Source organism: Heterodontus francisci, chromosome 27 (assembly GCF_036365525.1).
Source record: "Heterodontus francisci isolate sHetFra1 chromosome 27, sHetFra1.hap1, whole genome shotgun sequence".
Lineage (NCBI taxonomy): Eukaryota > Metazoa > Chordata > Chondrichthyes > Heterodontiformes > Heterodontidae > Heterodontus > Heterodontus francisci.
In genome coordinates, this window is record NC_090397.1 from 51,586,782 (window position 1) to 51,708,106 (window position 121,325).

At 44.6% G+C, this 121,325-nt stretch overlaps 1 protein-coding gene across 1 annotated transcript; it reads right to left on the bottom strand.

Annotated features, from left to right (window-relative positions):
* Nucleotides 1-8,010: 8,010 nt before the first annotated feature.
* chkb (choline kinase beta) lies at nt 8,011-92,616 on the bottom strand. Its single transcript, XM_068059334.1, has 11 exons — nt 91,859-92,616; nt 54,679-54,787; nt 51,316-51,429; nt 49,784-49,917; nt 36,322-36,426; nt 36,043-36,101; nt 29,345-29,432; nt 28,607-28,715; nt 16,857-16,963; nt 15,468-15,549; nt 8,011-9,157 (listed from the first exon to the last, which is right to left on the bottom strand). Exons 1-11 carry the CDS (start codon nt 92,155-92,157, stop codon nt 9,101-9,103), a joined length of 1,263 nt encoding a protein of 420 aa, XP_067915435.1. The 5' UTR covers nt 92,158-92,616; the 3' UTR covers nt 8,011-9,100.
* Nucleotides 92,617-121,325: the final 28,709 nt, after the last annotated feature.

Below are 121,325 nucleotides of genomic sequence, written 5' to 3' on the forward strand. Positions count from 1 at the left end.
AGATGTGGCTGTCCCACCCTTTTTCAGTGTGAGAACATGTTTTCTCTGCAACCCTTGAATCTCCCCTTTGAATGCCTCCCACTGCTCTGACACTGATTTACCTTCAAGTAGCTGTTTCCAGTCCACTTTTGCTAAATCACTCCTCGGCATAGTAAAATTAGCCTTTCCCCAATTGAGAACTCTAGCTCCTTTTCTATCTTTGTCCTTTTCCATAATTATGTTAAAACTGGCTGAATTATGATCACTACCACCAAAATGCTCTCCCACTGCCACTCCATCCACCTGCCCATCTTCATTTCCTAAAACTAAGTCTAAAACTGAATCCTCTCTTGTTGTACTTGCATAAACCTGTAGATGTGGTGTACTTGGATTTTCAAAAGACATTTGGTAATGTGCCACATCAAAGGTTAGTACACAAAAGAGCTCGTGGTGTAGGGGGTAACACAGTAGCATGGATTGAGGATTGGTTAGCTAACAGGAAGCAGAGAGTAGGGATAAATGGATCATTTTCAGGGTAGCAAGCTGTAACGAGTGGAATGCCACAGGGATCAGTGTTGGGGCCTTAACTTTTACAATCTATATCAATGACTTGGATGAAGGGGCCAAGTGTATGCTTGCTAAATTTGCTGATGACACAAAGATAGGTAGGAGACCAAGATGTGAAGAGGACATAAGGAGTCTGCAAAGGGATATAGATAGGTTAGGAGAGTGAACAAAAATTTGGCAGATGGAGTATAATGTGGGAAAATGTGAACTTGTCCACTTTGGCAGGAAGAATAGAAAAGCAGTATATTGTTTAAATGGAGAGAGACTGCAGAACACTGCAGTACAGAGGAATGTGTGTGTCCTGGTACATGAATCACAAAACAGGTACAGCAAGTGATTAGGAAGGCAAATGGAATATTGTCATTTATTGCAAGGGGAATCAAGTATAAAAGTAGGGAAGTTCTGCTACAGTCATGCAGTGCGTTTGTGAGACCACATCTCGAGTTGTGTACACAGTTTTGGACTCCTTACTGAAGGATATAATTGCATTAGAAGCACTTCAGAGGTTCATTCAACTTATTCCTAGGATGAGAGGGTTATCTTATGAGGAAAGGTTGGACAGGTTACCGTCTGTATCCATTGGAGTTTAAAAGAATAAGAGGTGATCTTATTGAAATATATATCCTGAGGGACTTGACAGGGTAGATGCTTTAAGGATGTGTCCCCTTATGGGTGAGACTAGAACTAGGGGGCACAGTTTAACAATTACGGGTCTCTCATTTAAGACAGAGATGAGAAATTTTTTTCTCAGAGGGTGGTTAGTCTGTGGAATTTTCTTCCTCAGACAGCAGTCGAGGCTGGGTAATTGAATATTTTTAAGGCTGGGTGAGAGATTTTGATTGACAAGCGAGTCAAAAGGTTACAGCAGGTAGACAGGAAAGAACAGTTGAGGCCACAATCAGATCAGCCATGATCTCATTAAATGGCAGCACAAGCTCAAAGGTCCAAATGGTCTACTTGTGCTCCGAATTTGTATTTTCATGTCTGTATGAGAGTTGCCATAATGTCCAACTGCAGAATCAGACGGTTTACTGAACTGATTGTCAAAGGATGAAAGATACTGAAGTACAAATCCTCAACAATGAACTATTTATTTTATTTAAAGAAAAATTGCCAGGACGATGATCATTCAGCCCACCTGACATCAGTGGGCACAAAAGAGCACAACACTTAAACCCAGCTAAGGCAGAAACCGCATCAAATCCATATACTTGGATCGGCTTAAATGACAGATGCAAGGTAAAGTTTCCACGTTACATAGAAGTACAGAAACAAGACATTCAGTCCAACAGATCCATGCTAACATTTATGCTTCATACCAGCATGCTTCTGTTCTACTTCATCTAACCCTCTCAGTATAATTATATTTCCCTTTCCCCCCCCCCCCCCTCATGTGTTTATCTAGCTTCCCCTTAAATACATCAATGCTATCCATATCAACTGCTCCTCGTGTTGGCAAGTTCCACATTCTAAACACTCTCTGGGGAAAGAGGTTTCTTCCAAATCTCCTGTTGTGTTTATTAGTGACTATCTTACATTTCTGGTGCAGGTTTTGGTCTGCACAAGTAGAAACAACTTCTAGATGTCTACCTTATTGAACCTTCATAATCTTAATGACTGCTATCAGATCACCCCTCAGTCTTCTATTTTCAAGAGAAAATGGCCCCAGCCAGGTCGATCTTTGCTGTTAAGTTCTGGTATCATCCCCTTGCAAATATTTTTGCCCTTCACCAGTGCCTCAATATCCTTTTTATTATATTGAGTCCAAAACTGTGCACAGTATCCCAAATGTAGTCTAAATAAGTTTAACTTAACTTCTCTGTTTTTAATTCTATCCTTCAAGAAACAAACCCCAATGCTTTGTTTGCATTTATATGAACTTATTAACCTGTAGCCCTAGATTTTACCATCCCTGGGTCCCTTTGCTCCTTTAGCCCATTTAGACTCTTATCTTCCAAGGATTTAGGCGGCCGTCTTTTTCTTCCTACTAAATGGACCACCTCATACTTACCTATGTTGAAATTCATCTGCTGATTAAGTTTGCCATTCTCCAAGTTTAATGTCTTGTTCCAGAATATTGCAGTCCTTCTCATTAACTCTACCCCCAATTTGGTATCTTCTGCTAATTTTGAAATTTTGATTCTTGAGACCAAACTCTTCACAGTGAACAATGATCCCAACCCTGATCCTTCTATATTATATTATATTTTGGGCTTCTCAAGATTTTTCTATTACATTTTTGAGTAAAGATCTCATTATCTTTCCTATCATTGACATTAAGCTAACTGGTCTGCTGTTCCCTGAACTTGTTCTATCTCCATTTTTAAAAATGATGAATAACAATAGCTGTCTGCCAGTCTTCTAGCACCATTCCCTTCTCTAATCAATTTTATATGTAATAGCGCCTCTGCTATCTCTGACCTAGCTTCCGTAAAATGTGTGGATACAAACCATCTGGACTAGCAATTTTATCCTAAGTTTGATTAGTTTATCAATTATCTTTACCCCAACCCCACACTCGCTTTCTATCTAAATGCCTTCTATACTCTCTTCTTTTACTGTCATGTTGACCTTGTCGTTCTCACTGCTAAAGACGGAGGCAAAGTAATTATTCAATATTCTGACATTTTACTGTCATTACCTGAGTTTATCTTGTGTATCCCTTAGTGGCCCAATTCCTAACCGGATTCTTCTTTTGTTATTTATTTGTCTGCAGAATTTTTTTTTTGTATATTCTTTGCTAATTTAATGTCACAGCTCCTCCTTGCTTTCCTAATTTTTTGACTCCTTTCCTTTGTATTCTGCGTCGCCTTTCTTGTCCATGTACTTAATGTATGTCTTTTTCTTTAGTTGCAATTTTACCCTCATCTCTCTATCCAGTCAGTGTTTCATTATTGGCTAATTTGTTCTCTTTTAGCAGAATATATTTCCCCTGAACTCAATTGATCAACTTTTTAAAAGATTTCCCACAGTTATCCAATCCCTAGCCATTTTTTTTTTCAAGTTTATCTTCCCAAGTTCCAATCTATGGCTTTGGTCATTGCCATTATTTTAAACCTTAGTTTGTCATGATCCCTATGGTTCAGATGCTCCCCAAATGTATTTCTTTTATCTGCTCTGGTTCACTTCCCATCACTAGGTCCAGCAGTGATTTCTCTCCTGCTGGACTTCTTACATAGAGAGTAGGAAAGGATTTCTATGCAGACTGTAAAGCCTTATTCCCTTTGCATCTTTCACGACCACATTTTTCCAGTTCAGTCGGGGATAGCTGTAATCTCCCATGATTATTTTACCTTTTACTCATTTCATAGATTTACTTATATATTTCTTCCTACACTTCCCTTCCACTACTAGGCGGTCTGTACTATACCCCATTAACATGATTAATCCCTTATCCTTTATCTCAATGCATACGGAATCTCTTCAAAATTAAATGTTAATTACATCCCTTTTTTCTACTGCCATATTATCTATAATTAGCACAGCTCCCACACGCCCCCTACGGTCTTCCTTTCCTACCCTTTTATGTTGTCATGTTTCAGTTATTCTTAATACATCTGGTTCCTTGCTATGAATTATTGCCACCAGTTCCCCTGTTTTGGTTCAGATGCTGGACAGGAAATTCAATTTATTTTCATGAATTGTACCTCCTGTTTTATGTTCCCCTTACCCCTTTGCTGTCACCTATTTCTTTTATCCTCTGGATTATGTTATTTCCACCAGATCCTGCTACCCATCTTACAAGTTTAATGTCTTATCCACAGCCCTATTTATCCATTCTGCTAGGATTCTGGTCCCATTCCTGCTCAAGTGAAGCCCATCCCAGTGGTACAGCTCCTTGCTGTCCCTGTACAGGGCCACTATCTCATGAAATAGGCAAATTATTCAGTATTATAACAGAAATAAATATTGAATAATACCTTGCAGGAAGGGACTTTCAAGTGGACTGATGGCTCTTCATTTTTGAGAAATTGGGCCAACAATCAACCCGACAATTACCAGGGAAAGGAACACTGTGTGCACATTCGTAAGTGTAACATAATTTACTGGTAAATTAATTTTAGACACAGATTAACTAATCTTCATTCAGATTTGAACTGGAGGTTATCTCAATAAGCCTGATGATACACAGAGGATGTGAACCAACTCAGTCAGTGCCCACACATTGCAGGATTGTGCAGACTGCTTGTAACACTACAAATAGAGGAACATACTTTTGGGCAGCACTGCAGATAGAGAAATGCATGCTGGGAGTAACAGTATAGTACAATTCCCAAACTTAAAATGATATAATCAGGACACAGACATTCTACCTCCAGAAAACACAGACTTTGCTCTAATTGTATGAAGTCCATGCAATGACGAAGGAGTAAAAAAGAAATGCTAGAAATGCTCAGCAGGTCTGGCAACATTTGTGGAGAGAAGCAGAGTTAACGTTTCAGGTCAGTGACCCTTCATCAGAACTGATGGATCAATCAATGTGGAGGGAGACTGTTTAACCCTGGGTGTGAGGCCTTGCCGTCCACCCCACACAGGTAAATCCAGCCCATGGTGAGCTCAACATCTTCACTCAAGAGCTGGCCAAATCCTTTTCACTGGTGCACATATTGCTTGCACATGGGATTATAAATGCATATGCTGCACGTTATTTGAAAAATGAGCTCCGATCAAGACGGAGGTAAAATTAATGCATCACAGATTGGTCCAATTGAAAAAATATCACAAATAGCAGTCTAATGTACTGAGGAGTAAATGTTTGATTCAATATTACTGTTCCAGACAGAAATGGTTACTGGAATGATCTACCTACCGTATGATCGGGAATTGCCTTTTGTTTGTTCCTACAAACTCTCCTGACGTTCAAAAAAATTCAATGATGATCCACGAGTCCCTTTCAGAAGCAGAGTCAGTGCCTTAATTTGTTTGTAGCCACAGTCACTGCCTGCACTGACAGTCTTTCAGCCAATAATAAATGTAATTGCATCTTGAGCTGTGTGTTTAATGCTGAGAATCTAGATGATCACAGCCTTCCTGTCCCACTGCAGCTTCCTTCCTACCTCTTCACTCAATACTGCATTAGGGAGAAGGTGACAGACATCATAAAATTAACTTGCAATATATGGTTCAGCCCCAGCTGGAGTAATATGACCAATTCTAGGGGCCAGACCTCAAGAAGAACATGAAGGCTTTGGAGAAGGTAGGTATTTACTGGAATGGTTCAAGGAAGAGGATAGACTGGAGAATCTGAGGTTGTTCTCCTTGGAGCAGGAGGTTAACAGATTAGCTAGAGGTGTTTAACATCATGAAGAATTTAAATAGAATGAAACTTTTTCCAGTGGCTGAAGGGTCATTAACCAGAGGACACAGATCTAAGGTGACTGGCGAAAGAACCAGAGGCAACATGAGGAAAAACGTTTACATGACTTGCATGCCAGGGTGTTGGTAACAGATTCAACAGTAACCTTCAAAAGGGAATTCGAGAAATACTTGAAGAAAAAGTTGCAAGGGTATGGGGAAGAGCAGGGAAATAGGATGAACAGAATTGCTTGAATGACCTCCTTCACAGATATACGATTCTTGGATTCTATACATCTTTAAAAGACAAATTTTAAACATAGAAACATAGAAAAATAGGAGTAGGCCATTCGGCCCTGCTCCACCATTCGAAAAAGATCATGGCTGATTGTCTAATTCAGTACCCTGTTCCCAGTTTCTCTCCATATCCCTTGATCCCTTTGGCATTAATATATGTATCTCCTTCTGGAATATACTTAACCACTTGGCCTCCACTGCCTTCTGCAGTCGAGAATTCCACAGGTTCACCACCCTCTGAGTGAAGGAATTTCTCCTCATCTCAGTTCTAAATGGCATACCCCGTATCCTGAGACTGTGACCCCTGTTTCTGGATTCCCCAGCCATCAGGAACATCCTTCCTGCATCTAGCCTGTCTAGTCCTAATAGAATTTTATACGTTTCTATGAGATCCCCTCTCATTCTTCTAAACTTGAGTGAATATAGGCCTAGTTGACCCAATCTCTCCTCATAGGTCAATATTACCATCCCAAGAATCAGCCTAGTAAATTGCCTTTGCACTCCCTCCATGGCAAGAACATCCTTCCTCAGATGAGGCCAAAACTGCACACAATACTCCAGATGTGGTCTCACCAAGGCCCTGTATAACTGCAGTAAGATAACCTTGCTCATGTACTCAAATCATCTTGCAATGAAGGCCAACATACCATTCGCCTTTCTAACTGCTTGCTGCACCTGAATGCTTGCTTTCAGCGACTGGTGCACAAGGACACACAGGTCTCGTTGCACCTCCCCCTTTCCCAATCAATCACCATTCAGATAATAATCTGCCTTTCTGTTTTTACAACCAAAGTGGATAACCTCACATTTATCCACATTATACTGCATCTGCCATGCATTTTCCCACTTACCCAACTTGTCCAAATCACACTGGAGCCTCTTTGCATCCTCCTCACAGCTCACTTTCTTCCTCAGCTTTGTGTCGTCTGCAAACTTGGAAATGTTACATTTCGTTCCCTCACCCAAGTCATTAATATATATAGTGAATAGCTGGGGCTCAAGCACTGATCTCTGCAGTACTGCAACAGTCACTGCCCGCCACCCAGAAAAAGACCCGTTTATTCGTACTCTGTTTCCTGTCGGTCAACCAATTCTCAATCCATGCCAGTATATTACCTCCAATCCCATGTGCTTTAATTTTGCACACTAACCTCTTAAAGAGATGACATAAAATGAAAATAACTACTCTGGCAAATATTACTGAAAGGACTTTCAATGGAAGATGGAACACATTTAAACCTGCTCTGAGTGTGCAAGATAAATATATACACCCAAAAATAACTAAAACTAAACAAAGGTCCCAGAGAACACAGGGAATTAAAATGGGAAGAAAGTTCAACAAACCACACAGGAATGCATGGAAAATGGAGCTCTGAGAGTACAAGAATTTACTGAAACAGATGAAAAAGATATTGTTGGGAATAAAACATGGGGAATAAATCCTGGCCTTGCCAGTGATGCCCACATCCCGTGAATGAATTAAAGAAAATTTTAAGAATAGCCACATTGCTCTTATGTTAACCACTGGGAATATACACTTGTCACTCTTGTTTTCTATTTATTTACTGAGCTTTGAGTCAGTCCTCCAAGTTCAGTCACCAAACCAAACTCACGCACACAAGGGCTGGGGAGAATCTCACACACAGTCTGACCAAGGGAGTAGCTTTCTGTTCTGGCTGTGTATCAGTGGGTCCTGGATCTCCCAGGCAGCAGAAACTGAGGGGTGGGTACAGTCAGGCTGTTATCTGCAGCACACATCAAGAAACAACAAACCTGGAGGTGGCGGGGAGACCTCCCAACCTGGTCAGCTGCATCTTCTCTATTGAACTGCTCTATCCAGTGGTATTACTGATGACAAGATATGTTCTGCAGTAAAGTTAACGCCAGCTTTATTTATTTAGTTCAAGCACTTAACTCTCTCCTGCCACTCCACAGGCACCAGCAGACCTGCAGTGCCTCAGTCCAGTCATCTTTCTTCACCCATTAGCCCAAACAGTAAGTGCCAATGGGGCATTTGGTTGTGTGGGGTTTTACATAGAGGCCCAATCTTGTCTTTACTTGGAATGCCATACAGATGGGATCACCAGACAGTGACAATGATCAGAAGCAAAAACCCTTGCGGCTTTGCCATCTCTCTAGACCAAGGGGAAATCCAGTTGAACCCACCAGAGTTAGATCAGCTGACTCAGCTGATCACGGCTTAAACCAGAGACCATCCTAGTTTGTATGGCTCAGTAGCACACTGCCTTTATATTATTTCATCATGTAGAGGGTGTGCTTTTATAAAAAAAAACACCTTGGTTATCATCTACTTGGGTAGTTATCTGTCACCAATCATGGAATCAGTTTTAAAATGACTTTCAGTAGTCCTAGGAGGACATGAGTGAGGGAGCAGTTAATCGGAGAAAGGTGTGAATGGGTCTACTCATGTCCAGCACTCAGTGGCGGCCTAACATAAACCACTAGGTGAGTCATATATTACAATTAATGCTTCATCACCAAGGTACCACAATCGGCTCAGAGTTCATCTAAACCAACAGACTACATCTTCTAAACAAAAACAGTTAAACTGTACTTCTCAACCAACTGGGAGACTTGATGGGGCACAGGAAGGACTGAGACATGCAATACGTGAAAAACTACACAAGCTCAGCAACATCACTAAAGTTCCTTGAAAAGCAGCCATGGCCCACAGCTCCACACAGCACAGTTTATAGAAAAGATATTTTCCCCTTCTGGCCTATAAAAAATAAAATTGATCTCAACACATGAATAGACTTTGATTTGTGTGTCAGTCTGTGTCTGAGAGACATGTATGGACAGCAGCCTAGTGATCAACTGCGAAATGGTCATTGGCAAATCCCGAGTGAATGCAAACATTTTAATTTAAAAAAAGGATAGAATAATGGAAACATTTTAAATTCAAGTACAAAGTTTGAGAGTGATTCCCATCTGAAGTGACTTAAGCGAATATTCTCTTCTGTTCAAAGTAGGCTTCCAGTCTGTACAGGGCATAATCCTGAAACACACACAGAGATTTCACTTCAACATCATTCTTTACAGAGTATATAAACCTAGTCAAATAGCAAGCTAACATTTCTGATGAACTGTATTTACAGTTTGCCCACGATAAAAGCATCACCTTAGTTGTATTGAACCATAGAGCCCTACAGAGTGAGAAATACTGCCCCTAATTGAGGAAGGATACTCCCCATTATAACACTAAATGATCATAACTTTCATCCCCAGCCTGTCCCCAGTTAGTATATCTTAGCTGGAACAGAAACAGTGATATCATAATTGGCTTCAGTCCCCCTTGGGATGGTGAACATTAGGGAAGAATAAATTGGTCAGCCAGGACTCCTGCTTAGGATCCAGCGAGCCCTGCTGGAAAGTGTCACACACATGCATGCTGAGGGTGGGTGAAGAAAATCCACTTGCTATCAGAGGACTGTTTTCCCAGCTTCCTGCCCTCCTGATGAAGGTGCTGGGGGACACAGACCTCCAATAAAAATTAAAGTCCCACTGACTGCACTCCCTTTTTAATGAGTAGTTTTTTATTATTTGTTCCTGGGATGTGGGCGTCAATGGCTAGGACAGCATTTATTGCCCATCCCTAATTACCCTTGAGAAGGTGGTGGTGAGCTGCCTTCTTCAACCGTTGCAGTCCATGTGGGGTAGGTACACCTACAGTGTTAGGAAGAGAGTTCCAGGATTTTAACCTAGTGACAGTGAAAGAACGGCAACATAGTTCCAAGTCAGTATGGTGTGTGGCTTGGAGGGAAACTTGCAGGTGGTGGTGTTCCCATGCATCTGTTGCCCAAGTCCTTCTCGGTGGTAGAGGTCGCAGGTTTGGTAGGTGCTGTCTAAGGAGCCTTGGTGCGTTGCTGCAGTGCATCTTTTAGATGGGACACACTGCTGCCACTGTGTGTTGGTGCTGGAGGGAGTGAATGTTTGTGGATGGGGTGCCAGTCAAGTGGGCTGCTTTGTCCTGGATGGTGTTGTGCTTCTTGATTGTTGTTGGAGCTGCACCCATCCACGCAAGTGGAGAGTATTCCATCACATTCCTGACTTGTGTCTTGTAGATGGTGGACAGGCTTTAGGGAGTCAGGTGGTGAGTTACTCACTGCAGGAATCCTAGCCTCTGACCTACTCTTGTAGCCACGGTATTTATATGGCTACTCCAGTTGAGTTCCTGGTCAATGGAAACCCCTAGGATGTTGATAGTGGGGGATTCAGCGATTGTAATGCCATTGAGTGTCAAGGGGAGATGGCTAGATTCCCTCTTGTTGGAGGTCATTGCCTGCACTTGTGTGGCGCAAATGTTACTTGCCAGTTATCAGCCCAAGCCTGAATATTGTCCTGGTCTTGCTGCATTTCTACATGGACTGCTTCACTGAGGAGTTGCGAACGGTGCTAAACATTGCGCAATCAGCAGCGAACATCCCTACTTCTGACCTTAAAATTGAAGGAAGGTCATTGATGAAGCAGCTGAAGATGGTTGGGCCTAGGACACTAACCTGCGGAATTCCTGCAATGATGTCCTGGAGCGGAGATGATTGACCACCAACAACCACAACCATCTTCCTTTGCGCTAATTACGATTCCAACCAGCGGACAGATTTTTCCCCCTCCGACTCCCATTGACTCCAGTTTTGTTAGGGCTCCTTGATGCTCTACACTGTCAAATGCTGCCTTGATGTCAAGGGCAGTCACTCTTACCTCACATCTTGAGTTCAGCTCTTGTGTCTATGTTTGAACGAAGGCTGTAACAAGGTCAGGAGTTGAGTAGTATGTCGGCACCCAAACTGAGCATCAGTGATCAGGTTATTGCTAAGCAAGTGCCGCTTGATAGCACTGTCGACGACGCCTTCCATCATTTTACTGATAACTGAAAATAGACTGATGGGGTGGTAATTGGCTGGGTTAGACTTTTGTGTGTAAGACACACCTGGGTAATTTTCCACATTAAATGCGAGGGCACAAGCTATTGGGGTGGGGCTCTGGGTGCCCACTCGTGCCACTGGGAGGCCAAGCAGGCAGAAAATGAGGGTCACAAACATCTACCCAACTCCACCAGTCCCCATACTAGTTGAGGTCCACGACTGACCTGCAGCCCCAATGAAAATCTACCACAAATCTTGACGTTGAGTAGTGGGGGGTGGGGGGGCAGCATATAGTGGTTGCTGCGGAGGGGAGAGCATCACACACACACCTCAGCTGCCGTGATGGGATAAGTTCAATTAATGAAATAAATCTGAAATAATAGGGCGGCACAGTGATTAGCACCGCAGCCTCACAGCTCCAGCGACCTGGGTTCAATTCTGGGCACTGCCTGTGTGGAGTTTGCAAGTTCTTCCTGTGTCTGCGTGGGTTTCCTCCGGGTGCTCCGGTTTCCTCCCTCATGCCAAAGACTTGCAGGTTGATAGGTAAATTGGCCATTAAAAATTGCCTCTAGTATAGGTAGGTGGGGATGTGGTAGGAATATGGAATTAGTGTAGGATTAGTATGGATGGGTGGTTGATGGTCGGCACAGACTCGGTGGGCCGAAGGGCCTGTTTCAGTGCTGTATCTCTAAACTAAACTAAAAAGCGAGTGTCAGTGATGTTGACCATGAAACTATCAGATTGTCTTAAAAGCCCACCTGGTTTATCAATGCCCTTCAGAGAAGCAAATCTTCTGTTTACATGGTCGGGCCTCTATGTGACTTCACATCCACAGCAATGTGGTGACCACTTAACGCTGAAGTGATCTAGCAAGCCATTCAGTTTTATCAAACCACAACGAAAAAGTCTAAGAATATAAAAACCGGACGGACCACCTGGCATTGTCCTTGGTATCAGACATGGCAAAGGCACACCCGGCCTCGCCGACTGTAAAAAGTCCTCCTCAGTTACATCAGAGGACTGTGCCAAAATTGGGAGAATTGTCCTATTGATTATTGATCCAGCAGCTTGACACAGCTACACTCAGAATCATAACTTTCAGCTAACGTCCAAGACAACTCCATCACCATCCCTGGTCTGCTGAGACGCTTTCAGGTGTTCTTTTGCTAGAGCACAGACTTTAAAACGTCCCTCTTGAAAAGTGGACACACAATTTATTCGTGAGGCTTCCTCCCTTTGATCCAGGAATTTATCTTTAATCAGTTTCAGGGGTCTCTCTCTCACCTCAGGTCCAAAAAACAATTCCAATGAAGCCTGCGGATTCTTTGGTAGCAAACAGCAAGAAAACTATTCCTTTTTCAGATTCAGTCGTTCCTGTATCTCTGAGCAGGACAACAGATTTACCTGTCTCATCAGAGGAGTGTGGGGCCACCTTTCCACTTAAAACAAAATCCTGATAACCTTTAAGAATCCTTTCTACTTCTGCCACATTGAGAGCAGTATCCTTTCAAGGGTCATTACTGTGGTTAGGGTCACAGGTTTCTCTGCCTTGTTGCCTGTTTGGGTATCCTTTTCTAGACAATCCTGGTGAACTCCTACAAAATGTACTGGCTTCCCCTTTAACTTCCAGCAGTCACCTTGCACTTGCCCTGTTTTATTGCCCTCTGCACTTTCCCTATTTGCTTGCACTCTCACTTTTGGTTCCCTTTTCACTAGCACCCCATCTTTTATCATTATCCCACTTTCTATTCTTCCCAGACCTCTGGTGCAGAAGGATTATTAAGAAAGGATTTAAGAGTAAGCTCAAAATTTTCTGCCATTGTAGCAGTTTCTCTTACCCTTGTAATTCTTTGATTCTCAATAGGAGTCTTTATATTAAAGGGTATGCTATTTATGAATTCTTCTACTAAAATTACTTCTCGCAAATTTTCATACGAGAGGTCAAGCTTGAGAGATCGGATCCAGCAATCAAAAGCCATATGTTTAATCCTTTCAAATTTGATAAAGGTTTGGGCTGGTCTTATCCTAACATTTTGAAACTGTCGCCGATAGGCTTCAGGGATTAATTCATAAACGTTTAATATTGCAGTTTTTGTCTGTTCATAATCGAAAGAGTTTCCTCCCTTTGATCCATGAGCTCTACCCACCAATTTGCCTTGTAAGAGACAATTCCAATATTGTTTTGGCCATCCTAGTCTGTTGGCTATTTTTCCCCAAAGGCAATAAAATAGGACTCGACCTCTTCCTTGTTAAATTTTGGCAGTAATTGTGAGTGTCTCAATACAACAAAGTTTTACTCCGAATTGGGGATATGATTTGAGTAGCTGCTGACACTCTCATGTTGTGTTTGCAGCCTTTCTAACTCAACCATCTTCACCACTTCCTCTCTTCTCCTCTGCAATTGTATTTCCTCTCTTTTCCAATTTGTAATTCTAATTTTCATGTTTCCACTAAAATCTTGGCTAAAACTATCTTTTCGGTTTCAGATTCCATGCTAGCTTCTTCTGGTTCTGGGGCAAGATTAAAACAGCTAACTAGATTCTTAAGGATTTCAGGTTTCTTTGTTTGAACATGACTCCCACCTAGGAAGCTGGACTTTTTAAAATCTTCAATCGTTAATTGATTTAACTTATAATGGGAGATGTCTCCCTGCTCTGCAACCTCCTTAGCATTAAATGGGGCCATGTCTTTTCTTCTCTACGGTGCTAGAAACAAAAGAATGATGAGAAATCTTGTTTGTTCAATTTTACTCCTTTTACCAAATCTCTCGTTTCATCTGATTGTTTGGCATCCCAGACGAGCCTCAATTGTTACGGACAGGTAGTAAGTGGTGCAGGTAACTCCCACTCCTCACTTTCCAACTGACCACAATCGTGTTTTGTTAAAAATGCTGTGTTAGTCCCAGAGTGTTTTAGGGTCGGTCAAACAAACAAACAAATGACAGGTTTTCTCGTTGGTCAAGAATAGAGATAACTTTTTAAAAACAATTCCTTAAATGGTCGCAACCTTCACCCACTCTCACATTCACATACATGCATACACAAGAATAGATAGGTCAAGAGAAAAGGGTAGGATGCAATGTTAAAGTTCAAGGTGATAAGAGTTTGTGGTTTGCAGATTATTATGGAGTCTCCTCGGGAGGAAAAGTTTTTTTTTTAATATATAAAAGGTACAGGCCTGGCTTTTTGCAATTTTGAATTTGCTGAGGTGTTGTCAAGTTCTAGTGGTTAAAACTCAGCCCAAAGTTGATGATGTGAACTTGGTTTACCTTCACAGATGGAGAGTCTCAAAGTCACTTTGTAATTTCTCTGCTGTACAGAAGAGCTTGATTCCAGAGGTGAGGCGAGAGTGACTGTCTTTGACATCAAGACAGCATTTGACCAAGTGTGTCATCAAGAAGCCCTACTAAAACTGAAGTCAGTGGGAATCAGGCAGAAAACTGGCTGGAGTCATTCTTAGCACAAAGGAAGATGGCTGTGGTTGTTCTGGGGCTGAGATGATCAGCCTCCAACATCACTGAAGGAGTTCCTTTGGAAAGTGCCCTAGGTCCAACCATCTTCAGTAGCTTCATCAATGACCTTCCTCCAACACATGGCCTGAAGTGGGGGCGTTCACTGATGATTGTACAGTGTTCAGCGCCATTTGCAACTCCTCAGATAATGAAGCAGTCTGTGCCCACGTGGAGCAAAATCTGGACAACATTCAGGCTTGGACCGATAAGTAACATTCACGCCATACAAGTGACAGGAAATGACCATCTCCAACAAGAATTCACCACTTCCTGCTGACAATCAATGTCATTACCATCGCCGAATCCACCACTAGCAACATCCTGGGGGATTACCATTAATCAAACTTAAGTGGACCAGCTACAGATACTGCGGCTATAAGAGGTCAGAATCTAGGTATTCTGTGGTAACTCACCTAAAGCCTTTCCAATGTCGACAAGGCACAAATCAGGAGTGAGATGGAATATTTTCCACTTGCCTAAATGAGTGTGCAGTTCCAAAAGCACTAAAGCTGCTCGACACCATCCAGGGAAAAATAGCCTGCCTGATCAGCATCCAATCCACCACTGCTGCACAGTAGCAACCCACCAAGGCTTCTCTGACAGCACCTTCCAACCCACAACCGCTACCACCTGTAAGAACAAGGGCAGTGGACTCGTGGGAAGACCACCACCTGCAAGTTCTCCTTCAAGTCATACACCATCCGGACTTGGAAATATATTGCCGTTCCTTCATATCCGCTGGGTCAATAGCCTGGAACTCCTTACCCAACAGCACTGAGGTGTACCAACGAACACAGACTGCAGCACTTCAAGAAGGTGGCTACATCACTACTGTTTCAAGGGCCATTAGGGATGAGCAGCAAATGCTGGCCTTGCTAGAAACTGTCACATCCCATGAAACAATAAAACACACCAAAACAGAGGGTACTCACCAGGTAACCAAACTCGATAGTGGAAATTTTCGCCTGTAAAATGGCCCAGAGTGCCCACAGGTAGTGAGAGGCCAGGGCATACCTTAAAAATCAAAAAGCTAAATCAGTACCCCAACAAAAAACAACATCTGTAGCTTGTCAGACAGCATCTTTACTTAGGCAATCTCAATTAAAAAAAAATTATTTTGAAAAACTGCAACTTGCTCCCAAAGTTCATCTTTTGCTGAATATGTTGATAATTTTGGGCTCACGTACAGCTGTATCAACTACCAATCTACCCCCAGGTTCACTGCATATGCATAGGCCTTGGACCCACAGGACTGGAGGGGCTCAGGCAACAAGCAAATGGCCCTAGGCACACAATCCATCAATCTCCTTAAATACAATTTAGGGAAAAGAGGACTGACCAGGGGAGTGGGGGTGCTGCGAGGAGACAAGAGTCAGTAAGCTGCAGTTCAGTTACTTCAAGATAGGGTTCACTGAGGGAGGCAAGGAATTTGTTGTAACGAAAGAACGCAGCGACCATACAAAGAAAAGGAGATGGATGGTGCATCAGGGAGGTGGGGTGGGTGGGGGCAGGGATGAAGAGAGAAAGCTCAGCAGCACTGACCAAAGTTGTAGCGTGAATGTGGAAAGAGACTGGAGAAAAAGCCAAACTGTTCAGGAGGCTTAGCACATTGGTCTCCTTCAGGCAATACCGGGCCCACTGGCTATCTCTCGTGCTTGTGTCAGAATTATGTCCTCATCAGGTTGAGGGATGCCAGTGCCGGGAGATGGAACATTTCAGTTCAGACATCCACTGCCAACAAATATGGTTCCACACACTGCTACAGGGAGTGCACGGTGCAGTGGAATTAGTTTTAAGATTGTTTTAGTGAAGTACTGGGGCAGGCACAATGGGCTCACTGGCCTCCTTCTGTACTACCTGCTTCTATGGTTCGAACAGTACTTCCAAGGAGGGCACAGCATGGTTTAGATACAGTAAACTCACTACTTTACACCCAACATGCTTTAGCCCAAACACACACCATGACCCTTACTATCCCAGTATGCCATCTTTCTACCAACTCACACCAGCCAATTTCTGGGCCAAAAATGTTAATTTGGAGCCAGTTAGTGATAGCTTTGTCCCACTCATCGATGGACTTTGATTCACACTGCCCAGTCTCAGAAAACCTTTACAGGCAGCAGAGGAGGCAACTTTAACCCCTCAGTCTGGGTTAAATTTGTATCAACATCCCAGTGGTAAGTGGCCAGTGTCTAACCCACTATGTAATGCAGTGCCCAATCTTCAGGTTTCTAGCTTTCCTTATCCTGCATTTATACTTCATTTACTCCCAGCCCCTCTCACCGTTATAACCCCTGTGACAATCCACACTCAGCACCTACCTGTTAATCTCAATGATCATCTCTTCTTCAATCTTTGTTTGGTCCTCATGCATAGAGTCTCCCTTATTGCCAGAGTATTCAGATAGGTAGTGTCGGATAAAGTGAAGCTGTGGAAAAATATTAGAGTTAAATGTTGTTTTAAGAAGCTTTCAAACTACATTTGCTGTTCATATGATAATTTAAAAGAAAACAGTACACTACTGGAACAGTAGTTCTCCCAGTGTCGTGGCCAATATTGATCCCTCAAATGTTGCAAAAAAAAAAAAATGATCTGGCTGTCATCACATTCACACATTTTCGAAATGTTTACACTGGCTGTAAAGCACTTTGGGATGTCTTGAGGTTGTGCAGAGAGCGATATATATGCAAATAATAATGGAAAATAAGGAGATGGCAGATGAACTGAACAGGTATTTTGCAGTGGTTTTCACAATAGAGGATACAAGTAACATCCCAGAAATAGTTGCAAATCAGGAAATGGAAGGGAAGGAGGAACTCAACAAAATTACAATCACCAGGAAAGTGGCACTGAGCGAATTGTTAGAGCTACAGGCTGACAAGTCCCCGGGTCCTGATGGACTTCATGCTAGGTCTTAACAGAAGTGGCTAGTGAGATAGTTGATGCATTGGTTTTGATTTTCCAAAATTCCCCAGATTTGGGGAAGATTCCATTATATTGGAAAGTAGCAAATGTAACACCTTTATTCAAAATGGGAGGAGACAGAAAGCAGGCCACTTAGCTTTAGAATTGTCACAAAGAAAATGATAGAAGCTATTAAAGATGTTATAGCAGGGCACTTAGAAAAATTCAAGTTAAATCAGGCAGAGCCCTCATGGTTTTGTGAAAGGGAAATCATGTTAACCAATTTATTGGAATTCTTTGAAGAAGTAACACGTGCTGCAGATAAAGGGGAACCCGTGGACCTAGTGTACTTAGATTTCCAGAAGGCATTTGATAAGATGCCACATCAAAGGTTATTATGAAAACAAAAGCTCACTGTGTAGGGGGTAACATATTGGCATGGATAGAAGATTGGCTAGCCAACAGGAAACAGAGAATAGGCATACATGGGTCATTTTCTGGTTGGCAAGATGTAACGAGTGGTGTGCTGCAGGGATCAGTGCTGCAGCCTTAACATTTTACAATTTGTATAAATGGCTTGGATGAAGGAACCGAAGGTATGGTTGCTAAATTTGCTGATGACACAAAGAAAGGTAAGAAAGTAAATTGTGAAGAGGACATAAGGAGGCTACATAGGGATATAGATAGGTTAAGTGAGTAGGCAAAGATCTGGCAAATGGAGTATAATGTGGGAAAACGTGAAATTGTCCATTTTGACAGGAAGAATAAAAAAAGCATATTATCTAAATGGTGAGAGATTGCAGAGCTCTGACATGCAGAGGGATCTTGGTGTCCTAGTGCATGAATCACAAAAGGTTAGCATGCAGGTACAGCAAGTCATTAGGAAAGCTAATAGAATGTGATCTTTTATTGCAAGGGGAATTGAATACAGAAGTAGGGAGGTAATGCTTCAGTTATACAGGGTACTGGTGAGAACACATCTGGAGTACTGTGTACAGTATTGGTCACCTTATTTAAAGGATGTAAATGCGTTGGAAGTTCAGAGAAAATTTAATAGACTAATACCTGGAATGGGCGGGTTGCCTTATGAGGAAAGGTTGGACAGGCTAGGTTTGTACCTGCTGGGGTTTAGAAAAGTAAGAGGCGACTTGATTGAAACATACAAGATACTGATGGGTCTCGACAGGGTGGATGTGGAAAGGATGTTCCCTCTTGTGGAAGAATCTAGAACTAGGGGTCACTGTTGAAAAATAAGGGGTCGCCATTTAAGACAGATGGGGAGATTTTTTTTCCTCTTAGAGGGTTAAGAGTCTTTGGAATTCTCTTCCTCAGAAGGCAGTGGAAGTAGAGTCTTTGAATATTCTTTAAGGCAAGGGTAGCTACATTCTTGATAAGCACAGGGATGAAAGGTGATCAGGGGTAGACAGAAATGTGGAGCTAAGGTTACAATCAGATCAGCCGGGTACAATCAGATAAGCCATGATCTTGCTGAATGGCAGAACTGATTTGAGGGGCCGAGTGGACTACTCCTGCTCCTAATTCGTACATTTATATGCAAGTTCTTTTTCCTGTAACAGGTCAGAGTAGACAGAGTAAACAGTAACAATGAGAGAGCACGTCAGCTCTGACTGCATTAATGTATTTAATAAGACTGACCAGGAGGACCATGCAGGTAGTGTAGGGGTTCCCCCGACTGCATCTTACTCTCTAACTGGTGTTCAGTCCTACTACTGAGGAGGGCAATAGGTCCTCTGAGGAGTACAAGCAGAGCCAAGTCCATGACACCATAGGCGGTTCAGCTACAAAGGTGGGGCAGGGAAAGAGGAAGATCAGAAACACAATGATAGCAAATTCAATAGTTCAGTAAACAGGCATTTCTGCAGTTACAGATGTGATTCCAGGATGGTATGTTGCCTCCCTGGTGCCAGGGTCAAGGATGCCATTGAGCAGCTACAGAGCATTCTGAGAGTGAGAGGGGGTGAACCACTAGAGGTTGTGGTCCATATTGGTACCAATGATATCAGTAGAAAGAGGGATGAGGTCTTGCAGGTGGATTTTCGGGGAGGCGGTGGCGTAGTGGTATTGTCACTGGACTAGTAACCCAGAGTCCCAGGGTATTGCTCTGGGGACATGGGTTCACATCCCACCACAGCAGAAGGTGGAATTTGAATTCAATTAATAAATCTGGAATTTAAAAAAAAAAGCTAGTCTAATGACGGCCATGAAACCCATCTGGTTCACTAATGTCCTTCAGAGAAGTAAATCTGCCGTCCTTACCTGGTCTGGCCTACATGTGACTCCAGACCCACAGCAATGTGATTGACTCTCACACACTTTCTGAAATGGCCTAGCAAGCCTAACCGCTACGAAGTCAATAAAAAGGAATGAAACCAGATGGAACACCCGGCATCGACAGAGGGACGGCACAGTGGCGCAGTGGTTAGCACCGCAGCCTTACAGCTCCAGCGACCCGGGTTCAGTTCTGGGTACTGCCTGTGCGGAGTTTGCAATTTCTCCCTGTGACCGCGTGGGTTTCCGCCAAGTGCTCCGGTTTCCTCCCACAGCCAAAGACTTGCAGGTTGACAGGTAAATTGGCCATTGCAAATTGCCCCTAGTCTAGGTAGGTGGTAGGAAATATGGGATTAATGTAGGATTAGTATAAATGGGTGATTGTTGGTCGGCACTAACTTGGTGGGCCGAAGAGCCTGTTTCACTGCTGTATCTCTAAATAAAAAAAAATAAAACCTAGGCACCGGAAATGACAATAGCAAACCCAGCCCTGTCAACCCTGCAAAGTTCTCCTTACTAACATCTGGGGCTTGTGCCAAAGTTGGGAGAGCTGTCCCACAGACTAGTCAAGCAACAGCCTGACACAGTCATACTCACGGAATCATACCTGACAATGTCCCAGACACCGCCATCACCATCCCCGGGTATGTCCTGTCCCACCAGCAGGACAGACCAAGCAGAGGTGGCAGCACACTGGTATACTGTAGGGAGGGAGTTGCCCTGGGAGTCCTCAACATCGACTCTGGACCCCATGAAGTCTCACGGCAACAGATCAAACATGGAAAAGGGAACCTCCTGCTGATTACCACCTAACGCCCTCCCTCAGCTGATGAGTCAGTACTCCTCCATGTTGAACAACACGTGGAGGAAGCAGAGGATGGCAAGGGCACAGAATGTACTCTGGGTGGGGGACTTCAATATCCATCACCAGGAGTGTCTCGGTAGCACCACTACTGACCGAACTGGCCGAGTCCTAAAGGACATATCTGCTAGACTGGGTATGCGGCAGGTAGTGAGGGAACCAACAAGAGGGGATAACATACTTGACCTCGTCTTCACCAATCTGTCTGCTGCAGATGCATCTGTCCATGATAGTATTGGTAGGAGTGACCAACGCACAGTCCTTATGGAGACTAAGTCCCGCCTTTACATTGAGGATACCCTCCTTCGTGTTGTGTGGCACTACCACTGTGCTAAATGGGATAGATTTCGAACAGATCCAGCAATGCAAAACTGGGCATCCACGAGGCGCTGTGGGCCATTAGCAGCAGCAGAACTGTACTCAACCACAATCTGTAACCTCATGGCCCGGCATATCCCCCACTCTACCATTACCATCAAGCCAGGAGACCAACCCTGGTTCAATGAAGAGCGCAAGAGGGCATGCCAGGAGCAGCACCAGGCATACCTCAAAATGAGGGGTCAACCTGGTGAAGCTACAACACAGGACTAACTGCGTGCCAAACTACGTAAGCAGCATGCAATAGAGAGCTAAGCGATCCCATAACCAACAGATTAGATCTAAGCTCTGCAGTCCTGCCACAACCAGCCGTGAATGGTGGTCAAAAATTAAACAACTAACTGGAGGAGGTGGCTTGACAAATATCCCCACCCTCAATAATGGGGGAGCCCAGCACATCAGTGCAAAAGATAAGGCTGAAGCATTTGCAACAATCTTCTGCCAGAAGTGCCAAGTTGATAATCCACCTCGGCCTCCTCCTGAAGTCCACAGCATCACAGATGCCAGACATCAGCCAATTCGATTCACTCAGCGTGATATAAAGAAATGACTGAAGGCCCTAGATACTGCAAAGGCTATGGGCCCTGACAATATTCCGACAATAGTACTGAAGGCTTGTGCTCCAGAACATGCTGTGCCCCGAGGCAAGCTTGTTACAGTACAGCTACAACACTGGCATCTACCCTGCAATGTGGAAAATTGCCCAGGTATGTCCCTGTACACAAAAAGCAGGACAAGTCCAATTTGGCCAATTACCACCCCATCAGCCTACTCTCAATCATCAGTAAAGTGATGGAAGGTGTCATCAACAGTGCCATCAAGCAGCACTTGCTTAGCAACAACCTGCTTAGTGACACTCAGTTTGGGTTCCACCAGGGCCACTCAGCTCCTGACCTCATTACAGCCTTGGTTCAAACATGGACAAAAGAGGTGAGGTGAGAGTGACTGCCCTTGACATCAAGGCAGCATTTGACAGAGTACTGCATCAAGGAGCCCTAGTAAAACTGAGGTCACTGGGAATCAGGGAGAAAACCCTCTGCTGGCTAGTTGGAATCGTAATTAGCGCAAAGGAAGATGGTTGTGGTTGTTGGAGGTCAATCATCTGAACTCCAGGACATCACTGCAGGTATTCCTCAGGGTAGTGTCCTAGGCCCAACCATCTTCAGCTGATTCATCAATGACCTTCCTTCAATCATGAGGTCAGAAGTGGGATGTTCGCTGATGATTGCACAATGTTCAACACCATTCGTGACTCCTCAGATACTGAAGCAGTCCGTGTAGAAATGCAGCAAGACCTGGACAATATCCAGGCTTGGGCTGACAAGTGGCAAGTAACATTCGCGCCACACAAGTGCCAGGCAATGACCATCTCCAACAAGAGAGAATCTAACCATCTCCCCTTGACATTCAATGGCATTACCATCGCTGAATCCCGCACTATCAACATCCTAGGGGCTACCATTGACCAGAAACTGAACTGGAGTAGCCATATAAATACCATGGCTGCAAGAGCAGGTCAAAGGCTAGGAATCCTGAGGCGAGTAACTCACCTCCTGACTCCCCAAAGCCTGCCCACCATCTACAAGGCACAAGTCAGGAGTATGATGGAGTACTCTCCACTTGCCTGGATGGGTGCAGCTCCAACAACACTCAAGAAGCGTGACACCATCCAGGACAAAGCAGCCCGCTTGATTGGCACCCAGTCTACAAACATTCACTCCCTCCACCACCGACGCACAGTGGCAGCAGTGTGTACCATCTACAAGATGCACTGCAGCAATGCACCAAGGCTCCTTAGACAGCACCTTCCAACCCACGACCTCTACCAACTAGAAGGACAAGGGCAGCAAATGCATGGGAACACCACCACCTGCAAGTTCCCCTCCAAGTCACACACCATCCTGACTTGGAACTATGTCGTCATTCCTTCACTGTCGCTGGGTCAAAATCCTGGAGCTCCCTTCCCAACAGCACTGTGGGTATACCTACCCCACATGGACTGCAGCGGTTCAAGAAGGCAGCTCACCACCTCCTTCTCAAGGGAAATTAGAGATGGGCAATAAATGCTGGCCTGGTCTGCGACGCCACATCCCATGAATGAATTTTTAAAAAACATTTAGGAGATAGGAAAGAAACTAAAGCAGGACCGCAAAGACAGATAGTGCCACATGCTGTTGAGTACAGAAACATGAGGATAGTACAGATGGGATGCATGGCTGGCAAGATCATGCAGGAGGGAGGGCTTTAGATTCCTGGGGCATTGGGATGGGTTCTGGGGGAGGTGGGATCTACGCAAGCCAGATGGGTTGCACCTGAAAAGGGCCGGGGCCAATATCATCATGGGTGGTTTGCGAGTGGGAGGGTTTAAACTAGCTTGGCAGGGGGATTGGTACCACAGCATAGATTCAGGAGGGAGAGAAGCAAAGCTGGGAATGGAAGGCACAAAATGAGTAAGCGTGCATGGAAAGCAGAGGAAACAAAAGGTTAGAAAGTAGTCAAAAGGAATTTGGCCATGCTTAATGGTATATATTGCAATGCAAGGAGTCTACTGAACAAGGCAGATGAGCTGAGAACATAGATAGACTATCGGAAGTATATGATAGCTATTAATGAAATTTGCTTTAAAGGGCAGAAATGGCAGCTCAACATTCCTGGTTACACGGTTTTCATACGGAATAGAGGAGGAGGGTTGTAATATTGGTTAAAGAAACAGTCGCAGCTATAAGTTGGAATAATATGTGATAAGGATCAACTGAGGCCATATGGATTGAACTAAATAGGGGAAATCGCATGACTGGGAGCGTCCTACAGCCCTACATACAGTCAGTCAGACAGAGAAAGAAGAGCAAATATGTAGGCACATTTGAGAAGTGCAAAACAATAGGGCAACAATAGTACAGCATTTCAACTATGCTAATATAGATAGGGAAAGAATCAGTGTAAAAGGTAGAGGGTGCAGAATTCTTAAACTGCATTCAGTACACAGCAAGCCCAACAAGAGAACGGGCAGTTCTGGACTTAGCTTTAGGGCATGAAACTGGGCAGGTGGAAGAGCTACCAATGGGGCAACATTTTGGTGATAGTCATAATTCAGTTAGATTTAGCCTAATTGTGGAAAAGGACAAAGGTAGACCAGAAGTAAAGGTTTTCAATTGGGGAAAGGCCAATTTTACTAAGCCAAGATGCGATTTCGATAAAAGCAAAATACTGCGGTTGCTGGAAATCTGAAATAAAAACAAGAAATGCTGGAAATACTCAGCAGATCTGGCAGCATCTGTGGCCAGAGAAGCAGAGTTAACGTATCAGGTCAGTGACCCTTCCTCAGAACGGGTAAATATTAGAAATGTCAAAGGTCATAAGCAAGTAAAGCGGGGGTGGGGTAAGAGCTAACAAAAGAGGTGTAGATAGGACAAGGTCACAGAATAGCTGACCAGAAGGTCGTGGAGCAAAGGCAAACAATATGTTAATTTAAACACACCGTTAACATATTGTCAAAGAGCATACATGATAGGATAAGGCATAGAAAGGGAAGCATATGTCAAATTCCGAATGCTAAATACTGCAGAAAGCCTAAAAGGAATACAGTAAGTGCAGGAGTGAAAATAAAAAGGATATCAGGAAAGCAAAGAGAGGGCATGAAAAAACACTGGCAAGCAAAATAAAGGATCGCCCAAAGATGTTTTATAAATACATAAAGAGCAAGAGGCCAACTACAGAAAGTGACGGGTCTATCAGAGACCAAAAATATAACTTGTGTGTGGAGATGGAATACATTGGCATGGTTCTTAAATGAAACTTTGCATCGGTCTTCACAAACGAGTGGGACGATGCAGACATTACAGGCAAGGAGGTGGTGTGAAATATTAGGTGGGATAAATAGTGAGGGGGAAATATTAAGGGGTGTAGCATTTTTGAATGTAGTTAAATGGCTAGGTCCAGATGAAATATATCACAGGCTGTTTAAGAGAAGCAAGGGAGGAAATAGCAGAGGTTCTGACCATCATTTTCCAATTCTTTCTGGTTACAGGCATGGCACTGAAGGACTGCGAACATTCTAATTACAGGCCAGTCAGCCCAAACGTGATGGTGGGGAAATTATTGGAAAAAATTCTGAGGGATGATATAAACAAACAAACAAACAAACATTTAGAAAATTACTGATTAAGCAACGACAGTCAGCATGAACTTTGTTGAGGGAAGGTCATGTCCAACTAACTTGATTGACTCCCACTGGTCTTTCTTAAAGGAGGGTTCAGGTCCAACATGTTCCCGTAAAAGTGAAGAGTGGGACCAACAAGTCCAGGGAACCCTGAATGTCAAGGGATATAGAGGATTGGATCAGGAAAAAAAGGAGACTTATGGCAGATTCAGAGCACTGAAAACAGCAGAGGCCCTAGAGGAATATAGAAAGTGTGTGTGGGGGGAGTACTTAAAAAAGTAATTAGGAGAGCAAAGAGGAGCATGATAAAACACTGGCAGACAAGATAAAGGAAAATCCCAAGGCGTTTTATAAGTATATTAAGGACAAGAGGATAACCAGGGAAAGAGTGGGGCCAATTAGGGATCAAAGAGGCAATCTGTGTGTGAGCCGGAGGACATAGGTGAGGTTTTGAATGATTATTTTTCATCTGCATTCACTATAGAGGACGACGATGTAGGTATAGTGATCAGGGAGGGGAATTGAGATATACTTGAACAAATTAGCATTGAAAAGGAGGGGGTGTTCGCTGTATTAGCAGGCTTAAAGGTGGATAAATCCCCAGGCCCAAATGAGATGCATCACAGGCTGCTATGTGAGGCAAGGGAGGAGATAGCAGGGGCTCGGACACAAGTTTTCAAATCCTCTCTGGAGGACAGCAAATGTGGTACCATTATTCAAGAAAGGTAGCAGGGATAAACCAGGCAATTATAGGCCCGTGAGTCTAACGTCAGTGGTAGGGAAATTATTGGAAAACATTTTTGAGAGACAGGATTTATCTCCACTTGGAGAGGCAGGGTTTAATCAGGGATAGTCAGACACAATCTCCCCCTGACATAAGCACGCAAACAAATTTGAATTTTGCGAGGTGGTGAGCAGAAGTGTAGATGAGGATAAAGCAGCTGATGTAGTCTACATGGACTTCACTAAGGCTTTTGATAAGGTCCCACATGGGAGATTGGTTAAGGTGGTAAGAGCCCATGGGATCCAGGGTAATTTGGCAAATTGGATCCAAAATTGGCTTAGTGGAAGGAGGCAGAGGGTGATGATTGAGGGTTGATTTTGCAAATGGAGGCCTGTGACCAGTGGGGTATTGCAGGGATCAGTGCTAAGACCCTTACTGTTTGTAGTGTACATTAATGATTTAGACGTGCGTGTAGAAGGTATGATCAGCAAGTTCGCAGACGACACAAAAATTGGTGGTGTCGTAAATTGTGAGGAGGAAAGCCTTAGATTACAGGACGATATAGATGGGCTGGTAAGATGGGCGGAGCAGTGGCAAATGGAATTTAATCCTGAGAAGTGTGAGGTGATGCACTTTGGGAGAACTAACAAGGCAAGGGAATATACAATGGATGGTGGGACCCTAGGAAGTACAGAGGGTAAGAGGGACCTTGATGTACTTGTCCATAGATCACTGAAGGAAGCAGCGCAGGTAGATAAGGTGGTTTGTAAGGCATATGGGATACTTGCTTTTATTAGCCAAGGCATAGAATATAAGAGCAGGGAGGTTATGATGGAGCTGCATAAAAAAACGCTAGTTAGGCCACAGCTGAAGTACTGTGTACAGTTCTGGGCACCACACTATAGGAAGGATGTGATTGCACTGGAGAGGGTGCAGAAGAGATTCACCAGGATGTTGCCTGGGCTGGAACATTTCAGCTATGAAGAGAGACTGAAAAGGCTTGTTTTCCTTAGAGCAGAGAAGGCTGAGGGGGAACATGATTGAGGTATACAAAATTATGAGGGGCATTGGTAGGTTAGATAGGAAGAAACTTTTCCCCTTAGCGGAGGGGCCAATAACCTGGGGGCATAGATTTAAGGCAAGGGGCAGGAGGGTTAGAGGGGATTTGAGGAAATTTTTTTCACTCAGAGGGTGGTTGGAATCTGGAACACACTGCCTGAAGAGGCGGTAGAGGCCGAACCCTCAACATTTAAGTAGTATTTAGATGAGCACCTGAAACGCCATAGCATACAAGGCTACGGCCCAAGTGCGGGAAAATGGGATTAGATTGGCTGGGTGCTTGATGGTCGGCGCAGACATGTTGGGCCGAAGGGCCTGTTTCTGTACTCTATGACTAATTTTGTGAGGAGGTAACAAGGAGGGTCGATGAGCGTGGTGCATTTGATGTTTACATGGACATTAGCAAAGCTTTTGGCATGGTTCCACGTGGCAGACTGGTCAGAAAAGTAAAATGGGATCCAAGAGAAAGTGGCGAGCTGGATCCAAAATTGGCTCAGTCACAGGAAACAAAGGGTAATGGTCGATATGGGTGTTTTTGTGACTGGAAGGCTGTTTTACACTGGGTTTCTACAAGTCCCATGCTTTTCGTGGTAAATCAATGATTTAGTCTTAAATGCAGAGACATGACTGAAAAGTATGCAGATGATACTATTAATCAGACAGAGGAAGAAAGCTTTCGCTGCAGGATGATATCAATGGACGGTCAGGTGGGCAGAGAAATGGCAAATGTAATTCAATCCAGAGAAGTGCGAGGTAATGCATTTGGGGAAGGAAAACAAGGCAAGGCAGCACACAATAAATGGTAGGATACTGAGAAATGTAGAGGAACAGAGGTTCCTTGGAGTTTATGTCCACAGATCCCTGAAGGTAGCAGGACAAGGAAGTAAATTAAGGCGGCATACAGGATACTTTCCTTTATTAAATGAGGCATAAAGTAAGGGCAGGTGGTTATGCTAGAACCATATAAAACTCTCATTAGGCCACGGTTAGAGTAGTGCGGAGAGATCTGGTCACCACATTACAGGACGGGTGTGATTGCTCAGAATTGCAGAATTTTAGCTATAAGGCTAGATAGGTTGGCATTGTTTTCTTTGGAACAGAAGTGGCTAAGGGAAGATTTAGCTGAGATGTATAAAATATGAGGTTCCTGGATAGAGAGGACCTATTTCCCTTAGCAGACGTCATAAACAGCGGGCACAGATAAAAGTTGAGGAGTAACTTTTCACCCAGAAGGTGGCATGGGTCTGGAACTCCCTACCTGGAAAGAGTGGCAGAGACAGAAATGCTTATCGCATTTAAAAAGACTTGGGTACGTACGCAAAGCGCTGTTACCACATGGCTATGGACCAAGAGCTAGAAAGTGGGGTTAGACTGGATGGCTCTTTTTCGCCCAGTACAGACACAATGGGCCAAATGGTCTCTTTCTGAGCCATAAATTTATATGATTCTATATGCCAAAGATACCCGATTGTTTCCTGATGACAACATGCCCGAGACAGTTCCCCCAATCCCAGTGTTCTTCCACAGACCACAGGACAGTTCCAATATTCAAATCCTGTATACAACATAGTTGCCAGATATCTGATAACATTCAGAAAGAGGGGGAAGCTTCCATGTACTCCTTTCACACCCATGGGCATGGAAGGTCATTGTGCCAAGGGATGCCCAGAGGCCCAACCTTTCTGGGGTCCTCTACCTGCTGCTGTCGGTTGGGGTATTTCTCCAGACTGGCTTTGAAGAACGGCCACTGATCATAAGTGTAATCGTACATCCACTCACAGAAATGGTTCCCAATATCAAAGCCCCTGCAAACAAAGAAAGGAGCATCAGCATCAACTTAAACCAGCTGTCCACCCCTTCTCCAGACCCCAACTGCAACCCGTAGATACCCTTCACCTCACCCGCCCAGTCCCCTTCCCCTCCTCCCGACTTTGGCCCCACCCATCCATCACCCAATCCCAGTCAACTCCAGATGCTAAGCTCCCAGTAACTAGCCATTACTCCTTGAGAATATGTAATATTGTGGGTGAGGTCAGGGCCAGGCTGGACTGTAGTATTCTCTATGAAGAATGGCCTGCCCAGGAGAGGAGGACCTGTCTCAAGGGCTAAGTTTGGCTCTAGGCAACATCGTAGGTCGAAGCCGTAATGTCAGGTGGTCCCAGTTGGAGAGTAACCATGCTGGTGGGTTGAGAGTGGTCACATGATAGCAGTACTCTAGCTCACACTTGAAGGGCCTCCAATCCTTGGTCTCCTCAAATTTGCAGTTTCTAGACTTGTCCATGTGGGACAGGTCTCTAGAGGGAGTGTGTGCATACTCCATATTAAAAAGTAACTACTCTGGTAGCTTGCTTTGGAGACTAACGCACAGTGACAGGTTCACACATGAATCAGACATCTTGCTCAATAGCAGTGAAACTCCAGAAATGGACATTACCTGTAGTTATAGCTGCTGTACTCAAAATCAATCAGCATCAGTTTCTCTGTGGACGAGGGGTCTTTTCCTGCCAAAAAGAGAATGTTACCTGGAAGAGAAAGTCACTCATCAATTATGGATAAGAAGGAAAGACTTGGCACAGGGCAAAGGCAGACAGGAAGGAAAGAGTGGCATACCAATGAGAGGGAGCACATGAGCATGACAGCAAACGAATGAAGGAGCTAGAGTGTGAGTGAAAACAAACAATAACAAGCCTGGAGACAGGGAGACAGGCAGAAAGAGCGAAGCCAGCGAGGCATATTTAAGGCTGAGACAGACAGATCTTTGGTCTCCAAGGGAATCAAAAGGATATGGGGAGCGGGCAGGTAAGTGGAGTTGATGCAAAAGATCAGTCATGATCATACTGAATGGTGCAGCAGGGTTGAGGGGCAGCATGGTCTAAACCTGCAGCTATTTCTTCTGATATATTTGTGTACAGACAAAACAGTAGGCTATACAAGTGGTCCACTCTCCCTCATATCTCAATTAACTTCATCTACACATCATCACAGGCAAAATCTTAAAAGTAAACCCTCAAATATAAAACCTAAAATAAGCAATTTTTGAAAATCTAATTTATATTAGATTTTGATCATCAATTGATAGTGCATTTGAACGGGACAGAACTCTTTGCAAAGGTGCTCACCTGGGCTGCATGGAGCGAGGAAGGACAATCTATTCATCCTGGCTCATCCATCCAGACACACCAGATTTACCATCACTGCAATTTTCAGCGGGTGACTCATGGGGTTACATTGGACAGAATAGTTTCCTCTCAAAATTTTCAGGTATCAGGACCATTTCCTGGTCCTGACCCTGCACAGGTCAGAAGTGTGACGACAAGGGCGAGATCTACTGGGGCGTTCAATTAAGAGGCTTCCTCTGTGATCACTGGGTATCGAGGCACAGCACTCCCACTGGTCTCTGGGAGCTAACAGTCAGACTGATGGAAGGGAGGCACTGCAGCCACCCTGACTGTCCATGGGGCGGCTGAAACATTTCATGCACATGGCCATCGGAGTCATCAATCTCCACTATTTCAAAGCTCAATGGCAAGGCTGTGATATGGGCAGACAGCAGCCTTGCCACTTGCTACCAGTGCGCTCTTCCACAACCTGAAAAGTAACGAGACTTTGCCCTCCCACTGTGAGGCCACCTCCTCTCAACTACTGGAGGACAAGATCTCATAACACTCGGTACAACCTTGCTAATTGGCATTTAAATTACCCCAAGTGTCGACCCATCACTGCTATTTAGGGCCCGCCTCCAGTAAAAGCACATGGAGATAGGAACCTGTTAGCGAGCCGACCCGAGGCACAACTTTGTAAAATTACTCACGCCCCCACAGCCAAAGCCGCCTCCATTGGACTGGTAAGATTCCACCCATTATCTCAAAAGTAGCAAACTAAACGAGCATGAAACAGCACACATTCAACAGAATGCAAACTAAAAAGGTCAGGTAGGAGGAACCAAATGCATTGCCAAACAAACAGCATGGTTTCTGGAAGAGGGAAGGATCTGGAGAGATCAGAAGTGCAGTGACTAAAAGCACAGCCACCAATAGTGGAGCAGTGGGAGGGAGGGACAAGTGATGGAAAGTACTGTAGGAAGAGTACACGAAGAATGGGTCAGGCAATGCAATCAAGCAATTAGAAACACAAGATAGGAATTCTGAAACCAAACTTGTTGGAGCACAAGCAGCCAGAGGATTTCAGGGCAAAGTAGATGATATCATGGATTGAACACTGGTCATTCTCCTCAGGAACCTGTCTTCACGTCCAGCTCAAAAGGTTGGCACTAACATCACCTGTTTTTTTATTATTAGTGTTGCAAGGAAATTTGGAATGAATATGATCCCCTGGAATGTAATGGGTGTTGACAACTTGCAAATATATAGCACCCTTAACGTAGTAAAACATCCAAAGGCACTTCACAGCAGGGATATTAAACAAAATTTGATACCGAGGCACAGAAGGAGATAAGGACAAGTGAGCAAACGCTTGGTCAAAGAGATAGGGTTTAAGCTGCATCCTAGAAGTAGGAAAGAGCTGGAGAGGGGTTTAGGGAATTCTAGAGCTTTCGGCTGAGACAGCTGAAGGCACAGCCACTAATGATAAAGGAATGAAAATTTGAGATGCACAAGAAGCCAGAATTGGAGGAGTACAGAGATCTCAGAGGGTCGTATGGATGGAGGTGGTTATAGAGAAAGGGAAGGCCGAGGCCATTGAGGGATTTGGAAATGAGGATGAGAATTTCATAACTGAAGGACTGCTAGACAGGGCCAAGGTACGTCAGTGAACACAGGGGTACATTAAATGCAAGTTTTATAGTTGAGACTGAAATGTTGTACCAGTTTGTAGAGTTTGCATTGCATAAGTCTGCATTAAATCTGGGACACAAATTCATCCAAATAGGGCTGTTGCTAAGGTGGACTACAGGGATGAAAGCTTGAGAGTCACAGGGAACAAAGAGCACTTATAGGGACTGCTGTTGATCAGATCAGCCAGTACAGTTAGTAAACACTTATCATCAAGGTTAAATATGGTTTTAGATCAATTTCTCCTCCTTCCTTCTGATTGTGAACAGGAAATACTTTCAAGATCATGAGATTGTTACTTTAGTTTTCTTCCTGTTCTGCAGTGTGCATACTTTTGAATGGTGAGAAAATTAATTAAAACGAACACTGTGGACGAAGTGTACTGGAGGTCGGAGAAGACACCCAGCAGATTTTAAAATTCAGGATGAGCCAAGAACACCTGCACCAAATAAATGAACACTGCACATTTCCAATATTCACAGCATTTAAATTCTGTTTAGTAGTCTACACAGTAACTGCAGGAATTTTTTTTTTTAAATTTCCCAAAATATACTTTTCATAAAAATCTGTAAAAAATTACATTACAAACAGCAACAAGTCAAAAAATACAAACAGTGCAAAGGAGGTCCGTTTGCTTCATTACACTCATGAGTTGCCTCACAACCCTTCCATTTCACATTTGTCATGCCAATTACATTTTTACATTTTACAGCAAATGAAAATTTTCCCGATATAGTTCAAGGGGCTTCCCATGGATCCAGCCCCTCAGTTCAGCTTGGTGGGGGGATCTTACACAGTGGTCTTTCCCCACTGAGCCTTTGCTGCGGCTGCCCCAAGCTTTAGTGCGTCCCTCAGCACGTAGTCCTGGACCTTGGAATGTGCCAGTCTGCAACATTCGGTCGTGGACAACTTTTGCGCTGGAAGACCAGCAAGTTTCGGGGAGACCAAAGGGAGTCTTTCACCGAATTGATATTCCTCCAGCAGCAGTTGATGTTTGTCTCTGTGTGCGTCCCTGGGAACAGCCCGTAGAGCACAGACTCCTGTGTTACAGAGCTGCTTGGGATGAACCTCGACAAAAACTACTGCATCTCTTTCCACACCTGCTTTGCAAAGACACATTCCAGGAGGAGGTGGGCAACCGTCTCTTCCCCACCACAGCCACCGCGGGGGCATTGTGCGGAGGGGGCGAGACTTCGGGCGTGCAGGAAGGATCTGACGGGGAGGGCCCTTCTCACCACCAGCCAAGCTATGTCTTGGTGCTTGTTTGAAAGTTCTGGTGATGAGGCATTCCGCCAAATGACTTTGACGGTCTGCTCGGGGAACCGTCCGACAGGATCCACCGTCTTCTTTTCCTGTAGGGCCTTGGAGGACATTCTGTGCAAACCACTGCCTGATGGATCGGTGGTCAAAAGTGTTTTCCCGCAGAAACTGCCCCACGAAGGATAGGTGGTACGGCACGGTCCAACTGCATGGAGTGTTCCGCGGCAATGTGACCAGGCCCATCCTTCGCAACACCGGGGACGGATAGAACCTCAGCACTTAGTGACACTTGGAGTTTACATACTGGAGGTCTACACACAGCTTGATGCAGCCGCACACGAAGGTGGTCATCAGGATGAGGGCCACGTTGGGTACATTTTTCCTGCCCTTATCCAGAGGTTTGAACACCGTGTCCCTCTGGACCCGGTCCATTTTAGATCCCCAGATGAAGCGGAAAATGGCTCGGGTGACCGCCACAGCGCAGGAGTGGGGTATGGGCCAGACCTGCGCCACGTACAGCAACAACGTGAGCGCCTCGCACCCGATGACCAGGTTCTTACCCACAATGGAGAGAGATCGCTGCCCCCACATGCTCAACTTTTGTTGTGCCTTGGCTACTCGCTCCTCCCAGGTTTTGGTGCACGCCCCGGCCCTTCCAAACCATATCCCCAGTCTGCGCACGGATAGCGGATCTGAGCAGAAGATGGCGCCATCATCCATGTACAGGGAGGTTTTAACCCGAGTGCCTCCACTGCCTGGGATTGTCACTCCTCTTATGCTCGCATCCTTCCTAATAGACTCAGCAAAGGGTTCAATACAGCAAACAAACAAGACCAGGGAGAGAGGACAGCCCTGTCTGACTCCAGATCGGATCGGGAAACTTTCCGATTCCCACCCACTGATTGAGACTGCGCTACTGATATTTGTGTAGAGCAGTTTGATCCAATTGCAGATTCCCTCCCCAAACCCCATTTTGGAAAGTACGTTCATCATGTAGGTGTGCGATATCCTGTCAAAGGCCTTCTCCTGGTCCAGGCTGATGAGGCAGGTGTCCACCCTCCTGGCCCATAAGTAGGCGATCGTATCCCTGAGTAGCGCGAGGCTATCGGAGATCTTCCTGCCGGGTACAGCACAGGTCTGATTAGGGTGGATCACCAACTCCAGAGCAGACTTGACTCGACTGGCTATGACTTTGGACAGAATCTTGTAGTCAACATTAAGCAGTGAGATGGGCCGCCAATTTCTGATTTCTGCCCTCTCCCCCTTCCGCTTGTAGATGAGGGTGATGATGCCTTTCCTCATGGATTCTGACATGTTGCCGGCCAGGAGCATACTCTCGTATACTTCCAGCAGGTCCGGGCCGACCCAGTCCCACAGGGCCGAGTACAACTCGATCGGTAAGCCGTCGCTTCCGGGTGTTTTATTCGTCTCGAAGGACTCGGCGGCCTTTGTCAGCTTGTCCAGAGTTAGCGGCTGGTCCAGTCGCTCCCTCGTGCTGTCATCTAAGACCTCTGTGATAGATGACAGGAAGGACTGGGAGACTCTGCTGTCTGTGGGCTTCGCGTCATCCAGCCCAGCATAAAAGGATTTGCTGATTCTTAGTATGTCGGACTGCGAAGATGTCACCGAGCCATCCTCTTCCTTCAGGCTGCTGATAACAGAGCTCTCTCTTGTACCTTTTGGAAGAAGTAACGCGAGCACGTCTCGTCCTGCTCAATGGAGCGGATTCTGGACCGGAAGATGATCTTGGAGGCCTCCGTGGCAAAGAGCGAGGCCTGCTGTCTCTTCACCTCTTGAAGGTCCTCCTTGACCTCGACCCCCATCGCTAACTCCAGGAATATGGACCAGTGGCAGGAGACAGAAGCGCTGGAGGGAGGTAGAGTGATTTGAGCAATGTGTCTGTTGCAGTGTCAACTTAGTGCACACCTCAACGTCAAATAAAATAGCTCCAAACTTCTTACTCTCTGTCCATTGCACCAGAATCCTTCACAGGTAATGACCAAAACTACATCAACTATAGCATTAAAAAGGTACAATGCAATTCACAAAAGAATATAAAATGACATGGGAGAAAGCAGGAAAATGAAAGATTGCAAGGCCTTGGGATTTATTCCTGTAGGTTACAGGAGGTGGAAGGCACACACTTGCTTTGTGTATTCAGGGGTGGCAGTGTGGGGATGCACTGCAAGCTGGACAAGCGTTTTCTCACCTCACACACGAGAGGTGTGTGCAACATGAAACGGGATCTGTTTCAAGGTCAGAGTATGGTTATTTTAGTACAAAATGAAAATAAAACAATTTAGTGAAAGTATGACTTGTATTTCTATTGTGCTCAGGGTAGAATATACTTAGGACATCTCAATAACCTCACAGCTTATGAAGTATTTTTGAAACAAAAACAGGACAATCTATTCATCCTGGCTCATCCATCCAGACACAGCAGATTTACTATCACTGCAATTTCCAGCGGGTGACTCATGAGGTTACATTGCACAGAATTGTTTCCTCTGGAAATAGGTTGGATCTATTTTTCTCTCCATAGATGCTGCCTGATCTGCTCAGTATTTCCAGCATTTTGTGTTTTTGTTCCAGATTTCCAGCATCCTGCAGTATTTCGCTTTAGTTTTGAATTATTTTTGAAGTTTAGTCACCTCTAAACCCATGTCCAAGCTCACATCCTTTGATCTTGTGTACCCAACTCCTTCTGCTTCACTGGTGGCGTGGCCTTCAATCACCCTCCCTAAACCATTGCCTCAATCCCTTTAAAAGCATCAAGTCCACTCTGATCTTACATGCAGTCACTCCCTTGCCACCAACACTGCACCAGTCACCACCCACTCCTCCCGCCCCAACAACCCAGCTCTGGCCTGGTGTCAAATTGACCCCCTCCAGGGAAAACATTTGCACAGGATAACGCAATCTAAATGCACCATCACTGGCAGAGTATTGAGGTCCTTTAGTTAAGGTTAGTAGAGGTATTTTGTGTGGGTACCTCCAGAGAATGACCACAGAAATCTTTTCCTCACCTTTAGCATTGAACGTAAAGGCCACAAGGTGCATTTATTCCACAGCTCCTTCTTACCTTCCTGAACATCATTGTGGCAAAAAACAACAGGAGACCAAGTGGCTTCCAGCAGTGACCTGAAAAAGAAAGCACACCAAGTTGGTGAAGGACATGGATCCCAGGGGTTGAAAGGAGAGAATAAAGCATTTCAGTAACAGTATAATCTACTTCCTTCCTTTTCCAACACACAGACCAAAGTTCCTGCCAATTAGCAGGGTAGTTTCAAGCTGTACTTGTACATTATCCTGTCTAATGGTGCAATAGTAAGTGATGATTCAATAACCATTAAATTCCTACCTTAAGCTCGCTAATTCTGCAGGCAGGTTGAAACTCTTCAGCTTGTTAAACTTTTTCACATGTGTCTCTCTGATGAATGTCAGCCCCATTATCTGTTTGAGATACCTTCACCACAAAAGAAAGACAGTCTTCATTCAAACCACTTCAGATCAGATTCTAATAACAGCATCAGTCCATTCCTAACTGATGCCCCACCCAATGCCCAGCTAGACATCACTTAACCCGAATGCCCCTTTTCAGGAACACATCAAATCAGGTTAGATTTATAAAATTAAAGCATTTTCTCAAATCTAAAGAAGCTGCTGCACATTTTGCTTATACAACATTTAAATATAGAGGACACAGTTGATCATGTATCTGGTTTTAGATGAAAGGAAAAGGTTGGGGGCAAAGAGAGCAATTAATACTGGTAAGTGGGGTATTTATCTAGTCAGACTACAGGTTGGGAGAAGAAATTAGACTGCAGTATGGGTAGTCACCCATTTAGATAACTGTTTCATGGTGGGCGGAGCAGCATCTGGAAATGCAAGGGTGCCAGCAGAGGGTCAGAACAAGGAGATCCAGCTGGGGTCATGAATCAGTCAACTTGAAGCACAGCAGTGGTTAACAGGAGAAGTATACAGAGGATCATCAACCCGAGGTTAGGGAGGGCAGGCTGGAGAAATATAGTCAAGCCACAATTCAGCTCTGTAGAGCAGGAGAATTAGGAGTAGAGTTAAGTAGTAATTTTTGTGAGAAGGATGGACAGCAGGGCTCAGGACACTTCTATTCTATGATTCAACCACCAAGATCTCAGTTGCCCATCATGTTCTGGCAAATACAACGTCACACGGTGGTGAGTTTTAGGAGCTGCAGTGAACACTCAAATAGGAACATAGGAGCAGGAGAAGGCCATTCAGCCCATTGAGCCTGCTTCGCCTTTCAATATGATCATGGCTGATCATCCACTTCAAAGCCTTTTCCCCCACACTATCCCCATATCCCTTTATATCATTGGTATTTAGAAATCTGTCAATCTCTGCTTTAAGCATACTCCAATAACTGAGCTTCCACAGCCCTCTGTCGTAGAGAATTCCAAAGATTCACAACCCTCTGAGTAAAGAAATTTCTCCTCATCTCTGTCCCAAGTGACTTCCCCCTTATTTTGAAATTGTCCCTTGGTTGTAGATACCCCAACCAGGGGAAACATCTTAGCTGCATCTACCCTGTCTATCCCTTCAAGTATTTTGCAGGTTTCAATGAGATCACCTCTCATTCTTCAAAACTCTAGAGAATATAGGCCCAGTTTCCCCAATCTCTCTTCACAGGACAGTCCCGCTATCCCGGGAACAAGTCTGGTGAATCTTCATTGCACTCCCTCTATGGCAATAATATCCCTCCTAAAGGCATGGGAACTAAAACTGCACACAGTACTCCAGGTGCAGTCTAACCAAGGTTCTACACAATTGAAGCAAGACTTCACTACTTCTGTACTCAAATCCTCTTGAGACAAAGGCTAACATACCATTAGTCTTCTTAATTGCTTGCTGTACCTGCACGTTAGCTTTCAGTGACTTATTGACAAGGACACCCGGGTCGCTTTGTACATCTATACTTTCTAAGCTCTTACCATTTAAGAAATACTCTGCACATCTATTCCTCCAACCAAAGTGGATAACCTCACATTTTTCCACATTATATTCCATCTGCCACGTTCCTGCCCACTCGCCAAGTCTGTCCAAATCCCCTTGTAGCTGATTTGCATTTTCCTCACTACACACATTCCCATCTAATTTTGAGTCATTCATTAACTTGGAAATACTACATTTGGTCCCCACATCCAAACCATTGATATTTGTGAACAGCTGGGGCCCAAGCACTGATCGCTGCAGTACCGCACTAGTCACAGCCCTCCAACACGAGAATAACCCGCTTATTCTGACTCTCTGCTTTCTGCCTGCTAACCAATCCTTAATCCATGCCAGTATATTATGTTACATAAGTTTCTAAATTCACTTGAAAAGGCCCTTCAAAACACTCCTGCAGGGGATGCAGAGACCAAGTGGGCCCACATCAGAGACGCCATCAATGACTCAGCAATGACCACCTTTGGCAAACGTGAGAAGCAGAATGCAGACTGGTTTCAATGTCACTTTGAAGAGCTGGAACCTGTCTTAGCCGCTAAGCATACTGCACTGTTGAACTACAAGAAAGCCCCCAGCGAGTTAACATCTGTAGCACTTCAAGTAGCCAGAAGGGCTGCACAAAGAACAGCCAGGCACTGTACAAATGACTACTGGCAACACCGATGCAGTCATATTCAGCTGGCCTCCGACACCAGAAACATCAGACGAATGTATGATGGAATTAAGAGAGCTTTTGGGCCCAGCATCAAGAAAATCACCCCCCTCAAGTCTAAATCAGGGGACACGATCACTGACCAACACAAGCAAATGGACCGCTGGGTGCAGCATTACCTAGAACTGTACTCCAGGGAAAATGTTGTCACTGATACCACCCTCAATGCAGCCCAGTCTCTGCCATGGATGAGCTAGACCAACAGCCAACAAAATCGGAACGCAATGATGCCATTGATTCTCTAGCCAATGGAAAAGCCCCTGAAAAGGTAGGCATTACCCCTTAAATAATCAACAGTGCCAAGCCTGCTATACTCTCAGCACTGCATGAACTGCTTTGCCTGTGCTGAGATGAAGGAGCAGTACCACAGGACATGCCAATATCATCACCCTCTATAGGAACAAGGGTGACCGCAGTGACTGCAACAACTACTGTGGAATCTCCCTGCTCAGCATAGTGGGAAAAGCCTTCACTTGAGTCGTTTTAAACAGACTCCAGAAGCTGGTTGAGTGTGTCTACCCTGATGCACAGTGCAGCTTTCGAGCAGAGAGATTCACCATTGACATGCTGTTCTCCCTTCGCCAGCTACAGGAGAAATGCCGCGAACAACAGATGCCCCTCTACGTTGCTTTCATTGATCTCACCTAAGCCTTTGACCTCGTCAGCAGATGTGGTCTCTTCAGACTGCTAGCAAAGATCAGATATCCAAAGCGACTAAGTATCATCACCTCATTCCATGACAATATGAAAGGCACAATTCAGCATAGCGGTGCCTCATCAGACCCCTTTCCTACCCCGAATAGCATGAAACAGGGCTGTGTTCTCGCACCTACATTGTTTGTGATCTTCTTCTCACTGCTGCTCTCACATGCATTCAAGTCTTCTGAAGAAGGAATTTTCCTCCACACAAGATCAGATGGCAGGTTGTTCAACCTTGCCCGTCTAAGAGCGAAGACCAAAGTCCTCATCAGGGAACTCCTCTTTGCTGACGGTGTTGCATTAACAACCCACACAGAAGAGTGTCTGCAGAGACTCACTGACAGGATTACAGCTGCCTGCAACGAATTTGGCCTAACCATCAGCCTCAAGAAAACGAACATCATGGGACAGGACGTCAGAAATGCTCCATCCATCAATATCGGCGACCACGCTCTGGAAGTGGTTCAGAGTGGTTTGGGCGGCACAGTGGTTAGCACCACAGCCTCACAGCTCCAGCGACCTGGGTTCAGTTCTGGGTACTGCCTGTGTCTGCATGGGTTTCCGCTGGGTGCTCCGGTTTCCTCCCACCTCCAAAGACTTGCAGGTTGATAGGTAAATTGGCCATTGTAAATTGCCCTAGTGTAGGTAGGTGGTAGGAGAATGGTGGGGATGTGGTAAAGAATATGGGGTTAATGTAGGATTAGTATAAATGGGTGGTTGTTGGTCGGCACAGACTCGGTGGGCCGAAGGGCCTGTTTCAGTGCTGTATCGCTATTAAAAAAAGAGTTCACCTACCTAGGCTTAACTATCACCAGTAACCGGTCTCTTGATGCAGAAATCAACAAGCGCATGGGAAAGGCGTCCGCTGCTACGTCCAATCTGTCCAAGAGGGTGTGGGAAAATGGCACACTGACACGGAACACAAAAGTCCGAGTGTTTCAAGCCTGTGTCCTCAATACCTTGCTCTATGGCAGCGAGGCCTGAACAACGTATGTCAGCCAAGAGCGATGTCTCAACTCATTCCATCTTCGCTGCCTCCGGAGAATCCTTGGCATCAGGTGGCAGGACCGTATCTCCAACGCAGAAGTCCTCGAGGCGGCCAACATCCCCAACATATACACCCTACTGAGCCAGCAGCACTTGAAATGGCTTGGCCACATGAGCCGCATGGAAGATGGCAGGATCCCCAAGGACGCATTGTACAGCGAGCTCGTCACTGGTATCAGACCCACCGGCCGTCCATTCCTCCGCTTTAAAGATGCCCACAAACGAAACATGAAGTCCTGCGACATTGACCACTAGTCATGGGAGTCAGTTGCCAATGATCGCCAGAGCTGGAGGACAGCCATAAAGGCGGGGCTAAAGAGTGACGAGTCAAAGAGACTTAGCAGTTGGCAGGAAAAAAGACAGAAGTGCAAGGAGAGCGCCAATTCTGTAACAGCCCTGACAATTTTATCTGCAGCACCTGTGGAAGAGTCTGTCACTCTGGAATTGGCCTTTATAGCCACTCCAGGCACTGCTTCACAAACCACTGACCACCTCTAGGCACTACCGATTGTCTCTCGAGACAAGGAGGCCAAAGAAGATATTACCTCCTATCCCATGTGCTTTAATTTTGCTAACTAATCTCCTGTGGGGACTTTATCAAAAGCTTTCTGAAAATCCAAGTCTACCACATCCACCAACTCCCCTTCATTAATTAACATCCTCAAAAAACTTCAACAGGTTAGTCAAACATGATTTCCCATTTATAAATCCATGTTGACTATGCCCAATCAGATCATTATTATCCAAGTGCCCATTTATCACATCTTTCAGAACAGAACCCTCTCGGAATCAGATGCTCTCTCATTCTTCGAAATTCCAGAGTGTACAGGCCTATCCTACTCTCGTCATAGGACAGCCCTCTCATCCCAGGAATCAGACTAATAATTTAATCCCCTATCTGAAGTATGTCCTTCCTTCAGTGAAGAGACCAAAACTGTACACAATATTCCATGTGTAGTCTCCCCAAAGCCCTGGGTAACTGCAGCTAAGCTTCCTTCCTCTTATACTCCAGTCCCTTGTAATACAGGCTAACATACCATGTGCCTTCCTAATTTTTGCTGCATCTGCGTGTTAACTTTGTGATTTGCGTACAAGGACCCCCAAATCCCTCTGGATACCAATATTTACTAGTCTCTCACCTTAAAAATTATGCTTTTCTATTCTTCCCATCAAAGTGGATAATTACACTCAATATACCCACAGACTATATGCCATCGGCCACCTTCATGGCCACTCACTTAACTGGCCTATATCCCTTTGCAGCCTCTTTGTGTCCGCCTCACAGCTTATTTTGCCACCAGCTTCCTATAGACGGCAAACTTCGATAGATTGCGCTCGGTCCCCTTATCAAGGTCATAGTATCACAGAATGGTTCAGGACATGAGGTCATGTGTCCATGCTGGTTCTCTGCAAGAGCAACTCACCTAATCCCACTCACCCGCCTTTTCTCCCGTAGACCTGCAAATTTTCTCTCTCCAGATAATTGTCCCGTTCTCTTTTGAAGGCCTCTATTGAATCTGCCTCTGCCACACTCTCAGGCAATACATTCCAGATCCTAACCACTCGCTGCATAACAAGGTTTTTGCCCATGTTGCTGTTGCTTCTTTTCCAATCACTAAGTCGGTATTCTCTGGTTCTGGATCCTTCTGCCAATTAACAACCTATATTTATATAGCGCCTTTATCATAAAATATCCCATGGTGTTTTACAGGAGCATTATAAAACAAAGCATAACACCAAGCCACAAAGGGAGATATTAGGTCAGATGACCAAAAGCTTGGTTGAAGAGGTAGGTTTTAAGGGATATCTTCAAAGGAGGAAAGCTAGGTGTCGAGGCAGAGAGGTGTAGGGAGGGTATTCCAGAGCTTAGGGCTGGGGCAACTGAAGGCACAGCCACCAATGGTGTAGCGATTAAAAATCAGGGATGCACAAGAGGCTAGAATAAGAGGAGCAAAGATATCTTGGAAGTTTGTGGGGCTGGAGGAGATTACAGGGAAGGTCAGCAAGCACATGGGTGATAGGGGAATGGGAGTTAAGACTTGCAACAGAGATTTAGGTGAGTTTATCAAGAGTAGAATGTGGGAGACATTACAGGATGATATAGATGGGCTGGTGAGATGGGCGGAGCAGTGGCAAATGGAATTTAATCCTGAGAAGTGTGAGGTGATGCATTTTGGGAGGACTAACAAGGCAAGGAAATATACAATGGATTATAGGACCCAAGGAAGTACAGAAGGTCAGAGGGACCTTGGTGTACTTGCCCATAGAGTACTGAAGGCAGCAGCACAGGTAGATAAGGTGATTAGGAAGGCATATGGGATACTTGCCTTTATTAGCCAAGGCACAGAATATAAGAGTAGGGAGGTTGTGATGGAGTTGTATAAAACGCTAGTTAGGCCACAGCTGGAGTACTGTGTACAGTTCTGGGCACCACACTATTGGAAGGATGTGATTGCACTGGAGAGGGTGCAGAGGAGATTCACCAGGATGTTGCCTGGGCTGGAACATTTTAGCTATGAAGAGAGACTGAAAAGGCTAGGGTTGTTTTCCTTAGAACAGAGAAGGCTGAGGGGGGGCATGATTGAGGTATACAAAATTATGAGGGGCATTGATAGGTTAGATTTTTTTTTTACATTTTTAGAGATACAGCACTGAAACAGGCTCTTCGGCCCACCGAGTCTGTGCCGACCATTAACCACCCATTCATACTAATCCGACACTAATCCCATATTCCTACCACATCCTCACCTGTCCCTATATTCCCCTACCACCTACCTATACTAGGGGCAATTTATAATGGCCAATTTACCCATCAACCTGCAAGTCTTTTGGCTGTGGGAGGAAACCGGAGCACCCGGAGGAAACCCACGCAGACACAGGGAGAACTTGCAAACTCCACACAGGCAGTACCCAGAATTGAACCCGGGTCGCTGGAGCTGTGAGGCTGCGGTGCCAACCATTGCGCCACTGTGCCGCCCCCGGGCTTTTCCCTTAGCGGAGGGGCCAATAACTAGAGGGCATAGATTTAAGGTAAGGGGCAGGAGGTTGAGAGGCGATTTGAGGAAGAATCATTTCACTCAGAGGGTGGTTGGAATCTGCAACGCACTGCCTGAACAGGTGGTACAGCCAGGAACCCTCAACATTTAAGAAGTATCTAGATGAACACTTGAAATGCCATAGTGTACAAGGCTACGGGCACAAAGTGCTACAAAATGGGATTAGAATAGATAGGTGATTGATGGCCGGCATAGGCACGATGGGCCGGTTTCTGTGCTGTTTAACTCTATGACTAGCCAGGAGTGCACTGGAATGGTCAAGTGTAGAGCTAACAAAGGCATGAATGAGGATTTCAGCAGCAGATAAGCTCAGACAGGGGCGAAGTTATGGGACTAGAATAGTTAGGCGCTTGATAGCTGGCACAGATACGATGGGCCAAAGGGCCTGTTTCTGTGCTGTATAACTCTAAGAGGTGGAAATAGGCGATCTTAGTGATGGCATCAATATGAGGTCGGAAGCTCATCTTGGTGTCAAATGTGACACAAAGGTTGTGAGCAGACTGGCTTAATCTCAGACTGTTGCCAGGGAGAGGAATGGAGTCGGTAGCTAGGGAACAGAGTTGAGCAGGGACCGAAAACAATGACTTCAGTCTTCCCAATAGATAACTGGAGGGAATTTCTGCTCATCCAGTACTGGATGTCAGATAAGCAGTTTGGTAGTTTAGCAACAGTGGAGGAGTTGACAGAGATGGTGGTGAGGAGAGCTGAGTGTCGTCAGCATACGTGAAAACCAATGCCACGCTGTCAGATGATGTTGTCAAGGGCAGCAGTTAGATGAGAAACAGGAGGGGGGCGAAGGATAGATCCTTGGGGGACACCAAAGGTAACTGTGCAGCAGCAGGACGAAAAGCCATTGCAAATGATTCTCTGGTGTTACGACTAGGTGAGCAATGTGTCTAGGGGTCGTTTGCTATCTTCACCTGGTCTTATTGCAACAGGGTTTAATATTAAACACACTGTTTTGAGCTCCTCTTTTTGTGAATCCTTGTTCAGTTTCCAATTATAATGTAAATAAATGAGCACACACAGGCTTTCTTTGGTTTAAAGCAGAAAGAGGAAATTTATTAAAACCTTAAACTTGAACTCTAATATGGTTCACACCTACAGATAAACAACACACTCACGCTAGCATGCACACGCGATATAAACATGCAGGTAAGAATAGAAAAAAAGAAAAGATAAGTAGAACAGTTTGAGGCAATATCTTGTTACTGTTTCTCGAGCTCGCTGTACTCCTTAATTGAAGATATCATCTTGCGATTTGTTGTGGCACAGTAATCATCTTAAAACTTTGTTCACATGGCTGACCCTGCTCTCAGAGTTTCAGGTGTTTTCACAAGATTCAGTTCTGTGGGAAGAGTTGAAGGCAGGCAGACAGGAGACAGGCAAGCAGACGAGATCTTCTCAGTCCATGAGCATACGGTGTTCTCTCTTGATCCCTTTGTTGGGATTTTAAAATTCAAAAAGCTCTCAGGGTGCTCAGCAGGTTAGTCACTTGACTAGCTCCTTATATGGAACAGTCTCTTCAACATCCTTCGTTGGAAGCTCAAATCCAAAAGCTCCAGCCAGCTAGACATGTGACTAGAACTGGTTTCACCACTTCTGCACATTGAAGAAACAGGGACTGGCTCCCTTTGTTTCCACATTATCTTGTATTATGCAAATGTCCTTCCAGTCCGAGATTGCGACCTTTTACATTTTAAATGTTCATTCAGCGAAATAATGTGTGGCTCGGTCTTGGCAGGTGGGGTTTGCCTGATACTGGCTATGATTATATAGATAAGAATGGAAACAAGTGAGAGCAGACCCACCCAACTGGACGACAGTGGAGAGACATTGGAGGAGGATGGTGTGGTCAACGATGTCAAAGGCTGCAGACAGTTCAAGAAGGATGAGGGGGGAAAGTTTACTTTTGTCACCATCACATAGGATGTCATTTGTGACAATGGAACAGGTTCTCCCTATCTACGCAGTCCAGATTTTGAATATCTCCATCAAATCTCTTCTTCTCCAACCGATCCACATAATTGAAATTCTTCATTCCTGGAACCATTCTAATGAATCTTTTCTACACCCTAATGCCTTCACACCCTTTCCAAAGTGAGACACCCAGAACTGGGTATAATACTCCAGTTGAGGCCAAACCAGTGCTTTATAAAAAGGTTCATCACAGTTTCCTTGTTTTTGTACTCTATGCCCCTATTTATAAAGCCCAGGATTCCATATGCTTTATTAACCGCTTTCTCAACCTGCCCTGCCACCTTCAATGATTTGTGCACATACACCCCCAAGACCCTCTGCTCCTATGCCCCCTTTAGAATTGCACCCTTTATTTTAAATTGTCTCGTCATTCTTCCGACCAAAATGAATTACTTCACACTTTTCTGCATTAAATTTCATCTGCCATTTGTCCGCCCATTCCACCATCCTGCCTCCTGAAATTTATCATTTATCCTCCACACAATAAATTTCCAAGTTCTGTCTCATCTGCAAATTTTGAAATTGCGCCCCGTCTGTCAAAGTCTAGGTCATTAATATATAAAGAAAACCAAGGGTCCTAAAACTGACCACTGGGGAGCCCTACTTTATCGCTTCTGCCAGTTTAAAAAGCAACCATTCACCACTACTCTGTTTCCTGTCACTCAGCCAATTTCGTATCCATTCTGCTACTATTCCTTTTATTGCATGGGCTCTAAATTTATTGACAAGCTTGTTATGTGGCACCTTACCAAATGCCTTTATAAAGTCCATGTACACCACATCAACCACATTATCATCAACCCTGTTAACTCATCAAAAAACTCAAGCAGGTTAGTTAAACACAATTTACCCTCAACAAGTCCGTGCTGGTTTTCCTTAATTAATCCACATTTGTCCAAGTAACTGTTAATTTTGTCCTGAATTATCATTTCTAAAAGCTTTCCCACCACCGAGGTTAAACTGACTGCCTGTAGTTGCTGGGCCTATCCTTACACGCGTTACTGAACAAGGGTGTAACACTTGTAATTCGAGTCCCCTGGCACCACCCTTGAATCTTCCAATCCTCCTGAGACAATGGCCAGTGCCTCCACAATTTCTTCCCCTACTTCCCTCAGTATCCTTAGATGCATCCCATCCGGTCTTGGTGACTTATCAACTTTAAGTACAGCCAGCCTATCTCCTACCTCTATTAATGTTTAGCCCATCCAGTGTCAAATGCCTCCTCTTCACTATGACTTGGGCAGCATCTTTTTTCCTTGCAAAAAACAGGTGTAAAGTACTCATTTAGTATCTCAACCATGCCCCCTGCTTCCAAGTGTAAATCCTCAGTTAGGTCCCTAATCGGCCCCTCTCATCGTTTTACCACCTTTTTTTTTTTACTATTTATATGCCTATTAAAAACTTTTGGAATCCCTTTTGTTAGCTGCCAGTCTCTTTTCATACTTTTTCGTTGCTTCTCTTTTTGCAACCACCACCCCCCCTCCCCTCTGAACCTTCTAGATTCAATCTGGTTCTCATCCACCTGACATCTGTCATCTGCACGCTTTTTCTGCCTCATCTTAAAAATGAAAGAAAATCATAGAAAGTTAAAGGCACAGAAAGAGGCCATTCCCCATCTCTTTCATCGTCCAGGGATTTGTTTGTCCTACCTTACCCCCTCATGACAATGTACCTCGGTTATACACGAACAATCTCCTCCTTAAAGGAGCCCATTGTTCCGTCATGGTTTTGCCTGCCAATTTCTGATTCCAATTTACCTGGGCCAGATCCATTCTTACCCCACTGAAGGTGGCCTCCCCTAATTAATTATTTTTACTTTGGATTGCTCCCTTGTCCTTTTCCATAGGTAATCTAAACTTACGATGTAATGGTTATTGTCCCCTTACTGTTCTCCCACTGACTCTTGATTCACTTCATCTACCTCATTCCCCAGAACCAGATCTAGCAATGCCTCCTTCCTCATTGGATTGGAAACATCCTAATGTAGAAAATTCTCCAGTACATGCTCTAGAAACTCTTGCCCCTCTCTCCCCTTTACGCTATTACTATCCCAGTCTATATTCCATTATGATTGTGCCCTAATTCTTGCACTTCTCAAATTTCTTGAAAACTTGTTCCTCTATAACTTTTCCACTAGTTGCGGCCTATAGAACACACCCAGTAATGTAATGGTACCTCCAATGTTTCTTCGCTCTAACCAAATAGATTCTGCCCTTGACCCCAGCTAGCGCATCCTCTCTCTCCAGCACTGTAATGGTCTCCTTAATCAATAATGCTACCCCTTGCATCCAGGAATATTTAGTACCCAGTCCTGCCCTTTTTAAAGCCAGGTCTCCATTATTGCTACATCACATTTGTACTAGCTATCTGCACCTGCATCTCACCAATCTCTTTTACCATACTCCTGGCATGCACATACATGCACAGTAAAACTAATTTAGACTTTATTACACTCCCTCTTATGTTGACCCCACCTAATGCCTTAATATTTCCTACTTTAGTGCCATCTGTCTCTCCCAATTCTGTTTACTTTGGTTTTCCTCTCTCTAGCATTACCTCCTGGTTCCCACAAACTACCAAGTTACTTTAAATGTACCCCAATAGCACCAGCAAATCGCCCTGCAAGGACACTGGTCCCGGCTCTGTTCAGATGCAACCCGTCCAGCCTGTGAGGATCCCATCGCCTCCAAAACAGGTCCCAAAGTCCCAGGAATCTAAAGCCCTCCATCCTGCACCACCATTTGACCAATTAAGTCAGCTCTCTGCAAGAGCAACTCAGATCATCCCACTCCCCCGCCCTTTCCCCATATGACCGCCAATCCCATGAGTCCTAATCCTGCATAACAACCTTATCCAATGCTTTCTGAAAATCCAAATATACTACATTCTCTAGTACACTCTCATCCACCCTGCCAGTCACACCCTCAGAAACCTCAAAGATTTGTCAAACATGATTTCCCTTTCATAAAACAGTACTGGCTCTCAAATCACACTGGGTCTTACGGTTCCTTGGCACAAACTAGGGATTGATGCTTGCACCTTCTTGCTCTTCAAGTTTATCCAATGAGCGTCTGAACCATAATGAACAAGTCCTGATTTTCACATGGGGATCATGCAGTGCAAGAACGGGCAGGACAGCAGATTTAGAACTTGAGGGGAGAAGAAGAGTTAAGTTCAGAGGAACACTGAGGCCTTCAAACATTCCAATAAATAAGCGGAGTTATCAAAAATATATTGCAGAACTATTAGAGAGTTGCACTTTTTGACTTTTCAGTGCCTGACCTAACTGTCTTTATACATTGCCCAGTGTAGTAACTATTAAACCCACTGGAAGCCCTCTGCAACAGTAGCCTGCATATTTGGACTCTTTTTACCGGCAGTTCTCTGTGTTTCGTGTCAGCTTAGCTGTATTTGCATCAGTCTGTAAAAAAAACTCGCATTTGACATGTTGGCCCCTCTCTTCTGATTCATATACTCGCTGACCTGCTGTGTATTATTTACAACAGCTCACAATTTTTATTTTGAATTCTCAGAATTTGGTACTTTAACTCAATCTTCTGCCTCCAAGGCTCAGGAAGTAACCTATAAACAGAGCAGTTGAAATACTGAAACCGTAGCCAGTGAATTACTGGCATTAACCTTCGGCTTCTGGAATGTCAAAGTAAATCATTCATTCAGAATTTTACTTGAATTAACCAAGTAAACAAAATCCATCAGGCTACCCTGCTGCAATCAACTACTGAATCAAACGGTGTGGTGTTGGGAAACCAAGAGTGCCTCAAAGCCTTGAGATTGGAACAGGACAGAAAGGTTCCGGGTGGACTTGTATCTGTGGGTGGGACTACAGGGATACCTGCAGCAATGGTGTAGGATAGCAGGGGGAGCAGAGAGAAAAGGAAAAAAGTGCTCAGAGGGAGATGTGCATCTGTGCAGCCTGACCGGGAAAGCGGGGGGGGGGGGGGGGGGCCTAGGGTGTGCACAACACCTCACTGGGAAGCCTGTACTTGTGTAACAGTGGAAAGGGTTGTTGGAGCCTCTAAATCAGAGCTGAGTATAGTAGTATCAGGAATAAAAAGAGAAAGTGAGAGATAAGTTCCACAGAGAGACCTGTACTAGACAGCAGAGAGGGGAAGCAGGTCTACAGTGAGGACAACAGCATCCTGGACGAATCCATCAAGACAGACAGGATAGCAAAGTTAGCATCAGGGTTAGAAGCACAAGGTGCACTGCTTAACCTCATGGAGAGAGGGGATTGCTTTGGTGACTTCTGTAGCACGAACAATTCAACAGCCCATCCTTGATGTACATCCCACCCTACTTCAAACAGATTCTCACCACTGTACCTGTCCATGGTCTCAAACAGCCACTTTGGTTCCTTGTTGAAGGGCATGACCATTCCGTGGAATCGAGACATCTTGACAGCGATTTCTGCGGAAAAATCCGGAAACGCCAACTCTTCAGTCAGCAGCCGACGACTCTGGTCATAGACACAGTCGGAAGAGGATACTAGTGAAACATTTGTAGTCCTTTTAGCCTGTCCTTAACAAAGGAACTCTACTCCACAAACTAAAACCTCAACATTCCTCTAAAATATTTCAGTATAAACTTGGGACGGGGAGTTTGACTTGGGACGGCTGGGGGGTGGCGCTGGTGGTGGTGGGAATGTTGAAGGGAGGTGTCAAGGTGAATTTGGGCTTCACCTCCTGCCAAACCACCATTAGAAATAGACAATGGGAGCTGATCTAGTGTCACCAGACCCAGGATACTTTGGGTTACTAATGCTCCAGGATACAGCTGATGACAGCATGCTGCCCAATCCAGCAGAGAACAACAAGCTCTCACATTTCTGTGAAATGCATCCATTTCCCTGGCAATTTTATTCCATGATCCTTATTTCAGCACTTCCAGCAGGACTGACTGCATTTCGATAAATCAAGGGCTCCTTATATGCATAGTCCCATGCCACCACTCCCAGTGTAAACCAGCAGTTGGCTGGGTAAATTCATCAAGTAATAGATCACTGGTCTGACCACATTAGTTCATCTCAATCAGAGAAGCAGAAAAAGGTGCTCTGATTTGTACCTGCACCACTGGACTAAGGAGGGGAGGGAAACCTGCCAAGCTCCCACTCTAAATTACTGTCTAGTAACAGAAGTGTGCAAATTGGGTCTGCAGAGCGGGAAGGCTATTGTCTCTTAACAACACTCACAAGTGATGATGATTTACATGAAATTGTGAAAAACAATAATCTGGGCATGAAGGAAGAGCCCTTTCAAGGATACTGCACTACATAAAGGCAGTAATTTGTCACTCACATGGCCCATACTGTCCCCCAGAACATTTTAGGAGGCAGGATAGCCAGCATAGCAACAGATCGCTTGGACCCACTATCCTGCAGAGCTCTCAATCCTAACTGTGCTACAAGGTGCCAAATAGACACAGTGTGAGACAAACACAATCTTCCAGCAGACACTGACCACCAAGAGCAGCAAGGGAGGCAGACTAGTTCCAGCCACAATGGTGCATGGCCTGGTGTGCTGAAACAAACGAGGTGAGAAAATTGTTAACGGGGAGGGCGGGGGCAAGGGAAAGAAAGTGGACAGGCTGCAAAGAAAAACGTGTTTGAACAAATTCCATTTTTGGCCACTTAGAATGTCAGCAGCAGCACGCACCAATCCCAGTTACCAATCCCAATGACATCCACGTTCACCAAGTCCAATGGTATCCATCAGTTTGCCAAGGCCTCTGATGTGCAAGGACATTCCTACAAGAGGATTAATGATGTGTACAGAATCTGTGTACATTGTTGAGAAATAGTATCGAAGCAATAAGACTCAACCAATACGTGACAAGGAAGAGAAATAAGGCTCATTACTGGAATGTACTGTTCCAACCGCCCCTGTGGAAATACTCCATATAACCTTGGTCCCAGGGCACGTTCTGCCAAAACAGCAAACATCACACTCTCCAATATCAGAGAATCCACACCCTGCAAAAGGACAAAACAAGTCAAATTTATAGATCACACCAAAAGCAAAAATCCCATCTAATACAATAATCACCTAAAAATTAATTCTTTTGATTGCTTTTCAAAACAGGGAGATATTCACTCTGGGTAAAAGGTTGTCAATTTTAGCCACATCTGATTTCAGCATATGGTAGGAGCATTGCACTCAGTTTCAGCAGTCCTGGGCTCAGGAAAGCAAAACGAAAGTCAGCCAGGGCTCCCAATCACTGCTCGGTGACTACCTAAAAATGCTGTCATGGTCCTGTAGTTTTTTTTTCAGAATATGTGGTTTGCCTTTAAAGCTTGCAAGAGATCAGTATTGCTTTAAGAGACAGCAAGCCTTCGGAGTTATAGGCAAGTGCAGTTTCATTGCCTTAGAAACAGTCATTTAGAGACTGCAATTCAAAGGGTACATTCTCGTTACCATAGATAGAGCCACTGGAAGTGAGCCTGACGTGATATATTTGTTACAGTTCAGTTTTGAACTGGCTATTAGTGGAACACAATTTGCTAACAGAAGACAGAGGACACAGGTGTGATGAGCACACCTGAAAAAGAGCTCTCAACCATTTAAACTGAAGGAATAGGATTTTTAGTCTGTTTAATTATTACCTCTCAAAATTCTAAAACATCAAACCAAGAGAGATATCTGGTAATTTAAATTGAAGAAAGGGAAGTTAGACTGTGACAATCTTTTATCCCTCAAAAACTCTAAAGTCAAATTGATTCTATCAAAAGTGTTCGCAAGTTGTTACTTGTTGAAATTCATCGCCGAAGGAGGAGCATCACCTACTGCTGAAGTTACACTACAGACTGTTTTAAGTGGAAGAACCTTTTTCCCCATCGGACAGCTGCGAGAACTTCGAGCAACATTGGACTGTAAATTTGCAAGGACTCTAATTTTTTCTAATTTAAATGTTGTTTATATCTTCATAGTGTTTAAGAATTTAGTTCTTCTAATTAAAAAGAGTTAATTTGTTGATTTAAAGATACCTGGTTTCATTAGCCTCATTCGGGGGTTAATAGATGGTACAATTTGGCTGGGTCTTGCTTTAATTTGGAAAGTTTTTTTAATGATATGTTAGCCGATCTGTGGAACAACATGATTGAATTAACAGTGCGTTGCTCCCACCACAATCAGAATTGCATATTTTGATTGAGGGCTTTGACAGGAGCGGTTGGTCGTAACAATGCACTTGAAAGAATATCATGTCAGAATGGGTTTCACTATGAGGAAAACTTCTGTTTCCAGAGCCCTTCATTATGAAGAACGGCCACTTGAGCAAGCTACTCTGATTATGGTGACTGTAGAACCTGTATTCCGACAGGAGTTTTAGGAAGAGTGAATTTTTATGCTCAGGGTACAGAACCTCGGAATTATGCAATTAATATAAATGTTCCTCGACACTATACCATCAGGGCAGATACAACACAGGCCAGAAGAAGAGTAAAGCTCCCTCTACACTGTCCTAAAGATACACAGGGCAGGTACAGCACAGGTGTGCCAGAGTAAAGCTCCAACAGATCAGCAAAGATGGTTTTCATTCAATGCTTGTGGCCAGCTATTCTGGTTTAATTAAACAGCTGGAGATGTGCTGTTTCACCACAGGGGGGAGTTCAAAATTGAACCATAGTGATTGACAGCTCACCAGACCAAATCCCAACCTAAATCTTAAGAATTGTAAAGTAAATGTAATATGCCTGCAACAGAAAAACAGGACTAGTTAGCTCTAGAATAGCTAGCCTGAAAGTATGCTTATACATAGATCATATCAGTGTGTCTCTTATTTTTAATTGGAGGGAAGGGTGGCTGGCTTAAACTTGGTGGGAAAGGGGAAATAGCAGAAGTAGTCATACATCTAGTATTGGTGACAAAGAACCGTCGGCTTCTTGCACCTGTTGGAGGTAAGGATGCGAGGAGGGGGGAGGGGGGCGGGGGAGAGAGACGATGGCAATAAAAAGTAGCTTCACGAATGTAGAAAACTGATCTCATTCTGAAAACCATGTTGATCATTCACGTATTTAATATAAAAAGGCCTGTGTGTTATCTCAATAGGGTGTGTGCAGCATGTGACACTGCAGTCACCAGTGTACACAGTTATGTGTTACAATCCCCAACCTGTGCTATTGTTGGACAGCAAAAGAGGGAACTTTGGATCGTATGGGACATTAGGTTTTTTGACAGGAGGGACAGGTGACACTGGAACAGAAAATATTTAGCACTAAAGCTGAACAACAAAACGTCCCAAATTGAGAAGAACACCTGTTGTTCTCTACTGCCACATCTTGTTTATAGTGGGGGAGCGGGACTAACTGAATAGCTCTTTGAAAGGGGTGGTAGAGGCAGGAACCCGTACAACATTTAAGTAGTATTTAGATGAGCACTTGAAACGCCACAGCATACAAGGCCAAGTGCTGGAAAATGGGATTAGAATAGATAGGCTTGATGGCAAGTGTGGCCAAAGGGCCTATTTCTGTGCTGTATAACTATGACTCGAGAAGCCAGCACAGACTCAATGGCGCCTTCAGTGCTATATTATTCTATGAACTGCAAACCAGGTTGCCAGTTGTCCAGCGTTTACATGTACACTGGAGTCGACTCGCAATGGACTGCACCCAATTCATCTCAGTTGAGGCCCTTCCTACTGATAAAAAGGAGACTCCCACTGTAGCCAGGTGCTGCTGTTAGCATATACATTTGGGGCATTTCCCAAACCAGTAGCCAGAAATAACCTGGGACTATCAAAAACAAACTGAAAGCTAAAGCAGTGCTCAATTCTGCTCACACTCCTTGCCAAGGATCTGAAGTTTAGCCCAGATTGAAATCACAGCACAAACTGTAAATATTACAAGTCTGGAAATTCAGGGTCTGAAAAAAAACACAATTTGCCTCTGCCCGAAAGGGGAGTGAAAGAGCATCCAAGATATCCAGTCTTCAGCCCTGCTAGATCAAGTGTACATGTGCACAAGTGCCAGATAAAGCTCAGGTCCCCAAGACAAGCAGTGGGCAGGCAATCATCCAGTCTTGGGTTAAGTCAAAGAGGCTTGCCCCTCTATGTAATCATATCCCAGCAAGAGTTAGCATGTTCAAAAGAGGAGGGAGGGAGGGAGAAGAAAGAGGGAGAAACACAACAACATTTGCAATGGAAAAATTGTCCAGCAAGAACACAAAGTTTAAAAACTACACAGGAGTTTTTTTGTTACAGTACCAAATCAGTCAGCAGCACTTACCTGCAGGATAGCTCCATAAACACGCAGCAGAACCTGGCGAGGTTCATCCCCCACACTCAGCACATGGTCCGGCAGCGAGCAGAGATATAACAGGTTACTTAGGCCACCACTAGAGAGAAGGGAGAGAGCGAGCGCGAGAGCGACCGGGGGGGAAGAGAAGAGAGCGACCGGGGGGGGTGGGGGGGGGGGGTGGGGGGGGAGAGAGAGAAGAGAGCGACCGGGGGGGGGGGAGCGACGGGGGAGAGCGAGAGAGATATGGGGGAGGGGGGAGAGAGAGAGAGATATGTTGGGGTGGGGGGGAAGAGAGAAGAGAGCGACGGGGGAGAGCGAGAGAGATATGGGGGGAGAGAGGGAGAGAGAGAGAGAGAGAGAGAGAGAGAGAGAGAGAGAGAGAGAGAGAGAGAGAGAGAGAGAGAGAGTCAGTCTTTTGGAGCAGATTTTCATAAGTTTCACCAACAAGTCAACTCTTACTATGCAGCAGTCAAGTTACTCACTACCAGGTGTGGTAGCATTGTGGTTTTGCTACAGGGTTAATAATCCAGAGAAACGAATTGAAATCCCACCATGACAGTTTTCAAATTTGAATTCGGTTATTAAATCTGGATTAAAAATCTAGCATAAGTAATGGTGACTGTTAAGTGTACAAAATGAGAGATGATATCAGATGATGGACAAAATCTGAGATTATAAAAACTGACTTTGTCCTTCAAAAAAGCAGTCCTCTCTTTTAAAAGAAAGTGAATAATGGGCTCTAAAATGGCCAGTGCCTTTGTATATTCAAACTGTGACATGGACAGAGGAAAATCTTCAAAGTTAAGAGGTCGCTATTCCACCCTTCCTGCACTCCTCCTGAAATATTCCAGACTTGAGTGGGTTCTACTGAAACAAAGAAGGTGTGAAGTGGAAACATCATAACTGGATTATTCTCATCCTGAACCCTTCAAGGGACCCTTTTAAATTGAATAGGTCCTTCTGAAACAAAGAACATGTGAAGTAGCCATATCCTAGGTCCTTGTGTCTCAATACACGGAAGAAACTACTCGCCTTTCCAGCAGAGGTGAGATAGAACACATCTTTACCTTAAAAATGAGGGCAAGGGCACAGCTGACAGCCAGAGCGGGGGCAAGAGCACGAGGAGCATCCAAGAAGTTCATTTCCAGCAAACTAGAAGGGATATGCTGTAGAATTCTCACTGCTACATAAAGTGTTGGTGTAATTAGAAGCGATCCACTGTCTTCAATTGAACTTTCAACCAAGAGAGAAATCTACCAACACCTCAGGCCTGCAGCCAATGAGAATGATTCCAACAGAATTCAACAGGTTTACCATCACTACCCCACCACCCCCCCCCCGCCCACCCCACCCAGCCCCGAAACCTACACCCCACTTATAATCACTTATCCCGTTTTCCTCTGTCTCTTTTGTGTGTGCGTGCATATGAGCTAATTTGCGAGTGGATGTGTTTGCGACAATGTCGAGTTGAACAGCATTGATCAATAAATAATTGATTTTCTGGTTTAAACCAACAAGAAAACCTGTCGCCGTCTGTTTATTTGACAAATAAAACACCAAGGGGTTAAACCCTAATAACAAAACACACTTGCTGTCGTCAGGTGGGAGTTAATAGTGGGAACCACGCAAATCTCACCACGTGGCGAAAACAGTGATCATGAAGCAATTGGATTGTTGTGAAACCCCAATGGTAATGTCCTTTATGAAATAAAACCTGTCATCATTCTTCCCCAGTGTGACCCTCAGCCCTGTGGTGGATTCTTAATTGTACCTGAAATGCCTTCAGTTTGGAGTTTCTAAAATGGCACTTCAGATGCAAACACTACAAAAAACGTACAAGAATGAAACTTGATAGACCCCTACACATCAGATTCTGATATTAAGACTCACCCAGCCCAGTCAACCCTACAAAGGCTTCCTCATTAACATCTGGGGACATGCCAAAGTGAGAAGCACTGTCCCACAGACTAGTCAAGACTGAACAGTCATACTCACAGAATCATACCTAATTGATCAAAGTCCCAGACACCTCCATCACCATTCCTGGTATACGCTGCCCTACCAGGAAAATACACCCACTAGAGGTGGCAGCACAGCAGTATACAGCCAGGAGGGAGTGGCTCTTAGGGTCCACCTTGACTCTAGACCCCATGAAGTCCATGGCATCAGGTCAAACATGGCTAAGGAAACTTTCTGATTACCACCTACTGCCCTTCCTCAGCTGATGAATCAGTACTCCATGTTAAACACCATTTGGAAGAAGCACTGAAAGGAGCAAGGGCACAGATGCACTTTGGGTGGGGTGGGGTGGGGGGACATAAATGCCCATCACCTAGAGTGGTTCCGTAGTACATCTAGTGATGGAGCTGGCAGATTCCTGAAGGACACAGTAGTCAAACTAGGCCTGTAGCAAGTGATGAGGGAACAAACAGAAGATAAAAGGTTATTGACTTTAGCCTCACCAACTTGCCTGTTACAGATACGTCTGTGCATGACAGTATTGGTAGGAGTGACCACTGCACTGTCATTGTGGAGATGAGGTCCTGTCTTCACACTAAGGATACCCTCCAACATATATTGTGTGGCACTACCACTGTGCTAAATGAAATATATTCAGAACTGATTTAGCAGGTCAAAACTGGGCATTCATGAGATACTGTGGGCCATCAGCAGCAGCAGAATTGTATTCTACCACAATCTGTCACCTCAAGAACGGGCTTATCCTTAACTAACATTACCATCAAGCCAGCGGATTAACCCCGTTTCAGTGAGGAGTTGGAAGAGAGCATGCCACCAGGTACACCTAATAATGAGACGCCAACTTGGTGAAACTACAACACAGAATTACATGAATGCTAAACAGGGAAGCAGCATGCAATAGACAGAGCTAAGTGATCCCACAACCAGAGAATCAGATCAAACTTTTGCAGTCCTGCCACATCCAGTCGTGAATGCCGTTGGAGGATTGAATAATAAATGGGGAAGGAGAGTCCATGAACATCCTCAAAAAACCAGAGCCCAGCAAGTCACTGCAAAAGACAAGGCTGTAACATTTACAACCATTTTCAGCCAGAAGTGCCGAGTAGCCGATTCCTGTTGTACTCCTCCTGAGGCAACAGCCTTCAACCAATCTGATTCACTCCATGTGATATCAAGAAACAGCTGAGTAGACTGGATATATACATACGAACATACGAATTAGGAGCAGGAGTAGGCCACTCGATCCCTCGAGCCTCCTCCACCACTCAATAAGTTCATGGCTGAACTGATCACTCCACATTTCCACCTACCCCTGATAACCTTCCACCCCCTTGCTTATCAAGAATCTATCTACCTTTGCCTTAAAAATATTTAAAGACTCTGCTTCCACCGCCTTTTGAGGAAGAGAATTCCAAAGACTCGCCATCCTCTGAGAAAAAATTTCTTCTCATCTCTGTCCTAAATGGGCGACCCCTTATATTGGATACTGCAAAGGCTATGGACCCTTACAACGCAACAGCTGCAGTTCTAAAAATTTGTGCTTCAGAACTAGCCACACCGCTATCCAAGCTATTCCAGTACAGTTACTACACGCGCATCAATCTGCCAAAGCAAAAAAATTGCCCAGTTATGTCCTGTCCACAAAAAGCAGGACAAATCCATTCTGGCTAATTACCACCCCATCAGTCTACGCTCTATCAGCAAAGCGATGGATGAAATCACTGACACTGCTATCAAGCAGCATTTTCTCACCGATGCTCAATTTGGGTCAGCCTCAACCATTCAGCTTCAAACCTCATTGCAGCCTTGGTCCAAATACAGACAAAAATAAAGAACTGAATTCCAGTGGCGAGGTTCCATTCACAACGCCTTTCTTCAGCTAACCCTATCAACATATCCTTCGATTCCTTTCTCCCTTGTGTTGGTCTAACTTCCCCTTAAATCTATCTATGCTGGTCACCGAAACTACCCCTGGTGGTTTGGGATATCCAGAACAAAGTGACTCCTGATAACACATCCGGCGCACCAATGTCAGAGCGTTCCCAGCTGCGCACACGTGCAGAACGGTCTCTTGCTGTCAGTAAGGTGCTATGCAGGCAGCAAGCGGGAGCAAGTGGACGACGGGAGTGAGGTTTGAAGCAGTGAACGGAGCGAACAGCTGATGGTGGTGGGAGGTTAAAATGGGGAGCAAGTGGCTGAGGTAAGGCAGCGGCGAGGTCAGAAACAAGTGGCGACCAGACCAGCGTGGGAGGCAACACCGGGAAAAGAAGCAAGATATTGTTTGAGGTGGAATCATGGCGACTGAATTTAAATTGTTTTTTGTGATAAATTGAATAATGCCATCTTTAATCCTGGCAGCTACCTAAAACATCACAGACAGTGATGTTTCAGTGCATGAGGCTGCATTGCGCATGTGCAAGTACTGTGCCATCTAGTGGTTGCATTGCCAGCAAATGCAGCCTATACAGAATGGTTCACAGCACCCCAAGTGTGGCCTAATTAAGGTTCTACACAAATTTAACCTAAATGCTCTGCTTTTCAATTCTCTCTCTCCCCCTAGAAAATGAATCCCAGCGCTTTGCTAGCTTTTCCTTAAAGAGAAACAGAATGGCCTTGTTTACCTTTGTCATGACTTTGGTGATTTGTATAGCTAAACCCCACAAACACTCTGCTCCTCCACCCCATTTAGACATCTATTTTCGAAGGAATAGGTGGCCTCCTTATTCTTCCAGTCAAAATGTATTTCCTCACACTTATCTGTGAAGTTCATTTGCCAAGTCTGGAAGTTCATTCATGTCATTGTGTGTTTTGTCACAGCGCTCCTCTGTATTAATTACACTCCCAATTTGGTGTTGTCTGCAACTCTTCTTTTTACAATGGGTACTCAAAACTGTATAGTTAACGCTCCTAACTTTAGCCATAGCAACAGTTTGTAGAAGTCCCTTCCTTCTTCATTCTTGTATTCCATGTCCCCATTTATAGCCAGAAAAATGCCATTTATCTTTATTGGCACACCAGTGCAGTACAGAGGGAGTGCTGCACTGTTGGAGATACTGTTTTTTGGATGAGATGTTAAACAGAAGCCCCGTCTACACTCTCAGCTGGATGTAAAAGATCCCATGGCATTACTTCAAAGAAGAGCAGGGAAGTTATCCCTGCTGTCCTGGCCAATATTTATCTCTTGATCAACATCATAAAAACAGATTATCTCGTTATCATCACATTTCTGTTTGTGGGAGCTTGATATGCACAAATTGGCTGCTGCGTTTCTTACATTACATCAGTGACTACACTTCAAAAGTACTTAATTGTTGTAAAGTGCTTGAGATGTGCTGTGATTGTGAACGGTGCTATATAAATGCAAGTCTTTCTCTCCTTACCTCCACTTGCACTTTCAGAGAATGACTCCTGGTTTCTCTACTAATCCATACCCTCAAGCCTCTTCCCATTGCGTATATCCTCCCATTCCCTGGTTTTCCTACCAAAATACATTTCCTTAGTTATTCAAGTTATATTCCATCTGCCACCTGTCTGCCCATTCCACAACATGTTTCAGTATTTTACAACTCCTTTACAGTTTGCCAAACCTCCTATTTGTGTTTCATCAGCAAATGCCAAGGTGTTCGTTATATGCAAGTTCAAGCAATCTACACACCTAAACCTACAGTGTATCCAGCTCTGACCCCCGGAGTAACCCTTTTCCAACCCTTATCTAGTCTCAGCAACACCCATTTATCCCAAATAAAAATAAAAAGTGCTGGAAATACTTAGTAGGTCTGGCAGCATCTGTAGAGAGAGAGAAGCAGAATTAACATTTCAAGTCAGCGACCTTTCATCAGAACTGGCAGAGGTTAGAAATGTAATAGGTTTTAAGCAAATAAAGCAGGAGTGGGGGAAAAGAGAAAAAGGAAGGTGTTTTAGGGCAGAAGATCAGAGAGATTAACTGACAAGGATGTCATGGGGCAAAGGCAAAGAGTGTGCTAATGGTGTGGTGAAAGACAAAGCATTAGGGCCGACAGGGTTATAAATGACAGAATAATGAACAGCCCAAGCCACTGGGCAGGCACATGGTAAAAAAAATAATAAAAATAGAAAAGGCCAGTCATGCTCTGAAATTATTGAACTCAATGTTTTGTCCAGTAGGCTGTCGAGTGCCTAATCGGCAAATGAGATGCTGTTCTTCGAGCTTGCGTTAATGTTCACTGGAACACTGCAGCAAGCCCAGGACAGAAATATGGGCGTGAGAGTGGGGTGGGGGGGGCGTGGCGTGAAACAGCAAGCGACAGGAAGCTTGGGGTCATGTTTTCGGACTGAGCGGAAAGTCACCCAATCATCGTTTGGTTTCCCCAATGTAGAGAAGACCCCATTGTGAGCAGCGAGTACTGTACACTAAATTGAAAGAAATACAAGTAAATCATTGCTTCACTTGAAAGGAGTGTTTGGGGCCTTGGATGGCGAAGAAAAGGGCAAGTATTACACCTCCTGCAATTGCGTGGGAAGGTGCCATGGGAAGGGGACAAGGTGTCGGGGGTAATGGAGGAGTGGACCAGGGTGTCGCGGAAGGAACGATCCCTTCGGAATGCTGACAGGGGAGGGGAATATGCATTTGGTGGTGGTATCACGCTGAAATGGCAGAGGATGATCCTTTGGATGTGCAGGTTGGTGGGGTGGAAACTGAGGACAAGGGGAACCCTGCTGCAGTTCTGGGAGGGAGGGGAAGTGGTGAGGGCAGAAGTAATGGGAAATGGGCCGGACACGGTTGAGTGCCCTGTCAACCAGCTGGGGTGGGGGGAGGATGAATCCTCGGATGAGGAAAAAGGAAGACTCATCAGAAGCACTGTTGTGGAAGGTTGCATCATCAGAGCAGATGCATCAGAGACAGAGAAACTGGGAGAATGGAATGGAGTCCTTACAGGAGACAGGGTGCAAAGAAGTGGAGTCGAGGTAGCTGTGGGGGTCAGTGGGCTTATAATGAATATTAATGGACAGCCTATCCCCAGAGAAGGAGACAGAGAAGTCGAGGAAAGAAAGGGAAGTGTCGGTGATGGACCATGTAAAGGTGAGAGAAGGTGGAAATTGAAAGCAAAGTTGATAAAGTTTTCCAGTTCAGGGCAAGAGCAGGAAACAGCACTGATACAGTCATCAATATACTGGAAAAAGAGTTGGGGAAGGGGGCCTGAGTAGGACTGGAACAAGGAATGTTCAACGTATTCCACAAAAAGACAGACATAACTAGGACCCACGACGGTACCCATTGCAACACCTTTTACTTGGAGGAAATTAATGGAGTTGAAGGAGAAGTTGTTCAATGCGAGAACAAGTTCAGCCAGGTGGAGGAGGGTAGTGGTGAATGGGGACTGGTTGGACCTCTGTTCAAGGAACAGGCAGAAAGCCTTCAAACCATCCTAGTGGGGGATGGAGGTGTAGAGAGATTGGGCGTCCACAGGGAAGAGGAGGCGGTTAGTGCCAGGAAACTGGAAATTATCAAAATGACGCAGGGCATCAGAAGAGTCATGGACATAGGTGGTAAGAGACTGGACCAGGGGCGAAAAGATAAAGTCAAGATAGGAAGAAATAAGTTCAGTGGGGCAGGAACAGGCTGAAACGATGGGTCTGCCAGGACAGTCCTGTTTGTGGATTTTAGGAAGGAAGTTGAAGCAGGCTGCCCAGGGTTGCAGGACTATGAGGCTGGAAGGTGTGGAGGGAAGATCTCCAGAGGAGATGAGTTCAGTGACAGTCCTGTGGACAGTAGCTTGATGTTCGGTGGTGGGGTCATGGTCCGCAGCCGGGGGGGGGGGGAGGGGGCGGAGGTAGGAAGAAGTGTCTGAGAGTTGGCACTCAGCCTCTGAAAGATAGAAGTCAGTACACCAGACAGCAACACCACCACCCTGATCAGCAGGTTTGATCACAATGTCGGGGTTACACCTGAGAGAACGGAGTGCAGCAAGTTCAGAGGCAGACAGGTTAGAGTGAGAGAGGGGTGCAGAAAAACTGAGACGACCAATGTCTCACTGACAGTTCTCAATGAAAAGATCAAGAGAGGGTAAAAGGCCTGAGGGAGGAGTCCAGGTGGAGGAAGAATGCTAGAGGCAGGTGAATGGGTCTGTTGGTTGGGGGGAGAACTCCTGGTCAAAGAAGTGAGCACGGAGGTGAAGGCGACGGAAGAGCTCAACGTCATGCCAAGTGCAAAATTCACTAAGGTGGGGGCGTTTCTTATTTAGCCATCAACTTTATCTATGCTGTTACAAGGAAGTATGAGAGAATTTTTTTTTTTAAATAAAAGGACAGTTGTAATGATCTGGAATGCACTGTCTGCAAGGGTGGTGATCACAGATTCACTACCAATGTTAAAAAAAAACTGTATATATACACACTTGAAAAAGGAGAAATTTGCAGGACTATGGGGGAAAAGAGCAGAGGAGTGAGATTTAATGGATAGGTCTTTCAAAAAGCCGGCACAGACACGATAGTCTGAATGGCCTTCTTAGTGCTGTGAGATTCTATGATTATAAACTTCAAAACACTATCCAATGCTTCCTAAAAACACAGACTGAATGCTCTCCCTCTATCCAACTGGTATCCAAGAAACTTAAATTTTTCAAACACGGCTTGCCTTATAACAAGTCAGTGTTTGCTGACCTTCATTAACCCATGTATGTCCAAATGTTTACCAATTTTATATAAAAGTATGGATTCCAAGTGTTTGCTTGCAACCGACAACATAACCAGTCTACAGCCATCAGGTTTTTCCTCTTCTCTCGAGCAAAAGTGTTAGTTCAATCAAAAAATACTTACCAATACCTAGAATTTATTTTCACATCCAAGAAAGACTGTAAAATTGTGACTAGAGCCTCCGCTGTCTCCTGACTTCTTTCACCGAATGACTGATTTCCTTCATTTATTTAGTGAACCAATTTCTTTCTTCCAGTTATCTTCAACAGTTGTTCCAATACGCAATATGTAAACATCTAAGCTATCACATATCTAGGGAGGAGATAGCAGGGGCTCTGACACAAATTTTCAAATCCTCTCTAGACACAGGAGAGGTACCATGGGGTTGGAGGACAGCGAATGTGGTACCATCACTCAAGAACGGTAGCAGGGATAAACCAGGTAATTACAGGCTGGTGAGTCTAATATCAGTGGTTGGGAAACTATTGGAAAAAATTCTGAAGGACAGGATTAATCTCCACTTGGAGAGGCAGGGATTAATCAGGGATAGTCAGCATGGTTTGTCAGGGGAGATCATATCCAACTAACTTGATTGAATTTTTTGAGGCAATGGCTAGATGAGGGTAAAGTAGTTGATGTAGTCTACATGGACTGCAGTAAGGCTTTTGATTAGGTCCCGTACGAGAGATTTATTAAGGTAAGAGCCCATGGAATTCAGGGCAAATTGGATCCAAAATTGGCATAGTGGCAGGAAACAGAGGGTGATGGAAGGGTTACACCTGGGGAGGGCAAGGACTGATGTCCTGGGGGAGTATTTGCTAGAGTGGTTGGGAAGGATTTAAACTAAAACAACAGGGGTATAGGAACCTTTGCAAGGAGTCAAAGGAGGGGGCATCAAAGACAAGAACAAAAGACAGTAAGGAGAATAAGAAGTGATAGGCAGAGAAATCAAGGGCCAGAATCAAACAGGGCCACAGTGAAAAATAGTGGGAAGAGGACAAGTAATGTTAAAAAGACAAGCCTCAAGACCTTGTGCCTTAACGCGCGGAACATTCGCAATAAAGCGGATGAATTAATTGCTCAAATAGATGTAAACAGGTATGATATAGTCGGATTACGGAAACATGTCTGCAAGGTGACCAGGGATGGGAAATGAACATCCAAGGGTATTCAGTGGGGTACCGCAGGAATCAGTGCGAAGACCCCAGCTATTCACAATATAAATTAATGATTAGGTGAGGGACTAAATGTAATATCTCCAAATTTGCAGATGACATAACACTGGGTGGGAGGGCGAGTTGCGAGGAGCATGCACAGGGGCTTCAGGGTGATTTGGACAAGTTAAGTGAGTGGGCAAATGCATGGCAGATGCAGTATAATGTGGATAAATGTGAAGTTATCCACTTTGGGAGCAAAAACAGGAAGGCAGATTATCTGAACAGCTATAAACAGAGAGGGCAAAATGCAACGAGACCTGGGTGTTCTCTTACACCAGTCACTGAAGGTAAGCATGCAGGTCCAACAGGCAGTAAAAAAGGCAAATGGTATGTTGGCCTTCATAGTGAGAGGATTCGAGTACAGGAGCAGGGATGTCTTGCTGCAATTATACAGGGCCTTGGTGAGGTCACACCTGGAATATTGTGTGCAGTTTTGGTCTCCTTATCTGAGGAAGGATGTTCTTGCTATAGAGGGAGTGCAGAGAAGGTTTACCAGACTGATTCCTGGGATGGTGGGACTGACATATGAGGAGAGATTGAGTGGGTTAGGATTATATTCGCTGGAGTTCAGAAGAGTGAGGGGTGATCTCATAGAAAGTTATAAAATTCTAACAGGACTTGACAGGGTAGATGCAGGAAGGATGTTCCCAATGGTGGGGGAGTCCAGAACCAGGGGTCATAGTCTCAGGATACGGGGTAAACCTTTCAGGTCTGAGATGAGGAGAAATGTCTTCACCCAGAGAGTGGTGAGCCTGTGGAATTCGCTACCACAGAAAGCAGTTGAGGGCAAAACATTGTAAGTTTTCAAGAAGAAGTTTTTATTTAGTTATTTAGAGATACAGCACTGAAACAGGCCCTTCGGCCCACTGAGTCTGTGCCGACCATCAACCACCCATTTATACTAATCCTGCATTAATCCCATATTCCTACCACATCCCCACCTTCCCTCAATTCCCCTACCACCCACCTATACTCAGGTAAATTGGCCATTATAAATTGCCCCATCAACCTGCAAGTCTTTAGCTGTGGGAGGAAACCGGAGCACCCGGCGAAAACCCACGCGGTGACAGTGAGAATTTGCAAACTCCGCACAGGCAGTACACATAATTGAACTCGGGTGGCTGGAGCAGTGAGGCTGCAGTGCTAACCACTGCACCACTGTGCCGCCCTAGCTAGCTAGACATAGCTCTTGGGTCTAAAGAGGTCAAAGGGTATGGGGCGGAAGAGGGAACAGGTTACTGAGTTGGATGATCAGCCATGATCATAATGAATGGCGAAGCAGGCTCAAAAGGGCCCAATGGCCTACTCCTGCTCCTATTTTCTATATTTCTATGTTTCTATGGTTGAGGGTTGTTTCTGCAAGTGGAAGCCTGTGACCAGTGGTGTACCACAGGGATCAGTGCTGGGACCCTTTAACTTACATTAATGATTTAGACGTGAATATAGGAGGTATGATAAGTAAGCTCGCAGATGGCACGAAAATTGGTGGTGCCGTAAACAGTGAAAAGGAAAGCCTTAGGTTACAAGATGATATAGATGGGCTGGTAAGATAGGCAGAGCAGTGGCAAATGGAATTTAATCCTGAAAAGTGTGAGGTGATGCATTTTGGGAGGACTAACAACGCAAGGGAATATACAATGGACGGTAGGACCCAAGGAAGTACAGAGGGTCAGAGGGACCTTGGTGTACTTGTCCATAGATCACTGAAGGCAGCAGCGCAGGTAGATAAGGTGGTTTGTAAGGCATATGGGATACTTGCCTTTATTAGCCAAGGCATAGAATATAAGAGCAGGGAGGTTATGATGGAGCTGTATAAAAAACGCTAGGTAGGCCACAGCTGGAGAACTGTGTACAGTTCTGGGCACCACACTATAGGAAGGATGCGACTGCACTGGAGAGGGTGCAGAGAAGATTCACCAGGATGTTGCCTAGGCTGGAGCATTTCAGTTATGAAGACAGACTGAAAAGGCTAGGGTTGTTTTCCTTAGAACAGAGAAGGCTGAGGGGGGACATGATTGAGGTATACAAAATTATGAGGGGCATTGGTAGGTTAGATAGGAAGAAACTTTTCCCCTTAGCAGAGGGGCCAATAACCTGGGGGCATAGATTTAAGGCAAGGGGCAGGAGGGTTAGAGGGGATTTGAGGAAATTTTTTTCACTCAGAGGGTGGTTGGAATCTGGAACACACTGCCTGAAGAGGTGGTAGAGGCCGAACCCTCACAACATTTAAGTATTTAGATGAGCACCTGAAATGCCATAGCATACAAGGCTTCCGACTATATATCCACGCCATCACTATATGCCTAATTTCACTCCCAAACATTGCCAGACTCTGCCCTGCCACAGTTCATCTATCTGCTGCTGAAACCTTCACCCAGTCTTTTTTTACCTCTAAACCTGATTATTCCAAAAGTACTTCTGGACATTTTGAAAGATAAAGGCATTAAAGTTGATCTTACTAATGAAAACAATCAACAGGTATGCATTTTTGTGAAGAAGTTTTAAATAAGACAAATCTATTGACTATTTTCTCATTACTATATTGAAAACCAATTTAGCGACATACTAGGCATTGTTTTTGCTCGCAGAAGTAGCCAATCTCTGCCCGCGCATTTGATGTAACGATTCAGAGTATTCTGGATGGATTTCTATCCATCTGTCAGGAGACACCTTAATCTCTCTACCCTCTCTCCCTGCACTGTATGTATGTGTCTCATTCTCTCTTCCCTCTAGGACTAGAGGACACAAATTGAAAGTTTTGTGCAAATGATGCATAGGAAATAAGAGGAAGCACATTTTTTACGCAGCGGGTGGTAATGACTGGAACTTGCTGCCCGCAATGGAAGTGGAAGTGGAGATCATCAATGACTTCAAGAGAAAGCTGAATGGCCACCTGAGAAGAATAGACGTACAGGGCTATGGGGATCAAGCCAGGGAGTGGGACTGACTGCATAGCTCCGTGGAGACCCGGCATGGGCTCGATGGACAGAATGACCTCCTTCTGTGCGGTAAGTAATGACTCTTGGGACTCTCTCTCCCCCTCGACTCCAGTGTTCCTGCCTCTCCCTGAAGTTCTCTCTTCCCTCCCACCCCGCCCCCGCCCACTCTGGCAGTCTCTCCCCAGCCGGACTCTGGCTGGCCGTCCCTCTCCACTCCCCCCCCCCCCCCCACCCCCACTCTGGCCATTTCCCTGTCCACAGATATTATTCCTTGTATTCATTAACAACTTGGATGATGGGATAGAAAGCCACATATCAAAATTTACCAATGACACAAATATGGGCAGTATTTGTAAGCAGTGGATATGGAAGCGTAAAATTAAATATATTGATAGATTAAGTCAGTCAGAGACAAAACTCTGGCAAGTGGATTTCAATGTAAACAAATCTGAGGTCACTCACTTTGCACCTAAAAAAAAAAGTGTAAACAGGGTACTTTCCAAACAGGGAAAGCTAGAAACTGAAGCTCCAGAGTCTTGGGATTCCAGGTAAATGGGTCATTAAAATGTAAGGAATAGGTACAGAAAATCAAAAAGGCAAATGGAATGCTGGCCTTTATATTTTGAGCAATAGACTATAAAAGGAGGTAGAAGTCTTGCTCCAACTATGCGAAGCCCTGGCCAGACCACACCTAGAGTTCTGTGCACCACACTTTAGGAAAGATGCAATGGCCATGGAGCGAGTGCAGTACAGAACTACTAGAATATCTGAACGCCAAGGGTTAAGCTACAAGGAGAGATTAAACAAATTGGGGCTGTATTTCCTTGAATTTAGAAGGTTAAGTTTGATTTGATTAAAGTTTAAGATATTATGGAGAACAGATAGGATAGTAGGGAGAAACTATTTCCATTAGTTGGGGAGACAAGGACGAGGGGGCATAGTCCAAAATTAGGGCCAGACCTTTCAGGGATGAAATTAGGATACACTGGAGTTTGCAAGTTATCCCTGTGTCTGTGTGGGTTTTCTCCAGGTGCTCCGGTTTCCTCTCACAAGCCAAAAGGCTTGCAGGTTAGTAGGTAAATTGGTCATTATAAATTGTCACTAGTATAGGTAGGTGGTAGGGAAATATAGGGACAGGTGGGGATGTTTGGTAGGAATATGGTAGTGTAGGATTAGTATAAATGGGTGGTTGATGGTCAGCACAGACTCGGTGGGCCGAAGGGCCTGTTTCAGTGCTGTATCTCTAAACTAAACTTCATCACGCAAAAGGTGGTAGAAGTTTGGAACTCTTCCACAAATAGCAATTGCTGGTCTATCAATTGTTAATTTTAAAACCAAGAACGACAGATTTTGTTAACCAAAGGTATTACAGGATATGGGACAAAGGTTGGTACATGCAGTTTGGTCGCAAATCAGCCTTGATCTCACCGAATGGTAGAACATGTTCGAGGGGTTAAATGGCTTACTCCTTTTCTTAGGTTCCTGTGCATCATTCATGATGTTCACCCACAACCCATTTCTGTTCACTCTCATCACTCCGAAATCACTAATGCAGAAGTATTATTTCCAATTCATCCTCCTCCCAATTTTCTTCACAATTCTAATATCAGAATCATAGAATGGTTACAACACAGAAGGCAACTATTCAGCCCATCATGTCCATGCCACCTCTGAGAGAGCATTCCCCTGCCTTTTCCTGTAGCCCTGCAAATCTTCCCTCTTCAGATAGTTATCCAATTCCTTTTTGAAAGCCATGATTGAATCTGTTTCCACCACTTTCAGTCAGCGCATGCCAGAGCCTAACCATTTGCTACATAAAAAACGTTTTTCCTCATGCCAACAATGGTTTTTTTGCCAATCTCCTCAAATGTGTGTCCTTTGGTTCTCGACCTTTCCACCAATGGGAACAGCTTCTCTCTATCTACTGTCGAGACCCCTCATGATTTTGAATACCACTAACAAATGCCCCCCTTAACCTTTTCTAAGGAGAACAACCCCAGCTTCTTCAATCTACCCACATTACTGAAGTCCCTCGTCCCCGGAACCATTCTCAAATCTTTTCTGCACCCTCTCCAATGCCTTCACAAAGATGGTGCCCAGAATTGGGCAAAATACTCCAGCTGAGACCGAACCAGTGTTTTATAAAGGTTCATCATAACTTCCTTGCATGGTACTCTATGCCTTTATTTCTAAAGATGAAAATCCCATATGTCTTTTTCACAGTTTTCTCAATCTGCCCTGCCAGCTTCAATGATTTGTGCACATATATCCCCAGGGTCCTCTGCTCCAGCACCTGATTTAGAATTGTATCCTTTATTGATTACTGCCCTTTCTCATTCTTCCTGCCAAAATGCATCACTTCACACTTTTCTGCATTAAATTTCATCCGTCACATGCCCACCCATTCCATCAGCCTGTCTATGCCCGCTTGAAGTCTATCACTACCCTTCTCACGGTTCACACTACTTCCAAGTTTTGGGTCATCTGCAAATTTTGAAACCATGCCCTGTATACCCAAGTCCAGGTTATTGACACAAATCAAGAAAAGCAGTGGTCCCAATACTGACCGCCACCTACACCATGCCTGCTACCCAACCCGAACCAGACGGGACTTGACGACACGTGTCGGTTCGGGTCAGGTCGGATCGCTCTTCTGGGTCCGGCCTTTGGGCTCAGGTCGGGCAGGACACACACAAACTAAGTGTTAAAAACTTACTTGAGCTGCAAGTCCAGGACGTCAAGCAGGGAAACTGAGTCTGCGTAGTGTGCGTCTCTATGACGTCATCGCGCTCATGCTGCAGTTTCCGGCAGATTGGGAGTCGGAAGGTAAGTGAAGGGAACATTGCAGTGGTCGGGTTGGGCTCGGGGGAAAATGAAGGAACTCGGGCCGGGCTCAGGTCGTTTTTTTTTTGATGACTTGAGCAGGTCTTCACCCACACTGCCGCCACAACCCCTGTTCGAGGAACCACACTGATCATCATCCCCCCAGTCCGAAAAACAAGTATTCACCATCGCTTCCTGCCCCCATCACACACATGCCACAACTAGCCCCCATCCACTGCCCCCAACACCCCACAGGCTTCAAGCTCATTATGTTGTACTTTATCAAATGCCCTTTGGAGGTCCATGCACACATCAACCGTACCAACTGCCTCATCAAAAAACCCAACAAAAATCAGCCAAACGTGACCTGAAACCAACAAATCCATGCCAGCCCCCTCTAACCAATCCATATCTGTCCAAGGGACTATTAACTATCACCTCCAAAAGGTCAAACCTCAGTCGCTGGACCCATCCCGACACCCACTTCTGAACAAGGATGCAACACCTGCGACTCTCCAGTCCTCCGGCACCGCGCCCACACCCAAAGAGGACCAGAAGACCATGGCCAGTGTCTCCGTAACTACCACCCGCACTTCCCACAGTATCATCTGATCTGTTCCTGGAAGTTTATCACCTTTGACCACAACCAGCCTTTCCAATACCTCATCCATTAAATTTTTATTAAATCCAGTGTCTCAACCACCTCTTCATTCACCATGACGGGGCCAGCATTATCTTCCTTGGTAAAGACAGATGCAAAGTAGTCATTTAAGTACCTCAGCCATGTCCTCTGCCTACATGCGCAAATCCCCTTTTTGGTCCTTAAATCGACCCTACTGCTCCCTTTACCACCCTTTTACTGTTCAAACGCCTATAGAAGATTTTTGGATTCCATTCCACGTTGGCTGCCAATCTCTTCTCAAACTCCCTTTGCTTCTTTTTTTCCACTTCCCCTCTGAACTTCCTATATTCAGCCTGGTCCTCACTTGGATTATCAACCTGACACTGTCATAAGCACCCTTTTTCTGCTTCATCTAATGCTCTCTCTCATCATCCAGTGAGCTCTGGCTTGGTTTGTCCTACTTTCCCCCTCAGGGAATGCACCTCAACTGTACCCGAACTTTCTCTTTAAAGGCAGCCTACTGTTCAGTTACAGTTTTGCCTGCCAATCTGACTCCAATTTACCTGGACCAGATCTGTTCTCACTCTACTGAAATTGGCCTTTCCTCAATTAATTATTTTTATGCTGGGTTGCTCCTGGTTCTTTTCCATATCTAACCCAAACCCTATGAAACTATGGATTACCATTCCCTAAAAGCACCCCTACTGACACTTGATCCAGCCGTCCCACCTCAGATCCAGCAATGCCTCCTTCCTCATTGCACCAGAAACACACCAAACTAGAAACTTCTGAACACACTTCAGAAACTCTATCCCGTCTCTGCCCTTTACACTATTATCCCAGTCTATATTAGGATAAGGTCCCCCATTATAACTTCTCTATAGTTTATGCTTCTAATTTCCTTGCAAATTTATTCCTCTAAATCTTTCCCACTAGGTGGTGGCTGAAAAAATACACCGAATAGTGTAATGGCACCTCTTTTGTTTCTTAGCTGTAACCAAATAGATTCTGTCCTCAACCCCAACTAGGACATCCTCCCTGTCCAGCACCATAACATTCTCCTTAATAATACTGCCACCCCTCTTACTTTTTTTCCTTCCCTAACATTCCTGAACACCTTGTATCCAGGAATATTTACTACCCAGTCCTGTCCTTTTTTGAGCAAGGTCTCTGGTATAGAGTCATTTATGGCACAGAAGGAGGCCATGAGGCCCATCGAGTCCCTGCCAGCTCTCCACATAGCTCTGCAGTCAGTCCCACTCCCTGGCTCGATTCCTGTTGTCCTTTAAGTCTATTTTTCTCAGGTGGACGTCCAACTTGCCACAACATCATATTCCGATATGGCTACCTGCATTTGCAGCTCACCAACCTAATTTACCACACTCCTTATGTTCACAATACATGGACAGTAACCCCAATTTAAACCTTATTGCATTTCCTCTTACAGTGACTCCACCTTACTATTCCTTGCTGTAGTGCGATCGGTCTCTCCCAATTATTTGTGCACCTTGTTTTTTCTCTCGGTTACCTCCCGGTTCTCAGCACCATCCCTCCCCTGCCCCCCTCCCCACCACACACCAAGTTAGTTTAAAGTCTCCCCAATACCACTAGAAAACCGCCCTGCAAGAATATTGGTCCCGCTCTGTTCAGTGCAACCCATCTGGCCTGTACGGGTCAAATCTCCCCGAGAACTGATTCAATGTCCCAGGAATCTACAGCCCTCCCTCCTGCACCATCTCTCCAGTCACACATTCATCTGCTCTAGCCTCTTATTTTTATACTCACCAACACATGGCACCTGAAGCAATCCAGAGATTACTACTTTTAAAGGTCCTGCTTACTAGTTTCTTTTCTAGCTCCCAAAAATCTGCCTGCAGGACCTCATCCCTCTTTCTACCTTTGTTGCTGGTAGCAATAGTTAGGGATCAACATCCTTCCAAGCTTGGAGTGACAGATGCTTACCTGCCACTGCTTAAATGTTATTTGTGCAAGGAAATTCAGGTCATGGTGTGAGACCAGAAGTACAATGGCAAGTCCCTGCTGACATGTTTTATGTTTCTCCTCCTTTCTTACAAACTTCCTTTCTTACAAACTAACTATGACTGGGTTGTTTAATCCAGCTCTAATATATAAATGAGGTTTATTTTTCAAATAAGCATTCCAAAAGCAGAGCTTTACAAGTTGTGAGTGCATACTGGGAATTCAGATGCAGAGGTCAGCATTGATCTGAGTCCAAGTTCTCGATATGCGAAGTGTTAAGCCAGTAATCTCATACGGTTATTTATCTGGATTTTGGTCTATTTCAGTTGGATCCTTATCTTCTTTGGCCTCCTTATCTCGAGAAACAATGGGCAAGCGCCTGGAGGTGGTCAGTGGTGTGTGGAGCAGCTAAAAAGGCCAATTCTAGAGCGACAGGCTCTTCCACAGGTGCTGCAGAAAAATTTGTTTGTCGGGGCTGTTACACAGTTGGCTTTCCCCTTGCGCTTCTGTCTTTTTTCCTGCCAACTGCCAAGTCTCTTCGACTCGCCATACTTTAGCCCCGCCTTTATAACTGCCCGCCAGCTCTGGCGAACTCTGGCAACTGACTCCCACGACTTGTGGTCAATGTCACAGGACTTCATGTCACGTTTGCAGACATCTTTGAAGTGGAGACATGGATGGCCGGTGGGTCTGATACCAGTGGCAAGCTCGCTGTATAATGTGTCTTTGGGGATCCTGCCATCTTCCATGCAGCTCACATGGCCAAGCCATCTCAAGCGCCGCTGACTCAGTAGTGTGTATAAGCTGGGAATGTTGGCTGCCTCGAGGACTTCTGTGTTGGAGATACGGTCCTGCCACCTGATGCCAAGTGTTCTCTTGAGGCAGCGAAGATGGAATGAATTGAGACGTCGCTCTTGGCTGACGTACGTTGTCCAGGCCTCGCTGCCATAGAGCAAGGTACTGAGGACACAGGCTTGAAACACTCGGACTTTTGTGTTCCGTGTCAGTGCGCCATTTTCCCACACTCTCTTGGCCAGTCTGGACATAGCAATGGAAGCCTTTCCCATGCGCTTGTTGATTTCTGCATCGAGAGACAGGTTACTGGTGATAGTTGAGCCTAGGTAGGTGAACTCTTGAACCACTTCCAGAGTGTGGTCGCCAATATTGATGGATGGAGCATTTCTGACGTCCTGCCCCATGATGTTCATTTTCTTGAGGCTGATGGTTAGGCCAAATTCATTGCAGGCAGCCGCAAACCTGTCGGTGAGACTCTGCAGGCACTCTTCAGCGTGAAATGTTAAAGCAGCATCGTCAAAGAGGAGTTTTCTGATGAAGACTTTCCGTACTTTGGATTTCGCTCTTAGACGGGCAAGGTTGAACGACCTGCCCCCTGATCTTGTGTGGAGGAAAATTCCTTCTTCAGAGGACTTGAACGCATGTGAAAGCAGCAGGGAGAAGAAAATCCCAAAAAGTGTGGGTGCGAGAACACAGCCCTGTTTCACGCCACTCAGGATAGGAAAGGGGTCTGATGAGGTGCTGCCATGTTGAATTGTGCCTTTCATATGGTCATGGAATGTGGTGATACTTAGTAGCTTTGGTGGGCATCCAACCTTTTCTAGTAGTCTGAAGAGACCACGTCTGCTGACGAGGTCAAAGGCTTTGGTGAGATCAATGAAAGCAATGTAGAGGGGCATCTCTCGGCATTTCTCCTGTATCTGACAAAGGGAGAACAGCATGTCAACGGTCGATCTCTGCACGAAAGCCACACTGTGCCTCAGGGTAGACGCGCTCGGCCAGCTTCTGGAGCCTGTTCAGAGCGACTCGAGCAAAGACTTTCCCCACTATGCTGAGTAGGGAGATTCCACGGTAGTTGTTGCAGTCACCGCGGTCACCTTTGTTTTTACAGAGGGTGATGATATTGGCATCGCGCATGTCCTGAGGTACTGCTCCCTCGTTCCAGCACAGGCATAGCAGTTCATGTAGTGCTGAGAGTATAGCAGGCTTGGCACTCTTGATTATTTCAGGGGTAATGCAAGGTTAGACTCAGACCAAAGAAGTTGCATCATTCCAAGCAGAAGGGCCACCCGCGCATCAACACGAGCAGAATTTCTCATCCACAGCTGTTACAAAAATTTCTAAATTGACTTGCAACAACCCTTCAAAACACTCCCACAGGGGATGCTGAGACCAAGTGGGCCCACATCAGAGACGCCATCTATGAGTCAGCTTTGACCACCTACGGCAAACCTGCGAAGAGAAATGCAGACTGGTTTCAATCTCATAATGAAGAGCTGGAACCTGCCATAGCCGCTAAGCGCACTGCACTGTTGAACTACAAGAAAGCCCCCAGTGATTTAACATCCGCAGCACTTAAAGTAGCCAGAAGCACTGCACAAAGAACAGCCAGGCGCTGCGCAAATGACTACTGGCAACACCTATGCAGTCATATTCAGCTGGCCTCAGACACCAGAAACATCAGAGGAATGTATGATGGCATTATGAGAGCTTTTGGGCCAACCATCAAGAAGACCGCCCCCCTCAAATCTAAATCAGGGGACATAATCACTGACCAATGCAAACAAATGGACCACTTGGTTGAGAGAATGTTGTCACTGAGACTGCCCTCAATGCAGCCCAGCCTCTACCAGTCATGGATGAGCTGGACATACAGCCAACAAAATCGGAACTCAGTGATGCCACTGATTCTCTAGCCAGTGGAAAAGCCCCCAAGAAGGATCCTTGTAGAAATAAGCTATTACATCTTTTTGAACACCACATGGCATGATTTCGAAATGTGTACTCATCAAGGTGACTCATCTCACATTATTGGACAGAATTGTTCATTAGCCTGCAGAAGCAAAGCTCACCCAAAATTACTTTGAAAAGTCCCAAAAATTCCCAAATAATGAAGACAGAATTTATATTTTTTCAAGTCAACATGAAGTAGTGAGCTTAAATATAAATGGATAGTTACATCGAATTCATGTAGCAGGCATCCCTTCTAATTAAAACACAATTTGACTTCTTCAATCAATGTAAAACATTTCTGATTTCTAAAATCCCTGCCCTACCTTTTTATTCCAAAACCAGATAACAACTGGGTGGACAGTTAAATCCCTCAGGTTGTTTATCACTAGGATCACACTGTGCACAATTTCAACCTGCTCTCCTGAGCAGACAGCAAGGACCCCTACTCAAAGCCAGAATTATTTTCCTCAAACTCCACATCTCCCATCCAACCTACCCCTCCTCCTCTTCTTCTTCCATGGATCCTGTGTTGAAACCAATCTCCAAATCTGACTCATTCCTTCCAAAACTACGGAACTCCCTGCCAAGTTCATTACTGCCCAGACTTGTCAACAGAAAACCTGCAGGTAAAATCATAGAGCAGTACAACACAGGAGGCAGCCATTCAGCCCATTGAATCTGTGCCAGTTCTTTCAAGAGCAATTCTGTCCAAAATATCAATTTCTTTCCTGGGATGGGAACAGGAGGAGGTCATTCAGCTCATTGAGACTCTTCCGCCATTCAATCAGATTTGATTTGCATCTCAACTCCATTGACACACATTGGCTCCACACCCCTGGATCCTCTTACCCAGCAGAAATCTATTCTGATAATTGCAATTCACTTTCTGCCAAGTTGCCAAGGTCTCAACCAGCATTACAACCAGACCTCATTGCCCAGAAAGAGGCACAGGTGGGGGCCTGCAACCAACTGGAGTGGCACAGTGTGCTCATTCTTAGCGAGCAAATAGGATCAAATCTTCAGTCATTCTCCAGCATTCGGCACAACTTGTTAGCAAAGAGCTTTCTCAGGATGAACCTTGGTAAAACCATTTCAGAACTGGTTTCCACTTGAACAGTGTGACAGAAAACCCACATGCCAAATGGAAAAATATTAATTTTTTCATTCGAAACTTTGCCTGAGATCGTTCACTGCACATTACAAATAACTTCTAAAAAGCACAAAACAGCTAAAAATGGCCACGCACAATGTGTATATGAGAAATCAAAGGCTGGCTGGCAGACAGAGGTAACTACCCAGGCTAGTCAGAACGATAGGGGTGCTCTGATTTAATCACCTAGAATGTTTTTTGTCAATATTGGTCAAAAGCCATCAACACCCATTGACTTTGAAAAAGCCAAACCTCACCCCTGCCCCCCCCAGCAACCCCCCCCCCCCCCCAACCATGCATGTCTGAAGAACTTTGAATTTCAAAAAAACCTGCCAGAAACTGGTTTTCAAACAGAGGTGGTCACATGACCTATCGGCCTGTGTAACTTTGAGTTTGTGAATTGTGCTGAAGAAAGACAGTAACTGAACTCCAAGGATAGAACATCACTCTCTCTCCAGCAAAGTCCCAGAAATTCTCGGCTGCAGCTAAACAAATCTACAGACACTCACAAGCAACAACCAAGAGGACGGATAAAGCCTCTCTTCAGCCTTCCGGAACCAGAGAAGCAAGCCCAAATTGTGCACGTGGCCCGGTGAGGACTTCAAGACTGCACTTTCACTCAAGGACACTGGGACTACACTTCTGTTTTTAAATTCCATTGTTATTCAGGACTCTACTCCAACCTCCCAACCCTGCCTTTTCCCCTCTGTTTCTATTTGTGTGCGCGTGTACACTCCTTTCGTATGAATGGGAGTGTGCATGAGTCGCATATTTCAGTCATTTTAACCAGTTTAGAGTGATTAGGTTAATAAATTTGCATCTTTCCTATTTAAACTCAAGAAAACCTGTCCGATTGGTTCATTTGTAATTACATTCAAGCAACAGTGAGCAAGTGCTCACTGAGGTGGTAAACAAAATCATTGCGTTAACAATAAACCCTGTTGCGGTCAAACTAGAGAAGGGCAAAAGAGGAGCCAGAGACCCCTTCCTCACCTGGTCATAACAAAAGGCTTGCAACTCAAGAGAATGGGATCTTCAACTTTCAATCTAATGCTCCCTCTTACCCTCTCCCCCTCAGAATAATCAAGTCGTGGGGCAGGCAGTGGCATAGTGGTATCACTGGACTAGTAACCCAGAGACCCAGGGTATTTCTGAGGACATGGATTCGATTCCCACCACAGCAGAAGGTTGAATTTGAATTTAATTAATAAATCTGGAATTAAAAGCTAGTCTGATGATGGCCATGAACCCATTGTCAATTGTTGTAAAAACCCATCTGGTTCACTAATGTCCTTTAGGGAAGGAAATCTGCTGTCCTTACCTGGTCTGGCCGACATGTGACTCCAGACCCACAGCAATGTGGTTGACTCTCACATGCCCTCTGAAATGGCCTAGCAAGCCACTCAGTTGTACGAAACCGCTACAAAGTCAATACCTACCCCACATGGACTGCAACGGTTCAAAAAGGCAGCTCACCACCACCTTCCCAAGGGCAATTAGGGATGGGCAATAAATGCTGGCCTGGCCAGTGACGCAGACATCCCATGAACGAGTAAAAAAGTCTAGAGAGATAACAAAAACTTGAACAGTGGGGTTTTGGTAGGACCAGAGGTGGACAATGAGCAGTATGCGCGGCTTAAGCTCAGCTCAGGTCCTATCTGAACTCAATTTAAGGCCATTAGTGTTGAAATTGGAATCCTGTCAATGAAACATTAAGCTGAGCTTCCATCTGTCTGTTCCAATGCAGGTTATATAGGCATGTCCAGATAAGAGTGCCCTTTCAGCCTATCCCTCATTCTGCCACTGAAACTCAAAACCCCATCACAGCCTCTATTTGTCCTTTGGAATGATTCCAGAGATGTCGCCCCTGCTTCCCTACACAGCCCATTTCAGGTATCAATCCCTGTGTGAACTAGTGCTTCCTGACAGCAGCCCTGAACATTCTGTTTGAACAGTTTGTAACTGAATCCCTTAGCCCTACTGATGGTTTAACTTGAAATAGAACCCCAGAGTTAATCTTTTCGTACTAAAATTTAGAAAAAAAATAGTTTGCATTTATTCAGAGCCTTTCACGACCTCAAGACATCCCAAAGAATTTTACGTAAAATTAAGTACCTCTGAAGTGCATTCACTATTTGCAAGATCACTCAAACAGTAAGAGATGACCAAATAATCTGTTTAAATGTAGTTACATAGGTTGTGGGACAACTACTGGTTGGGGTGGGGGGGGGGGGGGGGGGGGGGGGAAAGGGATTAGTTTCATGGGGTCTTTTACATCCATCCAAGAGTACAGACGGAGCCTCAGATTAATATCTCATCTGAAAGACGGCACCTCCAACTCTGCAGCACTTTCAAGACTTAGTGCTCAAATCTCCGTGGTGAGGCTTGAACCCATGATTTACTGACTCAAAGAGAACTACCACCAAATCAAGACCAACAGCATCTGGTACACTCTGTGGCCTCATTTCAAGGCTGTGGAGCCATAGCTTGCAAAACTTTCCTTATAACTCAAGTGTTCCAATGTTAGTGGAGTAACTCATGAAATTTATTCCACCACTTCCAAAGCAGAGTGATCAGCGTTGAATGCAGTTAAGTTGCATCCTGACCAAAGCCCTACACATGCTGTTTTTATCACATTAAATAGATTCCCCATTTTTATTCAAATATTCAAACCTTTCCACATATTGGCATGGAATTTCATCAGTTACTGTTGCACTCATACCCTCTGCAGTTACTTTGACATCTCAATTCAGTAGCATCTGCAAATCTAGCCAACCTCCACTGTACAATGGAAACTGTATTGTCACGCTGGAACAACTAAAACCATGTGGATTTTCCTCTGAACCCATCTGATTTCTGCAATTCAAAGTACAATCAAAAGACAAATGAACTCAAATCTTCCAAATGTTAAAATGAAATGCTAAACTCCTTTGGTTAAGGAAAACAAATACCATAGGCAAGTCAATTCAAGAACTTAACTAGTGCAGAAAAACACATGCAAGATAGCAGTAGATTCAATTGTTTGTTCATTTCTGGCCAGTAAAACAAACTACACTACTCCTTTCCCCTCAAACCGCTCACCCCAACTTTGAAGACTAGCAACATCAATCTTCCGGTGGGGTGGGGAATAAAAGAGAAACGGGCTTCTAGCTGTCAAATGGCTAACAAGTACAGAGCAATTAACATTAGACCAAAAGCAGGAGATATTCAGTCTCAAGCCACACACTTGAGAGCCCAGTCATGTAAGAGCTTTAATACTGTTAGTTTTTGAAAACCAGACCACTGAAAGCACAGGGGTCCCAGTCAAGGAATGTTAAGCAACTTTTCTTTTCAGAATTCACTCTTCAGAGTCTACCCATGACACATGCAGATGTTTTCCCTTATTGAAGGGCAAGAAAAAGCAAAATAGCTATGGAGGGCAGGAGTACCCAATCATTCTTACTAGTAATGAAAGTACTTCAGCAAAACCACTGGTCCCATAATTTTCACAAAAGGCCTTCCCTAGGAGGTGGCAGTTGGGTTCAGACAATAGCATGCTCATAGCTAGTTCCTATGGTTGTGGGTTTGAATCTCATACCAGGACTTGAGAAGATAATCTCAGGCTGACTGTTGAGTGAATAAAGGTCTATATCAGAGATGTTGTGTTACATGGTGAGGGGTGGTGCTAAATGCTGAAATCTCATTCTCCCATTTGGTGGGTGTCAAGTTATAAATTGGAAAACAGAACTGGTATGTGGAATGGAGATCAAACAAACTGAACCGCTCTTCATTGTGATCTCCCACCTTCTTGGTGGACTTGTTCTCACCATGCAGTTCAGATCTCATGTTGGAAATCTCAGTCAGAGTGAGACTTTGCTCAATGCTGGACAGTGTGTAGGTTTGTCTCAACATCAGTGCCTATAATAAGGTCTATTGAATTCAACAAGCACTCATTCCCAATTCTATGCTGCACATTTATCTGGAGTTAACCCACCATTCAGCACACCTCCCATTCAAATGGAAAATGCTCCAATGACATAAAATGGAGGTACAGCTCATTATGTGACCTGCAAAGATCCTTTCAGACACTCAGCCATCAATATCCTTTTTCCTAGTGAGCCAGTTCAGCATCCAATGTCCAATGTCTGGTAATCATACTGTTGGATGCATTCTCTACTTGTGAAGGAGTGATTTAAAGATCATGAGAAATAGGAGCAGGAGTAGGCTATTTGGCCCCTCAAGCTTGCTCCACCATTCAATAAGATCATGGCTTCAACTCCACTTTCCTGCCGGTCCCCCAAAACCCTGGACTCCCTTGGAGATGAAAAATCTGTCCAACTCGGCCTTGAATATATTCAACGAACCAGCCTTCACTGCCGGGTACATGCCAGTGTTGTAGCTGTACTGGAATAGCTCAGCTAGTTCTAGAGCACAAGTCTTCAGTACGGTTGCCGGAATGTTGTTAGGGCCCATAGCCTTTGCAGGATCCACTGCCTTCAGCAGTTTCTTGACATCACGTGGAGTGAATCAAATTGTCTGGCATCTGTGATGCTGGGGACCTCAGGAGGAGGCAGAAATGCATCATCCACTCGACACTACTGGCTGAATATGGATGCAAATGCTTCAGCCTCGTCTTTTGCACCGACGTGCTGGGCTCCCCCATCACTGAGGACGGGGATGTTTGTGGAGCCTCCTCCTCCTGTCAGTTGTTTAATTGTCCACCACCATTGACGACTGGATGTGACAGCACTGCAGAGTTTACAACTGATCCGATGGTTGTGGGATCGCTTAGCCCTGTCTATTGTGTGCTGCTTCCGTTGTCTGGCATGGAAGTAGTAGCGTTGTAGCCTCACCAGGTTGATACCTTATTTTTAGGTATGCCTGGTGCTGCTCCTGGCATGCCCTCCTGCACTCTTCATTGAACCAGGGTTGATCCCCCAGCTTGATGGTAATGGTGGAATGGGGGATATGTCTGGTCAGAAGGTTACAGATCATAGTTGAATACAATTCTGCTGCTGCTTCTAATGGCCCACAGGCCCTTTTGGATGCCCAGTTGAGCTGCTAGATCTGTTCGAAATCTATCCCATTTAGCACTGTGGTAGTGCCACACAACATGATGGAGAGTACCCTCAGTGTGAAGACAGGACTTCATCTCCACAAGGACTGTGTGGCAGTCACTCCTACCAATACTATCATGGACAGATGCATCTGTGACAGGTAGATTGGTGAGGATGAGGTCAATTAGATTTTTTTCCTCTTGTTGGCTCCATCGCCACCTGCTGTAGGCCCAGTCTAGCAGCTATGTCCTTTAGGACTCAGCCAGTTCGGTCAGTAGTGGTGCTGCCAAGCCACACTTGGTGATGGATATTGAAGTCCCCTACCCAGAGTACATTTCGTGCCCTTGCTACCCTCACTGCTTCTTCCAACATAGAGAAGCACTGATTCATTCTCCAATAGGGACGGTAGGTGGTAATCAGCAGGAGGTTTCCTTGATGTTTGACCTGATTCAATGAGACTTCATGGGGTTTGGAGTCAATGTTGAGGACTCACAGGGCAACTCCTTCCCGACTATATACCACTGTGCCACCACCTCTAATGGAACAGGATATACCCAGGGATGGCGATGTTTGGGACATGGTCTGCAAGATATGATTCCGTGAGTATGACTATGGCACACTGTTACTTGACAAGTCTGTGGGACAGCTCTCCCAATTTTGGCACAAACACCTAGATATTAATTAGGAGGATTTTGCAGGGTTTACAGGGCTGGGTTTGCCGTTGTTGTTTCCGATGTCTCAGTCGATGCCGAGCGGTCCACCCAGTTTCATTTCTTTTCTTACACTCTGTAGTGGTTTGATACAACTATAATGGCTTGCTGGGCCATTTCAGAAGGCATTTAAGGGTCAATGACATTGCTGTGGGTCTGGAGTCACATGTAGGCCAAATCAGGTAAGGACAGCAGATTTCCTTCCCTAAAAAGAAATTAGTGAACCAGATGCATTTCTACAACAATTGTCAATGGTTTCATGATCGCCACTAGACTAGCTTTTTTATTTCCAGATATATTAATTGAATTAATTAAATGAATTCAAATTCCACCATCTGCCATGGTAGGGTTTGAACCCATGTCCCCAGTGCATTAGTCTGGGGCTCTGGGTCACATCTAGTGTCAGTACCACCACCTCCCCCTGTATGTTTCCATATATATACAAAATTAGGAGCAGATATAGGCCATTTGGCCCTTCAAGCCTGCTCCGCCATTCAATAAGATCATGGCTGATCGGCGTGTTTCCAATTCCACACTCCCAACTACCCCAATAACCTTTGATCACCTCTCATTCTTCTAAACTGCAATAAGTATCGGCCCAATCTGCTCAACCTTTCCTCACAAGGCAACATTTTCATCCCAGGAAACCTTTTCTGAACTGCTTCCGGTGCAAGCACATGCGTCCAGAAGCAAGGAGACCAAAACTGTGCACAGTACCCTGGGTGCGGTCTCACCAATGCCCTGTACAGTTGTAGCAAGACTTCCCTCCTTTCATACTCCATCCCCATTGCAATAAAAGCCAACATTCCATTTGTCTTCCTAATTATGTGCTGTGCCTGCATGCAAAGTTCTCGAGGCGGCCAACATCCCAAGCACATACATCCTACTGAGCCAACGGCACTTGAGATGGCTTGGCCATGTGAGCCGCATGAAAGATGGCAGGATCCCCAAGGACACATTGTACAGCGAGCTCGTCACTGGTATCAGGCCGATTGGCCGTCTATGTCTCCGTTTTAAAGACGTCCGCAAATGCGACATAAAGTCCTGTGACATCGATCACAAGTCGTGGGAGTCAATTGCCAGTGATCGCCAGAGCTGGCTGGCAGTCATAAAGACGGGGCTAAAGTGTGGCACGTCAAAGAGACTTAGCAGTTGGCAGGAAAAAAAAAGACGAAAGACAGAAGCGCAAGGGGAGAGCCAACTGTGTAACAGCCCCGACAACCAATTTTATCTGCAGCACCTGTGGAAGAGATTGTCACTCTAGAATTGGCCTTTATAGCCACTCCAGGCGCTGCTTCACAAACCACGGACCACCTCCAGGTACTTACCCATTGTCTCACGAGACAAGGAGGCCAAAGAGGAGAAGAGACTTGCATGCTAACTTTTTGCGATTCATGTACAAGGACACCCACGTCCCTCTGTACTGCAGTATTTTTCAGTTTCTCTCCACGTAAATAATATTCTGCTTTTCTATTCTTGCCGCCAAAATGGACAACCTCACACTTTCCCATATTATACCCCATCTGCCAAATTTTTGCCCACTCACTTAACCTATCTATATCTCTTTGCAGACTGTGTCCTTGTGACAACTTGCTTTTCTACCTATCTCTATCAGCAAATGTGGCTGCAATGCACTTGATCCTTTCATCCAAGTCATTAAGATAGATCGTAAATAGTTGAGGGCCCAGCAGGGATCCCTATGGAACTCCACTAATTACAGTTTGCCAACCAGAAAATGCCCCATTTATCCTGACTGTTTCCGGTTAGTTAGCCGATCCCTCATCCACGTAATATATTACCCTCAACACCATAAGCTCTTATCTTGTGCAGTAACCATTTATGTGGCACCTTATCGAATGCCTTTTGGAAATCCAAATACATGACATACGTTCCCCTTTATCCACCCTGCTTGTTACATCCTCAAAGAACTCTAATAAATGTGTCAAACAAGATTTCCCTTTCATAATAAAACCACGTTGACTCTGCCGGATTGTATGATTTTCTAAATGCCCTGTTACTAGTTCCTTAATAATGGATTGTAGCATTTTTCCCCAATGACAGATGTTAGCCTAGCTGGCCTATAGTTTCCTGCTTTGTCCCCCTCCCTTCTTAAAACATTTTGGTCACCTGACCCAAGATCTTTCTTACTGGCTTTGTGTCAAATTTTGTCTGACAACTTCTGCGAAGCACCTTGGCAAGTTTTACAATGTTTAAGATGCCATATATATGAGAGTTGCTGTTAATTCATGGTTCCATTACTACAAGATGACACAAAGCTCCAGCTCTTCAAAAATGTTTATTCTACTCAGTCCAAGGACTGAATATTAAAACACAAATTGACCTATTAGAAAACTACCAAAACTAGCTACAGCAAAGCAGAGCTATTCAAATGCTGGTCTGAGGAGGCAGTGACTGCATTCAAGAACATGAAATTTCATCATTCCCAATGCAGTTTCTGGCTGGACCAATACCAACTATCGCTGACACTTAACCAAAACAGTGCTGTTTGAGAAAAGTGGGAAATCTGAAAACAAGCAGAAAGTAAGCAGTTTCTTTCTTCAAAAAGTAGACATTTGTTCTTTATGGCGGCTTGTTTCCTATTTTATTGCTTTGTTGTCTCTAGGTTGTTTCAACATCTAAGTAGTTTAAAAGGTCAGATCAGAGGGCAATAAAAATCAAGCACATAAGTGTGGGATTGGAGTCAAATGTAGGCCAGACTCAATTCCCTGGCAGACATTAGCTTCCAAAGATAATCCAACAGCTTCCACAGACATTTGTTCTGGTGTCAGTTCACAAAGTGGAAGATTTTTTGAAATCAATCTCACCTCATCACAATCTAATAGAAAAAAAAGAGCCGACAGGTGACCTTCTAGAGGGCTTTAAAAAGAAGTTTGAAAGGGTAGACAGAGAAGAATTTTCTGCTTGTTGAGGTTTCAAAAACTAGGGGCCGTAAATACAAGATTGTCACCAATAAATCCAATAGGAAATTCAAGATTACCTTCCCTACCCAGAGTGATGAACGTGTGGAATGTTCTCCCACATGGAATAGTTGAGGCAAATAAATGCATTTATGGGGAAGCCAGATAAACACAAGAAAGGTATGCTGATTGGGAGAGATAAAGATGGTGCAAAGAGGCTCTTGGGGAGCCTAAATGCCAGCATAGAGCAGCTGGACCCAATGGTCCATTTCTGTGCTGTACACTCAATGTAACATGTCAGTGAATTCTGAACTCTCGACCTTTAGGCTGCTAGCCCAGGATCATAGCCGCCTCACCAATGTTCCCCCTAAGCTGCACAGCCATACACCAACCTGAATTGGGCCATGCACAAGCCATCTGCTTTAAGACTGTGTGCATGGCCACACAAAAAAAAACTTAAAGGGCCTGCGCACTACAAAAAAAAGTCAGAGGGTACACTGCAGATGACACCAAAATTGGTGGTACAGTGGACAGAGAAGAAGGTTGTCTAAGGTTACAACAGGATATCGATCAACTGGGAAAGTGGGCAAGGGATTGGCAAATGGAATTTAACGCCGACGTGCGAAGTGATGCATTTTGGGAAGTTAAACCAGGGAAGGACATATACAGTGAATGGCACGGCCCTGGGGAGTGTTGTTGAGCAGAGAGACCTTGGGGTGCAAGTACATAGTTCCCTGAAAGTGGCAACACAGGTAGACAGGGTGGTGAAAAAGGCGTATGGCATGTTTGCCTTCATTGGCCGAGGCATTGAGTACAAGAGTTGGGACGCCATGCTACAGTTGTACATGACGTTGGTTAGGCCGCATTTGGAGTACTGTGTGCAGTTCTGGTTGCCACACTACAGGAAAGATGTGATTAAGCAAGAGAGGGTGCAGAAAAGGATGTTGCCTGGTTTGGAGGGCTTGAGTTATAAAAAGAGAGATTGGATAGGCTGGGGCTGTTTTCCCTGGAGCGAAGGAGGCCGAGAGGGGACATGATAGAGGTAAATAAAATTATGAGAGGCACAGATAGGGTAGATAGCCAGAGTCGGTTTTCCATGGTAGGGGTGACTAAAACTAGAGGGCATAGATTTAAGGTGAGACAGAGGAGGTTTAAAGGCGATCAAAGGGGTAAATTTTTCACACAAACAATAGTGGGTATCTGGAATGAGCTGCCAGAGATGGTGGTGGAGGCAGGAACAGTAGTAACGTTTAAGAGGCATCTGGACAGGTACTTGAATGAGCAAGGCATAGAGGGATATGGAATTAATGCAGGCAGGTGGGATTAGTATAGATAGGCATTATGGTCGGCATGAATGCGGTGGACCGAAGGGGCTGTTTCTCTGCTATACGACTCTATTGTGTCACACTGCTGCCCAAAATCCACCCCTCCTTTTCTGAAGGCTTGAATACATTGTTCTGATTTAGCTGTACATGCATCAGTGATATTACCTGCAACAAAAAATATTGTGGACAAATATCAGCCTTTGGAGAAAATAAGCCATTTATACAAGTTCTGGAACTGAACTAGTTAAAAGCACACTAGACAGAAATTTTCACCGCACACCCAGCTGCGACCGCTCAACTGTTTGACAATATGAGTTCTTTTTGCCCTCAGTCTGGTTCAGTAAATATACCGAGTCGGATGTGTAGGTAAAATCAATTACTTTATTTGCGCAGTAGCCGGCGGACTTACTCTGATACAGCAGCACTGACTCCACCGGAGTCTGTCGGGTCCACCAGAGTAAGTGATCGTTCGTGATACAGATACTACTGTTTATACATTAAGATTCATGCTACACCTCCTTGTTTAACCAATCAGTGCGGTACAATTCAACTTCAACCACGTGATAACGTGCAGTACATCTGTTATTGAGGTTAACAATACACTCCATTCTCAATACATACTTGTTACTAATATAATATTGTTTTGCACAAGCAAGATAAAAGAAAGCAGACAAGCAAGATAAATTAGCAAAAGCAGAGAAGTCAGCAACGAACATTCTGGTCTCACTCCCCACATTTATCATGAGTTCTGTCTCTACCTTGTGACGGTTGATCCTGTTATCTTTATCAAGCTTGCATTCCTGAGTGCTTCGTGCAGTCTGCAGTTACACCAAGCAGCTGTCGTATACACTGATAAGAGAGGGGCCCTGCTTTGTCAGGCGGATCGTCGGTGCTAAGCAGTACCAGGCTCAAGACTGCCAGCTAACTAACTTGTCCCACAATGCCTTGGGTAAATACTCCATTTTGTAACAATATGTGACTATACTTTCAACTTGTATATTAGTTATAAGCTGTGTCCTGTTGTCACTGTTTCTACAGAGTTACACAATCATGCCATAAAGGAACAGATGTCCTTATAACTACTGGCGTCAGCTAGTCTATACAACTTCACATCATCAGCATTTACTTTTAACTATTTCATTGCAGTTTCTGCAAACTTAAATCATACTATCAAAGCTCAGCAAAGCTACTATTCCTAACTTGGCTACATTTCCCATCTAGCATAGTGCCATGCCGTTCTGCTCACTTCCACATGTTAGGCCACCAGTTTGTGGTGTGTTACGACAGAGGCAGGGGGATTGCACTGTCTTTTCTAATTCCACTTCTCCACAGATCACAACATTTTTTTTTTAATGTTTCCCTAGTTACCGATGTAGTCAATATACTCTACTCTTTATTCTTAAATAAACGACACCAACCAGGTTTCTTATACAATAAAATGATCAGATTATAAAACAAGACTTATCCAGTAATGAAGTCATGTATTAACACACAGACCGAAATAGGAAAGTTCCCTTTTTACCTTAGCCCCCACACAGACAGATTAATCTAAAAATAAAGAAATTTTCTCTTTAGAGCTCTGTTGCAAAAGACAAAAAGAATACTTTTGCCAAATACTTGCTAATTTTTGAAGAAAAAAAAGATATGGAAAAATGTCAGTTATCCCTTTTTGGTTTGGTTTCGCATATACAGCTATCACTTGGGATCATTCTGGAAGTTCTTTTCACGCGATGTTGAAGATCAGTTTATCAGGCTTTTCAGGAGGAATGCAGCATCAGTTTCTCAATTTCTTACACTTGATTCTCAAGAAGTTCTTAAAGAGATGGAAGAGGGTACTGATGGTGACTGCTCTCTTGGCTGGTTTTCTCCAACTTGCTTTGGACAGTGTGTTGGGTTGTGAACTGTTTCGAAGGGAGACCAAATATTTCAAGAGTCAAGCCTCCTAACCCCTACAAATCCTGACCTGTCATTCCTCTGTAAACAACTCCCCCAAATCAAAAAGCCCCTGCTAGGTATTTATCTGAAGACAGGTGACTTCCAGTAAATGTCATTTTCAAACCAGACCTCAGTGTCCTTTCAATGACACCAGTGAAAAAAAAGTCCATGGAATCCTTTTCAATTTTCCCAAATAAAACAATGTCCATAATTCAAAATACACGACTCTCAAAAAAAAAGTATAGAAGCACCGTCATAACAGGAGATAGTTGGAGTGGCCTGGGAAGACTCCCAGTCTCTGGTGAGGGGGGCACAGAAGAATTACAGTCAGTATTTGGGGGAAAAGAACGAACAAGCAAGACATTGGAATTCAGTGAGTAGCTTGTCAAATGGTATGGACAGGAACAAACTGGCTTTGGCAAGAAATGTAGAATTTTCTCATCTAAAAAGAAGTTAATGCAAAAAGGTTGGCTCACTTGCAAGATACAGGGCTACGCTGTTAGTGTAGTTGCAGTTTGTCCATTCCTTGTGTTCTTCCCTTGGACAGCTCCTAGCTCAAGTCTCACATCAAATTCTTAAGCCACTTAATAGGGAAGAGTTATGAGCTGGTTTCCCCTTGCCATCCCAGTAGTTTTTTTTTAAATCTTCGGAACAGCTTCTCTTAGATGGGCTTCAACCAAGGCTAGAGTCCCACGCAACTTTTACAATAAAGGATGGAAATCAGTACCAGTCAGGGACAAGTACCCCCACATCAGCCCAGTATTTCAAGATCAGATTCCAGTCTCACTCAACGGGGCTGTAATCGCAGTAAGCAAGAGGGAGGAAATAGAGGGAGGGAAATGGATAACAATAAGTTTTGAGTACAGGAGTAAAGTTGTCTTGCTGCAATTGTATAGAGTCTTGGTGAGACCACACCTGGAGTATTCTGTAAAGTTTTGGTCTCCAACCAAAGGAAGGATATACTTGCCATAGAGGGAGTGCAACGAAGGCTCACCAGACTAATTCCTGGGATGGCAGGATTGTCCTATGAGGAGACTGGGCCTGTATTCTCTAGCGTTTAGATGGGAGATCTCATTGAAACATAAAAAATTCTTACAGGGCTCAACAGGATAGATGCAGGAAGGATATTTCACCTGGCCAGAGGGGGGGAAAATGAAGAGTCTAGAAGCAGGGGCACAGTGTCAGAATATGAGGTAGGCCATTTAGGACCAAGATGAGGAGGAATTTCTTCATTCAGAGGGTAGTGAATCTTCGGAATTCTCCACCCCAGAGGGCAGTGGTGGCTCAGTCATTGTATGTTCAAGACAGAGATCAATAAATTTCTAGATATTAAACGCATCAAGGGATATGGGGATAGTGCAGGAAAATGGCATTGAGGTAGAAGATCAGCCATGATCTAGTTGAATGGCAGAGCAGACTTGAGGGCCAAATGGCCTACTCCCACTCCTATCTGCTATGTTCCTAAGCCAAGCAGAATTTAAGCACACTGTTGCTGTCTGAACAGCTGAGTATTTCAAGCATTTTCTGGTTTCAGATTCTCAACAGCTGCAGTATTCTGCTTTTTAAAAGAAAAGCTGCCAGATTTATTGAACAGATTTTCACACCTTGCCATGGTGACATTGGCCTACTCCAGGATCTTAACTACACTAAACACTACTTAAGAGATTAGGCATTTCAGTTCCTAATAGATTAAACTGTCTTTAGCTCAGCACTAATTAAAAATATTCAGAACCAACAAAGGACGTCTGGTATATCAAAAGACATAATGCAAACATTGGAACATTGTAGAGGGAGTTTTACTCTGTATCTAACCCAAACTGTACATAACCTGGGAGCGTTTGATGGGACAGTGTAGCGGGAACTGTACTCTGTAGCCAGTCGGCTGTGGGACTATTTCATGGAACAATGGATGTCTGATATTTAAAGTACTCCATCCTATGGCATTGACAGGTGGTCAACACCATTCTGAACGGATTTCTTTCCTTGTCCTTCCTGGCTGTTTTCATCATGCCTACTTTGTAAGGCCTGTGTCCTCAGTACCCTGCTCTACGACAGCGAGGCCTGGACAACGTATGTCAACCAAGAGCGACGTCTCAATTCATTCCATCTTCGCTGCCTCCGGAGAATCCTTGGCATCAGGTGGCAGGACCATATCTCCAACACAGAAGTCCTTGAAGCGGCCAACATCCCCAGCATATACACCCTACTGAGCCAGCGGCGCTTGAGATGGCTTGGCCATGTGAGCCGCATGAAAGGGGGCGGCACAGTGACACAGCGGCTTGCACTGCAGCCTCACAGCTCCAGCGACCCGGGTTCAGTTCTGGGTACTGCCTGTGCAAAGTCTGCAAGTTCTCCCTGTGACCGTGTGGGTTTCTGCCGGGTGCTCCGGTTTCCTCCCACAGCCAAAGACTTGCAGGTTGTTAGGTAAATTGGCCATTGTAAATTGCCCCTAGTGTAGGTAGGTGGTAGGAGAATGATGGGGATGTGATAGGGAATATGGGATTAATATAGGATTAGTATAAATGGGTGGTTGTTGGTCAGCATCGACTCGAAGGGCCTGTTTCAGTGCTGTATCTCTCTATGACTCTAAGATGGCAACATCTCCAAGGACACATTGTACAACGAGCTCGTCACTGGTATCAGACCCACCAGCCGGCCATGTCGCTGCTTTAAAGAAGTCAGCAAATGCGACATGAAGTCCTGTGACATTGATCACAAGTCGTGGGAGTCAGTTGCCAGTGATCGCCAGAGCTGGCGGACAGCCATAAAGGCGGGGCTAAAGTGTGGCGAGTCGAAGAGACTTAGCAGTTGGCAGGAAAAAACACAGAAGCGCAAGGGGAGAGCCAACTGTGTAACAGCCCCGACAACCAATTTTATCTGCAGCACCTGTGGAAAAGTCTGTCACTCTAGAATTGGCCTTTATAGCCACTCCAAGCGCTGCATCACAAACCACTGACCACCTCCAGGCACTTACCCATTGTCGCTCGAGACATGGAGGCAAAGAAGAAAGATGATGATTTTGGAAATGCCTTGAGATGTTTTTTGCGTTAAAAGGTGCTACAAAAATCCAAAAGATTACCTCTAGGATAAGTACTCAAACGGCTCGCTCTTACCTGATGACTGAAATCTGGAACTCCTCCACTGTGATCAACTTCCAGGATCCAGCCAGGAACTCCTTGCACCAGGTATAGGACCGAACCTTGGTTTCCCAGTCCACCTCCTCACTCCGGCCATCTCGATACTGCTCGGCCTCCGAATCCTCGTAGTCCTCCTCCCCGTTGGTGTCGGGCTCCTCTCCTCCGGGGCTGGGGTTCCTGGAGGGGTCTCTACTCACGATTGTGCGCAATCGATGAGGTTCTGGGGTCACTGCATGACAAGCACCATCTCCCTTACACAGAGCTTTCGCCTCCATCTTCTCAACGTTATCAGCAGGAATGGGAGGGAGGGTGCAAAAATCCAGGCGATGCAGAACAACCGTTTTTAAAATAATAAATTTTCAATAGGTCCCAATCTGTAAAATTGCACTGAGGATTTCGATTGCCTTTAAACAACTTACTGGAATATTAACAAATTAAAAGTCAGCCGATATAAAAATAATGCCTGCGCCACACCAATCCACCTCCTTCAAAGATTTTATGACCGTCCCCTTTAAGTTGGGCATCAAGTGAGTGCTGAGGTGACAGGGCCCAAAGTCAGGCGGAATGTTTGACTGGTGGGACAATGCGACGAATAAGACTGACAAAATGGTCAGCCTGGTATACCTCACCAGACTCGAAATAATGTAGTTAACTTAGGCCCCAACCCCACCTGCTTAAATCCTTCCACTAACCGCAGGGGTTCCGCCTCCACGACAGAAAATAAGGCGCAACCAGCAAGAGGCGGAGACACACGCAACTAATTGACAGTTATCTTCCACCAATCAGCCAACGGCTACCTCCCATCGTGCCTCGTAACCACAGATGATTGGGTCTACGATTCTGTTGCGCTGATTGATTGGCTGAATGTTGACGTCAATCAAATTCAGCGCCTGTGATAACGACTTGGCGTGGACAATGCCCTGAAGGGGTGTGATCAATTCTGATGATCCAATGGGACCTGTTCAAACCAATAGCGTGATCCGATTAGTGCAAAAAAAGGAGCGGGAAATCACGGAGCGTGTGATTGACGGTAGTTCTGACCAATAAACGGTGTGAATAGAAGGAAGGGCGGGGATTCTTGATTGACAGTCCCACCGAAGGACGGCCACAATAAGGGCGGATGACATTCCTTGTTCTCTGAACCGCTTTGAACCTCTTGTTCCGATGAAGGGTCACTGACCCGAAACGTTAACTCTGCTTCTCTTTCCAAAGATGCTGCCAGACCTGCTGAGTGGTTCCAGCATTTCTTGTTTTTATTTCAGATTTCCAGCATCCGCAGTATTTTGCTTTTATTCCTTGTTCTCTGATTGGTCCGTTAAGCGGTGATTGAATGATTGACAGGAACTAGGACGAATGGATGTGAGAATAGAAAGAGCGCCAAATACGTGATCGAGGAGTGTGCGGTCCTGTGGAGCTGGGACATCCAGTCAGGTTGGAGGTGAGTGGGCCAAGAGCGCTTTCATTTCGCCAACAGTACAGTGTTCGGGAAAGCTCTGAGGTGGAATAAGCCGCTGTTGTTCTGATTCCATATTGTGGTTCTGTCTTTGGGCAGTACTAGCAGCAAACTATTGTAGAAAACCTGAACTCCCACCCTCACCGATCAGGGTTGCTCCTGTCTGAAAGGGGAGAATGTATCCGCTCAGTTATTTTTGGAAGAATTTGATAGAGTGGTGGTAGAAGGGTCGATATCCAGAGGAAAGAGATTTAAACTAATTGGCCACGCGGAAAAAAAAAATATAGGGCGAGTTATGATCTGGAATGCAGAGTCTTCAAGGTTGGTGGAAGTAGATTAAATGGGAACTTTTTTCAAGCTAAATGCTTGAAAACGAAAAAATGCAGGGCTGTAGAAAGAGCAGCGGAGTGAGTATAATGTGAGAAAGTGTGAAATTGTCCGCTTTGGCAAGAAGAATAATAAGCATATTCTATAAAAACAAGAAATGCAGGAAATACTCAGCAGGTCTGGCAGCATCTGTGGAGAGAGAAGCAGAGTTAACGTTTCAGGTCAGTGACCCTTCTTCAGAACTGGCAAATATTAGAAATGTCAAAGGTTATGCAAGTAAAGCGGGGGTGGGGCAAGAGATAACAAAGGAGGTGTAGATAGGACAAGGTCACAATAGCTGGCCAAAAGGTCATGGAGCAAAGGCAAACAATATGTTTATGGTGTGTTGAAAGACAAAGCATTAGTACAGATAGGGTGTTAACGGACAGAACATTGAACAGCAAGTACAAATATGAAAAAAACAGTGGGTAAGCAAACTGAACAAACTAAGATGAAATTAAATAAACACACAAAAAATATAAAAAAAGAAAAAATAACTAAAAATAAAAGTAAAATGTGGGGGGGGGGGGGGGGCTGTCATGCTCTGAAATTATTGAACTCATTGTTCAGTCCAGCAGGCTGTAGTGTGCCTAATCGGTAAATGAGATGCTGTTCCTCGAACTTGCGTTGATCACTGGAACACTGCAGCAAGCCCAGAATAGAGATGAGAGCAGGGGGGACTGTTGAAATGGCAAGCAACTGGAAGCTCAGCGTCCTGCTTGCGGACTGAGTGGAGTGTTCCGCAAAGCGGTCACCCAGTCTGCGTTTGGTCTCCCCAATGTAGAGGAGACTACATTGTGAGCAGTGAATACAGTATACTACATTGAAAGAAGTACAAGTAAATTGCTGCTTCACCTGAAAGGGTGTTTGGGGCCTGGGATAGTGAGGAGAGAGGAGGTAAATGGGCAGGTGTTACACCTCCTGCGATTGCAGGGGAAGGTGCCATGGGAAAGGGACGAGGTGGTGGGGGTAATAGAGGAGTGGACCAGGGTGTCGCAGAGGGAATGCTCCCTTTGGAATGTTGACAGGGGAATGGAAGGGAAGTTTGGTAGTGGCATCACGCTGGAAATGGTGGAGGATGATCCTTTGGATGTGGAGGCTGATGGGGTGGAAAGTGAGGACAAGGAGAACCATGTCGCGGTTCTGGGAGGGTGAGGGTAGAGGTGCGGGAAATGGGCTGGACACAATTGAGGGCCCTGTCAACCACAGTGGGAGGAATCCTCAGTTGAGGAAAAAGGACGTCATATCAGAAGTGCTGTCATGGAAGGTAGCATCATCAGAGCAGATGCGTCGGAGATGGAGAAACTGGGAGATTGGAATGGAGTCCTTACAGGAGGCAGGGTGTGAAGAAGTGTAGTCGAGTTGGCTGTGGGAGTCGATGGGCTTATAATGGTATGAGTAGACAGCCTATCCCCAGAGATGGAGACAGAAGTCAAGGAAGGGAAGGGAATTTTCAGAGATGGACCATGTAAAGGTGAGAGAAGGGTGGAAATTAGAAGCAAAGTTGATGAGGCTTTCCAGTTCAGGGGAGCAGAAAAAGGCACTGATACAGTCATCAATGTACCGGAAAAAGAGTTAGGGGAGGGGGCCTGAGTAGGACTGGAACAAAATGTTCGACATATCCCACAAAAAGACAGGCATAACTAGGACCCATGCGGGTACCCATAGCAACACCTTTTACTTGAAGGAAGTGAGTGGAGTTGAAGGAGAAGTTGTTCAATGTGAGAACAAGTTCAGCCAGGCAGAGGAGGGTGGTGGTGGATGGGGACTGGTTGGGCCTCTGTTCAAGGAAGAAGCAGAGAGCCCTCGAACTGTCCTGGTGGGGGATGGAGGTGTAGAGAGATTGGACATCCATAGTGAAGAGGAGGCGGTTGGGGCCAGGAAACTCGAAATTGTCAAAATGACGTAGGGCGTCAGAAGAGTCATGGATGGAGGTGGGAAGAGACTGGACCGGCGGAGAAAAGATAGAGTAAAGATAAGAATAAATATGTTCAGTGGGGCAGGAGCAGTCTGACACAATGGGTCTGCCAGGACAGTCCTGTTTGTGGATTTTGGGAAAGGTAGAAGCGGGCTGTCCGGGGTTGCGGGACTATGAGGTTGGAAGCTGGAGAGGGAAGATCTACAGAGGAGATGAGGTCATTGACAGTCCTGTGGACAGGAGCTTGTTGTTCGGTGGCGTGGCCGTGGTCCAGAGGGAGGTAGGAAGAAGTGTCTGTGAGTTGGCACTGAGCCTCTGCAACGTAGAGGTCGGTACGCCATACAACAACAGCACCATCCTTGTCTGCAGGTTTGATGACCTGAGAGAACGGAATGCATCAAGTTCGGAGGGGGACAAGTTAGAGTGAGTGAGGGGATCAGAGAAATTGAGGTGACCAATATCTCGCTGACAGTTTTCAATGAAGAGATCAAGAGCGGATAAGAGGCCAGGGGGAGGGGTCCAGGTCGAGGGAGAATGCTGGAGGTGGGTGAATGGGTCTGCTGTTCGGGGGGAGGACTCTTGGTCAAAGAGGTGAGCCCGGAGGCGACGGAAGAAGAGCTCAACATCGTGCCGAGCACGAAATTCATTGAGGTGGGGACGTAAGGGGATAAAACTGAGACCTTTGCTGAGTACAGAACGTTCTGCATCAGAGAGGGGGAGGTCAGAGGGTATAGTGAATACACGGCAAGGGGTCAGATCAGAAGTGGTGGGGTCAGAGGGAAGTGAAGAGGAAGGAGGATCTGGAGGAGCACCTCTACCTCACCCTTTCCCCTCCCTCCCAGAACCGCGACAGAGTTCCCCTTGTCCTCACTTTCCACCCCATCAGCCTCCATATCCAAAGGATCATCCTCCACCATTTCCGCCACCTCCAGCATGCCCTCCGTTCCCTTGTCAGCATTCCGAAGGGATTGTTCCCTCAGCGACACCCTGGACCACTCCTCCATTACCCCCACCACCTCGTCCCCTTCCCATGGCACCTTACCCTGCAATCACAGGAGGTGTAACACCTGCCCATTTATCTCCTCACTATCCCAGGCCCCAAACACTCCTTTCAGGTGAAGCAGCGATTTACTTGTACTTCTTTCAATGTAGTATACTGTATTCGCTGCTCACAATGTGGTGGTCTCTACATTGGGGAGACCAAACGCAGACTGGGTGACCGCTTTGTGGAACAACTCCACTCAGTCCGCAAGCAGGACCCTGAGCTTCCAGTTGCTTGCCACTTCAGCACTTCCCCCTGCTCTCATGCTCACATCTTTGTCCTGGGCTTGCTGCAGTGTTCTAGTGAACATCAACGCAATGCTTTGGAGAGGGTGCAGAGGAGGTTCACCAGGATGTTGCCTGGTATGGAAGGCGCTAGCTATGAAGAGAGGTTGAGTAGATTAGGATTATTTTCATTAGAAAGACAGAGGTTGAGGGGGGACCTGATTGAGGTGTACAAAATCATGAGAGGTATAGACAGGGTGGATAGCAAGAAGCTTTTTCCCAGAGTGGGGGATTCAATTACTGGGGGTCACGAGTTCAAAGTGAGAGGGGAAAAGTTTAGGGGGGATATGCGTGGAAAGTTCTTTACGCAGAGGGTGGTGGGTGCCTGGAATGCGTTGCCAGTGGAGGTGGTAGACGCGGGCACGATAGCGTCTTTTAAGATGTATCTAGACAGATCCATGAATGGGCAGAAAGCAAAGAGATACAGACCCTTAGAAAATAGGCGACAGGTTTAGATAGAGGATCTGGATCAGCGCAGGCTTGGAGGGTCGAAGGGCCTGTTCCTGTGCTGTAATTTTCTTTGTTCTTTGCAAGCTCGAACAGCATCTCATTTACCGATTAGGCACACTATAGCCTGCCGGACTGAACATTGAGTTCAATCATTTCAGAGCATGACGGGGCCCCCCATTTTACTTTTATTTTTAGTAATTTTTTCTCTTTTTTTGTGTGATTAATTTATTTCATCTAAGTTTGTTCAGTTTGCTTACCCACTGTTTTTTTCATGTTTGTACTTGCTGCTGTTCAGTTTTCAGTCCATTAACACCCTATCTGTACTAATGCTTTGTCTTTCAATACACCATTAACATATTGTTTGCCTTTGCTCCATGACCTTTTGGTCAGCTATTCTGTGACCTTGTCCTATCTACATCTTCTCCTTTGTTATCTCTTGCCCCACCCCCGCTTTACTTACTTATAACCTTTGACATTTCTAATATTTGCCAGTTCTGAAGAAGGGTCACTGACCTGAAACATTAACTCTGCTTCTCTCTCCACAGATGCTGCCAGTCCTGCTGAGTATTTCCAGAATTTCTTGTTTTTATTTCAGATTTCCAGCATCCGCAGTATTTTGCTTTAGCTTGGGATCCTGAGCGGTCTTGACAGAGTGGATGTGGAAAGAATGTTTCTATTGTGGGGGAATCTTGAACCCGGGGTCACTGTTTAAAACTAAGGGGTTGCCCATGTAAGATGAGAATTTTTTTCTCTTACAGGATCTTGAGTCTTTGGAATTCTCTTCCTCAAAAGGCAGTGGAAGCAGAGTCTTTGAATATTTTTAAGGCAGACATAGATAGATTCTTAATAAACAAGGGGGTGGAAGATTATTGGGGGTAGGTGGAAATGTGAAGTAATCAGTTCAGCCGTGAACTTATTGAATGGCGGAGCAGGCTAGAGGAGTCGAGTGGCCTACTCCTGCTCCTAATTTGTATGTTCGTATGTATATTCGACTAATTGGATAGCTCTTGTAAAGAGCTGGCATAGGCACAATGGGCCAAATAGCCTCCTTCAGTGTTGTATGATTCTTCATGAGCTATGGAAGATTAAATAGTTGGGCAGAGTCCATGATAGAATATTATTATCTTGGGTTGTGGAATGACTGGACTTGAGGAACTGAGTGCCCATTTTTTTCTTCCTGTTTGGAGTTCCCATTTCATCTACTATTTGATGCAGTTTTGATATGCCATCCATGTTGGGGTGATCTGCCGCTGCCAGTTGTGTTGGTGGGTATGGAGATATCCAGATATGGAGACTAGCTGCAAAATAAGCAGGATCTCTCCTGACAAATGAGCAGTAACGGACCAGAGCGTTCGTGTGGGGTGAGGTAGTCTGTACATCAGGGTTGTCCAACATATGGCCCATGGGCCAGAATCTGGCTTGCCAATCCTTGATAAATTGTGCTGACTGGTAGTGAAAAATGCAAGCCAAGTGAGTTCAGACTCTTCCTTTTTGAACCCAGTTGTTTTTTTCACTCTATTGCCTTCTAAGTTCTTAATTTCAAGTATCAGTATGTACTGATATCTATCTTGAACAGTGTTTATCCATAATACTTGTTGTTACGGACAGCTGGGGAAATGGTATTGGCGACTTCCACTTTTGATTTTCTACTGAGCATGGGCAGTATTTTTTTTTTTAATTTTTAGCCTGTGTGTTCTGTTTGGCAACAAAACAACAGCGACAGCTTTTCTTGTGGATTTATAAAAAATGGAAGGTTACATTTTTTTATTTAAACAGTAAAACCCAAATTTCTCGTAACCTTCACCCGCTCACACATTCGCACACATAAAGATAGATAGATAGAAGGAAAAGGGTAAAATGCAATTAAAGCTCCAAGTGGTTTAAGAGATCGTGGTTTCCAGAAACTTGTTGAATATTTCCCAGAGGGAAGTCTTTTCAAAGGTGCAGGCCTGGATGTTTGCAGTCTTGAACTTGCTGAGATGTTATAGATTTCTAGTGGCTAAAACTTCAGTCTGGACACAGTGATGGAATTTATTGGTTTACTTTTGCAGGGGGGGGGAGTTTTTTTTTTAAAAAGTCACCCTTCAAATTTCTTAGCTGCAGAAAGTTGAAGTATAGTATCAGCAGCGAGGCTTCTTGCTTAGCTGGACCGATCTTTCAGCCTTTTGCTGGAATGTGGTTTTTGATGTCCTCTTTGGCTGATTTCCCTCTCTCTCTCCCGAAGACTACCTTTTTAAGGGGAAAAAACCCCAAGTTTGAGTTTTACTCAGGTGATTGAGGCTTCATTCCCCTGTGGTGAGCATTCGATGCTCCAGGATATAGGAGCCATCGTTGCATGATGGCCTCTGATTGTTGTCCATTTTCGATGAAGTGTTCTTCACACCCATTGTGGTGACCTTGGCCATGGTCATGACTGTTTGTCTGCAAAAGATTTTTGTTAGTTCATTTCTATAGATAAGAGTCATCAATATGTAATGGGCTCCTTTCAATTTCAATGGGTTCTCCCCAAAACTAATTCAGACAAGATTAACAAGTTTCATCTTCACCAGACAGACATTTGTATTTTCAGTGCAGGGAAGAATGTATCACCTGGCCTCTTCATCCATTTTGTTGGATGGTCAAGTGCCATAGTTTTTCAGTTTTCATTTCATAATTTCTCCAGTGCATTCTTTATTTCATCACGGCTGCTTCCAAATGTGACATTATTGAAGCAAAGATGGCAGCTTATGAATACAGCAAGAAAAGGAAAATTGATGCTGAATGTCGAGCATTCAAAAGCTTATGGACCAATGATTTTTTGTTTTCGAGCACATTGGGTGCGTATTGTGTCTGATATGTCAAGAGAAGATTGCTATTTTCAAGAAATACAATATCATGCGATATTCTACAAAACACGCTACCAAATTTGACAGCCTCACCGTTCAGGTGAGAATCGATTGAGTGAACTTGCTGAAATAAAACATTATCAAGCAACAATCTTTCTTCAAAGCTGCAAACCAGAGTTCAGAGGCAGCAACCAAGATCAGTTTTTTGATAGCCGAAGCAATAGTCAAGAGAGGCAAACTGTTGTCTGATGGGGAATTTGTGAAAGACTGCTTGGGTATATTTACATCTGTGGCATGTCCTGAGAAAACCAGCATTTCACATCAGACCATCGCTAGAAGAGTAGACAACCTAGCATCCAACGTTCAAAATTCTCTGATCAAAAACTCAATACCTGTCGATTTTACAATTTAGGGTTCGATAAAAGGACAAATGTGAGTGGTACAGCTCAGCTGGCAATCTTTATACTAGGAGTCACTGAAACCTTAGAAGTAGTTGAGGAACTGCTCAACTTGTGTCCAATGAAATGCACAACAACGGGGCAAAACATTTTCGATGAAGTAAAACGTGTCTTGGTGAAATTCAGTCTTCCAGAGGATAAACTTTGTGGTTATAACAACTGATGGAGCCCCTGCAATGATAGCCAAGGACAATGGATTCATCTGTCTAATGCTCAAATCAATGCCTCATGAAGTCATCACACATCACTGCATCATTCATCAAGAACAGCTGTGTGCAAAGACCCTAGAGATGAAACATGTGATGGAAAAGGTTCAATTTCATAAGGTCCAAGGGGCTCAATCACTGACAGTTTCAAGCCTTTTTTGCAGAGGTAGGATCAGATCAAGATGATATCATTTACTTCAGCTGTGATTGCTGGCTCAACAGGATGGCCACCCTAGCTAGATTCTGGTCACTGTGTGAAGAAAGAAGACCTTCATGACAAAGGGAAAGATGTAAGCTTCATGGACGATGATGAGTGGTTGAATGACTTGGCATTCCTAGTTGACATCACAAAGTATCTTGCACACTTGAATGTGAAACTGCAAGGAAAGGATCAATTTGTCAACAAACTGTATGAGCATTCATTCAGAAGTTTGAATTGTTTTAGAAACAGATGATTATGAAGAAAGTTGTGCATTTCACAATGCTATCAACAAGGCATGCTGAGACTGTGAACCTTGAAAAGGTATTCTGCTCAGATCAGCAACTTGAGAGATGAATTCAAACAAAGGTTTGCAGATTTCAGGGAACACTGCAATGAATTGAAGTTGTTCGCAGATCCATTTGGAACAGATGCCACTGTTGTCATGACATGTTCCGAATGGAACTAATTGAGACCCAAAATGACAATGACATGGAGAGCTTTCACAGAAACATAGCCTCCTGGCATTTTATGGTTGATATGTTCTCTCAGTGTCTTATCCAAATCTATCAAAACATGCACTTCGCTTCATTGCACTGTTTGGCAGCACATATTGCTGCGAACAGGTTTTTTCAAAAATGAAAAGCGACAAATCAAGGTCACTCTTGACAGATGGACATTATCTGGAATACTCCGCATTGCCACATCAAGTGTGCGGCTGACATTGACAACTTGTGCAAGCAAAAACAATGCCAAGTATCTCACTAAATCAGGGCTCAACATAGTGATGAGAAAGTAAATTAATAAGTTAGTCTCATTTAAAGCATGTTCACAAAAATGCACGCAAAAAGGTTGGACAGCCTTTCTCTGCACCATTCAAAGCCGCCATAAACGTACTTTACAGCACTCTGTGACATGGTGAGCAAGGGCCACCATTCATTAAGACCTACCACAACAAAATCCTTCAATCGTGAATTGGCTGATGTCTGCAAATAGACGAAAGGTTGCAGCAGGGGCTGTCCTCAATTATACAGGCCCTCCTGATCATTGAAACTAGGCAATTCCCCACCAAGATAGTGTGGGGCCTGCTGTGCAATAGGCCTCCCACTCTAAAAGACACCATACACGGACCTTCTACGGTATAGGAAAATAGGAGCAGGATATTCAGCCCATCTCACCTGCTGTACCATTCAGTTAGATCTTGGCTGATCATCTACCTCAATGCCACTTTCCTGCGCTATCCACATATCCCTGGATGTCATTAGTATCCAGAAATCTCTTTCTGTCTTGAACATGCTCAATGATTGAGCTTCCACAGCCCTCTGGGGTAGAGAATTCCAAAGATTTGCCACCCTCAGTGAAGATATGTCTCCTCATCTCAGTCTTAAATAGCCTCCCCCTTATTTTGAGTATGTCATCCATGTGGCCATTCCAAATGATAAAGTTTGGATAGTGATGAGCAGCAGGAGCTCTGAGGGAAATTGTAGTCTGTTAACTATCCCTCAGGTTGAGATCAACAGCACAGAGTAGGCTCTGAACCTGGGGCCTTCCTTGGTGGTATAATTCAGCACCAGACATGTGTGCTCTCAGCTAGGGATGAATGTCGATTCGATTTGTAAAATTTCCTCCTTGTGGTGGCTTTTGCACTCAGGTTTATGTCTCATGTTTCAGTTGATGATGCCTCGCAATGTGGAGATCAAAGCTGTAGTTCATGACTGGGATCAGATGATAGAAAATGCTAAAAGACTAAGCAAATCGGAGGGAACTCTAATGTTACAGGAAGATACCTTCTTCAATGTGTTGAAAGGACGCCTTAAACTGCGCAATCTGAAGGTGAGTAAGATTGCAAAAGGGTGTCCTGGCCTCTACGTGGTGACTGGGTGGGGGGTTCCGGGAGGAGATTTGTGCAGACCCTCCAGTAGGTATGGCCTGAGCATTTCGGCAATCCTGTGCTGGCGAGTCCCAGTCTGGGCCATAATGTTTGGATGGTTTGACCGCCAGTAATCTCTTTTTGGACCTAGTTACTTTTTTGTTGCTTTTTATAGCTTTTCCACTCTGCTGGATTTCCAATTTGCTCTGCATTTGTGCAGACCTTTTTCTTTTCACTTGATATTGTCTTTAAGCTCATTTGTTAGCCATGGTTGCCTAACCACACAAGTGGAACCTTTTAGGAATATGTACTGGTTTTGAATGGTACCAAATGCTTTTGATAATCCTACTGACCAGGTTTACCCATCAACCGTTAACTCTGTTTACTGTAATCAGTTTGTTTCTCATCCTTTCGAAGTTTACCTTACTTAAATTTTAAATCTTGATTTACGACTCTCCCTTTCAAATCTAGCATCAAATTCAATCATGAATCATATTATGGTTAACTATTTATAAAATGCTCCCTTACTGTCAGAACGTTAAATAATTCTGTGTGTCACTCATCACTGTGTCCAGTATGGCCTGTTCCCTTGTCGATTTAAAACGTTTTTTTTTTAAAAAGCCCTAAGTGCTATTCACGAAATTCATTACCTTTGCAGCTTGAGCTGTTCTGCTTCTCCCAGTCTGTCTGAAAATTAATATCTCCTTTTATTGTCACATTATTTTTGCTACACACTTCCCTGATCTCCATATTTATATATCCTCCCACTACATCACGACTAGCAGGAGGATTTTCTTTTTAAGTCATTCTCTGGCTATGGACATCGCTAGCCAGGCTGGTAATTGTTGCCCTTCAGAAAATGGTGGTGAGCACAGTTGCAGGCTGTGAATGTACATACACCCACAATACTATTGGGTAGGGAGTTCCAGGACTTTCACCCAGCAGTGATGAAAGAATGGTGATATATGTCCAAGTCAGGGTGGTGTGACTTAGAGGTGATGATGTTCCCACGCACTTGTTGCCTTTGTCCTTCTAGGCAGTGGAGGTCGCAGATTTGGAAAGCGCTATCAAAGAATCCTTGGCAAGTTGTTGCGGTGCATCCTATAAATAGTACATGTAGTATCATACAGTCAAGGACGATCGCTTTAGCCTTATCTGGAATTCAGGCTCCTGTTTGGACCAATGCAGCAGCAGTCACTGAACTTTAAAATAATTCATTGTATATGTAATTTTTGAGATGTGATATGTATTGAAAAAGTCTATCTTTTTGTTTCTTTGTCACTTTCTCCCTTACTACTTATTTACAATTTTTTTCCAGAATGGAGATGGCCATCTCATATTCTATCAGCGTGCTGATATGGACGGACCCAAGCTCTCTCACTATTCAATATCCCCCACAGCGGATCCAGATGGACTCATGGTGGGTATTAGTCTTTTTGAATGACTCCACATTTAGTCTGAGATCTTGATGTCTGTTTCCTGTATCGTCATTATGGATTCCATGTGCTGGGAGCTGTACTGAGCCAACATTAAAGTCAATCAATATTGGTAGGGCTTTTATTTGTTTAGAAAATCTTTGTGCTTTTGATGGATGAATTGTAGCAACAACAGTACAAGGGGAGTGGTGCATGTGCATGGCTCCAGCTGTTCAATTGGAGCTATCTAATCTGTTCCATTTCCAAACCTGTTACTACTTTTATATTCCTTTTCACACTTAGTAGATTCTTGTTTTTTTTTTATTAATTCCAAAATGTACTTCATAAAAATCTGTTTTTAAAAAAAAAAAACCTGTAAAAAATACATTACCAAACAGTTTCAAACAGCACCAAGTCAAAAAATACAAACAGTGCAAAGGAGATCAGTTTCCTTCAATACAATCATGAGTTGCCTCACAACCCTTCCATTTCATTTGTCATGCCATTAACATTTTTACATTTTACAGCAAATGAAAATTTTTCCGATACAGTTCGAGGGGTTTCCCATGGATCCAGCCCCTCAGTTCAGCTTGGTGGGGGGACCTTACACAGTGGTCTTTCCCCATTGAGCCTTTGCTGCGGCTGCCCCAAGCTTTAGTGCATCCCTCAGCACGTAGTCCTGGACCTTGGAATGTGCCAGTCTGCAACATTCGGTCGTGGACAACTCCATTCTTGTTAAAGTGATACAGTGTCTGCTTCATTTGCTCCTTTTTATGGTAAAGTATTCCATGCATGGAAAGGTCTCTTAACTGTCCCTTTATGGTAATCCTGATTCTATGCTTTACTACCACAGTGCAAACAGCCCTTCTTAATTTTGAAAACCAATGTCCGTTTTGACTTTCTAAATTTAAATAAAATGATCCCATTTTGAGCCTTTCTTAATTGATAACTTCTCATCTTGATATTCTAGTGAATCTTTGCTGCACCTTTTTCATGGTTCTATTATGCTTCCTAAAAGTGGGTGTCTAGAGTGCCTGCAGTAATCTGATTTGGACCTATCTAATGCCTTGTACATATTCAACTGTTGCATGCTTTCATATTCACTATCTCTATACATAAAACCCCAATCACCATTTGCCTTTTCTACCTACACTTGCACCTTTAAAGATCTATGTATCTTCTCCCTTGATCTCTCCATTCCATTATCTTGTTAAGCAAATTACCATTTTAGGTATTTCCTCCCCCACACCCCAAATATACTTATGCATATTTTACTCCATTGAACTGCATCTGCCTAGTTTACTAACTTTTCTAGTTGTTCCTCATACTTTGCTATGGGGCCTGACTTAGTATCATTAGCAAAGTTCAATATTCCTTAAATCATTGAGAAAACAAATGAAGTCAGGTATAAAATGGATTTGCTGCAGCTAAAAGTTACTCCTGCTTAACTTCAAAACAACCTAAAAACAATGTCCCCACTTTAATATTATTTAAACATTCTCACTGTTATCCACTACTGCTGTACCTTTTGTGTTCCATTTTTCTAGATTGATATTTAAACTACTTGTCTTTAGAAATGAAAGACACTCCAGCTCAATCAACTCTTGCAGAGATAAGCAGTGATAAAAGTCAAAGCAGGCCGTAACCACATATCCTGTTCATGATACAGAGACTAAGCTTAATAGCAGTAGGGTTATAATAGATGCATTGTACTGGAGCTTCCTGAGTGTCATTGTTCGTAGAGTTGCTCATGGTTGTACAGTTGATTTTAAAAATGACAGAGATCCCATCCAGATTGTACATCAGACTAGCAATAACATTCATCATTACACAGTCTGATGTAGAAACTCACCGAGAGCGCACATCAGGAAGTCACAAACATGCTTGCTTATGATTTTCTGCCAATAGATAGAAAATCACGGAGTGCACCTGTGATATTTGCCAGTGTGTTCTGTGGTGAAGCTACACACCAGATATGTGTTTTTGGAAAATTGACCCTCTCATGCTTAATCAATCATGTAAGTAGTTGTGTTCAGGAATCCCACACTGGGAATAAAGGATAAGGTGATAGGCTAAATACTTTCAGAAATCTAATAAGACTCTGTTGTGCTGCAATAAATGAAGCTCAGTGTTATAAATGTATATGGGGTTAGTGAATGTGCTGGATAAGAGTAGTAACCTTTCCTCATGCATAGCTCATTCGGCCCTTTAAACCTTTGCAGAACACAGTAGAAGCATCAGTAGGCCATTTGGCCCTTCATGCCTACTCTTCCATTTGATAAAATCATGGTTGATCTGATTGGTGGCCTCAATTTCACTTTCCTGTCTGCCCTCCATAACTCTTAACTCCCTTGTCGTTCAAAAATCAATCAAACTCTGCCTTGAATATATTCAATGACCCAGCCTCCATTGCTCTTTGTGAAAGAGAATTCCACAGACTAACAATCCTGAGACAAAAAAATTCTCCTCATCTCCATGTTAAATTGGAGACCCCTAATTTTTTAAACTGTCCCCTACTTCAAGATTCCTCTCAAGGGAAGCATCCTCTCAGCAGCCACCCTGTCAAGTCCCCTCAGGGTCTTTTGTATGTTTCAATAAGATCACCTCTCATTTCTTCTAAACTCCAATGGGTATAGGCATCAGTTCTGTGTGCAGTGGTGTAACTCAAGCTTTAAATATTCTTTTGCGTCAAACTTTCTCTAGGTTGCACTGCAAACAGGAACTGCTCACTGAAGAGAGTACTTGAGATCCTGCGCTCCTAATGAAGTGGAAAGCCCTGAAACACACATAATTGCTGCACTCAGATAGGAAGAACTGCATTAATTATTCAATTTAGTTAGCTGTATTCACTGCTCACTGTGGATTTCCTCTGTACTGGGAAGACCAAATGCAAAGTGGGTGATCACTTTGCAGAATACACACCTTCATTCAGTCCACAAGCATATCCCTGAACTTCCGGTTGCCCGTCACTTTAACTTCCCTGCCCCACACTCACTCTGAGCTCCCTGTGCTTGGTATCCTACACTGTTCTAATGAAGCTCAACATAAGCATGAGGAACAGCACCTATTCTTGTGATTTGGCACTTTACAGCCTCTGAACTCAACATTGAGTTCAACAATTTCATATAACCATCACTCCTTTTTTTTTTGGACAGCAGCTGTTGATGATTCTGCTATTATCATTTACACGTCCTATAGACCCATCTTTTGTTTAGTTATTTGTCCCATTACCATCCCATTTTGCCTTGCACTGTCGACTCTTTTTGTCATATAATCTTTCCTGCTTTTAGTCCTATCACTGACCTTCCTTTTTGTTCTTTCCTCCTCTCCCGCTTTCCCTGCCTCGATAATTGCTTTTTCCACTTCTGTTGAAAATGGCTGTTTGTTAGCAACAACCACAAGGTGGTGCAGTACTTGCATATGCGCAAATGCAGGTTGTTCAACTGGAACCTCAGACATTCAGACAGCTGCCAGGATTAAAGATGGCGCTGCTCGATTTATCATAGGAAATGTTTATGGCTGGATCGTTTTAGCAAACTAACCTTACATTTAAGTTGGATGGAAACCCGTTAATATGCTACTATGTAGTTATAGAAGATATTTTGTCATCCTCAGTCCCATTTAATATTCCAGTAACCCTATTAAATATAAAAGGAATTTTATGATGGAATTTCCATTGGAAGATAGTTAATTGACACTCCCATCGATGGAAATGAAAATCAGGCAGAGTATAAAATGTGCTGCCAATTCATTATTGTGATTCGTTTTTATGACTGACCAGGATTGATTTCACCTGAACGTAGCTACTAGCTCCCACCCCACTGGCTGCTTTTCCCCCTCGGCAACTCGCTTTCTCCCCCACCGGCCACTCGCTCCAGAACACACTGCTCCTCCCCCACTTCCGTGGCTGATTGTTTTCTCTCCCCCCGCGCCCTGGTCTTCCAGCCAGTGGCTGTGCCGCTTGCTCCCACTTTTGATCGTTCTCCATGCGCCGCCCAAGGTAGCAAGGGGTGATGGGGCGACATAGGAGCGAGTGGCCGAGAGCAGGGAAATGGCGCGGCCTAGAGGCTGGAGGGGGGGGGGGGGGGGGTAGCAAGTGCCAGAGAGCGAGGTGGGGCAAAGCAAGGAACAGTCGGCCAGGGGAGTGGGGACCAGCAGCAAGATCTAGAGCGAGGGGTGGGGAGAAGCATCATGGCCTGGAGCGAGTTGCCAAGGGGGAGGGGGATGGAAGCAGCCAGTGGGGCGGGAATGAGTAGCTGAGTTGGGGGGGGAGCTAGTAGTAGGGATCGAGCTCCAGCCTCATAGTGTCCCATTCAGCCGCTTCCTCCAGCCGAGTGCGGGGCTGGATACCCGATGACGCTTTATCACATATGTGCGAAGATGGACCAGAAGCAGATACACAATGACATTGGTGCTGCGTGATGGCGTCAGTGGGCCGCTGCATTGTCAGGAATCACTTTGGTTGAAAATACATTGACCCAAAACATTAACAATTTTTCTTGCTCCAAACATGCTGCCTAACTGGAGTATTTCCAGCATTTTATGTTTGTTTCAGATTTCCAACATGTGCAGTATTTTGCTTTTCTATTTTAATTGTAAGTTTCTCTCTGTTTAGAAATTACTGTCTGACGCTCTGGGAGTAAAAGGTGTGGTGAAGAAAAAGCGTTGGTTGTTTATGGTTGGGCAAACACGAGTTCATGTGGATCAAGTGGAAGGGTTAGGGAACTTCATGGAGTTGGAGGTGAGACACCATCAGGATAGTGATCAGTTAGAACCCTCCCTCATTATTCTTTCCTCTCCTTAGCACCCTTACTGAAACCTGGCTGAGATTAGCTGATCGAACTTGGAATTTTCAGGTATGTATAGGCTCAGTTCAATTTTTGGAAATGTATGTTGCACTGGGAAACTCCAAGCAATGTTAGTCCTAATGCACAAGATTTGGTGAAGTTCTCCTTGTGTTTGGGAACATAGGATTAGGCCATTTAGCCCATCGAGCCAGCTCTGCCTTTCAATATGATCATGGCTGATCATCCACTTCAATGCCTTTTCCCGACACTATCCTCATATCCCCTTATGTCACTTGTATTTAGAAATCTGTCAATCTCTGCTTTAAACATGCTCAATGACTGAGCTTCCACAGCCCTCTGAGGTAGAGAAATTTTTCCTCATCTCTGTCCTAAGTGGCTTCCCCCTTATTTTGAAATTGTGTCCCGTGGTTCTAGACTCCCCAACCAGGGGAAACAGCTTAGCTGCATCTACCCTGTCTATCCCTTTAAACATTTTGTAGGTTTTAATGAGATCACCTCTCATTCTTCAAAATTCTAGAGAATACAAGCCCAGTTGCCCCAATCTCTCTTCGTAGGACAGTCCCGCCATCCCGGGAACAAGTCTGGTGAACCTTCGTCACACTCCCTCTATAGCAATAATATCCCTCCTAAGGTAAGGGGCCCAAAACTGCACACAGTACTCCAGGTGGAGTCTAACCAAGGTTCTATACAATTGAAGCAAGACTTCACTCCTCCTCTTACGATAAAGGCCAACATATCATTAGCCTTCTTAATTGCTTGCTGCACCTGCATGTTAGCTTTCAGTGACTTATTGACAAGGACACCCAGGTCCCTTTGTACACCTGCACTTTCTAATCGCTTACCATTTAAGAAATACTCTGCACATCTATTCCTCCAACCAAAGTGGATAACCTCACATTTTTTCACATTATATTCCATCTGCCACATTCTTGCCCACTCACTAAGTCTGGCCTTAGTTCATGTTCAGTGTTATGGACAGATGGGAGATGGTGTCGGTGACATACACTTTTCACGTCAACGTGAGAATTATTTGCAAAAGAATGGGAAATAGATTATTCAGTGGTGTGAATAGGATGGGGTCTCATCCATTGGAATTGTATTCAATGGGAATAGCTTTGGTCTATTAAAAACTTGCATTTGTGTGGTGAGAGCTTGATCCTATTTTTAAAATGCTCTATTTTCTTCAAGGTGGTTCTTGGTGAAGACCAAAGCTTGGAAGAAGGAGAAGCTATAGCCCAGAAGCTGATGGGTGAGCTGGAGATAAAGAAAGAACACCTCGTAACTGGGGCTTATGTGGACTTCTCTTTTGCTAACAAGTAGCTTGAGAAGAGATGGGACAGTGGGTCAACCAGTATGGACATTGGCACAGAACAATGCTACAGAGGAAAGGTGTGAAAAGCAGTTACCACTGGCTACTGGAGACCCAAGTTCAAAACATGATCCACAATTTGGCATTTCATAAAATGGCTGAAGTAGCTAAATCTAATAAATGTTTACTGCATGGTATAGTATCAAACCTCACAGGTGGGAAGATTCCAAATCTGATCTCCAGTCTGATGCAATAATAATGGTGCTACAATTGTCCTCGATTATCCTTGGTTAGTGAGAGAGGGGCAGGACTATTCAGTTATTCCTGCTGGAAAATATCAATGCTTGCCATGCTTGTGATTCCTACCACTGTCAAATATCCTGCCGGCATGCATGGCTGAAGCTTGCATATGATGAATGCCCACGGATGAAGTACGCAGAAGGCTCTTGATACCTGTGTGGCCATACCCAAAGTTAGATTTAACAGGCATGAATTCAGATCACCACACATTTCCCTATCTTGGCCTTATTGCTATGGTGAGGTGTTAATTGAATCCACCTGTCCCCTCGGCACAGTAGCATTGGTGAAAGCTTGAGCCACACTGTTTCCCTACAGATGTCACTACTGCTGAAATCAACCATATGGTGAAGTACAAATATCTCAACATAATCATCAATTGAATAAATGCATGTATGAATAGCGGTTAGCCATTCAGCCCATCGAGTCTCTTCCATTTTGTTAGCCCTGGCAGCTCTACGTCTTTAATACTCCTTCACAACAACTTGTATTTATACAGTACCTTTAACATAAAATGTACCAAGATACATCATAGGAGAATGATAAGTAAAATTTCACACCATGCTACGTAAGGAGATATTAGGGGAGGTGCCCAAATGCTGATTAAAGGTAGTTTTTGAAGGAGTGTCACAAAAGAGGAGAGAGGTGGAGAGATTTAGGGAGGGAATTTCAGAGCTTAGGGCCTAGACCACAGTGAGGAGACTTTGGGGGAGCATGGTGTGGTCAACCATGTCAAAGGTTGCAAACAGGACAAGGAGGGATTAACTGCCCTTTCTCCAATCCCCGCTTTCCAACTAACTTATCCCCCTTTCAAAAAACTCAATTAGTTATGATGGCATAAAACATTTTATCTATTCAAAAATGCTTTGCTTTTCCAGTAAAAGCCTTGAATATTTGCTGTTGCACCTGACAAAAAAAGTGTTTATTGAATGCTTTCAACTCAACCTACTCAGAGGGAATATTCCAATTTAACTTGAATGTTTCCAGCACTTACTGTTGTGCTTATGATTTTTAGCAGCTACCAATTATGTGCTTTTTACTAATGCAGATAGTAAGAGACAGAAACTGTACATTGCAACCTACCATATCCAGTACCACAAGATATTGACTGGTGATGTACCAAAGTTCTTCCTATACTTGGTTCTGACTCCCCATATGCAACACCATGAAGAGATTGACAATAGTGATTCTCAAACGTTTTTCATTGAAGGACCACTCTTCAAATGGATTAATAATCATGAGGGCCCCAGCTATATAATGCTCATATGAAAGTGCAGTATTATTTTAATAATGCATTTAAGCATCAAATATTTGCTGCTGGATATTGGTGAGATGGGTGTGTCTGATGCTCTGCAGAACCTGCCTGTCTGTCAGGAGCCCGGAGAGAAGAGGAGCACCATGGGAGGTCACAGAAAGTACTGGAGGAGCAGAGGGCGAGCAGATAATGCCTGCGATCATTGCTCACTTGATTACTAATGGCCATTGTGAGCAGAGTGCCCCTGACTCTGACTCCCAGAAGGTCTCTGTGGACTGCAGTTTGAGAACCAGTACTATAATTTATTTTTAAAACTTTACATCAGTGCATGCTTCCTGTCAACTTTTCCCATTATAGATTCCTATGATCATGTTTATAATGGAACATGTTGCGACCAAAGCGGGAGGAGTGCAGTTAATTCAGTCCCACTTCTCCATAGGTCACACCATATTCTTTAAAGTTTTTCCACATGTGAAAACAGTCAATTGGATACACTATTTTTCTCCAGAATAGAACACACTAACTGGGTTTCTTTACTGAACAATGGAATTAAGTTTATTATAAAAACAAGTCTTAACTTCCTAACGGCACTGTGGGCGTTCCCACACCAGATGGACTGCAGCAGTTCAAGAAGATGGCTCACCACCACCTTCTCAAGGGCAATTAGGGATGGACAAGAAATACTGGCCTTGCCAGTGACACCCACATCCCATGAAAGATGTTTTTTAAAATCAACCTCCACCAATTAGTCTACAACAGTCCAGACATGAGATCAGGAAAACCCCCAGCGGTGGAGAAGTTGAAATTCACTTGTTTCTCCCAAGCATATTACACAATACTACAATGGTTTTGACCAACAGCAGATTTATACTGTTAAATGAGAACAGAAAAGCTGACCCCAAATTCTGCTTACGACTTGCAAGCAGTGCACTTATATGGTTATTACAGCATTGGCATTTGCAATATGGTTCACTCTTAACTGCCCTTTGAAACGGCCCAGCAAGCCACTCAGTTCAAAGGCAATTCGGGATGGGCAACAAATGCTGATCTGCCAGTGATGCCCACATCCAATGAAAGAAAATAGTAATAAGTGAAAAATAATATCACATCAAATTTTTAAAAATCCAACATTAAATTTTTTTTTTAAGTTCCCTTTGCCTTAAGTCCCTTCACACACACACATATATTCCAGTTAACCGAAAAAAGAAAGGAATTTTTTTAGATCAGAGTTCTTTTTTACAGACAAAGATAACACTTGGGCAGATCACTTGCCCACCCTTGAAAAAAAAACAGCTGATGAGACACACTGTACCAAACTAACACTATCCAACCTCCAAGCAACTGCTAAAGATTCTTCCAGAATTAACTCTTCAGGTGGCATTGAAAAGCAATTTAGCAGCCCATCTTAAAGTGCAGGAAACAAGTCAAATTGGCATGCTAAACTTCAAGTCTTTTAGAGCATTGCAAGAAAACAAGCTGGGTTGTCTTCTTCCTCGGAATTCTCTCCTTTTTCTGTTCTTTTTTGACACTTTAGCAGCACTTGACTTTTGTCTCATTCCAGAAGGTATGACACACACGCACTGACTGACAACCAGCTTGACAGTTTTATGCCCACCCAGATGTTCTCTGTTGCTACTGGGCTTGTCCAATAAAATGTGTGCTTGTCAATTTCTGCCCCTGTTGCCATGGCCTCTGTTCTAAGCCTCACCTGAGCCAGGTGACAAATAGCAACACTGTTGCCAATCCAACTCCCTCACTGTCACTTGAGCTAAAGCATTTATTTAGCTTAACTATAAATTCCTTTTAAAAAATTAACGAAACAGTCACTTTCATAACAAACATAATAAAGTAACATTTGCGTCACACAAGTACCAGGTAATGACAATCACCAAGAGAGAATTTAACCATCTCCCTTTGACATTCAACAATATTACCATCGACCAGAAATTTAACTGAACGTAGCAACAGGATTTATATGGCACAAGAGCAGGTTAGGGGCTGGAATTCTGCAGTAAGTAACTCACCTGACTCCCCAAAGCCAGCCCATTATCTACAAGGTACAAGTCAGGAGTGCGATGGAATTCTCCAGTTGCTTGCATGAGTGTGGTTCCAACAACACCCGGGAGGTTCAACGCCATCCAGAACAAAACAGGCCGCTTGATTGGCACCCCATCCATCAACATAAACATCCACTCCCTCCACCACCAGCACACACTGGCAGAAGTGTGTGCCAACTACAAGATGCAGTGCAACAACTTGCCAAGCCTCTTTCGACAGAACCTTCCAAACCTGCAACCTCCACCATCTAGAAGGACAAGGGCAGATGGTGCATGGAAATGCCACCACCTGTAAGTTTCCCTCCAAGACACACACCATCCCTGACATGGAACTAGATCACCATTCCTTCACTGTACAGCATAGCTATCTAACCTTAACCCAACCAGATCCAATGATGTGTCAGGTTCAGATTGGGTCTCTCTTCTGTATCCAGCCTTCAGACTCGGGTCGGGTCAGACACAGTGCTGCCTTTTGCTCAGGGAGGGAAAAGCTTCAAAATTTGAACAGCCAGGATGTCAAGACGGGAAACGTGCATCCGGACTCCGCACTTGTCTGCAGTGAGCAAGTGAACGTCTCCATTCCATCCAAGGTAGAGCACAACCTTTTTGATATAATCAACTTCATTCCGGTAGTCAGGTCGGGTCGGGTGCGGGGAAAAAAAAATCAAAGGACTCTGGCCGAGGCGGGTTCAGGTTGGAATTGGTTCTGTCGGGCCGGGGTCGGGTTTCAATTGCATACCCGAGCAGTCGTTTCCTTCACTGTCACTGGGTCAAAAACATGGAACTTGCTTCATAATGGCACTGTGGGTTGTACCTACACTACATACACTACAGCAGTTCAAGAAGACGGCTCACCACTGCCTTCTCACAGGCAATTAAGCAATGCCCACATCCCATGAATGAATGAAAACTGCATCTTCAACACTTGCAGGATGATGTAATTGTACAGTCATAACAAGTTTACATGAGGCAGGTTCCATTAAAGATGTGTATGTAAGAATTTACAATAGGAATAGAAAAATAAGGACAGAATCTAAAATTTTTTTTTAAAATTACACCTGTGTGTCCTGATTATCCCTCTCCCAGACTTCATCTGAAAATGGCATTCAACTTTGATCCTCGCATGCAATGTTATGGGAGATTGATTTGTACAGTAATGAAAAATAAAATTAAAGCAATGCAGACTTTGGACTGAATTTAATGAACCACTGTGGGTCCAAGCGGTGGACCCAGAAGTGGGCACCATTCCCACTCGTCATATGGGCGGTCAGCAATTACGCAGCGGGTGACCACTTTAAATAATGGTGGCATGGGGCCCAGCCAATCATGCAGCAGGATGGGATGCGAGACGCCAAATATGGCATCAGATGACTTTGGAGCAGGTGATGGCGCTATATTTAAAGCACTGCCAGACCTGCTTGCATTGCTGCCTTAGTCTGATTTGCTGCTTGCTCTTTACATTTGAGACTGGTGTTGTGGTAACTCTGGATTCCCCACCCCTGGAGAGAGATCCCACAGGACGGCAGAGGCAAGACAAAAGGTGGCCCTACGGTTTAGTGATGCCTCCCTCGAGATTCTCCTCCAGGCTGCAAAGGAAAGGTGAGAGGACCTCTTCCCCAGCAATGGCAACAAGAGGCCCTTCTACCTTACCAAGCAAGTATGGATGGAGATAGCTGAGGAGGTCAGCACTGTGAGGTCACCACCCCACCACCACCCCAACGTGGACACAGTGCCGCAAAAGGGTCAATGACCTCCTTCATTTTGCCAATGTGACTTCTCCATAGCTCTATCCTTTTTAGGGATTGCAAGTGGCTACAAAGGAAAAAGTGGGACCTGGGTAGGGTGGGCTACAACTGCGCTGGCAGAGGGGCTTAGGATCACTCACCATGACATGCACGGCCACACACTGTCTTTCAGCTCACCCCCATTAACTAAGAGCAGACGGAAGCATGAGCTATATAGGATACCGCAGTCAGGGACGAGAAGCGAACATGAGCAGAACTGTCGTGTTGATTTCTCTGTGAAGTCGGACTATCTCCCTCTTTCGACTTGCAGGACAAGAGGGCCCATAACAGGAGGGAGACTGCCTGGACTAGTGGAGGCATCTGAGATTTCAACCCTTTACCACAGCAGAGGAGGAGGCACTAGAAGCAGTGGGGACCAAGGGCGGCCACTCCATATTGGATGGAGAGACTGGAGTTTCCACGCAAGAGAGGATTGAATTCCCAAGATACAGTTCACTTCTGAAGACCACATCACGTATGGTTGGCAAGATGAGATCTGCACAGCTTAACCCATACATGTTTGTGTTCTCTCAGGCAGGTTGGCATTCACAAGGAACTCAAGCAGAAGGGTGACAGCCATCAACCTCTGAGGAGCAACTGCAGTCAGAGGAAGCACTGTCCCATAACTCTCCTGTACTTCCACCAGCACAGATACTTTCACCTCAGTGGGTTTCCACTCGGCTGTAGAATCAGGGTCATAAGCTGGAGAGAGCAGCCCACACGTGCCCGAGCAGCTAGCTGAGGCAGCCGAGGTCTCTGACAATTGGTGAACCGGGTGGCCTATGCTGAGCCTCAGGTTAATGATGCGCCTCTGGTGTTGACAGCCCAGGGCATGCTGGAGTTGGAGAGATAAGGCAATATCTGGTAGAGATGCCTGAGTCTCTGCACAGCCATGAGCAGACGATGGAGGAGTCCATCCATTCCATGAATGCTGCCATGTCTCAGGCGTGTGAATGCATGGCCCCCTCCATTGAGAGGTGGTGATCTTCATGGAGAGCCAGATCCTACAGTTCTATGCAGACGTGCACACCATTGCCTTGGTCATGAGCTCAATGCAGCAGTGGAAAGGCAAGAGAAGGATGAGGCAGCTGGAGTCTTCTCCAGCAACTCATCCGTCACTGGTGAGCAGGGAGGTTCAAAGTGAGCCTTGAAAGGGAGGAGGAAAGGCTGACCACCACAGCTCTGGGGCCTCCCCTCAGGGCAGCTCCTCAGCTCTTCCACCAGTGAGCCCAGCTCCAGCAGAGTCCTGCACCAGTGCAGGAAACCCTCAGGCAGCCAGAGAATGGTCGCCAAAGTCATCATAGGAAAAGAGACAGCCTGATCAGCAGCCTGACTCCAGCCCAGCTGCTAGTGATGGGTTCACACCTTATAGAAGCACATGTAAACGTATAAAGAAAACCGCATAGAGATACGTGGAAGTTCACTGGAGTTTAAATTTGATGTGCTGCATCATAAAGTGTTTTTGTTCTAGCAGTTAACCTTCACCATGTAAAAATGATTATTCTATCATGCATTAATTGTGAGCCGACTTCACCCTTTCCCTTTAGTGGATGCCAATGCAAGCAGCCCTCATTTGAATAAGATCTCCCATGGGTCGTAGCGCATGGTTCAGCTGGGCACTTGGCACGGAACACAAATAGATAGGAAGTGACAGACTGCATGCATTGAGGTGAGTCTTCATTGTTTTCACTCTGAATGGCCAGTGCGGCTGGAAGTGGGTAAGTATGACATTGTCTCTTGTCTCCTTGGCCCATCGCTCAATCTGCCTGGCTTCCAGTGCAAGGGCTTCAACATCCAGTGCTGCTTGCTCATCTCCCTCCTCCGTTTCTTCCTCATTGGTGGCGGAGTGTCTTTCAGTCATGTCCTCGTCATACAAGGCCTCCCCCCTCTGCAGTGCTAGACTGTGTAGAGCATAGCAAACCACAGCAGTATGCGAAACCCTCACTGGAACTTCATCGGATTGATCTAAGCAATGGAATCTTATCTTCAGTGGCCTGGTCAATGGCCACTTGGGTGGAGCCATGGCAAGTGTACCTCTCCTCTGCTGCATTGCAAGGGTTCCTCAGAGGCGTAGTTGCCAAGTCTTCAATGGGTAGCTCCTGAGCGGGGGCCTGAAAAGCTGTGGCACCTTGAAATGTTGAAGTATGTAGGCATCGTGGCTGCTTCCCGGGAAGCAGGCACACACTTGCAGGAAACACTTCCAGTGATCGCAGACTAGTTGCATGTTGAATTTAATGAAAACCCTTCCTGTTGATGAAGGTGTCTGGCTGGTCCGTTGGAGCCGTGATGGCCATGTGTCCAAACTATCACACCTTACACCCAGGGGAATCCAACAACTGCCTGTAATCCAATAGCCATTTCGACCTGCCTTTCAGGGTCGGTCCAGCAGTGTGCATAGTGGCCAGCCCTCTTGCAGAGGGCATTGGTTACCTCCTTGATGCAGAGGCGACTGCTGCCTGGAAGCCCCCATACCTAGCCCCAGTGGATCCTTGGAATGAGCCAGATCCATAAAAGTTTAGTGCCACAGTGATCTTCAAGGCCAATGGCATAGGATGACCCCCTAATCCCATAGGCCACAACTCGTCCTTTTGCAGGGTGCATAGGTCAATGATGGCCTCCCTGGAGAGCTGTAGTCTTTGACAATGCTACTCAGACATTTGGACGTAGCTGATTCAAGTCCAATACACTCTGGAACAGGTGGGCCCTGCTTGGTATGGCCAGTTGCTGCAGTTCTCATTGGAATTTAACACAGCTGCCTCCCGGCCTTCCCTCCGTCAGAGGCACAGCATCATGCCATGTGAGTCCAAAAAGACAGGGTGTATGAGATCCATGCCAGGTGATCATTGGGCCTCCAGAGCAGTGTCGATGCAGAGAGGACCCTGCCTTGGCAGATGTGCTTTTGCTACTTCTCCCAGCAGACTCCCTGATGGCTCTCAGTGCCCACCTTTGCGAATAGCTGACCTTCTCATCCAACAGTATGGATACCGGATAATGCCACCCAAACCGAAGCCCACCCCACCCACCCCTTGCAGATCACCTAAGACTAGTTAGGCCACAGCTGGAATACTGTGTACAGTTTTGGTCCTCACACTGTAGAAAGGATATGATTGCACTGGAGAGGGTTCTGATGAGATTGAACAGAATGTTGCCTGGGCTGGAGCATTTCAGCTTGGAAGAGAGACAGTTTTCTTTAGGGCAGAGAAGGCTGGGTGGGTAAATAAAATTATGAGGGGCATTGATAGGGAAGAAGTTTCTTCCTATCTATCCTTAGTGGAGGGGTCATTAACTGGGGGCATAGATTTAAGGTAAGGGGCAGGAGGTTTAGAGGGGATTTGATGGGAAAAAAATTCACCCAGAGGGTGGTTGGAATCTGGAACACTACCTGAAGCGGTGGTAGAGGCAGGAACCCTCACAACATTTAAGTAGTATTTAGATAAGTACTTGAAATGCCACCGCATACAAAGCTACAGGCCAAGTGCTGGAAAATGGGATTAGAATACATAGGTGCATAATGGCCTGCAAAGACATGATGGGCTGAAGGGCTTGTTTCTGTGCTGTATAACTCTATGACTATGTATAGACCTGACCTTATGATTTCTGCACACACCATTGTTCTCAATATTATTTCAGATGCTACAACTGAGGTGGGAGGAGTGCACTGTTTATTCTAGTCCCACTTCTCCACAGGACACAGCATAGCTTTAAATTTTCCCACTTAGCGATACAGTCAATCATATACTCTATTTTTGCCCAGAATAAACACAACCAGGCATATTTAATATTACACACACAAACATTAACTGGAAAAAAACATTAAAGGGATTTATGTTTAAAGTGCAGGAAAAAAAAAGGAAAAACCATTTAGACAGAACACATGATCATACCTGAAAACAAAAAAAAAAATTGGAAAGATGTCCTTCGTTTTGGTTTGGTGTCCCAACTGCATGTCAATGGCTGTCAATGGGATCTTCCTAGAACAGTTCTTTCCAGGCAGTGTTGAAGATCAGTAGGCTTTCCAAGAGCTGCAGCTACAGAGGTTTCAAATAGATCTTACAGGAGAAATGCAGCCACAAGTTTTCTTAGAAAATGCAGGGTTTCTTCAAATACAGGAGGAAATAGGAATCTGACACACTGGATACAGAATTTGTTCTTGAGTGAGTTGAGCTGTTCTGACAGGCAAAAAACAACTGTCTGTTGTAACAGTTCAAAAGTCTAGCTTCCTGACATCTATAAATCTTGGCCTATCACTTATTTGTAAATATCTCCAAGTCAAAAACAACTCCTGCTGGGTGATTATGCACAGACAGGTGCCTTCCAGTAAGACTTGCTTACTAGTCAAATCCAGGAACCTTCTGCTGACTTCTTTAAAAAAAAAAGTTCAGCAATCTCTTCAAGATTCAAGATGAATCAGTGTCCATAATTCAAATATAAGTCCTTAACATTTTACAAAATAGAAGCAATCTCATAACACAGGCTTGATTCCTGAAATCAAGTACAATGGGGCTTTTGAGAGAAGATTTATCCTTTTTATTTTAATGGGTGTCTATATTCAGCACAATTTTCTTTTCTATTTTTAAACAAATGAAAACAGAAAGTGCTGTAAATACTCAGCAAGACAGGCAGCATCTGTAAAGAGAAAAATAGCATTAACATTGCAGGTTGATGTCCTTTCATCAGAACTGGAAGTAGTTAGAAACATAGGTTTCAAGCAAGTACAGAGGCAAGGAGGGGGCAAAGAACAAAAGGGAAGGTCTCTGTTAGCGTGGAAGGCAAGAGAAATTAAATTGCAAAAGGGATGATGGTGCAAGACCAAATAATTCTTTCTCCACAGATGCTATCTGACCGGCTGGGTGTTTCCATATTTTCTGGTTAGATTTCAGATTTCCAGAATGCACAGTATTTTGCTTTTGTATTAGCTCTCCTACAAACTGGTTTCCGAATTCTTTCAATGCACATCTTTCTCCCACGTCCAGTCCAGTGGCACCTCACCTGCTTGTGTAACATACGAGTCACTGAGCAGCACCGCAGAGAGCTGCTAATCTTTTTTTTTAAAGCAAATTAATGTTGATTAGTGTTTAATTCCATGGAACCACTAGGATTTCTGACTTATTCTTGTGGGGATTATTTGGTACAAGCCTTGAACAGGTGGCAACCAGGATGTAATAATTCTCTCCATGTTCATGCTGAAGATTTCTAATTCACAAAAAAAGGTCATTGCATCACTACAAGCTCTGTAATTCCCTCACTGTACCTCTCCACCATCTTTAAATTGCTGCTTACCTACATTACAACCTTGATGGTACTTCATAGGTACTCCATTGACTGTAAAGTGTTTCGGGAGGTCCTGGGGCCTGAAAGATGTTACATAAATGCAAGTCATTTAAAAGCCAATTCTTTGACCAAGCTTTCGATCTCCTGTCATAACATCTCTTTACGTGGATTTGGGT

Bases quoted from the DNA above. Each gene is read 5' to 3' on its own strand.
- chkb (XM_068059334.1), bottom strand. From the start codon at position 92,157: ATGGAGGCGAAAGCTCTGTGTAAGGGAGATGGTGCTTGTCATGCAGTG. The intron at 51,430-54,678 runs GTAAGTGCTGCT...GTCCTTTTGCAG, and splicing joins TTTATGGAGCTATCCTGCAG to GGTGTGGATTCTCTGATATT. The intron at 9,158-15,467 runs GTGAGTACCCTC...TGTGTGTTTCAG, and splicing joins CTATCGAGTTTGGTTACCTG to GATTATGCCCTGTACAGACT.